Here is a 144,179-nt window from a genome sequence, read left to right as displayed (position 1 = left end):
ATAGGCAAGTTGATTGCATAGATTCTCCTGTCCAGCATGTGCAATTGGGTTAAGTATGGTGCATGTGTGCTTTAAGCAAGGATTCAAGAGCATGTGAGGTACCATTTTCTAACTGGTTATAGAAATATTGTCGTTTGTATATATACACGTAGGGTTTAGGGTTTCAAAGAACATCACTAAGTAATTCAGAGGCGGTTCCATGATTTTGCAAGAACGTGTGCAGATAACATTATTGGCCTAAATTGAAAGTCGATGGTTACCTCATGGTGGTGATCGGTGTACACACACACACACACACACACACACACATCCATTCTTCTGTAATAAGTTGGAGGTCACATGTATATTTTAATAAATGGGTCTTTTCAATAAAATAGTTTCGTCAATAGAGTACTCAATTCAGTCTTTCCTTCCTCAAATCATCTGCTGGTGTTTAAAACCCAAAACGTGGTGCTGATGCGTCAGTGCTTCCTTATTTACGACGTCACATTTCCTGCACTTTTCAACCTTAGGTTCTGCATTTTGGTTTCTCAATTTTTAAAAAGAATCAACTGCCAATAGAATTAGATTTCCCTGGAAAAACTGGAAATTGTTAGATCCGTGATTCTTTAAATAGGATGTTTCCCCAAGAACTACACGGAGGCTGTAACTTAACAATCAACAGGTGTTTACTGGAGTAGGGTAGTCTCAAGACTGGGGTACAGAGGCAGGCTCAAGGCTTATATACAGGTGTGGTCACTGCCGGTACTACAGTATACAGGAGCTGTAAAAGTAGTTCTCTCTTAAAGGTACATACACTACAATTCCTCCCCTTTTAGATTAACAGTACCCATAACATTCAAATAACAATTAACACTTTAACATGCACATTAAACAGAAATAGTCCATTTATAAATTCAGTCTTTGGGGCGGCTTCCTGATCCTTTCTGGATAGCGCCTTTCCTGAGGTTCCTGTTCTTGGTGCGGAGGCGATTCTGGCCCCTTTCCATCGGTTCCCACTGCTACTGTTTCTGAGGTAGATGCTGCCGGTATGTCAGGTTCATTCCCAGGTACGCGACTCGTTCCTGTGACGCTAAGATCTGGTCGACGTGGCGTCTCACAATGTTCTCCCCGACATCCACTGTGCACATTAATGGCCCCTGCCATGTGCATATCGTTCCGGGTTGCCATTTCTCTGTTCGGTAATCACGGGCCAAGACTGGTTGTCCTACATTGAAGCTCCTTGTCGGCTTCTCATTGATGTGCTGGAATTGTTTATCCTCGGCATTTCTTCGCACATTTGGGCTAAGCAAGTCCAGACGAGATCTCAACCTTCGGTTAAAGAACATCATGGCCGGGGTCTGGTTGGTGATTGTATGTGTCGCATTTCTGTAGGCTAACAAGAAATTGTCCACCTTATGCTGCAGTGGAATGTCGTCATCGCACATGGCCCTTACTGCTTTTTTAAAGGTTTGTACAAACCTCTCAGCCAATCCATTGGTGGCTGGATGATACGGAGTGGAGGTGTAATGCCTTACCACATTCCTTTTCATAAATCTTTGAAACTCTTCGGACACAAACTGTGGTCCGTTATCAGAGCAAATCTGCTCTGGCAAGCCGTTCCTGGCAAAGATGGTCCGTAGGACTGCAATAGTTTTCTCCGTGGTGGTGGAGGACATTTGGGTCACCTCAGGCCATTTCGAGTGCGCATCCACAGCTATTAAAAACATTGAGTCCATGAATGGACCAGCAAAATCAATATGCACCCGTTGCCATGGAGAGGAGGGCCACTCCCAAGGGTGTAGAGGGGGATGTGGTGGTGCATTTTGGACCTTCTGGCATCCTGAGCAGCTCTTAGTTAGGTCCTCGATTTGTTGATCAATCCCCGGCCACCACACATAAGCCCTAGCAAGGCTTTTAATTTTCACCCCTCCCAGATGACCTTCGTGAAGCTCATTTAGCACTCTCTCCCTTAACTTGGGTGGAATTACCACTCGGGATCCACACATCACTGTCCCCTGGCATACTGACAGCTGTTCTCTTCTGGGTGAGAACGCAGGCAACAGTGAGTCGCCATGTGTTGGCCATCCCCTCACCGTCAAATCATATACACGAGACAGTGTCGGATCATTGCGGGTCTCCTTCTCTATATCTGCGTTAGTTACTGGCAATCGTTCAATTATTGACGAATAAAATATCTCGATAGGGTCCACTGCTGGTGCTTCCTCCACAGTAGGCAGTGGCAAGCGTGATAGCCCATCAGCATTTCCGTGCTGTTTCGTGCCTTTATATTCTATTTCATATTGGTTCGCCCTTAGCAAAAGGGACCATCTTTGTAACCGTTGTGCAGTCATCACCGGAATGCCCTTCTTTGGATTAAAGATGGAGACAAGTGATTGGTGGTCAGTCAGCAAGGTGAACTTCTGTCCATGCAGATAGTGGTTGAATTTTTTTACTCCCCATACTAGGCTGAGGGCCTCCCTGTCGATCTGGGCGTAGTTGCGCTCGGCTGAGGTTAGTGACCGAGATGCAAAGGCTACTGGCCTCTCCAACCCGTCCGGGAATTTGTGCGACAACACTGCTCCAATACCATAGGGTGATGCATCACATGCCAACCGGATTGGTAGTGCTGGGTTGAAATGGGCCAACACCTCTTTTGATGTGATCAAATCTTTGCACTTCTGGAAAGCTCGTTTACATTCGTCATTCCACTTCCATAGTACCCCCGTTTGCAGTAGGGTATTCAGTGGGTGTACTACTGTAGACAAATTTGGTAAGAACTTATGGTAGTAGTTCACCAACCCGAGGAATGACCTCAGTTGTGACACATTTTCCGGTGCTGGAGCCTTGACTACTGCCTCAATCTTTTCAGGAGACTTATGTAACCCCTCTTCATCAATAATGTGGTCACAATACGAGATCTGCTTCTGGAAAAACTCGCACTTGTGGCAATTAGCTCGTAGCCCATATTCCTTTAATCTAGCGAGCACTTTCTCCAGGTTGGTGAGGTGCTCACTGTCATTTTCGCCCGTGACCAGGATGTCGTCCAAATAACACTGGGTCCCTGGAATTCCTTGCAGGACTTGATCCATTGCCCTTTGCCAAATAGCTGGAGCCGATGCTACCCCGAACACCAGTCGGTTGTATTGATAGAGACCTTTATGAGTGTTGATCGTGAGGTATTGTTTTGAGGCTTCTTCTACCTCCATTTGCAAATACGCCTGGGCCAGATCAATTTTGGTGAAGCGTTTACCCCCAGATAGCGAGGCGAAAATATCCTCAATCCGTGGAAGCGGATATTGTACCGTGTGAAGGACTGGGTTCACTGTCACCTTGAAATCCCCACAGATGCGGACCTTCTTTGGTTCCCCAGGCGTATTACTCAACGACCTCTTCATTACAGGGACGATGGGTGTAGCCCACTCGCTCCAGTCTACTTTGGACAGTACTCCTGAACGTTCCAGCCCTTCCAGCTCTGCTTCAACGGCTGGTCGGATCGCATAAGGCACCGGTCTGGCCTTAAAAAACTTTGGACTTGCATTTTCCTCTATTTTAATCGTTGCTGTTATGCCTTTTAGTGTTCCAAGTCCCTCCTGGAACACTTCTTGTGCATCAGTTAGCATTTTTGACAGTCGTCCAGGTGTGGCGTCGTCATCCTTTTTGGCCTCAACCTTCAGTGCCTGTATGGAATGCCAATCTAATTGTATCTTCCGGATCCATTCACGTCCTAGTAGTGGTGGTCCTCCATCTGGCAATACATATAGGTCCATTTTAGGTATTTCCTGGCCTTTGTATATCACTTTCACCCTTATTTTTCCTTTGGGGTAGACTTTTTGCCCCGTGTACGTCTTCAAGACAATCTCTGTAGCTTCCAAGGGTATATGTGGAAATAGCCGCTTGTAGTCCCTTTGGTTTATGACTGTTAGGGCTGATCCAATGTCCAATTCCATTTTCACTTGGACTCCGTCTATCTTGAGTGTGACCCAGATAGTCTGGTGATCCTCCATTTTGGTTACCTTATGTAGTTTCAGACAACCCAGCTCCTTGCTTCCGGAGTCTGTATCACTTCCCTGTTCGTCTGAACTACTGTCCATCACCTTATGTACCTTTTTGTACTTCTCCTGTGGAGATTTCCTGCTGTTGGTTTTCTTCCCTGACCTGCAGACTCTTGCTATGTGTCCTGTTTTTCCACACTGTCTGCACACTTGGTCCTTGAACCAACAATCCTTCTGATCGTGTGTTGTTCTGCCGCAGCGATAACACTTCCCTGCTCCATATGACATTTCATTGGTGTCGTATTCTTGCGGTCTCCGTTGTATCTCTGCAGCGCCCCGTGCGGCTGCTTTGTGTGATACTGCTATGCTGAAAGCCTTGTCCAGCGTAAGATCCTTTTCTGATAGAAGCCGTTTCTGGGTTCCTTCACTTTGAAGCCCACACACAAACTTGTCCCTTAACGTATCTGATAGTCCCGCTCCAAACTGGCAGTGTTTCGATAACTTGCGCAGTTCCGTTAAGTACTCAGCATTACTTTTGTCTTTATGCTGGTTCCTTTTGTGGAACTTAAATCTTTCTGCTATCAGCAGCGGTGTGGGGCTTAAGTGGTCCTGTAGGATTTCTACTATGCTTTCGAAATTCTTCTCCACAAGCTTCTCTGGGGTTATCAGGTTTCGCAGTAAGCCATAAGTTTTTGCACCCATGGAATTTAACAAAACCAGTGCTTTCCTAGCATCTGGCACTTCATTCACCCTGCAGTACACCTCAATGCGTTCCACATAGGTCGCCCAATCTTCGACTTCATTGTCGAACGCCGTGATACTGCCACTCTTCGCCATCCCTGGGTGTAATTTAACTGTCTAAATGGCGTCTCCCGCGCTCTCCCTTCTTCTTCGCTGGAACAAAATGGCGTCTCCCGCGCTTTCCTTCCTTCCCGCGCTCGCCCTTCTTCTCCGCTGCGGCTTCTAAAAATGGCATCTCCCGCGCTCTCCCTTCTTCTCCCCGCGGACGCGGTTGAGCCCTTGAGCCCTGGCTGTGCTCTGCGCGTTCTCCTGTGCGCCTTTCCCGTTGCTGTCGCTCGGTCCTGAACCCGGCTGCGGCTTTACCCTCTCTCTCTCTCCGCTTGTTTTTTTTTTTCTCGACGCCGCTCGGTTTTTTAACCCCCGGCCGCGCCCTGTGCGCTTCACCCTCTCTCTTACCCCGTCGACACTGCTCGGCTTTTCTACGCCGTCGGTCGGCTCCCGCCGCCGCTGTCCGGGAAGGGTGTGCGCTGCACCTGTTGCTGGGTCGTCGTGGCTGGGGAACCAAGCCCGGCTCTCAACAGCCACTCCTGCAATGTTTACTTGTTGCCGGATGACTGGGTGGTTGCTCGTGGTCGACGCCCGTGCTTCTGGCCTCGACTTTCTTCCACCGTCCTCCCGGAGCGACTCCTTGACGGGAAATGCAGAGTTGCAGGCAGATTCGAATCAACCTCGTCGCCACTATTAGATCCGTGATTCTTTAACTAGGATGTTTCCCCAAGAACTACACGGAGGCTGTAACTTAACAATCAACAGGTGTTTACTGGAGTAGGGTAGTCTCAAGACTGGGGTACAGAGGCATGCTCAAGGCTTATATACAGGTGTGGTCACTGCGGGTACTACAGTATACAGGAGCTATAAAAGTAGTTCTCTCTTAAAGGTACATACACTACAGAAATAACCAACGACAATTCTCCCTCAGCTGGTCATAACCTTGATATAATAGGAATGCAAATTGCCAATGGTGTATTGTTAATACAAGTTGTGTTGTGAATCGTACCGTGGCTGCAGTGTGTACCATCTACAAGATGCACTGCAGCAACTCGCCAAAGCTTCTTCGGCAGCACCTCCCAAACTCGCGACCTCTTCCACCTAGAACGACAAGGGCAGCAGGCACATGGGAACACCAACACTTCCAATTTCCCCTCCAAGTCACACACCATCCTGACTTAGAAGTATATCGCCGTTCCTTCATTGTCGCTGGGTCAAAATCCTGGAACTCCCTCCCTAACAGCACTGTGGGAGTACCTTCACCACATGGACTGCAGCAGTTCAAGAAGGTGGCTCACCACCACCTTCTCGAGGGCAATTAGTGATGGGCAATAAATGCTGGCCTTGCCAGCGACATCCACATCCCATAAGCGAATAAAAAAAACTACAAAGCAGCATACATGTCATTGGCTAATAACTCAGCTGTCATAGTGCGGTAAACTATAAATACCAATAAACCTATACTTTTGCTGAAACGCAGGACCTCTTCCACTCTGGCAACCCCTCGGGTAAACTCAATGGTACATTATACTGACACAGTGCAGGCTCCACATATTGCCAGGGCAAAGCCACTTAGTGACTTGTCAGATAAAAATAACCGCATGCTGTTTGACATCTAGAAAGCTCTCACAGGGAAGAATTTGTAAAGTGGTTACACAACAGAAGTATCCACGTTTGTTCCAACATCCAGCACAGAGCACATGCAGCTTGCTGATATTTATCCCAATGTCTTTTTAAATAGGAGCGAATGAACTTAAAATGTCAAGGTCACAGATAACTGTGCAATGCAGTCACGAGTGTAATGAGTGTGAGAGTATCTGCCAATTTGACTTATCTTTGTACTTTAGTGGGTACAATGACACAGTCTGTTAGTGTACCGGCACACTACGCCATAAATTGGAAGAATGCAGGTCCTATGCTTTCCCGACTGATGCTTCCGCTGTGGTTTTATACAGTGAAATTGCACCATCAATAATCGATTCTATTGTCAATGTAAAATCTGTTAATTACTATCTAATTTTGAAAAAGTGACCGATTAAAAAACTTTGGAATAAATATCCTGAAACAACAATTTCCTTTTGCTCTTGCTGTCATAGAACTAGAAGCAAGAATTGTAGGCCCCTTACCACTCCTGGCATTCAATCTAAGTCAAGGAGCACACAAAAAGCATGATCTCAGGAAAGTATTAATGAAATAAAACTGGATGCAATGTTCTGTGACTGCCCGCCATATCATTGTCAAGTATTGCCACAAGTGATTATGCAGGTGCAGCAGGCGGTTAAGAAGGCAAATGGTATGTTGGCCTTCATAGCAAGAGGATTCGAGTACAGGAGCAAGGATATCTTGCTGCAGTTGTACAGGGCCTTGGTGAGACCACACCTTGAGTATTGTGTGCAGTTTTGGTCGCCTTATCTGAGGAAGGATGTTCTTGCCATGAAGGGAGTGCAGCGAAGATTCACCAGACTGATACCTGGGATGGCAGGAATGACGTATGAGGAGAGATTGGGTCGATTAGGCTTATATTCGCTAGAGTTTAGAAGAATGAGAGGGGATCGCATTGAAACTTATAAAATTCTAACAGGACTAGACAGACTAGATGCAGGAAGGATGTTCCCGATGGCGGGGGAGTCCAGAACCAGGGGTCACAGTCTAAGGATAAGAGGTAAGCCATTTAAGACTGAGATGAGGAGGAATTTCTTCACCCAGAGAGTGGTGAACCTGTGGAATTCTCTACCACAGAAGGCAGTTGAGGCCAATTCATTAAATATATTCAAGAAGGAGTGGGATATATTTCTTAAGGCTAAAGGGATCAAGGGATATGGGGAGAAGGCAGGGACAGGGTACTGAATTTGGGTGATCAGCCATGATCTCATTAAATGGCGGAACAGGCTCGAGGGGCTGAATGGCCTACTCCTGTTCCTATCTTCTATGTATCAGGGATTTTGAAACAAAGGAGTTAACTGCATCACCGAATCGAATTCAGGTCCAACCGTTGCTACCTGCAACTACATGGCACATTCTTGGTACTGTACTTTCGTTGAATTTTAATAAAAGATGTTTGAGCTGATTTTCAGATTTACTGTTATTGTAAATCTCTAAATATTGTTCTACAACTGCAGATTTTACTAATCATGCAAGTGTTCACATTTCAAGGCTTCTAATGTATTTTCTAAAAAGGTGAAGCACGCTACAGTAAAAGCTCAAATATCCGCACTCTGGATTATGAGAATTTTAGTGGAAGGGATTCCGATTGGGAGACCAGTAAGATGGCTGGGAGAATTAATGTAAAAAAAAAACACTTTCCATTTGAAATAAAACAGAAGTTAATTTAAAACATCTCGAGAGAAGATTTGGGGAGTCTGATTCATCTACCAATTTTCATATCCACCTGGCGGTCTTCTCCATTATGATGGCTAATTGAGGTTCCACTCTATTGCAAACATAACTCTCCATGTATCAGAGAATCTAACATGTTACTCTTACATTTGCTTTGGACATATTGCCAAAATGTTATAATGGATTTCCATTTATGTAACACCCAATGATTTGAACAGCCTGGACTACATTTAACCTCAACACTCACTGCAAACCTCAGACATTTCTAATTTATATTAAGGAAACCAATTTGCCTGAAGGATTGCTTGCATAAACAGAAAATGTTCCCTGATTTGTACTAGTCTCGAAAAGGCTACGGGTAATTTCACATTATAACTATAGCACGGGGTACAGCAGTTTCACCGCACCAACACTGCTGTTACATTGGAAATGCAGCCATTTAGGTAGGGCACAATAGAAAAGAAAGCAAGGAGAAAGAACTTGCATTTATATAGCACCTTTCACGACCTTAGGACATCTCAAAGCGCCTTACAGCAATGAAGTACTTTTTTTTTTGAAGTGCAGTCACTGTTGCAATGTAGGAAGCACAACAGCCAATTTGATCAAAGCAAGATCTCACAAATCTGTTTTAGGTATTGGTTGAGTGATAAATGTTGGCCAGGATACTGGGAGGACTCCCCTGCACGTCTTCTAATGGTGACGTGGGATCTTTTACGTACAACTGAAGAGGGTAGACGGGGCCTTGATTTAACGTTTCACCAGAAAGACGGCACCTTCAATAGTGCAGCACTCCCTTAGTGCCAGCCTAGATTATGTGCTCAAGTATCTGAAGTGGGGCTTGAATTCACAACCTGACTCAGAGGCGAGAGTGCTACCACTGAGCAAAGGAGTGGCTGCCTGGAGGATAAGAACATAATAGGAGCAGGAGCAGGCCATTCGGCCCTTCGAGCCTGCTCCGCCATTCAATGAGATCATGGCTGATCTTCTGCCTCAACTCCATTCACCGGCCCTATCGCCATATCCCTTGATGCCCTTACTAGTCAGAAATCTATCGACTTCTGTTTTGAGTATACCCAATGACTGAGCCTCCACAACCCTCTGGGGTAGAGAATTCCAAAGATTCACCACCCTCTGTGTGAAGAAATGTCTTCTCATCTCAGTTCTGAATGGCCTACCCTTTATCCTGAGGCTGTGGCCCCTGGTTCTAGACTCCCCAGCTAAGGGAAACATTCTCCCAGCATCCACCCTATCAAGCCCTGTAATAATTTTGTATGCTTCAATGAGATCCCCGCTCATTCTTCTGAATTCAAGAGAATACAGGCCTAGTTTACTCAATCTCATCTCATACGACAGTCCCGCCATCCCAGGAACCAGTCTGGTGAACCTTCGTTGCACTCCCTCTATGGCAAGTATATCCTTCCTTAGGTAAGGAGACCAAAATTGTACACAGTACTCCAGGTGTGGTCTCACCAGGGCCCTATATAATTGGAGTAATACTTCTTTACTCCCATACTCAAATCCTCTTGTAATGAAGGCCAGCATACTATTTGCCTTCCTAATGGCTTGCTGCACCTGCACATTCACTTTCAGTAACTCATGTACAAGGACACCCAGGTCCCTTTGAGCATCTGCATTCCCCAATCTTTCACCATTTAGGAAATGCTCTGCCTTTGTTTTTTCTACCGAAGTGGATAACTTCACATTTATCCACATTATAATCCATCTGCCATGTTCTCACCCACTCACTGAACCTGTCGAGATCCCCTTGAAGCCTCTTCACATCCTCTTCGCAACTGACACTGCCACCTAGCTTTGCGTCATCAGCAAATTTGGAAATGTTACATTTAGTCCCCTCATCCAAATCATTGATATAGGTTGTGAATAGCTGGGGCCCAAGCACTGATCCTTGCAGTACCCCACTAGTCACAGCCTGCCATCCTGAAAAAGACCTGTTTATCCCTACTCTTTGTTTTCTGTCTGTTAACCGATCCTCAATCCATGCTAATATTTTACCCCCAATTCCATGTGCCCTAATTTTGTTCACCAACCTCTTGTGTGGGACCTTATCGAAGGCCTACTGAAAATCCAAATACACCACATCTACCGGTTCCCCTTTGTCTACTCCACTAGTTACATCCTCAAAGAACTCCAATAGGTTTGTCAAACAGGGTTTCCCTTTCATAAATCCATGTTGACTCTGCCCAATCTTACTATTAGTTTCTAAGTGCCCAGTTATTGCATCCTTTATAATAGATTCCAGCATCTTCCCAACTACTGATGTGAGGCTAACAGGTCTGTAGTTCCCCGTTTTCTCTCTCCCTCCTTTCTTAAATAACTGGGTTACATTTGCTATCCTCCAATCTGCAGGAACTGTTCCAGAATCTACAGAATTTTGGAAGATGACAACCAATGCGTCCACTATCCCAATGGCCACCTCTTTCAAAACCCTAGGATGTAGGTCATCCGGTCCTTGAGATTTATCGACTTTTAGTCCCATTAATTTTGCTAGTACTGTTTTTTTGCTAATAATAATTTCTTTAAGTTCCGCATTCTGGCCACATCCTTGGTTTTTTCGTATTTCTGGGAGGTTTTTTGTGTCTTCCTCCGTGAAGACAGAAACAAAGTATTTATTTAATTTTTCTGCCATTTCCTCATTCCCCATTATAAGTTCTCCCGTCTGTGATTGTAAAGGACCTACATTTACCTTCGCCAGTCTTTTCCTTTTCACATACCTATAGAAGCTTTTACAATGTTTTTATATTTTTCGCAAGTTTGTGCTCATATTCCATTTTCCCTTTCTTTATCAATTTCTTGGTCCCCCTTTGCTGATTTCTAAAAAGATCCCAATCCTCAGGCTGACCGCTTTTTCTGGCAAATTTATAAACTTCCTCCTTTGACTTAATACTAGCTTTAATTTCTTTTGTTAGCCATCAAGACTCATTGAAAGGGGTAGTCTCATTCTGCCTTGCTTCAGGATCAGTTCAGGTCTTGATAACCGATTCACGTCACACAAGCTTAGCGTGGTGGGAAGTAAAAACTGCTTCACACTGATGCTAAATTTGTAGCGTGATCGCAGTAGCAATTACCTGTCTATGAATTCCTTGACATAGGCTGTTAAGGTGCAGACCCCCAAGCACTGACTGCTCATTCACAAACTTCAGATTTGTTGGCCATCTTCCTTTTACCACCTGCAGTGAAGGAATGCTGAGTACAGACATCCTGGCTTCCCAACGGTAACTTTAAATAGCATATTAAGAAGTGCAAGCAGCTGCCCTTGACATCAAGGCAGTATTCGACTGGGTGTCGCACCAAGGATTCTTAGTAAAACTGAGTTCAATGGGGGGGGGGGGGGGCGACGGGGAGGGGTCCAAGGGGAAACCCCTGCAGTAACTGAAAACATAAAGCAAACGCACAAAGCATTCATGCGCATAATCTGAGTTTTATAAAAAGCTAACATACAAATTGAGTAAAAGAACAAGGATGAGGGGTATAAAGTGGGAGATTATATAGATCACAAAATAAATCTCAAGTAGGCCATTTGACCCATCTTACTTCTTCCATTTAGAAAAATGTACAATCCCGTCTCAGCATTCAACTGTCTCTTAAATCATTCCAAAGCTTCTGTCTCTACTGCCTTACCTGGAAATCTATTCCAAGTTGGTCACTCAGTGTGAAGAATAATTTCCTGACATTAGTCCTAAATTTGTCTTTCACCGTTTCAACCTGGATCCCTTGTCCTGCTGTCATGTTTAAACAAAGTAGTGCTCCGAATTTACTTTTTCTATACTCTTTACTACCTTATATACTAGTGAGGTCCTCATTCAGCTGCCTCCTTTCACAGCTGAAGAACACTCGTTTCTCCAGTACGATAGCAAAATACTGCAGATGCTGGAAATCCGAAATAACAACAGAAAATGCTGGAAAAACTCAGCAGGCCAGGCAACATCCGTGGAGAGAGAAATAGTCAACGTTTCAGGTCGAAGACCTTTGTCAAGACTGAAAAAGCTCAGGAAATGAAACAGATTAAAAGGCCAGTTTGGGGACTGGGAGAGAACAAAAGAGAAGTGAAGAGACATTAAGAGGTATTCAAAACCAGACGAGATGGTGAGAGGACTAGTGGAGACAAAAGACGGCTCTAGATTAGGTGTGAAATGCGCTGGCAGAATGGGAGACAGCTGCCATGTGGGAGAGAAAAAAAGGGGGGGAAAGGGCAAAACAAAGGTGTGGATAAAAAATATAAGTAAAAATGTAATAGGGGCCAAGGTTATGATCTGAAATTGTTGAACTCGATATTGAGTCCAGAAGGCTGTAAAGTGCCTAATCGGAAGATGAGGTGCTGTTCCTCGAGCTTACGCTGAGCTTCTGTGGAACAATGCAAGAGCCCAAGGACGGTGAGGTCCGAGTGGGAATGGGGCGGTGAATTAAAATGACAGGCGAACGGAAGCTTGGGGTCGCCCTTACGGACTGAACGGAGGTGTTCCGCAAAGCAGTCACCCAATCTGCGTTTGGTCTCCCCAATAGATTCTCCAGTCTTGAATGTCTCCTTTGTGTCTCAATGGCAAGAAATGAACACAGTACTCAAAGGTGCAATCTGGCCAGAGCACTGTATCATATTAGCACAACATATGTCAACTTGGATTCTATTTGCTGTGCTGATTGCTGCTCCAGTGACTGGACATGTTGTGTGCCAAATCTAACACCTCATAGTCTCTTTCAGCTTCATCCTTACCTATTTTGACACCTTTCATAGAGAATGAGTTTTTCTTCCAACGTGTACTACCGTACACTTACCTTTATTGAACTGAAGAGAGGGCAGGTGGAGAAACTTATATTAAAAAAGGGAGAAAAAGAAATCAGACAAGAGCAGGAAAAAGTGCAAAAGTCATACAAGGGAATGAAAGAAAGGAGATTGAGTGTAAGACAAGAAGAGAGCACGAATTGAGAGAAGCAGAGAACGTTATAGGAAAAGAGAAATCTTTTTCCTCAGCAATTTCACGGGAGATCAACTGGTAATTTGAAAACACGAAGAACTGCCCCACCAAATATATACGTATATACAGGAAACTCTCGTTTAAACGGCACCTAAATATCCAGAATTCTCTATTAACCGGCAAAATTCTCACTCCGAAAACAACACCTCAATAACCGGCCATGTTGCCGAGTCCGAGTCTCCCGCGGTGGCCGAGTTAGTCAGTGGAGGCAGTTCTCCAAATTGCCACTACTCGGCTTCTTGGCGATGTCGGAGTCGGAACACCTCAATACCCCTGTAACAGGAGTCTGACTCTCCCGCGCGCGCTGCCAGTAGTCTCTTCTGATCTGCCATTTTACAGGGGTAGTGTGTGTCTCCCTCGCTGCTGGTAGTCATTGCATTGCATTACCCTAAACTGGCAGTACTGTACTTAATCAAGCATCTTCCACCATCCATTTAACACAACATTCTGTAGGTGAGTACCCAATTACTGTATACAGCACATTTCTTGATTTTTTTATTTTTCTTTGTTAAAAATAGCCTCGGTAGATAACCCTCTCCGTCATCCGGAAATTTTGATCAACCGGCAACACGCCGGTCCCGGATACCAAAGAGTTTCCTTATAACAGTTTCAGAGAAACACACATTGTGCATATATGTGCTCCATTCTAGACTGTTATATACAAAATAATGGAAAACAAGGTTGATCCATTATTTGATTTGTTTCACATTGGCAGCCCCGAATTTTTAAAAAAAGTGTAATATGGTGTAATTTTCTTCAACAACTAAAAGACAAATCATTTAAAATTCACTTTTTTTTAAAAAAATTTAATTTTTGAATCTTGGTACATACATGAACCACCTAATTACAAATGATTACCAAAATTTTCCAAAAATCAGACAACATAGCTACTTACAAAATAACTGTACAATTTAATGTCTGATGACACCAGCCACCCGACCCACTTAGGAGACCTTACTCATCATCTTCCTCTTCATCACTAATCACATACTTCTTTGCCCTTTTGCTGGTACCTTTATCATCATTTTCCGCTTTTCTCTTTCCAGAATGTTCACCTTCCTAAATGGGATAAGGGGCGGAGGGGAAGTAGAGAGGATCAAGAAAATACAACAGTATAAGCATCCAGCAGTGTCATAAGTAGAGAACAGGTAACTTGATGCTGTAAAGTACTCTCTAAGACAACGATGAGAATCAGTCGAGTACCTCATCAAAAGAATTATCCAATAGATTATTTCAATAGCCAAATATTTTATAAAAAGAGTTTTGTATGTTGGGGGCAGAGGAAGCAAAGTCCTTACAATACAAAATATAGGCTAAAAAATCTTCTACCTGCTCATTTTCAGCCCGACAGAGACCTGCTGCTTCAGGTTTCCCCTTGCACTAAGTAGCCACTGCACTGACATTAATTACATGTGTTGGCCATTGGCACTGTAGGAAACGCCGGAGATAGGGATTGGTGAGAAACTCAGATGATACTCAGGAGGAACCGGCTCCGCTCAGATGCCTTCCAAAAGCGGCGACAATACAAATAAGGACACCTACCAGGTGGGAGAGTTTTGAATTTTCTTTAAATGATTAAATAAGTTTGGGGCCTATTTTATAAAAATATTTAACTGCTATTGAAATAATTAACTGTGTAATAGGATAAAAAGGTCTAACTTCCTGGATAAATGCCAAGTTCAGTGTTTCACATTATATGTTAAAGCAGTCATAACCCATAGATCCTTCTTTCAAGGTCAAAATTCAGAATGTTTATAAGTCATTACTTTACACAATTTACATCCATATTGTTCCAGTTTGCTGTCTTACCCCCCCATGCTTTCCTCCTATGGCTAGATGGGCAGGGCAGTGTGGGCCAAGCTCTCACCCAAAGCTAATTCTCATAGTCTGTTCAGGCAGGAAAACAGCTTCCCAGGGGAAAACAAAGCTCTGGAATAACTTCTTTCCCGCAAATCAAAATGGAATGGTCAGTACCACCATGTGGCTAAAAACGACCAGAACTCGCATAATGTAGCCAAGTGCAAAGGATGCTCAAAACCCAAATCCAGCTCATGTGAATGAATATACAGGTAGACTATCCTTTATCCGAAAACCTCGGGACCAGCCGTGTTTCGGTTTTCGGAAAATTTCGGATTTCGGAAGGTGGGTCGGCGGGGGTCCGCAGTCGTGGCTTGTCCGTCGCTGCTAGCCTGGAATGCAATGAAGTTCCGCATTTCCACCAACAGGTCGTCGTGCTCGGTCGGAACAGGGGCCGGCACCGCCGCGGGCTCAGAGCTCTCGTGGCTTTCGAGCCTTTGGAAGAGAGTCAGGTGGTTCCGCGGGGGGGGGGGGGGGGTCGGCGGGGGGGTCGTGCGCACGACTTACGCTGACCCTCTGCTCAGCGTAAGTCGGCGGGGGTCGGGGTCGGCGGGGGGGTCGGCAGGGGTCCGCGGGGGGTCGTGCGCACGACTTACGCTGACCCTCTGCTCAGCGTAAGTCGTGCGCCACTCTGGTCATGTCGTGCGCACGACTTACGCGGAATGAAAAAACCTTCGGTTTTTAGAGGGTTTCAGTTTTCGGAAGTTCGGATAAAAGGTAGTCTACCTGTAATAGCAAAATACTGCAGATGCTGGAATCTGAAACAACAGAAAATGCTGGAAATACTCAGCAGGCCAGGCAGCATCCGTGGAGAGAGAAACAGAGTTAACGTTTCAGGTCTGATGAAGGGTCCCAGACCTGAAATGTTAACTCTGTTTCTCTCTCCACGGATGCTGCCTGGCCTGCTGAGTATTTCCAGCATTTTCTGTTGTTATTTCATGTGAATGAATGTTGGATGGTCCGTCAATACAGCGAGTGGGCTCCCAATATATTATTTTAATTCAGTGTTTAATTTTTTCCGTGAGGGGTGAGGTTCTCCTACATATGTCTGTATTTCAAAAGTATGCTGACAACTTTCTTGCAAAATAGTTTCTGCTTTCCAATAAAGTACATTTTTTATTTGTGACATCTATGGTTGACATATATATTGATGTATATAATATATATAAATATCAACATTCATAAAATACTTGCTCGCAAATCTTCAACAAAATAAATGTTATACATCAAATTTAGAACTGGGTTTAGAAATTTTCATATAGTTTAACCATTTTGTCTTCATCTGCACATCATTCACAGAAATCTGAATAGCCTAAATGTGAAAACCCAATGATAGGTGGGTGTCAAGCTCTTGGTCAACATTTTAAAATTAAATCAGTCTGCAACAGAGGAGCATGGATAGCATTTGTCTCACATTACTAAAAGCTGCAGTAACTATTCCTATTTGTATTTAAAAATTAGATTTTTGCATGCAAGCTTTCTGTACAAACCTCATCACTGTCAAGCTTCTTGGCTTTTAGGAGCCTCTGTGCTTTGTCGTCATCAGACCCCTCATCACTATCAGAGGAATAAATCCGAGCACGTTCCTCTGAAACAGACATTAAACATATGCAAATTAAACCAGATGCTTATGACACCTAGCTTTGCTTTAAAATATGAACATTTTTAAAGTGATTTTGTAGCTTTCGATACTGAATATTCTAACTTAGCAGTATATTGGACTAAACCGAAACCCAGGACTATCTAGTACTTCCAATCATAAAAGAATAGGGACTTCTGAATGGACTCTTCTGCCACGAGGACACCGCTATTCACCTGGACCTCCTCTGCTGCGGAGTCCCTGCCTACCATTGAATGGTAACCCTTTTATCTGAAGTTACCGCCTGGATTCCTGGGCTGAGATCCACTGCCCTGCTCATCTTCTGGGATGTGCTTCACTCTTTTCCTATCTCCTGGGCTGGACCTGAAGTCTTGATTTCCCAGGCATCACTCTGCTTCTCCGCATTTTTCCTGGATCAAACTCCACTCCTCTGTTGGTCTCCTGAATCAAGCTCTGCTTCTCTGCTGGTTCCCTGAATGGAACTCCGCTGGCGTTCGGTTCATGCTCCACTCCTCCGACATCTGATTCAAACATTGCTCTTCCTCTGGCCCCTGAACTGGACTTTGCTCCTCCACTGGCTCCCAGATTGATCTTTGCTGTCGCTGGCATCAAACTGAACCTTCACTCCTCCACTGGTTTGCAAACCAGACCACCCCACTCTTGCCTACTACCTGAAAACTCCCCCTCCCCCAAAGTCTAGCCCCCAGATATTGGACCGGTTACTATTCTCGTATCAACTCCTACCCTAAATTCCTGCCATGCCATGCCTAGATCTCACCGCTGGTCCAATAATTGAATGTGTCCCCATGTCCATTTCCGTGCACATATTGGCTGCTTGGACCGGAGCTCCCCATTCCCACTTTTCCTTTTTGTCAATCTCTGGTACCGGCTCTGCCCTATTCATCTTATCCAGCCATGCTCCTCCAAGATCACTTCTAAACAACGTATTCCAGGAAACTAGCCACGACAGCTAGGTCAATGATGGCCTTACTTATACCATGCAAGTTTATAAAGATGGATATACAGGCATTCAGCTGCAGAGGAAAGTCTATCTTATAATTAACTAAATGTGTATATGTGAACTGAATCTAATGAATTTTAGTTAATATGCTACCGTTAATATCAATTATATTAACTGACATGGTAATATTGTGCTGTGGGATATTAGCAGACTATGGTTAAAATAACGGACAGAGAAATGCCATATTAAGTGTTTGCATGTTCATGTCATACAGCACAATTTCAGCCTACAAGTTTCTTAGAACATGTTTTATACTTTGCATTATTGATAAAAATGAGTAAGTTTATATTGTTCTTGCTGACATTAGTTCCCCTTTAATACTGCATGTGGTTACACAAGTATAAACAGAATTCTTTGGGGACGAGTGATTTTTTGATTAGAACGTAAAACCGGGCAGGCGGTGTGCGAGGTGACAGCTATGCCTGCCTGATGACGTCAGTGAGAGGCCAGAACTGTTTTCATGGTCACGCCTTATTACAATAATATGTGAGTCGCTAGTGTTGAAAGAGCGCTGACAGACAGTGCGAGAGGATTCGAGTGCGAGAGGATTCAAGTACAGGAACAAGGATGTCTTGCTGCAGTTATACAGGGCCTTGGTGAGACCACACCTCGAGTATTGTGTGCAGTTTTGGTCGCCTTATCTGAGGAAGGATGTTCTTGCCATGGAGGGAGTTCAGCCAGGCTGATACCTGGGATGGCAGGAATGACGTATGAGGAGAGATTGGGTCGATTGGGCTTATACTCGCTGGAGTTTAGAAGAATGAGAGGGGATCTCATTTGAAACTTATAAAATTCTGACAGGACTGGACAGACTAGATGCAGGAAGCATGTTCCCGATGGCCGGGGAGTCCAGAACCAGGGGTCACAATCTAAGGATAAGGGGTAAGCCATTTAGGACAGAAATGAGGAGGAATTTCTTCACCCAGAGAGTGGTGAACCTGTGGAATTCTCTATCACAGAGGGCGGTAGAGGCCAATTCATTAAATATATTCAAGAAGGAGTTGGATATATTTCTTAAGGCTAAAGGGATCAAGGGATATGGGGAGAAAGCAGGGACAGGGTACTGAATTTGGATGATCAGCCATGATCGCATTGAATGGCGGAGCAGGCTCGAAGGGCCGAATGGCCTACTCCTGCTCCTATCTTCTATGTTTCTATGTGCACTGATTTGGGGGTGGGGACAGGAAATCCAGTGGCTCCTCTGTCGAGTCGAGCTAGAAGTAGTGCATGGGGGGGGGCGAGCAGTAGGCAGGAAAATTTGTGGGGGGGGGGGGGCAAAGTGCACTCCACCTAGTAGAAAAAGAAAATTGCATCAGCATCCTAAATAGGGTGTGGGACCTCAATTTGCATATTTTAAGTAGGCTCCCACCTGTTTTGTGGCTTGTTCCTAAATCAAGGCGGGCGGGAACAAGGCGATAATTGCGGCATTGGGATTTTCAGTCTGCCACTGCCCCATTCCCATCTGAAAACTGGGATGAAAATCATTCCCTTGGTCGTTTTTCTCTAGTACTTGCTACCATTAGCCTCAATTGTTAAAAATCAGGATTGCTATATTCAGCAGCAACATGTCACTCGTCAACATCAAATCACTAAAAAGTTTTATTTTAGCAACTGTCCTGATCTGCTATTTTCATCAAAAACCTCTTAATATGACACCAAAAGCCTTAGTATGACATTAAGCTAATCTTGGAAACTAGGGGTAGAATTCCTCCTTTAACAAAAAATAGAATACTTCTTATCGCACAGCTGATGATCTGCTAATGAAATTGAATTCGCCACACAGGCCTGCAATTCATTTTGGCCGTTAATTTTGGAGGAAAAAATATTTTTAATTTGAGAGAAATTTTTATAACTTTACACCTGTTACTTGATTCTTTTAAAAAGGTGCAAGTGTTACTGATTTCTGTATTTAAAAATGATCTGCAGAAATTATGCATTTGTAATTGCAGAATCTAGACTCAGAAACTGAAATACGATTTGCATCATTCAGAATCCTACTTGCACACACTGAGGTACAGAGAGTGACTATTCATACAAACTGGCGTAGTACTTTATGAAAAGAATTAAAATATACAGGAAACTTTGGTTTATCCGGAGGTTAACTGTCAAATGCTCGAGCCACCGGCAAAAATCAGGAGCCGTTTCGTTAGGTTTTTTTCCTTTTCGTTGCTTTTTTTTCACCAGTCAGGCTCTGCAAGGTCTTGCTGAAGCTGTTGCTAAGCTACAGAGACACTTGCAAGGTACGGCCGACTGTTTAGAAGCTGTTGGGTTTGTTGCCAGATACGGAGCTCAAAATCTCCGTATGTTTCAACATTAGCGCTGGTTTGTCCGGCAGTTCTGATGGGACGGCAACAGCTCGGTCCCGTCGGTGCCGGATAGCACAAAGTTTCCTGTACTGTATTCACAGAGAGACTACTTTCCCCAGCAGAAAAGGAAACACACTGCTGGCATGGAAAGCTTTGTCATGACAGAACAGTGCCGTGCGTCCGTGAGAATGAATTGCTCGATACTCAAAGATCTAGGTCGGTCTCCATACCTCGAATTCCTCCCTTGTATTTGTTCTTGATGGCTGCAAGGCTGATGGTCTCATCACCTTCCTCTTCCTCATCGTACCGATCAGGCTCCAGATAGGAGGAGCTAAGGCCTCGTTGACTCTGCTTCTCTCGCATTCTGCGCTGCTGAGACTCTCTTCGAATAGACGCCCGAAGGCGCTCCTCCTCTTTCTGCCAAGATCAAAAGTTGCTTTTTACATTTTTTTTTTTGTCACTTCAAAGTGTAAGAAATAGCTGTTAGATTCAAAGATGGGTTTTAATTCTTAGAACAGAGATTGACAACCATGCAGCTGGGAACAGATAGCAGAAATGCCAGCAAGGTCGAATATCAAGCATCAAAAGACAAATAGAAGTGATAAGGGAATCGTAAAATGCAAAGAAACAGGGAGGATAGCACCTGCTAGATAATAAGGAGCCACAAAGCCATAAAATGTCCTTAAAGAAACATAAAACATTCCTCAGAAAGTTAAGAGGGAGGCCTTGTTAGTCATGCACAAAGGGACGGCGAGGAATGCCTTCCCGCTTCACAATTGGACAATAGGATGGGGGATCAAGTGATTGACACCAGGTGATTACCAGCCCACCGAAATAACTATAAATATAGGTGACCAAGAGGGAAAATCGGGCAGTCTGGGGCGAAGGCTTCCCCAAGGTGGCTATGGCCTAATACCTTGGTCAAGTTTAGCCTCTCCCACGGAAGTGACCACTGCAGCAGACTGCAGGAATCCACCCAATCCGAGACCACCGTACTGCCTCCCCGTCCGTCCGGTCGTGGCATTCCGATTCGGGGGTCGTAGATCGCTCTCTACTGTCACGGGTTGTATGTCTATTATACTCAGCTTAAACCGTATGTAATATCTGATTATGCTTTAAAGCTGTAGCTCTTTAATAAAAGCCTTACAACTTCTAAAGCCCTGTTGGGTAATCTGTGTGTGAGCCTGTGATCCTAATCTTACAAAAGTGATTGTGTAGTTGCAAATGCACTCCATTAATAACAGCACTATTTATCCCATAGATGCACATGCTTTAAGACAGAGCACCTCCATTTCAATAGTTTTCATTGCTGCTCAGTCAGGTTTGGTTACCTTTATCATTTCAGAACGCTGGGATTCAGGATCTCTGCCAGCCATAGGAAGGATTCGAATCTTTTGTGTTTTTGAACACCTATCTGCCAGAGATAGGGTCATCTTCCTGTGGGTAGCACTGTCTGTGGAGTGAGGCCTGTGGTACATTGGGATAGAGATGGTTTAGTCCTACTTTAAAAAAGATATATTTACCATAAAACTAGTACATTCACCAGATAGCCCAGAGGATAAATAGGTCATGCAATGAGATACTAACTCAGGGAGGTACTGATTTGAGATGAGACAGTCACAATTGGTTTCAGGGAGGGGAAAATAATCAACCAGGGCACTCACTCGCGATTATCATCCACTGACTATCAGCTGGAAACTGATGACATCAGATGAGGAAAGTATCAGGCTTGGCTCCGGTGGTCAGTCAAACAGCCTGCCAGTACTAGCTATCTAAGTTCATACACGAAGAGTGGGCACTTGGGCAAGTACTAGAGGGCTTCAGCAACTGTGGAGTCTTCCAAAGTGATGGATAGAAAATTGTGAAGGGGGGCGGGAATTGGCATGAAAGTTGCACTTTCAGAGACGATTTGAAAAACCTCTGAACTTGAAGTATGGCTTATGCACTCGTTGGGACGAGTGTAGCATTTTTATGATATTACAAAAAGAAACACAACTTTCCAATGGTGAGCATTATGAGAGCAATGGTGAGCAAAGATGCTGACTTAATTTTCTAAATGGCTTGATGTACGGGAACATTTGCTTGCTTTAATTTGCACAGTTTAACACAAAGGGCAACATTACCATTTAACCTGATTAGGTTACAAAACTAGAATTCAAACTCCCTTTTAAGGCCATTTTTAATAAAACAGTTTGCAGTGGAAGATCAGCTGTAGTTTTTTTTTTAAAGATAGGTTTATCCTCAACAAATATTTCCACTAAAGATAAACATTCTTTTGATAAATTCATGATATGTTATTCACACAATGTTTTTACTATAGTTTATTAGACACCAGATTAAGTTTTGTGTTTTTAATTCCTAAGGGTTCAACATACCTGAAGGTAAGCTTGGTTTTGAAGACAGCCTGACCTTGCAAACCAGTTCCCTGTCTAATAAACAGATGGTTATGGTCCCCTTGAAGTGGAGCCTTGTAGACATCAAAAACTTCATTTCCCAGATGTAAGGACATACTACAATAATAAAAAGATACCATTATTTGAATACTGTATGCACAGACTGTCTTACACACTGGAATTTGTGCCTTTAAATAACACATTAATTCACAGGTCATTGAACTTTATCATAAGAACAGTTATCATTCAATGGGGAGTCAATTATGCGTTCAATAAATTAATTTATGCAACATAGTAACAGCTTCAGGCAGAAGACCTTCGATCAATCTAGCCGACCTATCCACAGTATATCCTTGGTTCCTAATAACCTTGAATCCCATTTGTTGACAAGAACCTGTCTACTTCAGATACCTATCGAATTCAGATATCATTCATCAAAACAATAAAAGATCCTGCCAACATTTCAAAAATAATGTTGTTTCTCTGCGCCGCCACCCCCCCCCCACCTCAATTAGATTCCGTCAGACCACGCGCCATTACCTGGCCAAGATGATGAGCAGGTAGCCCGCTCAACACTAGGACGAAATGTGGCTGCATAGCGGAAAGAGCCGATCTCCACTTGGCACACCCGCCTGCCACCTCATCCAGGACCGTGTACTCACCAGATAGGGAACCATTAGTGGGAACTCCCCAGCTCCTCTTCCACCCCCCCACAAACCCCAATGTACAGTATATCATATTAGTGAACCAACCTGCGGAGTCACTAGGTCACCCTTAATGGTAACATTTTAGAATTGCCTTCCCTCATGTAACTCAAAGGACAGTAGAAGCGTGGAACTCCCTCCCACAAAAAGCAGTAGCTGGTGGCTCAATTAATCATTTCAAATCCGAGAGCGATAGATTTTTGCTAGACAAGGGTATAAAAGGATATGGAGCCAAGGCGGGCGGATGGAGTTAAGATACAGATCAGCCAGGATCTCAGTGAATGGTGGAACAGGCTCGAGGGGCTGAATGGCCTACTCCTGTTCCTATGTTCTTAACTGAATTTATAATTCTTATGTTCAGACAACAATGTTGCTGAGTGTACTGTGCATCCACCAACACAGGATAGAAGTTTTACAACACCCATTCTCATTACAGAGGAATACACTCACACAGCAGTTCTGTCAAGACCCGAAAATAGTTTCATAGTGGCTGGAAAGTAACTCAACTCTCCGTGGTCATATTGCGCTAAAAGGTAACATTAAACAATTTTTTTGTACTGTGTCAAATTCAGAAAGGGATTTGTACTTAATAGTGCAGTTATGTGAGGCACTTTCAGTATCAGCAACACACAAGGTAGAATATCTACAGCCAAGCAAAGATAACTCTTTAAATGTAAAAGTCTAAAAAGAGCCCAGGTGATCACCTAGACCACGTTTCAGTTTGTATTGTACATTGTAATGTTTGTACATTTTTTCCACTGTCTGTTTCTTAACGTTAAAACTTTCACTAGCTGGTGAGCAGAGTCCCGCACAGGCTTTTAAGTACTTAAGTTCAGAGCTTTGCTCTGTCCCCATCTGATTTCAGAGGAGTGAAAGTTGGCAGCATAAATTGGGGCTCTCAAAATAAAGCCCAGTGTAAAACTGGTAGGTGCCATATACCTGCACCAGATTCATGCATTTCCATAAATTCATCACTTTTTAAAGAGGCAGCATTCCTTAATTGTTAATACTGAAAGTAGACTCAATACCAACAGTCTACCAATCAAAACATATATTTCTCTCTTTCTGTCTCCCACTCTCTCATATACACACACACACACTTACATGCATGCACATACGCATTTATTTTTACTTTCAGGCAAAACAGCATTCCTTCTACATTGCTAGGGTCGCAACTGTCAGTGCAGGTGGAACGAGCAGACTGCATGCTCAGCATTTTCTCAAACAGTGCATGGAATTACGACAAATAATAAGCAAATTTAAAATCAAGATCCTCATAAGAAATCAGAATACATTAAAGTTACTTTACAAAATACTAAGTTTTGCAGCTCCTGTAACCCTGGTCAGACTCACTTTAGTCTGTATTTATAAATATTACCAACCTTCCGTCTGACCATTTGACTATTCGAGCATTACTTTCGCGAGCGTCATTTCCTTCTTCATCTTTACGCATTCGCCAGCGAATTGTGTTTTCAACCTATGACCAGAAAACAAAAATTCAATTTTAAGAGGTCAACATCTCAGGTACTACCTTGTTGAGAAAATATAATCCCCACCTCCTCCTTCCAAAAATACATGCAGCAAAATCTTAGCAATCAGATGGGTTTACTGCTTATCCTATAGAGTAGGCATTACCTTTAGTTTAAGTCTTGTTCTACCTTCTTCATCCAACATTTCCTCATCTTCAAATTCATCTTCATAGTACTGGGAATCGAAGGGTCTGAAACAGAAACCCACACAGAAAGAATGGACCTACCGTAGCTTATAATTTAAAAAAATGACTACAAACTACCATGGATATTATAGTAGGTCCTCAAACAAGATGGCTATGAAATATGTGCAATAATCTTGATGTATCCCATGCAAATTGATAGGGGAAATTAATCTAATTCACAAAACCACCAAGTTACAGTAGTTAGTCTGTCCCAGTTAATGATTCAGATTTGAATTGGTTTTAGAGAGCATAGTAAAGTATAAATATTTTTATTATAGAAAGTCAACACAACCAGAACTAAGTTTTAACATTTATCACACTGCTTTGTGTTATATATAGTGAAAAGTACAAAAGAACATCTGATGCGAACTAATGTCATTTAATAACGGAAATATTTTCTTTATCTCACAATTTACGTTTGTCGGTAAATATACTTGTATCATGATGCAAGTGAAGTTGGTATCAAATTCATGTTTTAAAAATATTGCAAGGAAGAGATACTGAAATGTTTACATTTTTGAATAGTGTTTAAATAGCTGAAGATGGAGGTGTAATGGACTTCAAGGTTTTAATAGATTCTATATTCAACATGTTCAATCAGCGTGGAGCAGCAATCAACAAAGTAAGTGAAATGCTGAACTATATAGCATTTACACAGTGGCTTTCATGACTTCAGGACATCCCATGCTCGACAGCCAACTGAGCACTTTTTGAAGTGTAGTCACGATTGTAACGTAGGGAAATGCAGCAGCCAATTTGTACGCAGCAAGGTCCCACAAACAGCAATGATGTACATGACCAGATAATCGGTTTTTGTTTAGTGACGTTGGTTGAGAGATAAAGATTGGCCAGGACACTGGGAGAACTCCCCTGCTCTTCTTTGATCAGTGCAATGGGATCTTTTACATCCACCTGAGGGGGCAGACGGGGCCTCAGTTTAACGTCTCATATGAAAGATGGCGTCTCCTACAATGCAGCACTCTCAGTAGTCCACTGAAGTGTCATAAGAACATAGGAGCAGGAGTAGGCCATTCAGCCCTTTGAGCCTGCTCCGCCATTCAATAAGATCATGGTTGATCTTCGCCCTCAACTCCACTTTCCTGCACTATCCCCATATCCTTTGATTCCCTTACTCTCCAAAAATCTATCAATCTCTGCCTTGAATATACTCAACGACTGAGCCTCCACAGCCCTGTGGGGTAGAGAATTCCAGAGATTCACCACCCTCCTGTCAGTCAGGATTATGCGCTCACGTCTCTGGAGTGAAACTTTAACCCACGACCTCCTAGCTCAAAGACCAAAACAGCAGAGTGCAAATCAAAGGAAGTCAGGTTGACACTACACTGCTCTGGTTCGAGCACACCTTGAGTACTGTGGCCAGTTCTGGCCACTAAAACATAAGTGAGACACTCGAGCCCTGGAGGCAATCCAGAGAAGAGCCAGAAGACTGATCCCCAACATCAGAGGACTGAGTTAAGAAGTAGAGACACTTGGGCTTTTGGCCTTAAAAGGAGGTAACTGAGAGGTGACCTTATGTCAGCAAGTTCTTCTTTACTCAACATATTGATCGAATTTCTGGGTAGAGTAGTGGAGGCAAAAACCCTGAAATTATTCAAGAAGCAATTGGATGCCGGCTTGGAGGAAAGAACTGTAAAATATTTCTGGATGAACAAACTTGGGCCAAATAGCCTTTTGCATCTACGTTGTGATCTAAGCTGGGTGAGGTATCTGGCCTGTACGATCATAATATTTGAGAAGATGTCAATGTACAAGTCTGAAGTACCTGGGCTCCACACTGAGAAAGTTAGGCAGTTTAACAAAGTATAGGTCATTTCCTAAATCGGTGTTCACTTTAGGAATCTCTACTTCTATCCGTGTTTCTGGGATCAGTTCTTCTTCTGGACGGTCCCGATCCATGCCGTACTCATCCTAAAGCAAAAAGGAAATCATTAAGGGAGGGGGGTGGTAAAAGTATATCCATACAGAATGACGAGCGAGCCTTTGGCTTAGTGGTAGCCATGCCGCCTCCGAGTCAGATGGATGCAAGGTTTAAACCCCACTCCATACAGTCAGGACGAGAGGAGACTGGCGCTCCAGCTCTAAGTTCTGGGTTGGCATCCAGCCGGATACAGGAAACTTTCGATTTACCGACACCTAAATAACCGGAAATCTCGGTTAACCGGCAAAATTCAGGAGTAGGTTCAGGTAACTTTTATTACTTGCCTTCCTCCATGTGTTGCTGTGCAAGGGTGTGGCTGCAGCTGTTGCTAAGCTACAGAGACGCTTGCAACTTGTGGCCATTGTTCTGAACCCACAGGGTTTGTTGCTTTATACGGAGCTCTCAGCTCTGTATCTTTTACTATAGCGCTCGGTGATCCGGAATTTTTGATGAACCGGCACCACGTCAGTCCCGTCCGTGCCGGATAAAAAAAAGTTTCCTGTACTCGCATCCGTTGGGTGTGGGTGGCCCACCCCTTTATCATATGGGTTGTGGAAGCCCATAAAAGCCTCCCACTGTATAGGAAGAACCACCCTATCGGCTGGTACATAGGTGGTTATGGCCATGGAAGGAGCGTTCATGTCACCGTCTGTCAGACTGTTAATCAGCCTGTGAATCCTTCTGGTACTTCCCACTATTCTCTCAGGGAAGAGTGGAAAGATTCAAATAACAAACACCGAATAGTCTTGACGATGCAGGCCATTAGAACAACTTTCTACTGGCATAATTTTAAGACACATTCATTGTGCTTGTATATTATGTGACCGAAACAGTAGGTCTCATTTTTAAATTCATATTCTCCTAGTATGTAAACAACTAAAAGGACTGGCTCCGGTAATCAGTTAGGATACTCTCCTTTCATCTGTAGAAATTGGATTCCAACCCAGTCCAGACTTATGGGATGAGGTCTCTCTCTCTGTCTGTCAGCACCCAGTTCCTGGTGGACACGAGCACACTTTATAAAACTGCACGGATTTAGCAATTAACCAGAAAAATGAATCATTCACACTTGTGCATTAGGAGGTACTTCTCTAAGGTTGTGGGTTGAAATATGTTGCTCGGGTACGATGGAATGAACTTTGCTCCTCAGCTGGTCGTTCCATACCCAAACTGCAAGTACTTGATGCCGAGACCGAGTGCCCAAACATGAAGAGTGTTCCATTTCCCAGCACTGACATCCCTCACTTTCAATGAATACAAAGTCAGCAAGAATGATAAAACAATTAAAATGTCACTCCCAAACTTTCAATTCAAACTAGCTAAAAGTTTTAAAAAAGTGTAGCAATTATTCAAAAAATTGTAGTCACTTTATGCAATGCCAATCTGACAGCTCTCTTTGGTTTTCTACTGGTAATCCTGATTCCAAGCCCCACAAATTAACTATTTATCAACCAGTGAAAACAATTAACTTTCTCTAAACCTTTCATAATCTTGAAAACCTCTGGTCGACCAGCAATAAACTCCACAATTGTTTTTAACCCTTTCTTCATAACTATAAGCTCTCCGCCCTGGTATAATTTTAGAGAATCTTTCCTGTACATTTTCCACAGCTCTCCCATCCTTCCTATAACGGGGTGCTCAGAACTGCCTGCAAGAATCTGACTGTGGCCTAACCAATGCCTTGTACAAATTCAACATCACTTCTTTTTCTTATTTATTCAATTCCCCTACCAGTGCTCCATCTATGGAGTTATCCTTCTCATTTTAAAGTTATGAAAGGTTTTGACAGAGTAGACACAGAGAGAACGTTCCACTTGTGGGGAAGAGCAAAACTAGAGGCCATCAATATAAGATAGTCAGCAAGAAATCCAATAGGGAATTCAGAAGAAACTTCTTTACCTAGAGTGGTGAGAATGTGGAACTTGCTACCACAGGGAGTGGTTGAGGTGAATAGTATAGATGCATTTAAGTGGAAGCTAGATAAGCATCTGAGAGAGAAGGGAATAGAGGGTTATGCTGATAGATTTAGATGAGGAAAGACGAGAGGAGGCTCGAGTGGAGCATAAATGCCGGCATGGACTGGTTGGGCCGAATGGTCTGTTTCTGTGCCGAATATCCTAAGTAATTCTACTGTATATGTAATTTTGGCACTGCTTAGCACAACTTTAAAATGAGACGTCCAGGATAAATATTCAAATTAAATTTGAGGAAATTCAACTAAAGGTTTCCTATTTTCTGTATTTGTAGCATTCTGGAAAATGGAAAAATAAAAATATATTTTCTGGAAATGTTTAAAGAATACTTACTGCAGGTTGGCCTGGAGTGGGAGGCTTCTCACCTTCGCTGTCGGATGAAATATCATCTGCACCCCCAAAAAGATCATCTCCTTCTATTTTATCTGCAGCACAGACACACCAATATATTTAGGGGAAGACTGCACAATGGTGTATAGCTAGTAACGCCAACACACTGGCATCATTTTTTTTTTAAATAGATTGTTTATGGACAAAATCCAACAGAAGGGTAAAACATCTATAAGAGAGTTACCTTTATCTTTTACATCGCTGTCAGAGTCCGAATCTGAAGCAATTATTTTCTTTGACTTGTGTCGAACTATTTCTTCTTCACTGTCACTGCCTCTTGCAGAAACTGAAATGGAGAACAGTTTAAAAGACAAGCATTTGACTTGCTTAGAAACTTATTGCTATCGATGCTCATCTTCCTCACACAGTAATGGTAATGGGGAGTTCAACTGCAGAAGTGATAACAAGAGCAGGATTGCTCACAATTGAATTCCGAAAGCAATCCTCCCAATATGCCCGACTGTAAATACTAAAGCTATGAACTTTTTATTTTAAAAAAGTCTTATTTCACCCACTTGAAATACTGAAAACTGATTAAAGCAACTCGTGATATTCCATTTGGAAAGTGAAAGATAGTGAATTCTGCCATTAGACAGACTCTAAATAAATTGGGAATTAAATTGGAATGATCTCAGACAATGAAAATATAAATACTAGCTCACAGAACTCCACACATGGGTTACCTGTTTCATTTATCAAGTACTGATGAATCTTTGGTGAGTTTGTTTAGACTGGCAAGCCTAATGATCCTGTCGCTGTATTATTATGATGACATCTTAAAAAGGTAGAAACAAAATTTCAACTCCTCATTTCTGGGACCACACAAGTACTGTAAAGGGGAATAATGAAGCAATATTCTCAGTTTTGGTCAAAGCCTAGCAAGATTCAAAGCTCTGTATTCACTAGAGTTTAGAAGAATGAGAGGGGGTCTCATTGAAACGTATAAAATTCTGACAGGACTTGACAGACTAGACTGGATGCAGGGAGGATGTTTCCCCTGGCTGGGGGGGGTCTAAAACGAGGGGTCACAGTCTCAGGATACGGGGTAGGACATTTAGGACTGAGATGAGGAGAAATTTCTTCACTCAGAGGGTGGTGAACCTGTGGAATTCTCTACCACAGAAGGCTGTGGAGGCCAAGTCACTGAATATATTTAAGAAGGAGATAGATAGATTTCTAGACGCAAAAGGCGTCAAGGGGTATGGGGGAGAGTGGGAATATGGTATTGAGATAGAGGATCAGCCATGATCATATTGAATGGCGGAGCAGGCTCGAAGGGCCGAATGGCCGACTCCTGCTCCTATTGTTCTATGTTTCCTCTTGCAAAGACAGCTGGTGATGTAAAGAGGATCATCACTTGGAAGAACTTGAACCCACAACTGGTGAACCGGAAAGCAACATACAAACAAAATTGCTGCTTCTTCTAGGGACTACAACATGTTTGAACCAACACGACTCAGAGGGTTACCCTGACATGATATTTCACGCAAGTCATGTTAGACTGGGCTTCACCAATGGCTCAACAAACTTGCCTAATGAATACCTGAGCCATACAAAGCAGTAAGGCCCCCCAAGTTCAACCGTGGTTAATGCTAAATAATTTACCTGATTTATGTTCTTGCTCATCATCTGAAAGATGCTGTTCCTTTTCTGAATGACGCGGTTTTTCCTCTTCATCTGATTGGTCACTTCTGGACTCTCTCTCCCATTTCTCGTTCGGAGAATGCACCTCCTTTCCAGAACCCTCGGCATCCGATTGGTTGCTGGCAGCATCAGAATGGGAACGGTTACTGACAACATCGGATCGGGAATGGACGCTGCCAGCATCAGAATGGACGTTGCCAGCTTCGGAGTGGGATCGGACGCTGCCCGCATCCGAACGCGGACTGCCAGCATCTGAACGTGGACTGCCAGCATCCGAACGGGCACTGCCAGCATTCGAACGGGCACTGCCCGCATCTGAACGGGCACTTCCCGCATCTGAACGTGCACTTCCTGCATCTGAACGGGCACTTCCTGCATCTGAACGCGCACTTCCCGCATCTGAATGCGCACTGCCGGCATCAGATCGTACACTTCCTGCATCTGAACGCGCACTGCCGGCATCAGAACGTACACTACCAGCATCAGAACGCGCACTACCAGCATCAGAACGTACACTTCCTGCATCTGAACGCGCACTTCCCGCATCAGAACGCACACTGCCGGCATCAGAACGTACACTTCCTGCATCTGAACGCGCACTACCAGCATCAGAACGCACACTGCCAGCATCAGAACGCACGCTGCCCGCATCAGAACGCACGCTGCCCGCATCAGAACGATTGTCGTCATCTTCATTATCAAACTGCTGCTCTTCAGAGCCACTGTGCTGCTCTGTCTCCGAATGTTGAATGTCGTCTTGATCAGAGCGCGCTGAAACTATGGACTGGTTATCAGACCTGTCATCACTTCCACTGTGTCTTGAGCCTACTTCATCCTCACTGTCCTCTCCAAATAACTCTTTATTGCTCGGCTTTGCAGCCTCTCTCTCTTCTTCATCCTCATTCCCATCTTCCCGCTCACTTTCACTGCCGGAAGGGTTGCTTTCTGATGCTGCGTGTTCCTGCTCCGAGTCAGAGCCTGATCCAGATCCAGAGTCAAAATCTGTGGAGCAAAAACATCAAGCAGATGAATCTGGTTCAGTTTCCATCCCTGTACTCGGATTAAAAGACATATTGGCCTTTTGTGTAGTTTTATTCTAATACAGTACAATGAAGTCGCAGAACAAAGGGACAGGCTGGATGGACCAGCTGGTCTTTTCCTGTCCGCCGTTTTCATATAGTCGTAAAGCCTGGAAACCTAAATTACAAACAATCCAGCCTCCATACCTATGGAGAACCACAGCTCATTGGCTTTAGAGAAATGGCACAATTTGTATTGGCAAATATGCCACCATTTGACCTAAAAAAAAAATCATCACTCAAAATACCATTTGAGATATTGTAAGTACATCCTTTTAAACAGGTATAATATTTTACAGTTTTTTCCATTCCTGATTTGGTAAAATTAACATTGCTATCCAAGCTATGCATAAATGGGTTCAAGACTCCATGGCATGCCTTTATAAAGTATTCTTGCAATATACTCTCTAATCTTTTCATTGAGTACATTGCAAACTACAGGAAACTTTCGTTTAACCGGAGGTTAAAAGTCCGGAAAGCTCTATGTACCGGCAAAATTCAGGAGCCGTTTTCTATAAGTTCTTTTTACTTCTCGTTGCTTTTTTTTCCCCCAGTCAGGCTCTGCAAGGTCTGTAGCTAAGCAACAGCTTCAGCTAGAGACGCTTGCAGCTGCAGCCGACTGTTTTGAAGCTGTTGCTAAGCAACAGGGTTTGTTGATTCACACGGAGCTGAAAAGCTCTATGTTTCAACATTAGGGCTGGATTATACGGCAGTTTTGATCTAACGGCACCAGCTCGGTCCCGTCAGTACTGGATACCAGAAAGTTTCCTGTACATCATTAGCTTAATGCACATATGCTGCAATTTAAAAGTAGAGGAATCAATAGCATAAGGCATGTGCCTATGGGAACAGGAGCAGTTACGTAACCAAGGATCATGATTTATATATATATTTTTTAAAGGTAGATGTTCTCTGCTATAGAAGCTTCCCACTGTGTGTTCAGTATTACTCGGGTGTTTAAAGGCTATTTGGTGATAGGAAATCAGTTAATTCAATTGACAAAATTATTTTAATTTGTCCCATTTAACTTGTCTACTAATGGTCATCAATTGCACCTCCTTGCAACAAGTCCAAAAGAACAGGTTTAATCACACGTTATTCAAGAATTTTGACACTGATCCACATTCCTCTTTGTGATGCAAAGCCAAATAATGATTATTGTAAAGCTGCATTCTAGGGTATAGCAGAATTACTATTCTGGGGATTGAGAAATAAACATATAAATAAATATACTTTTCAAACAAATTCAGCCATTCCAAATTTTGATCAGGTTTTTGATGAGAGACTGAAGTGAACCTGATGCTCCGGTGAGGCATTCTGCATCCAAACCAAAGGATTGAGAAATAATGCAAGTGGCAGAAATGGATTCTAACAAGGTTTCTGCAATTTAAATCGCTGTCAAGGCCAAACAGAAATTGCATTAACACATGCCTTCCATTTAACTGAAGGAGAAGCTCGTGTTGGAATGAGTCAATCACTTTGAGGCCCAGAGGGATCTGCGACATGCTTCCATCCAATAATGAACACGTTGAACCCCTTCTCCACCTTCCTTACAAAAAATAGAATTTTGTGAACTAAATCATCAGCTGAGCTGCCATTTCTGGAGCTGGGATGCTCAGGCATGTCATTTTAGCACCGAGCCTCAAGCCCCATCCCCAACTACTGTGCGCTGTGATTAACGGGAGAATACCGTAACCATTTTGAGATGATGAGCAACACCTTTAATTTTAAACATTTCAAACTACAGGAAACTTTTTTTTTAATCCGGCACGGACGGGACCGACGTGGTGCCGGTTCATCAAAAATTCCGGATAACCGAACGCTATAGTAAAAGATACGGAGCTAAGAGCTCCGTATAAAGCAACAAACCCCAGCTTCAGAACAATGGGCACAAGTTGCAAGCGTCTCTGTAGCTTAGCAACAGCTGCAGCCACACCCTTGCACAGCAACAAATGGAGGAAGGCAAGTAATAAAAGTTACTTGAACCTACTCCTGAATTTTGCCGGTTAACCGAGATTTCCAGTTATTTAGGTGCCGGTAAATCGAAAGTTTCCTGCAGTCTACTGTTTCAAAACATACAAGGACAAATGGTCTGATTTTGGATTCAGTTGGACTAAGTTATATGGTTTAGTGTCAATCCTCTAGAATTGGAGGATTTAAATCACTAGTTTAAAAAGATAATTTTGCTTTGAGTTATCAAACAGCGCAACATACTAACCAGAGACTTGGATGACTACCTCATAATAGTTTCCTTTAAAAAAAAATTATGACCAGTCTTTCAATCTGATTGGACAGTAGATTCCTTTTTCTTTCAAACAGAATTGTGAAACATGTTCAAAATAAACATCATGAATTAGGATACGTGAATTACTTTAGTAGCAAACTTTATAGTCGAATCTGTCTACCCAATAAACAAGTTACCTTTCAAATTTTGGACTACTACAACAATTTGCATTTATATAGCGAAATGTCCCAAGGTGCTTCACAGGAGCATTGTCAAAACAAAATTTGACACCGAGCCACATAAGATGATTTTAGGGCAGGTGACCAAAATGCTTGGTCAAAGAGGTAGATTTTAAGGAGGATAGAGATTTATTGCTCATTTGTTTTTGCTTCTTTGCTACTTCTCACTTGCACGACGGGGCAATCAGCCTCCATGCCAAACATCACTGTATTGGAGCAGTAGACGACACAGGTGAAGTGGGAAAGCTGGAACAGCCGGCAGCTCTTCTGCAGCTGAATTCATTACATCTAGCATCAGAGAGCTGGGATGTCTTTCCTGCTCATATGCAAGAGGAGGGAGGTTCAACAACTTTCCTCTACGTCAGATCAAAGGGTTTTTAGATAGGCAATCCCAAAACAGTGTGATGGGATCTGGATCAGAGTATTGCTTGAAACTTTCGAGATTTTCACACTCTCAAGCAATCCCAACCATTGCGCAAGTCCAAAAATCTGTAGCATACTTAACTCCTTCTACATCTTCAATAGAAAGAAATCATGTTCCAGCCATGTAAGTACAACTAGGGTCGAATGGATTTTCTAAATTATTTTCAACGGCCTGTTCCCCACAGGTCTCTTACTAGTAGGCACCGAATAAACAGCATCCCATATATCCTTTTATTCATCCTCAACCAGGGCTTGTGTAATGCTCACTTCCCAACTCAGCAGAGATGGACCGCTCTACATTAATAGAAAAAGACATGGATAAAATTGGGAGACCAACTCATGAGAAAAGTCAAGAAACCTTCTCTAAAGAGGCTATCTGGACAAAACTGCTGTGTCCGTGTACTCCCAAGAAAATCACCCCTTCAAGGTGGAACATTTGCTGCAATGATTGAGAGGATTGAACAGTGTGCCACATAAACAACTGGCAGAAATAATTCAGATCTTTATCCTACCAACCGTTGAATTCCCCTCCCACAACCAGGCCTCGATCTCACAGACGAGATGCTCTAAGACAGGTGGAAGACATCCTTTTTTTCTTTTTAAACTGTTCTTGGATCGCATGTGGCACCTTAATATTTATTGCCAATCTCTCACTGTCCTACTACAGGAAACTCTTTTTTATCCGGCACCGACGGGACCGGCGTGGTGCTGGTTTATCAAAAAGTCCGGATTACAGAGAGGTATAGTAAAAGGTACGAGAGCCCCGTACACAGCAACAAATCCAGGCTTCCCTGTTGCTTAGCAACAGGTGCAGGAACCCCGGCCACAAGATCCAGGCATCCCTGTTGCTTAGCAACAGGTGCAGGAACCCCAGTTACATGGCCACAGATCCAGGAACGGCCACTAATATGGGTAAAACTTACCTGAACCTACTCCTGAATTTTGCCGGTTAACAGAGATTTCCGGTTATTTAGGTGCCGGCAAATCGAGAGTTTCCTGTAGTATTAAGCATGTAAGCCAGAGTAGCTGGGCAACATGTTCCCTTCCCTGGAGGATATGACTGAACCAGCTGGGTTCTTCCAAAACAGCAGCATTATTGGCAATTTTTCCTGGTTATGGCTCACAACTTACCAAATTTGTTGAATTCAATTTCACAATTTACCATGGTGATATTTGAATTGATGACCTCTGTGTTGCTAGTCGAGTACCATAACCAGTGGGCTACCATTACCGTACCCTGTAATCTTTGAATTCCCTCCATACATGCATTGCACAGTTCTTTTGCACTCAGAGTTTAATAAGAAAATTGGATCTGTTAGGAGGGCCATTAACATTTTTTTTTACAGAAGTAATATTGCTGCACAAATATCAGGAATGAGGCGCAGTCCAAAATTGAATGATATCCCAATTTAATTTGCAGAGTTAGAATCATAGAATGGTTCCAGCACGGAAGGCAGACATTCGGCCCGTCGATCCCATGCCGGCTCTCTGCAAGAGCACCTCAGCTAGTCCCACTCCCCCGCCCTTTCCCTGTAGCCCTGCAAATGTTTTTCCTTCAGATACTTATCCAACTCCCTTTTGAAAGCCGTGATTGAGTCTGCCTCCACCACCCTTTCAGGCAGTGCATTCCAGATCCTAACCACTCGCTGAGTAAAAAAGTTTTTCCTCATGTCGCCATTGGTTCTTTTGCCAATCACCTTAAATCTGTGTCCTCTAGTTCTCGACCCTTCTGCAAATGGGAAGTTTCTCTCTAGCTACACTGTCCAGACCCCTTATGATTTTGAACACCTCTATCAAATCTCCTCTCAACCTTCTCTGTTCTAAGGAGAACAACCCCAACTTCTCCAATCTCTCCACTTAACTGAAGTCCCTCATCTGTGGAATCATTCTCGTAAAAATTTACTGCACCCTCTCCAAGACCTTCACATCCTTTCTAAAGTGTGGAGCCCAGAATTGGACACAATACTTCAGTTGTGGCCGAACCAGTGTTTTTTATACAGGTTCATCATAATTTCCACGCTTTTGTACTCTATGCCTCTATTTTTGAAGCACAGGATCCCGTAAGCTTTTTTAACCGCTTTCTCAACCTGCCCTGCCACCTTCAATGATTTGTGCACATATACCACCACCCCCCCCGCCCGCCCCCGGTCTCTCTGTTCATGCACCCCCTTTAGGACTGTACCCTTTAGTTTATATTGCCTCTCCTCATTCTTTCTACCAAAATGTATCACTTTGCACTTTTCTGCGTTAAATTTCATCTGCCACGTATCCGCCCATTCCACCAGCCTGTCTCTGTCTCCTTGAAGTCTATCACTAGCCTCCTCGCTGTTCACTATATTCCAAGTTTTGTGTCATCTGCAAATTTTGAAATTGTGCCCTACACACCCAAGTCCAAGTCATTAATATACATCAAGAAAAGCAGTGGTCCTAGAACCGACCCCTGGGGAACACCACTGTACACCTTCCTCCAGTTGTTAAACTTTTTAAAATTTGGCTGTCAAACACAAGGCCACACTTATTACTAATTTCTCACTGCCTTTACAAGGTGGTGGGCCTCCTTCATGCGAAGTGATTGTTTTAAACAGTTGAGTGGCTTGCTCTGCCCCTTCAGAGGGTGTGAGGCGGCAATCACCGTGTGAGACTGGAGTCCTGTGTGGAAGGGCAGCAGGGGGTGAAACAGTTGGGTTTTTATTGACAAAACGCCAGCTTTCAGGCTCATTTTTTTTCCTGTTGCTAGCTCAGATCTTGACAGATCTAATGAATTCAAATAGTAAACAGGAGGGAACACTCTCCTGGCCGGGACCGTGAAGGTTACAGGCCCCCGCCCCCCGCAGCTTCAGGTTAACGAGGCCCTGCGCAGTATTCAAAAACCCGGGACTAACGTTACCTTTCTGATCGGCTTCGCTGTCCGCATCGCTGCCGAATAGATCCGCCATGTCCGCCATCTTGTCAGGTCGCAAAGACAAACGCCGACGCGCACTACGGCAGCTCTTACGCGACTGGTCGCGGGGCAACCGCGAATACGGCAATATGCGCCCAGTATTGTCGCCCCGCGAAATACTCCGAGACACAGGGGGCGCTACAGGCAGTTCATTACCCAGACACAGGGGGCGCTGCAGGCAGTTCATTACCCAGACACAGGGGGCGCTGCAGGCAGTTCCTTACCCAGACACAGGGGGCGCTACAGGCAGTTCCTTACCCAGACACAGGGGGCGCTACAGGCAGTTCCCGAACCAGACACAGGGGGCGCTACAGGCAGCTCCTTAACCATCGACACGGGGAGACTACAAGCAGCACCCTAACCATGGACACAAGGGATGCTACCAGACACGGGGTTGTTGCAGGTAAAGTCAAAACCCGTGTTTGGGTTCGGTGCCAGCACTCTTGTCTTTGAATCAGCAGGTAGAGGGTTTAAGTTCTACTCTCGAGACTTGAGCTCATAATCTGTGTGCAGTATTGAGGGAATGCTGCACTGTTGGATATCCTATTTTTCAGGTGAGATGTTAAACTGAGGGTTAAAGGCACTGTACAAATGCAAATTGTTGTTGTCCTATCTGCTTTCTCAGTGGATGTAAAATATCCCATGGCACTAGTCAAAGAAGAGCAGCTTGCTGTATGCAAAATGACTGCTGCGTTTCCTTACATAACAACAGTGACTACTCTGCAAAAGTATGTTAATTAGCTTTGAAATGCTTTGGAACAGAATTGAAGTTGTGAAAAGTGCTATATAAATGCAAGTTCATTCTTTTAGACACAGGGAATGGTACGGGCAGAACCAAACACAGTGGCACTCCAGATTCAAACCTAGAAACATGGCCACTATAGGTGAATACAAACCCAGAGATAGGACCACAAGAGAAAGGCCCAAACCTACAGCCAGGATGCAATACGCAGACTCAAACCCAGACACGGGTGCAAATGTCAGAACAGAACCCAGAGCCAGGGCCCATAATAGGCAGCCCCAAACTGAGAGACTGGGGGGGGGGGGGGTGCAATAGTTATACTTAAAGCCAGAGGCAAAGGTGCTAGAGGGCCCAAATCTAGGGAAAGTGGGACACAATGGCCCAGTAATTCCGGGCCCAACGCGTGAGTAAGGACGGGGTGCTCACGCGTGTGCCCGGAGGAATTGCCGGTTTTCAGCATGCACAGCGCATGCGCTGAAAACCGGCATTTCCTGTCCTCTGACCCAAGGGGTTAAGAGGCTGAACGCGTGCGCGGTATCGGGCAGCGCGTGCGACTTGGATTTCCTCTTTTTAGAGAGTTGCGCATGTGTAAAGGTCTCTGGTATTTACGCATTGAAAAACCACACGTAAGTACTTAGTTTTTCAGGTAAGTGGTCTATTAATGCAATTGAGAAAATTTTTTTCCACAGGTTTGTTATTTTTAAAGAATTTACAGTAAGGTAAGTTTAGTTTTAGCCCTGATTTTTTATATAATTTTTTTTTTCAAATTTTAAAATTATTGTTTAAAATAGTTTTTCAGAGTTCTTTATGGTTCATTTAAGTAGTGCAATGTTTTTTTAAATTTTCTTTCAGGTTTAAGTAGTGTTTTGGGGCCAGGAGTTTTCATGAGTTTGACAGTTCTTACTGTCAAACTCATGAATGAACTTTTGCAACCTCCCATTGGTTGCCCTGTGCTCACGTGATCCCAGCCGGCTCATCGCACTAAGTACGCCGCTGGGTCACGCACGCACAGCGTGGCAGGACCTCAAGCGGTCCACTGAGAGGAAATGCAATGCGGGCCAGAATTAAAATGTCAGCGCGCCGGGTAAGTGAACATCGGGGGCTTGCACGCGCGGCAAGCTCCCGATCCTAATTTCAGGGCCAATAAGTAAAGTGAAGCCCAGAGACAAGTGCGTAATAGGTTGAGCCAAACACAGAAAGGAGTCAGCAAGAGACTGAAGCCCAGAGACAGAGGGTGCAATGGGCAGGAGCATGCTCTAAACCCAGGGGGTGCATTAGACAGACTGGGGGATACAATAAGCAAACCAAACCCTCAGTGACAGGTGCATAATAGCGAAAGAGGGTGCTATAGGCAGCCCAATCCTAGAGACAGGGAAAGACTTAAATTCAATAGGCAAACTCAAACCCAAACAGAGGGGTTTCAATAAGCAGATCCAGACTGAAAGAAACACTTGCATTTATATAGTGTCTTTTATGACCTCAGCACATCACAAAGCACTTTACACCCAATTGAGTACCTTTGAAATGTAGTCACTGTTGTAATCCAGGAAATGCGGCAGCTAACTGCGCACGGCAAGGCAAATAGGCAAATCCAGAGACTGGAGCACTGTATTCAAACTAAGAGATAGGTGGTGTAATAGGCAGCATTAACCCAGAGATAAGGCACATTAGCTAGATTTAAACCAGAGCCAGAGGTCGCTGAAGGGCCTAATCACAGATACAGGGAGACATAATAAGTGGAGTGAAATCCAGTGACAGGTGCATAATAGGTAGACTCAAATACAGATGCAGGGGTACAGTAGGCAGACTGAACCCCAGAGATGGAGGACAGAATGGGCAGAGCCAAACCCAGAAATAGGGCTGTAATAAAAAGACCCAAACCCGAAGGCAGAGGATACAATCGACAGAACTATACCCAGGGATTGAGGGTGCAGTGGCCAGACCCAGAGACAGGGGACACAGAACTTGGGACTGGGAGTGCAATAAGCAGACTTGAACCCAGAGACAGAGGGTGCTTATAGACAAACTCGGGGACAGAGGCGTCGTAGGCAGGCGTAAACCCAGAGCGAGGAGCACGATAGGCAGATCTGGAATCAAGAGGCAGACCTTCTAACTCATTCTGGCTATTGAACAAGCACCTGCATTTCTTATATACAGATGCATATCTCAATTACTTTTCTGGTATAAATTGCATCAAACAAATAATTGAAGGAATAAAAGCAGGAAATGCTACAATTACACAAGAGCTAAGTCAGCATCTGAAAATAGAAAAGTTAATATTTTGGGCCGGGATCCTTTATCAGACTCATTTTTCACAAGATCTGCACTCAAAATGCCAATTCACCTATTTGCTTTACAGATGCTGGCGCCTGGCGGAGCAACATTTTCTCTTTTTATTTCAGAGTCATAGCATTTACATTTTAATATTTTAATCTGAGAATAAATGAAGTCATTACATTTCAGAGCAGCTGGCATTTCGAAGTTGCAGATTATCAGATTGTATAAGGAATACTTCAATATTTATAGTTTTACTTAAGTATTTGGATCATCAGCATCTTGCTGTGTGTTTTTTTTGGCTTTTGTGTAATTGTTTTACACATTGTATAATCTCGGGGAGATATGCTGCGTTCCCGCCAGCAGCCCTCAGATAGGCCCTGGGAGAGGGGGTGGGGGAGTATGAAAAGGCACTACTGACTATTTGCATGGTTTCATAGCCATTATCATTATACCATACAGTCAGATCTTTGCCACTCGTATAGCATCCAAAGCATCGTCAGAACAGATATTGCCCCAATTGGATTAACCCTTTATTAATTGTTCACTGTTCCACTGTAATAACCAATTTGTGCTTCCGTATTGATTTCTCCTTATTGCACTGCCACCTGGTGATGCTTAATTGCATGTTACACCAGAGCAATAGAAGATGTTGGGGAAGAAAGCATCGGAGGAGCAGTCAAAATGGTGCTATAGTTCTGGCGAGAGCAGGAACATACTTTTCCGCTACCCTCATTACTGCTGTCAAACAAGGGTTGTCCAGGTCCACATAACAAGGTATGATTGTTATAAATCTCATCATCATGAAGAAACGACTCATGAAATAACACTGGACGGCCAGCTGGTGGCGCCGTCCAAGGAGTATAAATACTCGGGCGTGGGCCCAGCTTGCCCAGGAACATTTTGTAAGACAGGAACTAGTGAAGGACAACTAGACCTCCATGTTTTGAAACAAGTTGATTAAAGCCTTGCTTTATACTCGAACCAAGTGCGTAGTGAGTCTTATTAGGCCAATGGTTATATAAACATAATTGGGATCAAGATTCTTAGAATTGTGCTGAAGGACCATTCTAGCTGTTTCTTGCTGGTGTGTACTAAACAATACAGTACACACCAGCAAGAAACATCTTATTAGGGACATCAGTGAGCTTAAATGAATCGAGAGGATTCAAATTCAGCATCTTGGATTCAAACATTAGTTTTTATCTCCAAATCCAAAGTATAGGTAAGAGGTCCTTAAAGTTATAATCAGTCTCCTCGGCAGTTTCATGCCCTGTCTGTGTTACTGCCGGTCATGACTGAAAGCTGAACGGGCAGAGATGGCACCTGATGCTTCAACTGATGTAAACAGCATTAAGAAAGAGGATAATATATGTGGGTAGAACAAATGAAGGACAGAGACACGATGAGTTGCTAGCCCATGTGCTTGTTTATTAGGCCAGAGCGAACTGAGCATGCTCATACCAAATCGTGTGACAAACCATGTGATAATACATTACACTGTTTTCCCCTTAAAAAAAAATGTTTTCCCCTTAAAAAAAATGTATGTAATTCCCTCTCCAATACAACAAAACTATGGTCCCACACTCGTTTTGTTTGAAACAGCATTACATGCACCACATAACAAAAACTCCTGGCTATTTTCCTTTTAAATGATCTACAAATCCAGTTTAATAACAGGTTTGCGGAGCCTTCCTGATCTCCGTACAGAAGGTTTTGGTGTTGAACCAATTTTCGGGCTGCTTTATTTTGGTTCCGAACTCAAAGATGATCCTGTTTCTATCTCAGACTTGTTTGAACCTGGTACTTCAGTTACTGAAGTCTGAACTGAGTCAAGCTCATGTATGAGCTCATGATCAAATGCTTCACGATCACGTCTTGGTTCATCTCTAGCGGAGATCATTTGATCTACATGAACACTTCGGATTTTGTCACCAATTTCAACCAAATATCTCTTGGTGCCACCAACCTCTACTATGGTTCCTACATCCCACTTGTGTGAACTTGACTTTCCAGGGGGACTGAGAACACAAACACACTCGTTTTGTTTGAAACTGCGTTCATTCTGATTACTGTCATAATAATGTTTCTGACTCCGTAATGTTTCTGTTCAACTTTCGAGGCCAAATTTGGTTGAACAAGACTCAATCGTGTTCTCAATCTCCTCTTCATCAAGAGTTCTGCTGGGGTATATCCTGTTGTGTGTGGAGTAGTTCTGTACTTCAGTAAGAAATTTGCCAAACGTTGCTTCATGCTGAGTCCCAAACAACCTGGCAACACTTGCTTTTTGAGAGCTTCTTTCACCATTCTGACTGATTTTTTTGGCTGCTCCATTTGAAGCTAGATGATATAGTGGAATAAGAGTGTGTTTGATACCGTTCCAGTTCATGAATTCTTGGAATAGAACAGAACGGAACTGAGGGCCATTGTCAGAAACAAGCTCTTCAGGTAAGCCATGACATGCAAAGATAGACCTCAGCTCATCTATGGTACGTTCAGTTGTGGTATTTGAACCCATGTATTTCACTTCAATCCACTTTGAGTGACTATCTACAAGTACCAGGAAATAATCATTTGCTTCCTCACAGAAGTCTACATGTACTCTCTGAAAAGGTCTACTTGGCCATGACCAGGGTTGTAGTGGAGGTTTGGGTGGTTTGTTTCTGCAATTTTGGCAAACGCTGCATTTGCTGACAAGTGATTCAAGATCACTGTCCAATCCAGGCCAGTAAACAAAACTTCTTGCAATTGATTTCATACTGACAATCCCTGGATATTCAGTATGAAGTTCGGCCAGAATTCTATCTCAAAGAAGTAGGTACCACCACTCTGTTTCCCCACTTGATACAACCTTGCTCACAAGACAATTCAGTACAACGGTTATGGAATGGTTTCAACTCTGTGTCCAGACACTGATCAGTCCATCCATTCAAGGTGTTTTCATGCACTCTTTTCAGTACTGAGTCCTTTTGAGTCTCATCTGCAATCTCAGTTGCATTCACGGGAAAGTCTTTGTTAACTGCACCTAGCGTAAAAATAGCACCTTCACCCCCAACACATGAGTCTTCATGTGGCAATCTGGACAAGGCATCTGTGATTGCGTTTTGCTTTGAAGTGCGATATTCAATCGTGTAGTCATATTGTGACAACACTGCCCAACGTTGCATTCTTGATGCGGCCATTGCAAGAATGGCAGATTTGGGCCCCAACATTGCTAGGAGTGGTTTGTGATCGGTTATCAGGGTAAACTTTCTGCTGATCAGGAACTGTTGAAATATCTTGATTCCAAATACTATGGCGAGTGCTTCCTTTTCAATTTGCGTGTAGTTTCCTTTGCTCTTTGTGATGGTTCGCGATGCAAACACGATTGGTTTCTCTTGGCCGTCATCCATTCTGTGGCTTATGACAGCTCCCATACTGTAACTAGAAGCATCGCACGCTAACTTAAGCTCACGCTCTGTGTCGTAGTGCACAAGTAGAGCATTGCTAGAGAGACTTCTCTTACAAGCATCGTAAGCTTCCTGTTGTGCTTTTGTCCACTTCCACTGGACATCCTTCTTGAGGAGCTCGTGCAATGGAGCTAACATGGTCGCTAACTCAGGTAAGAACCGTGCGTAGTACTGGACTATTCCAAGGAAAGATCTTAACTCAGACACAACCTTATCCTTCACTGGTTGCAAGTCATTTGCATCAATTTTCAGACCAAGGTACAGAACCTCGGACTGCACAAAAGCACATTTGCTCCTTTTCAATTTGACATTGTGGGAAGTCAACCTTTGAAACACTTCTAGATTTTCTTCCTCGCTGCTTGTTACGATCAGCACATCATCTTGATTGCATAAGCAATTTGGAACTGCTTGCAAAATCTTATCCATTGTAGCCTGGAAGATTTTGGGGGAGGACTTTACACCATACGGCAGCTTGGTGTACGAGTACAGTCCTTTGTGTGTGTTGATGGTGAGATACTGTTGACTCTCTTTGTCAACATTCAGCTGAGTGTAAGCGTACGACAGGTCAAGCTTGGAGAAAACCTTTGACCCAGAGCGTGCTGCACACAAATCTTACGATGTAGGTAACAGGTACTGCTCATTGTCAACTGCTTGGTTGATAGTAACTTTGTAGTCACCGCATAAGTGTACAGTTTTGTCTGCTTTGGGCACTACCACAATCGGGGTAGCCCATTCACTTTTGTCAGTTTTTACTAGCACTCCGTTCTCTCTGAGTTTTGATAGCTCTTCCTCCACCTGACTTTTCAATGCATAGGGGACCGGCCTTGCCTTACAATAGACAGGCTTCGCGTTGGACTTGATGCGGATATACGCATCATACCCAGGGATGCCCTCATAACTGTCTGTGAACATGCTCTCGTACTTGTTCAGCATTGTATCAAGTCGCTTCTTTGAAGCATCTACACTGAAGATGTTTTTCCAGTCTAGTTTTAACTTTCTCAGCCAGTCTTTACCCATGAATGTTGGCCTGTTGCTGTAGCTCACTACAATAACAGGCAGCTTTACTGACTGGCCATTGTGTTGAATTGTACATTCCATTTGTCCACATGTCTCTAGGATTTCTCCGGAGTAGGTTTTTAACTCTACAGTACTCTTTTTGTAAGTGGTATTTGATTAAACTTTCTCTCATATGTGTCCTTATACTTGTGATAGAGCAGTCCGCCGCTGTGTCGATATACATATCAGTATATTGCTCGTTGATCAAAAGTTTTGTATGGGAGTCTTTCTCATGACTGCTAGCATTGCCGCTAGTGGCATAGCTACTGTAGATGCCTAGTTCTTCAACATCAGGTCTGTTCTTTTTAATATTGTGAATTCCTTCCTTTTGTTGCTGCCGCTTTGCATTGCCACTAGAATGGTTCTTACTTCCTGCTTTCGATCTCGCTCTGCAAGCTGTTGAAATATGGCCTTGCTTCTGGCAGTGAAAACACTTCACATTTCTGAATTGGCAGGACTGTGGTGAGTGATTTCCATTGCAGCGATAACAATTCACTGAACTGCTCTCACCGACATGCATCTGACTTGGTCTCACAACTGTAGACCTCAGCTGCACTAGTCCCTTGAGTTGGACGGAGCTCCCTAGCATTCTTAGACACCATATCCATAGATAGGGCAATTTTGCATGCTGTGTGAAACGTTAGGTTCGGAGTGTTCAGTAACTTGGACTGTGTGCGCTCATCCACCAGTCCACACACAAACTTATCTCGCAACGCATGATCCAAAAATGTGTCGAAGTTACAATGCAAAGACAGGTTCTTAAGAGCTACAATGTCCTCACTGATGGTTTCATTTTGTTTTTGGTTTCTGGTACCAAGCTTAGAGCTCTCTGCTATTTCTAGAGGCTTTGGGTCAAAATGGTCCTCAAGTTTCTCGACAATGTCTTCAAACGGCGCATCCTTCGCTTTCCCTGGCGCGAGTAGGTTTGTCAACGTTCCGTAGACATCTGGCCCGATCTGTTAGAAAAATGTATTTCCATTCACAAATTACTTTATTTTGAGCTTGAACATTCTCATCTGCACCTTCGGTCTCAATAATGTTATTGGCCTTAAAAAAAACATCGCCATCCACTCAGTGTAAGAACTGAATGGTTTGCGAGCTCGGTCATACATGCCGAGGCTTCCGATTAATCTTATAGGCACGGCCATGATTGTCCCGATCCCATTGAACAGTGACTCAGCATGCTACTTGTGTACCTTAAACTTTTCCACTCGAAGGTTGAACACTGTGTCCTTCCATGATTCCTAAAAATGGCTTTGGGATCCTATTCTCGTTGCCAAAAATGTAATATATGTGGGTGGAACAAATGAAGGATAGAGATAGATGAGTTGCTAGTCCATGTGCTTGTTTATTAGGCCAGAACGAACTGAGCATGCTCATACCAAACCATGTGATAAACCATGTGACAATACATTACAGGTTTGACGCCCCTCCCTACTCTCAGATTATGTTGCTGGAACTTTAAATGTTTTTCCCTTACTTTAAACCAAATCGGTTCCATTAACTGTTCTGCCTTATAATTGCAGGAGTTTGTTTTGTTGCCGCCAGTAGGTGGCAGTAAATGGAAATGGCCAGTAGGGTCACTCAACAGGAAGTAGTATAGTGATAGCAAACAAAGAGGTCACATCAGCATGGAGCGTGCTGCAAGTTAATCCGCTGTAATCTTACATTGTTACGCCTTCGAAAGCATTGCCTGTGAGTTGAATGGTTTCATTACATATTCATGTTTAGATGTTAGTTATATCTCATGTATGTAACAAGGTGCATTTCTTTTTTCTTTCTCCGTTTTATTCCAACCCAATGCAACTGATTTGTATTGTTTCATTGACCTCATGCAAGTGTGGCATTATTAAACACCGGAGCTTGGACGCTACATCCTGACTCCCATGTCGTTATTGAAAGGAGTTTGGCTGGCTGTCTAACTGCGTACAGACACATACACGTAGGGAAGACAGTACAGTAACGTTCAGCTCTATATGCTGGCATTCTCACTAAAGAGGCTTTGCTGTCAAACGTTATGCAGCGATGGGAGAATAAAGGGCCTGTATCTTCTGTAAAGTTTTTTTTTCTATATTAATATGGAGAACAACATATAACATGGCTGTTTATTTTCCGAAAAAAGCATTGTAATCTCTAAGATCAGACACTGCCCATTGGTTTAGGAAACAAGATAAGTTTTAAAGAAATGTTTTAAAAGTCTGTTTAGTTTTTATATACATAATAAAAGAAAAAACTGATGAACATGGTGAGAACAGACTAGTAACTGAAGTAATTTAACATTTAAACACGTGGGGGGGGGAATTTGGTTGCTTTGTGCCTCCTGTTAGCGCCCCATATTAACACAGTGGCTACAAGAGCAGAACAGAGGTTAGGGTACTCTGCGATGAGTGGATCACCTCCTGACTTCTTAAAGCCTCCCCATTATCTACAAGTCTCAAGTTCAAAGTGTGATGAAATATTTACCACTTGTCTGCTGCAGTTGCAACAACACTCAAGAAGCTCAATATCACTCAGGACCGAGTAGTTTGCTTGATTGGTGTCCCTACCACTGGATTCAATATCCACCCCTCCACCACCGTTGTATGTATGATCTGCACACGCACTGCAGCAACTCACCAAGATTACTTCAACAGCATCTCCTGCTCCTGTGACCTCTACCACCAAGAACAAGAGCAGCATTGTTGAAGGAACAACCATCACCTTCAAGTCAGATAACATCCTGACTTGGACATATACCAGCATTCCTTCAACGTCGCTGGGTAAGAATCCTAGAATTCCCTACCTAATGCCGTTGTGGGAGCACCATCACCACATGGGAATGCAGTGGTTCAAGGAGAAGGTCTAGCACCACCTTCACAGGGCAACTAAGGATGGGCCACAAAGTGTAACTTTAAAAAGAATTGCACAGAGACACCAGCTACAGGGGGAAAAATTCAGTTGCTTGCGCCGCCCATTAGCGCCTCAAGAGGGCGCCAATTGGGGCGCAAAGCAACTAGAGGCCGGGCGCGGCGATGTTTGCGCCGCTCGCGAAATTAACTAGACATTTTGCGGCAGCGCTAAACACTTCCACCACAATCTCCTGCACCGGCAAATCGTGACGTCATTCGAGTGCGCAACGCCCCGTTAGTGCCCCAGACCAGATATTGAGTGGCGCCCCCTGCCTTACCGCCTGCCGTTAGCAGCGACAGGTTGAGGGGAGCGTTTTGCTGTCAGAAAGGGACTGGGGGAGCGCTATTTAAAGGTGACCGCTTCCTGCCTTTTTTTGTCTGTGATATTTTTGCACCACGCAGTCAGAGAGAGAGAGAGAGACTTCTGGAGCGATTCAACGCTGTGTGAAGGAGTTTTGAGTACTGAGCAGCACTTTGCAGGTTTATTTTGATTTGCCGTTCCTTGCTTCGCCAGCACTCTGAGGTAGCGCCTCACTCCTCCGGTGTTTGCGCCTTAAGACAGGTGTGAAGTGCCTGATTTAGCGCTCTAATCACCTCCTGGGGCGATAAAAGCCAAGTTTGCTGTCGGAGGCGATAATTAGCGCCAGGCGCTAAACTTTGCGCACGGCCGAGAACGGCGCCCCAAATGGGGCGATACCGAATTTTTCCCCCACAGTGTCTATATGGAGGAAGGTGGCTATTTATTCAAGCATGAGTGCTGACAGTTTAGACTAGACGCCCATCTTTTTGCCTGTCAACATCTCTCTTTCTATTATGTAGGAGGCTAATATACATTTAAAATTGGATCGAGGCAGCTCTTACCTGTATACATTTAGCACATACCTACCAGAAAAAAAATTGTAATGTGATCAATCCAACCACATGATTTGATGTGCAATTATTTCCAAAAGAGTATGTATTGTAAAGTTTTTTGCATATAGACACTATCAGAATACGTAAATAGTGTACAGCCTATGGCTTTCCTTTTGCATTGTGTGCACATACATAATAGGAAAAGAGCTAGACACTGGGCCATTGGAATGCTGCCACTCCGCCATTAATGTGTTCCAGGGCTTTACCCCAGGTAAACAGATTTAACAACATGCTAGTTATGCAGCACCAAAGGGTGTTCATGTTTCCGTTGTCAGAATACATAATGCAGTGTTGTCAAGGTATCTCCTACAACCAACAATATATATTTTTTAAATCTTGGGTAGGGAATGGAGAATATCTCACCAATGGCAGTTGTATTTACATGATGTCAATGTACCTAAGCTCAGTTTGACTAGTAAGTATCAAAAGATTCTTTGAACAATACATTGCTGAGTAACTGCAATGATCAAATAAAGGCAGTGTAAACATTCTTGGTCAAAAACATGCTGAACATCAGTGTACAATGAATGGAATTGAATTAGTATAGACTTCGAAAGGAACCTGGTAGCAATAGTGGACATGTTGCTTTCAACTGTCCAAATAATGTGGCAAAGCCATTAAAAAGCTAATCGAATGCTGGGGTATAGAGCCGGAACAATACAAACCAATAGAAGTTATTGTTGAGACGTTACAAATCAATCAATCAAATCAAATCAAATCAACTTTTATTGTCATTGTTAGTGCACAAGTGCAGTACAACGAAATGTAGGCTTGCGGCTCCCGAGAGTGTACAATTTGGATTAGGACACTTAAACATTCAACATACATTTATACATTTGGCTTGCAGTATATTAGCATAAATATGACCATAATAAAGTGCATTGGCAGATGTGCAGGCTTTAGTGTTTATTTGTGGAGTTCAGTAGGATGACAGCCCTGGGAAAGAAGCTGTTCCTAAATCTGGTCGTACGGGTGCAAATGCATCTGTAGCGTCTTCCAGATGGTAGGAGCGCGAACAGACTGTGGCTGGGGTGGGTAGGGTCTTTGATGATGGACCGTGCCCTCCGTAGGCAGCGTTTCTGATATATATGCTCTATGGTCGGTAGCCGGGTGCCGGTAATGCGTTGGGCAGTTTTGACTACCCGCTGCAGGGCTTTCCGGTCATGGGAGCTACAGCTGCCATACCATACCGTGATACAGTTTGTCAGGATGCTCTCTATAGTGCAGCGGTAGAAGTTAGAGAGGATCAGGGGTGACAGATTACATCCCTTCAGCCTCCTCAAGAAATATAGGCGCTGCTGGGCCTTCTTCATCAGAGAGGAGGTGTTGAGGGACCAGGAGAGGTCTTCCGTGATGTGGACTCCGAGGAACTTAAAGCTGGCCACCCTTTCCACCTCCGCCCCATTGATGTACAATGCACTGGTATGGTCTAACTGAGTTCAAAAAGATGTGTACACATTAGGGTACAAAAAAGAGCAACAGGACTGATCTCAAATATAGAGGAGAAGGTAAATTTCTGAAGAATCCACTACCCGTGAGCAATGTTCCCTGTTATTTTTTGGGGGGGCTGTGCGGCCCTTTCAAAATACCGCGCATGCCGGTTGCACGGGACCTCTCGAGCGCTGCGTGGCCGCACAACTTAAAGGGAACATTGTCCGTGAGGAGTCATATTTAACAGGAACACAGATGGGAGAATCCGGTGGGGAGTCAGCATACCCACCCCAGTGTGCTCCTGATTTTCCAGCCATTAAGTTTTGATAATTGGAAAATTGACAGTGCTGTGAGTTGTCCGCACTGAGTTCACAACAGTTCTTCGATTCCCCACTCCCGTCGAGTGAGAATCTGTGCCAAAAATGCAACCCCCATGAACTGTGAGGAAAAATGAAAGAATCTGGAGTTGAGGGCTGTCCTTGAAATTTATAAGATATTAAATGATAAAGATAAGGTAAATCTAGATTACTACTTCAAAGGATTCCAAGAAAGTTGGACTAGAGGTCATAAATGGAAATGAGTGAAAAGTAAATTTAGAACAGGTATCGGGAATAAAGTGATAAACATTTAAAATAAACACCCTCTCACCATCTACCCTGCCAAGCCCTCTAAGAATATTAGACGTTTCAATGAGATCACCTCTCATTCTTCTAAACTCCAGAGAATATAGGCCCATTCTACTCAATCTCTCCTCACATGACAACCCTCTCATCCCAGGAATCAACTTAGTGAACCTTTGTTGCACTCCCACTAAGGCAAGTATATCCTTTCCTTAGGTAAGGAGATCAAAACTGTGCACAGTTTCTTGAGTGAATTCTCCTTTGCGCTTCTGTGTTAGCAGGTTACACTCCACAATGAGCTCCTTTCAAGTTCTGGAGTGCACGGAATAGTGGTAACCTTTTGAAAACGCTGAATTACCAGTGTTTAACTTGCTGTAATCCTGGGGATATTTACTGAGGTGGTCTGTTGCAGGACGTAATCTTTAGCTTTTAGATAAGGGACAAGTGATCTCAAATGAAAATGGGATCCTTTTGAAATAATGCAACACACTAGACCCAGAACTCTGGATACAGACCTGGAACATAGACAGATGTATCAGGGCTAAACATAGATGTGCGTCAAGCCGGCCTAATTGGATTTATTTAATTTTTGTTAGCACCCAGCCAAGCAACCAAATGACCCGGTCAGAGCCACTAAGAAGGTAGAAATAAACAGGTTTGCTGTTATCACAAAGGACTACAGGGATGCCACCAGTTTCCAATCATTTTAGTAGCTTCACTCATTCAAAGGCAAAAAAGACTTAGCCATGATTATTAGTATTATGTTGATATTGTTCTGCTAATTTCAGAGCTCAATGATTGATATGAAAGAAACAAATGTCCTCACTTACAGTTTGCAATTTCGCAATACTGGTGTCGCAACACTTTATTGATAAAAGAAAGACTTGCATATATATATAGCGCCTTTCACAACCGCAGGTTGTCCCAAAGCACTTTATAGCCAATGAAGTGTATTTGAAGTGTAGTCACTGTTGTAATGTAGGTTGAACAGATGAACAGCACGTGGTAATGTTTCCTGCCAGCTGCATTATTTATCTTAGGTTATCTGTTTGGATCACTAGAAATCCACTTCATCACTAGGTTTACTGCATGTAGTCAATGCGCATGCATCAATATATTGGAAATTGCATTTGATGTTTAATTTCCTTTTTTGTGATATATCAAAGGACTCATAGCTAAACTGTCTTTGTCAGTGTCTTGCTATATCTGCGATAACATTCAATTATTTTTGGTCAGTCAGGCAGGTGACATGCATGCAAACCCACCACAATGTTTAAGAATCTTCCAAACTAAACTACTAAGAAATCCTTAAAAGTAGTGTTTCTGTTTGCCTTTACAAGAATGTGCACACCTTCCCCTTAGGGACACAATCATTTACCCTGGGAATTCCGGTGCGTGTTGGGAATAGGCAAAGCTGAGAGACCCCTGAGTGTATGCAAGGGTTTTGCTGGACTTTAACCAGCTAAAACTGTGCAGATTACCAGCACAGAGCTCTGGTAAGTTTCTGGCTGCGTGTGCAGCTACGATCAACTTATTCATTAGGGCATTGCCTTGCAATAAATGGGAACTTAAAGGGAAAAATTTCAACCCCCCCCCAGTGCCACATCTACTTGTGCAAGTCCTGTCAGTAAGTCTGGCTTGCTGGTCAATCATCAATCACGCCTGTTTGTACTACAGAATTATCTGGCTTAGATATTGATAAAACCATGTCTGCTACAGAAGATTGAGTCAGTGCAAATCTCCTGTTATCTTGGAGCCAACATGACCCCAAATATCCACTGCTTACTGAAAAGATTTATTACACCAGCCAGTGACAATTAAGATTGGTTCAAAACTTAGCTTTGAGGCAAAATAATGTCGAGTACTTATTTTGGTCATTTTCAGTTATTTCTAAAATAAAGATATTTAGAATAATACCACTTGTGGAGTGTCATATTGGTGTAGTGTGCTGCACTGTCGGAGGTGCCGTCTTTCGGATGAGACGTTAAACCGAGGCCCCGTCTGCTCTCTCAGGTGGACGGAAAAGATCCCACGGCACTACTTTGGAGAAGAGCAGGGGAGTTGTCCCCGGTGTCCTGGTCAATATTTATCCCTCAATCAACATCACTAAAACAGATTATCTGGTCATTATCACATTGCTGTTTGTGGGAGCTTGCTGAGTGCAAATTGGCTGCCGCGTTTCCTACATTACAACAGTGACTACACTTCAAAATTACTTCATTGGCTATAAATTGCTTTCGGACGTCCAGTAGTCGCAAAAGGCGTTATATAAATGTAAGTCTTTCTTTCTGGTGACTTTTTTATTCACTTATGGGATCTGGGTGTCGATGGCAAGGCCGGCATTTATTGCCCATCCCTAGTTGCGCTTGAGAAGGTGGTGGTGAGCCGCCGCCTTGAACCGCTGCAGTCCGTGTGGTGAAGATACTCCCACAGTGCTGTTAGGGAGGGAGTTCCAGGATTTTGACCCAGTGACGATGAAGGATCGGCGATATACTTCTAAGTCAGGATAGTGTGTGTGACCTGGAGGGGAACTTGGAGCTGATGGTGTTCCCATGCACCTGCTGCCCTTGTCCTTCTAGGTGGAAGAGGTCGCGGGTTTGGGAGGTGCTGCCGAAGAAGCCTTGGCGAGTTGCTGCAGTGCATCTTGTTAATGGTACACACTGCAGCCACGGTGCGCCGGTGGTGAAGGGAGTGAATGTTTAAGGTGGTGGATGGGCTGCTTTGTCCTGGATGGTGTCGAGCTTCTTGAGTGTTGTTGCAGCTGCACCCATCCAGGCAAGTGGAGAGCATTCCATCACACTCCTTACTTGTGCCTTGTAGATGGTGGAAAGGCTTTGGGGAGTCAGGAGATGAGACACTCACCACAGAATACCCAGCCTCTGACCTGCTCTTGTTGCCACAGTATTTATGTGGCTGGTCCAGTTAAGTTTCTGATCAATGGTGACCCCCAGGATGATGGTGGGGGATTCGGTGATGGTAATGCCATTGAATGTCAAGGGGAGGTGGTTAGATTCTCGCTTGTTGGAGATAGTCATTACCTGGCACTTCTGTGGTGCGAATGTTACCTGCCACTTATCAGCCCAAGCCTAAACATCGTCCAGGTGTTGTTGCATGCGGGCAGGGACTACTTCATTATCTGAGGAGTTGTGAATGGCACTGAACACTGTGCAGTCATCCCCATTTCTGATCTTATGTTGGAGGGAAGGTCATTGATGAAGCAGCTGAAGATGGTTGGGCCTAGGACACTGCCCTGAGGAACTCCTGCAGTGATGTCCTGGGGCTGTGATGATTGACCTTCAACCACCACAACCATCTTCCTTTGTGCTAGATATGACTCCAGCCAGTGGAGCGTTTTTCCCCTGATTCCCATTGACTTCAGTTTTACTAGGGCTCCTTGATGCCACACTCGTTCAAATGCTGCATTGATGTCAAGGGCAGTCACTCTCACCTCACCTCTGGAATTCAGCTCCTTTGTCCATGTTTGGACCAAGGCTGTAATGAGGTCGGGAGCCGAGTGGTCTTGGCAGAACCCAAACTAGGCATCAGTGAGCAGGTTATTGGTGAGTAAGTGCCGCTTGATAGCACTGTCGATGACACCTTCCATCACTTTGCTGATGATTGAGAGTAGACTGATGGGGCGGTAATTGGCCGGGTTGGATTTGTCATGCTTTTTGTGGACAGGACATACCTGGGCAATTTTCCACATTGTCGGATAGATGCCAGTGTTGTAGCTGCACTGGAACAGCTTGGCAGAAGGCGCGGCTAGATCTGGAGCACAAGTCTTCAGCACGACAGCCAGGATGTTGTCGGGGCCCATAGCCTTTGCTGTATCCAGTGCGCTCAGCCGTTTCTTGATATCACGTGGAGTGAATCGAATTGACTGAAGACTGGCTCCTGTGATGGTGGGGATCTCGGGAGTAGGCCAATGCTGCATGCTGTGCTACACGAGTAGCAGATTCCAGCTTCACCATTTGGCCTAAAAATTGAATGGCGCCCGAATTGGCTTATTACTGGCGAGCTGCGGGAGCCAATCGCAGCCCCAGAGGCAGCTCACCAGTCCCATGGTAGCAAGATCGGCTGGCTTGGACACCGGCTATTACGAGCGTCTGGGGAGCTGCAACCCTGCTCCTCCCAGCTCCACTATAAGGTAAGTAAAACTTGGCTTTAAGGACCGCTGGTTTGGCTGCCATGTGCCTGAAGACACTGACGGCAGCAGGCACGGCACATACTGCGGTCATGCATAATTGAATTTTGCAACGGGGGCCTCAAACAGGCGTTAGGCCCTTTGCGTATGCAAGTAGGGCACCTAACGCTTACTTCAGGTGCGCGCCCTGGACGCATATGGAGGAGCCTTCACCCATTTAGCGGGCAGCGCATTTCTGGCATGGAATGAGCACCCGCAAGCCGCCTGCCATATTGGACCCTTAGGTGCTCATTTTACACCCGTAAAACAGGCATAAGCACAATCCAGTTTCTAGGCCAGTGAATTCTCTGAGTCGATTGGTCTCCTTTGAGGAGGCACAAAGTGAAGGTGAGATGTTTCCTCTCGGGAAGGGATGGGAAAATTAGAAAGGAAAGCCAGCTTGTTTTGGCCGCAAGCACCCTCCTCTGCATCGACTGGTTCATAGTGTGGCGTGAGGGGTGGGGAACACTGGGTATGGCACTGCCCACACAGCAGCTTTAACAACTGTGCCCAGGGTCATCCACCAGTTTTCTGGCACCGTCAAAGGACTGGCATTGCTTCTATTGTTCATTTTTGACCATACCCACGATGGTTGCCAGGCAACTACTTTCTAAAGCTGTTGACAAGTTACACTTGAAGTTCAAGATCCTGAAAGCAGGAGTGCCAGTTACAGCATGAGCTCATGACGTGAAGTGCTGCCAAGTTTAGGATTTTGAAACAAACAAATAAAAGTGACTTTCAAGAAACGAAATGTGAGCCAACACACCACAAGGTTTTCCATTAAAGTTTTAAAAATGTAGTCCAAATTTAACAGCAACTATAAAAAGTGCACCCACCAGGGGGTGATGAGGGAAGACACTGCGGGGACACAAACCTCAAATTGTTAGAAAAAGTACAAATGTAAAAAAAAAAAATCTGTTCCCCAAGGGATGGAGCCTGCTGGTTTCATGGGAACCCTTTCTCAAATTTGATAAAGTATACAGTGGACGGGGTGAGGGGGAGGAGGAATGAACTGTTTCTCAATGAAACAGGAAACACAATAAGACTAAAGAGAGTCCTGCACAAAAAGCGAATGACCGAAGCTGACTGGTAGACATATGTACACACAGAGGTAGAGAGACACAAGAAGAGTAGAAAACAGAGGTACGCAGTCACGTACAGCCAGATAACATATATGTGTAGATACATATATAAGTAGAGACAGATGTAATATGAAACCACACAAGCACACACATACATAGGGAGATACAGAGAAGCTTAGAGAATGAAAGGTAGAGAGAATCAGAGTATGAGAGATGTTCCCATTCTACAGGACTTCCTTTATTTAACAAGAAAACTATGTGCGAATTTGCTGAAATAACGGTCACTGCACTCCAAAAGTAGTTCATTGTGTGAAGTCTTTGAGATGTAACATAAATTCAAGATTTAGAGTTGGACACTGGAAGGAAAACAGTAAAACCATCAAATCAACTGGGCTTTGGGTTCCTCTTTTGTTCACTGTTCCAAAATGACTGACTTATACTTTCAGAACCTAACCTGGAGTTGAATTGAGTAGTCCAATCAAGAGGCTTTTTGAGTTTATCAAAGCTTTGAGATACACTTGTGGCAGAGCCACTGAATGACTCTGGGCAAATGTACATAATCCCCTTTAACGATGTTCTAACACCAGCCTAAGCCTGTACCATTGTGTTAGACATGACTTTGTTTTGTATATAGTGTTTGTATGCACGGGGCGTGGCCCCTTTTAAGAACACGGGAAAACGTGGGCAAACGCGATGACGTCACGTCGCAAACCACGTGACTGCCCAGGCAGTCCTCGTGGAATCTCCATCTTGTTAAGACCTGTTTTCGTGGCTCTCCTGTATCGATCTCATCAAATTGTTTGAACTCGTTTAGTCTTACATTAAAGACCTGTTTGATTGATCTCCTGAGTCGACCTCAGTTATTAGTTAGGAATTCGTCAATTCCTACACACTCAATATATTTGTCTTTATCATTTAGCAAAATATCAGAGAAAATGTTCCTGTCTTATACATAACGGTAAATGCTCCTGTTGTCACGGCTTTTAGTGTTGGAGTGAAACAGAAGATCAGGGTCTTGGGAATTGGATGGATATTGCATTCACACAGCTCTCCACTCTTTGTGACCTTTGTGGGATCCTCCAACCAGTTTTTTAGCTGAGAGATTCATTCTGCTATTGTAGTGCAAGGTAAGATGTAATCAACACAGGTGTGATTACCTAGTTTTCGTTCAAGGAATGTGCTCACATTGTCCAAATAAAAGGGGCAATCAGGGTCAGCCACATTCTCAGCTGACAGGAAGACAGTGTTTAAAGGGAGCTCTATTTTTATTTGAATGTTTGTGGGAACTGATGGTTTTTTCGAGTTTTTTTTGGCAGTTTGTTTACTTCTGAAAGCTCTTGTTCCAGGTTTTTGGTAGCACAATTTTTCATTGCTACAATCAAAAACCTGCATATGGGAATACTAATGGATGTACCACATTTCTTGTGTTATTTGGAGAATGAAGAAGTGGATAAAAGGAAGGATGCTGCACATTCAAGGGCACCACTAGCGGTCTGCCCTTACCTACCAGGCCACATGTAGGGTTATTGAAGTATGGAACTTTTTGCCACGGAGAGTGATTGAGGCAGAGACCATTGTATCTTTTAAAGGAAATGTGGATAAATGTTTGAAGCAGAGGATGATACCGGCCTATTGAGAGAGAGAGAGCAGTACGGAGGAATTAATTTTGGATTACTTTCGCAAAGAGCAGACACAGACATGATGACCTCGTTCTACGGTCCAACAGACCCAGGCACACCTACCTGGGAATGCCCATTAAAAACTTTGCAGTTTATGCTTTACCAGGTAGACAGTGACAGGGTTGTGCTGTCTGTTGGAAACTGACCTGCAGACACGTTCCATCACATGGACAGCGCTGCCATCGATAATCAAGGTCACCACGGCCCTGAATTTTTATGCCTCTGGCTCTTTCCAAGCTATCACAGGGGACATCAGCTTAATCAGTCAAGCTGTAGTACACAGACGCATAATTTGCCTGCTGGAAACCTGGCAGCAGAGTGAGAGGGCTCTGGAATTTTTTCACACAGCGGGATTCCCCAACGTGCAGGCCCGATTAATGGCATCCATGTGGCCGTCCAGGCCTCTCGACAATCCCATGGCTCTCATGAACCCCAAGGGTTCCGGTCGCTCATACAGTATGCAGCCAACAACACAGGACCATGATGATGACTGCCCAGGCAGCAGTCATGATTCCTTCATTTTTTTAAAATCCTCTGTGCCAAGGCTATTTGAAGCAGACGGCAAACAGCAAGAATGGTTTCAAGCAGGCTAAGACTACCTTCTTCAGCTTTGGCTCATGACACCATTGAGACAGTCATGAAAAGCAGCTAAGTGAAGATACAAATGGGTTAATGATTCCACGAATATAGCAGGCAGAGAATGCATTAAATATTCAATTGCTGATAGATGGTAGTTTCTCGGCTAAAGAATATGCACTTACCCAAAGCCATCAAAGGTGACTATAGGGGCACTCTAGAAATGTTATATTATTGAGAAGGTAAAACAATACAGAATAAAGGCATTCTGGCAACAAAAGGAATAAGGTGACAAACACAGCCTGATGATTTTTCAGATTTTTTATTGTTTGTCCTTTTTTCACCAACATGCTCTTGAGTACAGCAAAGTAATGCAAATACTAAAACAAACACCTAGCCCTCAAAATAGGCCCAAGATTTACTGTTAGACTTTTCTAACCATAACCCTAACCTTAACATACAGCTGCAATAATCATGAATCACTCTCCCATGAAAACAAAGGAAGCTTATCCTCTATGGAGCCCATCTCTGAAATCAAGAGGTGACCGCTGAAGTAATTTGTCAATTAATTTGGTTGAAATTCAAAATGGATATGGCTAGAACAATTTTAACAGTAAATCTTAGGCCTTTCAAGTGAAGACATTCCATTATATTTATGCCCCTTTTTCTCTCTTGGTTCCTCTTGGGCCCTTCTCTCCTACCCTTCCTGCTGTCCAGTCATGTCACCTGTCTTTTCTCCCCTCAGTACTTTTCCTCCCCCAATCCCTACCCAAATCCATCACTACTTCTCTGGCTCCCTACTCTGCTGCCACTGTTCCCGGCTTCATTCCTGCTTGGATAAGCCCACCAATACTCTCTGTGCTTCTCTTGGCATTCTTCAAAGGCCTCAACGAGGCACCTGTCAATCCCAACAGCCTCATCCTCCTTTCTCGCTGACCTTCCCGTTTCGTGCGCCTGCTGGGGGGCTAACCTTGCCAACCTCTTTCTTGTCTCACTACCCCCAACTACCTCTGCCCCTCGGACTATGCCAGTGGATTAATCACTGTCCCTCTCCATATTTCTCTCCAGAATGTCCGTTCACTTGTGAACAAGGCCCATGCCATCCATGCACTTATAGAGGATTTTTGCATTGACAGCATGGCTTTGATGGAAATCCGGCTCATGGGTGTTGACACCGTTCCTCTATTGAAGCCTCCCCACCTGGTAATACTTTCTACCACCGGCTCTGACGAAACAATGGCAGTGTGGTCCTTATCACCAAGTATCACATTGGTGTTTCCCTCTACTCCTCTGGCACCTTCAAGCACCTCGCTTTATTTAACCTCTGTCGCCTTTCCCTTAAAATCATCATTCACTACCCCTACCCCAAGCACCACCCAGAGTTTCTCACTGAGTTATCGTCCCTCCTGTCCTCCCTCAGCTTCTCTACTGAGTGACTCAAACATACGAACAATGACAGACAGGTAAAGACCCTCTGGCCCATCCAGCCTGCCCATGCAATTGTGACACCATGCCCTACCCTAAACCGTGTGATCTCCTGGGAGAGACAAAAAAAGGATAAAAATCCAGGCCAATTTGGAGGGGGGGGATGTGGGGAATCTGGGAAATTCCTCTCCGACCCATCTCGGCGATCGAAGATAGTCCAGATCATCACTCTGGTACTGCAGGGAATTCAGGGGCCAATCATTTGCAAGAGGAGATGTCCACCCCAACCAGGAACAAGTCCAGCCTTCGCTTGAAGGAATTCAGCGAATCGGCATCCACCACACGAGACGGCAGCCTGTTCCAGAGGTCCGCGATCCTCATACAAAAGCAAAATACTGCAGATGCTAGAAATCTGAAATGAAAACAAAAAATGCCGGAAATACTCAGCAGGTCAGGCAGCATCTGTGGCGAGAGAAACAGAGTTAACGTTTCAGGTCGATGACCTTTCGTCAGAACTGGAAAAGGTTCGAGATGTAACAGGTTTTAAGCAAGTACAGAGGCAGGAAAAGGGGGGGAGTGGAGGAAAGAACAAAAGGCAAGGTCTGTGAGAGAGTGAAAGGCAGGAGAGATTAAATGACAAAAGGAGAAAGAAGCTGGTAATGGGACAAGTAAAGAAACAAAAGATGGGTCTAAAGGAGGTGTAAATGGCAACAGCAGAATCATTAGCAATAGCTGCTGTCTGGAAAAAATGGAGGCAATGTTATGGTCTGAAATTATTGAACTCAGTGTTGAGTCCGGAAGGCTGTAAAGTGCCTAATCGAAAGATAAGATGCTGTTCCTCACGCTTACATTGAGCTTCATTTGAACATTATAGGAGGTCGAGGCCAGAGTGGAACTGGTCCAGTGAATTAAAATGACAGGCGACCGGAAGCTCGGGGTCAGGCTTGCGGACTTAATGGAGGTGTTTTGCAAAGCAGTTACCCAATCTGCATTTGGTCTCTTTAACGTAGAGGAGACTGCATTGTGAGCAGCGAATACAGTATACTAAATTGAAAGAAGTACAAGTAAATCACTGTTTCAGCTTGAAGTATTGTTTGGGGCCCTCGATGGTGGGAAGGGACGAGGGAAAAGGGCCTTTCCCTGCCTCAGTATTTGCTTAAAACATCTTTCCCAGCTCTGACGAAAGGTCATCGGTCTAAAATGTTAACTCTGTTTCTCTCTCCACAGATTCTGCCTGACCTGCTGAGTATTTCCGGCTTTTTCTGTTTTTACTCCACTATCCACATCTTTGGTTATTTCAATCGCTATCTCAATTCCCCTTTCCTTTTCTCCCCTGAATTCACAGTTCTCTCTCCAAATAAACTCTCCTACCCATGTTCCCCATCAACCCCTCGGCCTTGCCCTTTCATGTGGCCTCTCTATTCCCATTATTTCGATCACTGACATGGTCATCTCCGACCACTTCCTTGTATCCTTTACCACCCCCATCCCCTTCCAGCCCCACTTTGTTTTGTGTTCGCAAAACTCTTTCGCAAACCACTTACAAACTCCCAAATCTGTAGCCTTTGGCCCTCCATTCGCCACAATACTTCTGCAGCAGTTGATCAGCTCAACCACTCTGTCACCTTTGATGCCCTTGTCTCAAGTCTAACCCTGTCGCCTCTGGTATGGCCCCCATCTTCACTCCCTCAAGTCCAAGGGGTGCAGACTTGAGCATATTTGGCGCACAACTAGTTTAACCATCCATCGCCGATCTGGCTGGAGTACATCAAGCCATATCGAGCCTTGCTCTCCTCTGTCAAAACCGCTTATTATTCCAGGATCATCTTGCTAAGCATAGATAATCCTTGGCTCCTTTTCTCCACTACCATCTCCTTAAACTGCCTCCTCTACCCTCACCTCCAACAACATTTATCACAACGATTGAGACCATCCGTTCAGCATCCTCTGCCCTATCCGCTCTTTCCCCTTACACACCAAACTGAACCTCCCCCAAGCTTACCTCCTGCCCTAGCCCTGAACCTGCATTATCATCTATCTACCCTCATGCCCTCCCAGAGTTCACCTTGTCCATGGCACTCACCTCCTGCTCTCTCGACCCCATTCCCACTAAACTGCTAACCACCCACTTCTCTTCCTGGCCCCCATGCTAGCTGACATTGTAAATGGTTCCCTCTCCTCAAGTATGACTCTCTCTCCCTTTCAAAATTGCCATCATCACCCATGCTCAAAAGACCCACCCTCTGTCCTTGCAAAATACTACACCATTTCCAACCTCTCTTTTCTCTCCAAAATCCTTGAATGTGTTATTGCTTCTCAAATCTGTGCCCATCCTTTCTGGAATTCCATGTTGGAAGCTCTCCAATTAGACGTTCACCCCTGCCACAACACTGAAACAGGCTTGATCAAAGCCACAAATGACATCCTCTGTAACTGTGATCATGGTGCACTATCATTCTTCATCCTTCTCAACCTCTCTGCAGCCTTTGACACGGTCAAGCACACTATCCTCCTCTAACACCTCTCCTCCATTGTCCAGCTCTTACCTATTCAACTGTAGTCAGAGGATCTCTAGAAATGGCATCTCTTCCTGCCCCTGCACTATTACCTCTGGAGTCCCCCAAGGATCTATCCATGGCCCCCTTCCTCATTAACATCCAGTCCCTTCATGACATCATCTAAAGACAAGGCGTCAAGTTCAACAAGTATGTGAATGACAGCTCTAACTCTCCACCGCCTCTCTCGACCCCTCCATTGCTTCCGTGTTGTCAGGTTGCTTATCACTCTGCTGGAGGCAATCAAATCTCTTGAGTGTATTGGTTAATGCTTTCTTTATGTATCATTTTAAATAAAGACGTTAACAAGTGCACTAAGATAGTGCAGGAAGGAGTTTTATTTTGCTTGTCAAAAGGTGCAATACCAGTGAAAATTAAACCCCCGGCTGAAAATTAACCATGCCGTCCAATCAAACATTAAACGTAATCATACAGATGGATCTGTTTAACCCCAGAAAAGGAACCGCTTGGCCTTTGTTAATGACTCAGACTTTTTGGTACTAGTAGTTAACAGGGGGGGAAAGTATGAAACAAAACACAACTGTTGTTATTTAGGGGTTGTTGACTTACTAAAATTCAGATTAGTAACAGAGGAAATTATGCAATACAAAAGATCAGCTTCACTGTGTAGCAAGATGACTAAGCAAAAGAAATTTGACACAGTAAGAGGGAAACGAGAGAGATTTTGGCTCAGTTGGTAGCGCGCTGGGCTCTGATTCCAAAAGTTTTGCAATTCAAGCCTCACTCCAGAGTTGAGCACATAATCCAGGCCGATACTTCAGTGTGGTGCTGAAAGAGACGGTGTCAACAAAAACAGCTTGCCTTAATATAGCGCCTTTAACATACAGGAAACTCTCGTTTAAACGGCACCTAAATATCCGGAATTCTCTATTAACCGGCAAAATTCTTGCTCCGAAAATACCTCAATAACCGGCAATGTGGCCGAGTCCGAGTCTCCCGCGGTGGCCGAGTTAGTCAGTGGGGGTAGTTCTCCAAACTGCCACTACTCGGCTTCTTGGCGCTGTCGGAAGTCCGAGCACCTCAATAACAGGAGTCTGACTCTTTGTTAAAAATAGCCTCGGTAGATAACCCTCTCCGTCATCCGGAATTTTTAATCAACCGGCACCATCCCGGTCCCGTCAGTGCCGGATACCATAGAGTTTCCTGTAGTAAAACATTCCGATGCGACATTAAATTGAGGTCCCATCTGCCGGATCAGGTGAGCATTAAAGATCGCACAGCAGTCTTCAGAGAAGAACAGAGAATTTCCCCATGCCATGGCCAACATCCTTCTCTCAACCAACACCCTGAAAAACAGATGAACTGGTTATTCATTTCACTGTTGTGCATAAAAATGCTGACATTATTTGCCTACATAACAATAGTGACTGCTCTTCAAAAGAAAGTAATTTCTTGTACGTGAGGCTCTTTGGAATGTTTGTGAGAGATGTGATCAAGTACTATGTAAATATAAGTTCTTTTTTTAGAGGATGATAGAATGACTCATCCTAATGACTCAAAATGGAGAAGGAAACTACCAATAAAGACACACTAAGTAAGAACAAAAGGGAAGCTGAGCCATTCAAAAATAATTTTTTCCTCCAGAAAGTGGCCATACTGTCCAGGAAAGATAACACAGCCAACCCTTCCTCCAAATCTATTAAGTTTTTTCTTCATGTTACATGTTACCATGGCATTCACTGTTTTAAAATACTGAAAAGCAAACTGTTGAAGTAATTTGGCAGAATGCCTCATCGTCAGAATATTCAAACAAGCACCAAGACGTAGCTTGGCTGGTGGTGAGAAGGGCCCTCCCCATCAGATCCTCCATGCACACCCGGTGTCTCAGCGCCACCGCATGCTGTCCTCGAGACCGTCGTCCATCTCCTTCTGGAGTGTGCCTTTGCAAAGTTGGTCTGGAAAGAGATGCAGTGGTTTTTGTCGAGGATTATCCTGAGCAGCTCCGTAACACAGGACTCTGTGCTCTACGGCCTGTTCCCGGGGCCGCACACCAAGACAAACATCAACTGCTGCTGGAGGACCATCAACTCGGTGAAAGATGCCCTTTGGTCTGCCTGAAACTTGCTGGTCTTCCAGAGTAAGGAGTTGTCCACGACCGAGTGTTGCAGACTGGCACACTCTAAGGTCCAGGACTACGTGCTGAGGGACGCACTGAAGCTTGGTGTAGCCGCAAAGGCTCAATGGGGAAGAGCCATGGTTTAAGGCCCTCCCGCCATTGTACACCGAGGGGCTGGAACCAGTATAAAACCCCCCTCGGGCTGTATATATCAGAAATTGTTTGAATGTACATGTACATAACATTTGAAATGTAACTGGAATGCAGCGCACTAGAGTGCCATGTAATAGAAGATAGGAGCAGGAGTAGGCCATTCGGCCCCTCGAGCCTGTTCCACCATTTAATGAGATCATGGCTGATCATCCAAATTCAGTACCTGTCCCTGCTTTCTCCCCATATCCCTTGATCCCTTTAGCCTCAAGAAATATATCTAACTCCTTCTTGAATATATTTAATAAGTTGGCCTCAACTGCCTTCTGTGGTAGAGAATTCCACAGGTTCACCACTCTCTGGGTGAAGAAATTCCTCCTCATCTCAGTCCTAAATGGCTTACCCCTTATCTTTAGACTGTGACCCCTGGTTCTGGACTCCCCCGCCATCGGGAACATCCTTCCTGCATCTAGTCTGTCTAGTCCTGTTAGAATTTTATAAGTTTCAATGAGATCCCCTCTCATTCTTCTAAACTCTAGCGAATATAAGCCTAATCGACCCAATCTCTCCTCATACATCATTCCTGCCATCCCAGGTATCAATGTGGTGAATCTTCGCTGCACTCCCTCCATGGCAAGAACATCCTTCCTCAGATAAGGTGACCAAAACTGCACACAATACTCAAGGTGTGGTCTCACCAAGGCCCTGTACAACTGCAGCAAGACATCCTTGCTCCTGTACTCGAATCCTCTCGCTATGAAGGCCAACATACCATTTGCCTTCTCAACCGCCCGCTGCACCTGCATGCTTACCTTCAGCGACTGGTGCTCAAGGACACCCAGGTCCCGTTGCACTTTACCTTTTCCCAATCTATTGCTGTTCAGATAATAATCTGTCTTTCTGTTTTTGCCACCAAAGTGGATAACCTTGCATTTATCCACATTATACTGCATCTGCCATGCATCTGCCCAATCACCCAACCTGTCCAAATCATACTGGAATTTCTCTGCATCCTCCTCACAGCACACATGCCCTCCCAGCTTTCATCTGCAAACTTGGAAATATTACATCTAGTTCCCTCATCTAGATCATTAATATATATTGTGAATAGCTGGGGTCCTAGCACCGATCCCTGCGGTACCCCACTAGTCACTGCCTGCCACTCGGAAAAAGACCCGTTTATTCCAACTCTTTGCTTCCTGTCTGCCAACCAGTTCTGTATCCAAGTCAGTACCTTACCCCCAATCCCATGTGCTTTAACTTTGCACGCCAATCTCTTATGCGGGACCTTATCGAAAGCCTTCTGAAAGTCCAAATACACCACATCCACTGGTTCTCCCTTATCTATTCTACCAGTTACATCCTCAAAAAATTCCAGTAGATTAGTCAAGCATGTATTCAACCTAGACTGTACGATGTAACATATGATCAGTGCATTGTACTGTAATGTATTTGGACAATTTTTTAGGAATAAAGTATATTTTTGAAATTTAAAAAATTGAATAGACAACTGATGGCAAGATATGAATGCAAAAACACAGAGCTACGAAACACATATCTAAAGTTTATTGAATATTTTTATCTGCATTCCACAATGTTTTCAGGGTAAACACAGAGTTGATGACTTAATGTTATAATCTTAAAATTCTTAGCTGAAACCCGATTTAAAGTCATATGTTCACAGGTCAAAGTTTCATATGTATAAAGTTGGTTCAACCAGTTTCAAAACCACGTCTGAAACCACCACCTGAGGAGGCTGGTTGAGGCTGAGGAGAATGACAAGCAGGAAGAGGATGGGGCAAGAACTACTGGCACTGTGAAATGGCACCCACCATCTAAGAAGCATAACACAGCTGACATCTGAAGGATGACATGGCTTCTCCATAGGACCTTTCAAAAGGAAAAGATCATATTTGCTTTTACTTAAAAGTACCGGAATCCACGCAACCCAAACCTTGAGGGAGTAGGAGGATGGAGTGCTTTGAGGGCCTGGAATGAAGACGACTTAATTGTTGTTCTGCAGACTATATTCCAACAGTTACATGGGGACATTACTTATTTGTCTCGTATTACTTAATTCAGACAGTTTATTGTAATTTGCTTTAAATCATAGGTTTTTAAACTAGGGTCCCTGGAATCTAGCGCACCCCAAAGTCATCAGAATCTGAATGTTTCAGTACAGTATTTATTGATTTACTCGGACATTATTACTGTTGCTGTATATGCATACACATAAAGAAGTTGTCTCCAATGATAGCTAGTGTTTTCTTTTCTGAAGCTGACAGTGTGGGGTTGAATTTCCACAGGGATTCTCCAGATTGTCCGCCGTTGCATTGACAGAAGTACTGCGGAATCCCTGGAGAAACTGCCGAGTGACAGTGAGTCTCCTGCAATATTTTAATATTTCCAGCAGTCCACCACCCAGAAAAGTTTCAAAACCACTTATTTAAAATAAAAACAGAAAATGCTGGAAATACTCAGCAGGTCTGTTGGTATCTATGAGGAGCCTTCATCAGTTTGCAGCGTTTTTTTTGTTACTTTTTATTAGCATCGTTAAAAAGTTGTCCTTAATCCTACCCTCTGTCTGTGGGTAGCACTCTTGCCTCTGAGTCAGTGGGTTGTGGGTTCAAGTCCCACTCCAGTGATTTGAGCACAAAATCTAGCCTAACACTCCAGTGCAGTACTGAGGGAGTGCTATGTTGTCGGAGGTGCCATCTTTCAGGTGAGGCGTTAAACCGAGGCCCGGTCAGCGCTCTCAGGTGGATGTGAAAGATCCCATAGCACTACTTTGAAGAAGAGCAGGGTAGTTCTCCGTGTCCTGGCCAACATTTACCCCCAACCAACATCACTAAAAAAAAATGATCTGGTCATTATCAGATTGCTGTTTGTGGGAGCTTGCTGTGCACAAATTAGCTGCCGCGTATCCTACATTACAACAGTGACAACACTTCAAAAGTACTTTATTGGCTGTAAAGCACTTTGGGACGTCCTGAGGTCGTGAAAGGTGCTATATGTGATATATAATGAGCTGGACTTGGGTATACAAGGCACAATTTCAAAGTTTGCAGATTACACAAAACTCAGAAATGTAGTAAGAAATGAGAAACAGTAACAGACTTCAGGAGGACATAGTTAGACTGATAAATTGGGCAGACACATGGCAGATGAAATTTAATGCAGAGGAGTATGAAGTGATACATTTTGGTAGGAAGAATGAGGAGAGGCAATATAAACTAAATGATACAATTTTAAAGGGGGCACAGGAACAGAGAGTCCTGGGGGTGTATTTACACAAATCTTTGAACGTGATAGGACAAGTTGAGAAGACTGTTAAAGCCAAGGATTCTGTATACTTTTTTTTAATTAATAGAGGCATAAAGTACAAAAGCAAGGAAGTTATACTAAACCTTGATAAAACACTGGTAAGGCCTCAGCTGGAATACTGTATTCAATTCCGGGTACCACAATTTAGGAAGGATGTCAAAGTCTTCGAGAGGATGCAGAAGAGATTTACTAGAATGGTACCAGGGATTAGGGTCTTCAGTAATGTGGAGAGACTGGAGTTAGAAAGAAAGAAAGTTATGATCTGGAATGCACTGTCTGAAAGGGTGGTGGAAGCAGATTCCATAATAAGTTTCAAAAGGGAGTTGGTTAAATACTTGAAGGGAAAACATTTGCAGGGCTATGGGGAAAGAGAGCGGGAGTGGGACTAGTTGGATAACTATACCAAAGAACCGGCACAGGCACGATGGGCGGAATGGCCTCAACATCACTAAAAACAGATTATCTGGTCATTATTGGCTGTAAGGCGCTTTGTGACGTCCGCTATATAAATGCAAGTATTTCTTTTATTATCACGTTGCAGTTTGTGGGAGCTTGCTGTGCGCAAATTGGCTGCCACGTTTCCTACATTACAACAGTGACTACACTTCAAAAAGTACTTCATTGGCTGTAAAGTTCTTTGGGAGGTCGTGAAAGGTGCTATAGAAATGCAAGTCTTTATTTTTGGACTCAAGTACTTCTTTTCCCCTTTTGGGTTGTATCATTTTATGATTCTCTGAAGTCTTTCTTCCAGGCGGCCTACAGAGGGCGCGCCTGAGGCCCGGGCCCCGCCCTCCTCTCTCCGCAGGAAAACGCTTGCGCAACACCAGCCGCAGTGCGACTGCGCACTCCGCACCTCCCGCGCTGGCCCCGCCTCTCCGTCTAAAGCTGCGCCGATTGGTTTTCCTGGGGTGGGCGGGACTGTGGGTTGGAAGGGGGGGGAGCACTTGCGCGATTGGCGAAGGCGGATGCCAATCGGATGACGCGGCCGGCCTTGCGTCACCGCCTGGCGTGGCGGTTGGTGCTCCCGGAGCTGGTGGCGCGGCCCCGCCCCCTTTTGGTCAAAGTGGGGAGGGGCCAGAGTGCGGCTGCGCGGTGGGGGTGGGGCCGGGTCGGCAGAGCGAGAGAGACACAGAGAGTGAGCGGCGGGGAGGACACACGGAGCTCAGCCGTGCCGGTAAGTGACGCCGGCCGCCTCTTCCAGGGAGCGGCTGTCGCCCGCAAATGTCTCTCGAGGAGCGGCTCCATTCGAGGAAGTGTTTCCCCCTCCCTTCTCCTCCCAGCCTTTCCTTCCCTTCCTCCGGATATGGTGATGTGCCGCCGCTTGTTCCCCTCAGGCCGGCTGTCAGGGCGCGGTGTGTTGAGGTGAGGTGAGGTGTTGGGGGGGGTGGGTGGGGGAGAGACAGCCCCGCTTAGGCCCCACGCCCGCTGGGCTGCCTCTTCCAGCCCCGCTGTTCCTCCTGCAAGCTCATCGCTGAGGCTCGCTGCTGCAGGAAGGGCCACCGGCGTGGGCTGACAACACCCTCATAAATATGAATTGTTGGGTGCCCTTGATTCCCTTCAATAAAACCTTTTCTTATCACCAACCTCCGCTTAATTGTACAATGCAGGATAGGGGCGTGAATTAAATGCCATTTAAACAGTCAGTGTTGACCTTTTGTTATAATGATTCCGTGTTTCAGCATTCAACAGAATTAATAAAAACAAAATACTGTTGATACTGGAACGGACCTGAATTGAGCTGGAATTGTGATTAAACACAGCAAATGCGGAAAGCACAGCTTTTACTATCCTCCATCTGTGGAGTAAATGTGCATGTTGACAGGGTGAGGAAAAACCTCTTGAAGCGCAGACTGTTTTCTCCACAGATGCTAGTCGACCAGTTTTTTCAGAATTAAAAATCAATTGGTTAATGCTCGGGCATTAATACTGAGGAAGGTCATAAGCTTCAAGGCTACAATTTGTACGGTTGGATGTCACTTGGAATTTAAAAGTAATAAATGAGATTTAAGATGGTGTTCTTTCAAAGTTATAATTCTTTGATTCATATTTTTTGAAAGTCCAGGTGCACAGTGTTTAATTTTTCAGACTTGCCTTTTAACTCCCTAGGTAATTTTTGCTGTACCTTGTATATGCTGCACAGGGAACTGTCTGGTAATCAGTTACTAAAGAATGAAGGGTGTAAACAACAATTTATATTGCTGTACAAAAAAGGTGCTTTACAGCATTTTACAAAGCAGAGGAAAACTGAGAAATTTAAAGTTGGGATGCTGAAAGCATAGTTGATGAGAAGTTTTCTAAAGTCTCAAAATCCAAGGTATTTAATGAGAGCATCCTGGTGGATAGGCTGAATGAGCAACTGCTGCAAGAGTAAGGAACAAGGAGTAAACTGGTGTTGGAGGGAGTGTACTAGAGGAACAAAGGCTGCATGTGAGGATGTACTGGAGGAGATTGCTAATCAGATGGGGCATGGCATGGAGGGAATTAAAAGCAAGGAATAAGGATCTTGAGGCCAATCACTAGGACATGGCGCTTTGCACGCTCTGGATTTCGCCTCAATCTTTTCTGTCTTGCTGCACTTCTGTCTCCAGAAGCTTTCCCTTGAGTCACTGACCTGACTCTTCCTAACTCCTCCTCTGATCATTTCCATCCCTCCACTCTAATGTGCCTTGTGAAAGGTCTGTATATGTTATAGGTGCTACGTAAGTCAAATTATTGGCATGTATTGGGTGATGGTTGTGTGGGACTTTGCGTGGGCGAGGACATGGCTCCAACTTTCTGAATGAGCTGTAATTTGTAGAGGTTGGCTAGGAGAGGTTTGGTGATGTTGAGCCTTGAGCTGAGAAAGCTGTGCATTAGGGAAAGATAGGGGAGGAGGCTGCTTCTGGTAATAGATTGGGTGTGGTGCAGGAAGTCTGTTTCTGTGCCTACAGACTTGGCCTGAAATGGCAGCTGTGGAGATGGATGGATCAAAGGCCTGAGGTGCATGGGCAAGAGTTGAATAGTGTGGCATTGGTTTTGCCAATATTAAGCGTGATGAAATCTAGGCTTGTTTGGAACTTGTAGGTAGGCAGCTGGAAAGTGCAGCAGCCTTGGGATGAGTGGAGTTGGAGAGGCTGTTGGCCTTTGCGTGGAAGCTGACTCTGCTTTTAAATACTATTGGTGACGGTTTACTTAGAATATTGAGGAAGGGACTGAGCATGGAGCTTGGGGATGCACTGGAGGTGACAGTGTAGATGCATAAGGATGAACAATTGGAAATGTAATATCTTTGTTGCAACATGTGAGTTGAACCATGATGTCAGTGCCATGGAAATCACTGATGGTTGCCCCCTTTACTAACAGTTGCAAATTAAAAAAAAAAATAAAAAAAAATGCTTATTTAAAGTAATTCCTCTACCGGTCAAATCTTGCCAGCATTTTTGTTCAAATTTTGTATGGTTTGACAATGATTTCACAATCACAGAAACCCCACAGTGCAGATAGAGGCCATTTCGGCCCATCGAGCCTGCACCGACACATATCCCACACGATCCCTGTAACTCCTAAACCAACACATATCCCACCCTATCCCCGTAACCCCACGTATTTAATCCCCCTAACACTAAGGGTCAATTTATCATAGCCAATCAACCTAACTCGCACATCTTTGGACTGTGGGAGGAAACCGGAGCACCCGGAGGAAACCCACGCAAACACGGGGAGAATGTGCAAACTCCACACACAGTCGCCCGAGGCCGGATTCGAACCCGGGTCCCTGGCGCTGTGAGGCAACAGTGCTAACCACTATGCCACCATGCGGTTTTCTGTCTTGCTGTTAACATGATGCCTGTAGTTAGCAAAAATGCCCCTATAATGACAACCAGAATAGAAGCTTTAGTGTGTTTCAAGGATATGGTGCATCTCTAGGCCTGTGAAAGTTTGACATTGTGGTTTATAATGTCAACACATTTCTAGGCTCAGGTGAGGTTTGCTGGTGTGGTTTATAGTGTCATTAGTTCTTTGTGTTCAATATTTTAAATACTTTGTGATTGCTGAATATGTCATTAACCCATGCCAGAGTGACGCAAAAGCTGTAATATTGGAGATCACGTGTTTGATGCATGAGCTGATGTTGGATTTCCTCGAATTAGATTAAACCCTTTGGTCACTTGGATATGCAAATAACTGAAAGTAGCATCCCTAAATAACTTTAATTAGAACAGTGAGACTGCTTCTACTGTTTCTATTGCTCAGAGTTCAGCTGTACATTACATTGGACCATTTTGTATTCCAAAGGATGTTGGATTCAGCAAATTACCATCCAATTTTTTTTCTACTCTGGCCCAACAATGTGCATGAACCCTGCCCCCCCCCCCCCCCCCCCCCCCCCACCAACTGCATCATTGTGAATTCTTTTAATTTCCTCCTGACTGTTGTACAGTGAGAGCTTGCAACCAGCAGGGGAAAAAAAACACATTTCCTCGAGACAGTCTGGCTAGACTTGAATTTAGAGGTGAAAGGACAGTATAGGAATTCAGGCCCACGTATTTTTATATATTTGTTTCTTTCCACTGGTTCAGTTGCAAAAATGTAACGAGCAGTTTAGTAGTGACAGGAAGGAAGTGCCTGAGTGTCAATCACCAGTTGATGGTGTTTTCGAGGCTATTGAATAGACTTGCTGCATGGTAATCTTGTTGCTGCAATGTCATCCCAGTGCATCCACCTCATGATGGATGGATTCAGTGTTTCTCTGTGGATGTCTGATGTATAAACCCACACCATTTAATCGGCTTGTCTCTACATTAAAATTGCTCTTAAATGTTGTATTCTGTATATTGTGGAATATTGAAAATATTATAAAAGATGAAACTTGGTGCTGGCTGTCCATAATTACCTTTGCAAGAGTTTTTTTGCGGCGGGTATGCTCCGTGTACTACACATTTTAAATATTGCCTGTATGCATTTGGGAGGGAGTATTTTAACCAAAACAAGCATGGAAAAATGCATTTTAAGGATAGTCCCGGTCTCCCAGTTTTGACTTTTATTTGACGAGGGTAGGTAGGTTTGAGTTTTCACTGGAAAGAACTGCTTATTTTCTCAAGTATTTGTCTCAACAACAACAGCAACTTGTATTTATATAGCGCCTTTAACATCATAAAACATCCCAAGGGGCTTCACAGGAGCATTCTAAAACAAAATTTGACATAAGGAGCAATCAGGGCAGATGACCAAAAGCTTGGTCAGAGGTAGGGTTTAAGGAGCGTCTTAAAGGAGGAAAGAGGTAGCTTTAGCTCCAGGAACAAGTAACCAGGTGGAGAAATGGGAGCTGCTTTATTCACAAAGTCTACTAATTATTGAATCTGGCTGCATACTCATGAATGTAATAGGAATGAACACGTACAACTGTAGACTCTTGAGAATATGCATTACTCATTTTATCCTTTATTGGCCTCTTATCACGTGTCGATCTAGTTTATATGTGCATACAGTATTGCTGATAAATTGTGAATATACAGCCTTTAATTAACCTGAGTGGCATTTTTTCCCCCCTCTGGTATGTTTACTAAATCCTGGTTTCTGAGGGTGCATTTGTACTTCACAAAGTGAACCGAGAGTAAATTGCTCCCAAACTCAAAATACTTACTTTTTATAACTGCTCTTCCAAACCCGATTTAACTTAATTGGCTTTATATTGGTAGGAAGCTGTGTCCTGACGTCCTAGGAATCGACCCCTACGACTGTGCACTTTTGAACCCAAATTATGGTCTGGGATCTGGAGTTCAGGTGTAAAAACCCTCAGTTGCTCTAATGTGTTCTTTGTGAAATTGCTTCGGTGGATGTGAGAATTGCTTTGCTGATACTAAGTGATATTGTGAGGGTTCTTAAATTGGTGGCGCATGTTTAAAAATTCCCTTGCAATTAAATAAATGTTCCAATGCAGTGTTCGTTCAAATTGTCTGCCCTTGTCCTCTCTTTCTGTCACTGGATGGAAATTAACCGCTGTCCACTTTCGAAGCAGGCAGCACTCTGGCCTCTGAGCCAGAAGGTTGTGGGTGCAAGTCCCACTCCAGAGACTTGAGCACAAAAACCTAGGCTGATACTCCACCGGCGTGCTGCACTGTCTGAGGTGCCATCTTTTGCATGAGGCGTTAAACCAAGCCCTCGCCTGTCCTCTCGGGTGGATATAAAAGATCCCATGGCACTATTTTGAAGAGCAAGAGAGTTATCCTGGCCAATATTTAGTCCTCAATCAACATCACTTTTTTATTTAAAAAAAAAAATATATATATATATAATTATCTGGTCATTATCACATTGCTGTTTGTGGGAGCTTGCTGTGCACAATTGGCTGCCACGTTTCCTACATTACAACAGTGATTGCACTTCAAAAGTAAATTGGCTGTAAAGCACTTTGGGACATCCTGAGGTTGTGAAAGACGTTATATAAATGCAAGACTTTTTTTTACTGCGATTTTGGAGCTGATAGTCCTGCATCCCCTTTCCTAATAATGTATCCAATCCTTTTTTAAAAACTGCCATGATTACCCCCATCGCCACTATTTCAATTTCAATTGTCACATAACCAAATACAACAAGTGAAATCCAGTCAGTGAAATGCTTTTTTCTTAACGAGCCGAGTGCATCAAGCAGCAAAGGACACTTAGCTGCCTGGTACGCACGGAGCCCACAAGGACGGCAGCCATCTTCATCGGCGCCATCACAATAGGGTCCGCTCTCTCCTCGCTCTGCCTTTCCCGCACTCCTGCCTGACAATCTTCAGCCGCCTAGTAATCTGCTCCACAGTTCTATCACCACCTCACTTTAAAAAAAAGTGTTGCCTATTTCCATTGACACCCTTAACTTGAAATTTTGACCCATAGCCCTCGAATCCTGTGTTTTGACAAGAACTTTTCCTGCATCCAAATTTTGTATACTGTGACAATGTTAAAGATAACCTCCTTGGTGGTTTAAAAAAAGCAGCTGTTTGTTTGCAGCTTAAGTTAGTGTAATAATGCTTTCTAACTAATGCTTTTATTTGAATGCTCTCTGGCTGGCCTCCCAGCTTGCACCCTGCATAAACTTGAGATCATCCAAAACTCTCTTGCCTATGTCCTAACTCTCTCGCCAAGTCCTGTGTTCTCTCACCACCCCCCCCCCCCCCCCCCAAAATCATCCCTGTACTCGCTGACTTACATTGGCTCCCGGTCCTCGAGTTTATTTTTTTCCCCTCCATGGCCTCGCCTCTCCCATCTCTAACTTCCTCCAGCCCTACTAACCTCAGAGATCTCTTGTCTTCTTCCAATCGTGACCTCTTGTGGATCCCCAATTTTCATTGCACCACAATTGGCAGCTGTGCTTTCAGCTGCCTTGCCCCTGAGCTCCGGAATTCCCTCCCTAAACCTCTCCGCCTCTGTACACCTCCCTCCTCCTTTTAAGACTTTCATTAAAACCTACCTCTTTGACCAAGCTTTAGGTCACCTGTTCCAATATCACCTTATGTGGCTCGGTGTCAAATTTTGTTTTAGACTACTCCTGTGAAGCGCCGTGGGACGTTTTGCTACGTTAAAGGCGCTATATAAATGCAAGTTGTTTTAAGGATCATCTGATTGCGATACAGTGCAGTATGTCTTAATCTAAATGTACACTCTCGGGAGCCGCAAGCTTACATTTCGTTGTACTGCACTTGTGCACTAACAATGACAATAAAGTTGATTACTAACTGAATCTTGGTGTTTAGGAGCTGAGAAATATCATATTTCAGTGCTCAGCCTCTCAACCACAGCAAGACTGAAGTTTGTTTTAGAAACTTGAGGATATGGGTGTTGTGGGCCATTATCCCGGAATAGTTTAAATATGCATTCAGCATTTTACTTAGTTTTGATATGTTGAATTAGGCCACTTTTTCTATTTAATTTTACCACTGATCTGCAGTGAATTGAAACAATTTTTTTTAATGGCTGGTGTTTCAACAAATCAATTCTGTGTATCACATCTGTACTGTGGTTGTCTTTCTTGCACTCGGTTGCTTTTGTTCTCTGTTTTAAGTGTCTGTTCTGGATTTGTTGGGCACACGTCAACTTTTGATCTAAAGTCCATAAGCCTACATCAAACAATCGCACAGTTTTGCCAGGAAAAGAGTGCTAAACTACAGCAAGAGCTATAAAGAGGCTTGCTTACAGCCAAGACCAAGAGGCATTGCTTTTTTTCATTGCCACATCTACCAGGCAGCGATTTGTGGCTAAAATAACTACCCATGCAGTACCTGTCCCAGACAGGCATACAGCAAGTGTTTAATTATTATTCCAGTTAAAATTTCATTGATAAAGGTTGTAGCATAGCCGTAGCAATAGTGAATGGCCGAATTATGTAGAGTTAGTGATAACTGGCCATGAGCTTGGCTTGTTTATTCCTCGTCCTCAAACTTGACTGATGTATATTTAAATGAAGCAGAATTTACCTACCCTAGTGTGGTTTGAAATTGTTCTATTTCTGTCGGTGGAAACTTGATCATTCTTTACAATAAGGTATCTTATCCTACGCCATACATAAACTTGATTAGGCTTGCAGCAGTTAAGCTACCCAATTACGTACAAAGTAACTGTTTATTCATGAAGTACTCGGCAATTTTTGTAGACGTGATAAGATGGCATATGCATCTGAGTCTTTTCTTTCACAGGGAAGACTAGGTTGAAGTGTAGTCTGAAATTCATCTTTTAATTAGCTGCTGACGATTGCAGATGAACTATCTTTACATCAATGGCATGTAATTATATGGCGCCTTCAACATAAAGTCCCAAGGCACTTCAGTGGCATAATCCTACGAAAATGGATGCTGAATCAAAGGAGATATTTCTTGCAGGGCTTGTCTGGGTAGATGCTGGGAGGCTGTTTTCCCCTGGCTAGGGAGTCTAGAACTAGGGGTCACAGCCTCAGAATAAGGGGTTGACCATTTAGGATTACGATGGGAAATTTCTTCACTCGGGGTGGTGAATCTTTGGAATTCTCTACTCCAGAGGACTGTGGAGGCTCAGTCGTTAATTATATTCAAGACAGAGATCGATAGATTTTTGAATATTAAGGGATATGGGGATAGTGCGGGAAGGTGGAGTTGAGGTAGAAGATCAGTCATGATCTTATTGAATGGCGGAGCAGGCTCGAAGGACTGAATGGCCTATTCCTCCTACTTATGTTATTAGTCAGGGTGACCAAAAGCTTGGCCAAAGATGTGGGCTTTAAGTAGGGTCTTAAAGGTGAGGATGGTGGAGGGGTTTAGGGAGGTAATTCCAGAATGTGGGGCGTAGATGGCTGAAGGCAAGGCTGCCAATATTCGGTCAAAGGAAGTGGGGGGGTGCACAAGAGTCAGAGGAATGGAGAATTCTGGCAGGGGTGTAGGGCTGGAGGAGGTAAGAGAGATAGGGAGAGGTGAAGCCTTGAAGGGATGTAAACACGAGAATGAGCAGTTTTAATTTCAGGCGTTTGGGAACTGGGAGCCAATGTAGATTAGCAAGGATAGGAGTGAGAGTTGGTGTGGGATAGGATAGAGGCAGCAGAGTTTTGGATGAACTGCAGTTTAGAGTGTGGCGGATGGAAGGGCAGCCAAGAGAGCATTGGAGTCGAGACTGGAGGTGACGGACACAGATGGTTTTTAGCCGCTGAGTGAGGTGGAGGCGGGCAATGTTGCGGAAGTGGAATTAGGCGGTCTTTGTGGTCGAGAGGATATGTAGCTAAGCTCAGGGTCGAGTAGGGCATCATGGTTGTGAGCAGTCTAGGTGAACCCGAGACAGTGGCCGGGGAGGTGGTGTAGGCGTACAGAGCTTGTGGTGGAGTCCGAATGTAATGGCTTCGGGCTTCCCAGTGTTTAACTGGAGGAAACTGCAGTTCATCCAAGACTGGATACCAAACAAGCCATCTAAGAGCACGGAAGTAATGGAGGGATTAAGAATGCGTGTCTTTGGATGATTTTGCAGAAGTTGTTTATAGCCATGCTGCCCAATACAACTTTTTGGTTGAACCAGCCAAGAGTTTTGGATTTGTCTAATACAGGGTATGGTAGTGGGTATGTTACTGGACTAGTAATCCATAGAGTGCGAGTTCAAATCCCACCAAGGCAGTTTGAGAATTTGAATAGTTTAAAACGCATCTAGAAATAAAAAGTGGACATAATGCTGTCGAACATAAGAAATAGGAGCAGGAGCAGTCCATTCGGCCCCTCGAGCCTGCTCTGTCATTTAATGCGATCTCAGCTGATCTGATTTTGGCCTCGACTCCACTTACCTGCCCACTCCCCATAACCCTTGCTCAAAAATCTGTATCTCAGCCTTGAATATATTCGCCCCATATCGTTGGTCCACCAAGGCCTTGAGGAAGAAAACCTGCCACTTTTACCCAGTTTGACCTGTGTGTGACTCCAGTCCCAGACCAAACTTGGTTGACTCTTAACTGCCCTCTAACAAGCCACTAAGTTGTATCAAACAGCAGGCCCAGCGGTAGCTAGGAAAATAGCGCAGTTGATGGCAGGAGCACTTCCTTATACCTACTGTCGCTGGCACTCTGATCAATAATGTAAAATTGACCTAATCTAAGCAAATTCTGTGCCACAGACACCGGTGGCCTGTGAGTGGGTGGCAGATATGTGGAGAACGATCACTGGTTTCTGGCGCATTGGTGGCAATTCTGTTGAGTACTAAATTCTCATATTGCAGAATCGACCCTGTTTACAGCCTTTTCTTGATAATTTGAAGTCATTTGTTTGCACAAAAATGTAATTATCCAATAATTTGAATTAGTTAACTTCTTTCCCAGGGCTGTCATCCTACTGAACTCCACAAATAAACTCTCAAGCCTGCACATCTACCAATGCACTTTATTATGGTTATGTTTATGTTAATATACTACAAGCCAAATGTATGTTTTAATCTAAATGTACACTCTCGGGAGCCGCAAGCCTACATTTCATTGTACTGCACTTGTGCACTAACAATGACAAAAGTTGATTTGATTTGATTTGAAATTGAGTCAGCTCTACACTGGCCAGATTTAGCATCAGTGACTAACTGTGTATTCGGTTGCCCTGAAGTTGCAAACTTGACTTTTGACAGAATTATATATGTGCAATTAGTGCATGTAATGCTGGCTGACTTTTGAGGGTGTCTTGGGCTAAAACCTAAGATGGTGGACTTGATTTTAGTGCGACTGTTGTATTTGAAAGTGGCACGTGATAATTGAAGACACCAGGAAAAATCCCATTTCAAGAGAAGTCTTGGTGAGGTGACATACGGCAGCATCGTTGTTTTACAGAGTTCTGTAATGTAAAAGGAAGGCATGAGCATAATGGATGCCCATCTCGTGGTGCTTGGCTTTAGCATCAGCTGTTTAGAACCTGTATGCCATAAGATTTCTCAGGCATGTTTGATATTAACTGGTGGTGTCGGCAGTGCTGCTTAGTCAGTGCGACAAATAGGGAGTTTCCTCACGATTTGAATCAAAGTCTATAAACCGGCTAGTCACTAAATTTCTTTCTGCAATTGCTAGTCTAGCTGAATATACAAAACCACCAGACAATTAAGGAACCAGCTCCGATGAGATAGAATGCTTCATGTGTTTCATGCGCTACTTGCAACCTCGTTTCTTGGTTTGTTCTGTGAATGATGAACTGCGTTTAGGAGAAGTCTAGATTGCCATCGTTCTTCAGTTTCCTGATGCTCTGTTTAGCGCTCAGTTTATCGATAGGTACTGTAGAAAATGTTTCCTTCTAGATAGCATGTGTATGACCGTTCTGTCAATTACACTCCGCTCTCCTGAAATCGAAGGGGACAAGCAGGATTGTAATCCTAAAGGGAATCCCTGTTGACCAGTTCTTGAATTGCTGTACTGTGGTTCACGGGGAGGTGGTCTCCTAAAGTTCCATGGGCCATTACAATTTCTAGTGTATGCGTTACAGTATAGACACATCAAGGTTTAGTATTATTGGTGGGGTGAGAAAAGGGTATTGTCTTGTTATTTTTGCACCCAAGAAGGGAGCACGAATTAAAAGTTCTGTAAAATAGTGCAAGCTGCTCTGTTGTCTCTAGCTATCGCTTGTTTACTTTTAATAAACTTGTTCTGTAGTTTGTAGCTTAAACCACTTGCTGTAAGTGTTTATTCTTCCGCTATCTCTGTTATCTGAAGTCCAGGAGGACACGAGAGTGCTTTCTGTTTTTGTTGCAGTAGCAAGAATTTCTGTTGGATAATGCTGTAAGACCAGATATTGGGCGTATTATGTTGCACTCCTTTTATAGTTAGCGTCCCAAGGGCTTAATTACGAGACTGGGCTTTGGGGCTGAGCGCAAGAGAAATATCTCTGTAAAGCCTAAATGTAATTGTTTAAACTCTCTGTCTGTAAAATGGACTGGAGAGTGTGTAAACATGCAACATTTCAGTCACTTGGGCACATCTTGTGAATAATGAGGATCTCAGGAGGAGACATTCTAGCTGTTCCTGGATTCCTGTTTTTTCCATTTCTTAAGATTACAGTAATTCCAGATCATCTAACAGTTGGGAAGAATTTCCTTTTCAACATTGAGTGGCTACAAGTTATTGAAACGTTATTTAGTGTTTATCTCATATCATTGTAACCTTTTTAAAAATCCCTTTAATGGTGCCGCCTTTCCCTGCATTATTCTTAACCAGTGAGCAAATTATCTTCATATAGGCTTGGTTTCAGAGGACAGTGGTTAACTGGCATGGACTTCAATCGACTGATAGATGGTGAACAGTCCATCTTGAGGACCTTGCAGATATATCTGTGCAACAACCTGCTTGAATCCTGTTGTCTTGCAGTGGAATTGAGGATGTTCTTTATTGCTGCAAGACAATCCCATGGCATAATGCAACTGTGTGAAGCATTGCTGAATTGCATGTTGCCCTTTATCTGTTTACTTTAGCAAACATTTAATTAAAACAAATAGCTATTTGACTGATGTGTTGGAATATTGACTAGCAGTGCAAAGAGTTAGGGAATTTCTAAAGGGACTGTTAAATATTTGTAGGAGAGGGAAGTTGCAGTAACTTGAGCCCTGATCTGGGAATGGTTTAGGCATATTCTGAATGTTGTCAAGCAATTGGAATAGCTTTAGTTGTGTACGAAGCAGTGATTGATGGCCGAATTCATTTGATTCTTGCTGGTGTGCACCAGTGTTTTAAATATTGTAAACTTAAAGGATGGTGGCGCCATCTTCCCAAAAATAACTTTTTTGATAATTTATCATCTTTGCAGATCAGATTATTTTGGCAGTTTCCTAATATAACAAATAGAAGTGAATTATAAATTCAAACTTTTCATTTGATATCATTGCAGCGTTGGCAAGTTGTGTTCAATGTGTGTTGTCCTGAGAATAACATTTCCAGGTGTGAGAATTATTTCAGTCTGGTTCCTAGTAATGTATCGTATTAAAACAACTGATAAATTTCAGCCGTACGTGCAAAGGCAAAATGTGTTTAACAAATGTAATTTTCTTGTCATTCAGGAATGTAGAGTATCTTCGGAACATAGGAACAGGAGTAGGCCATTTAGCCCCTCGAGCCATTCAACGAGATCTGCGACCTAACTCCATATACCTGCCTTTGGCCCATATCCCTTCATACCTTTGGGTTACAAAAACCTATCAATCTCCGATTTAAAATTAACTCTTGATCTAGCATCAGTTGCCATTTGTGGAAGTGTTTCAAATTTCTACCACCCTTTGTGTAGAAGTGTTTCCTAATTTCACTCCTGGACGGTCTGGCTCTAATTTTTAGACTATGCCCCCGAGTCCTAGACTCCCCAACCAGCAGGATTCGTTTCTCTCTATCTACCCATCTTATCCTTTTCAATATAAATGTTTTGAGCTAGTAACAGTGCAAATTGAATGCCCTGGATAAATCAGTTGAATGAAACTTTGTTTTGTTAAGGCAGCTAGATTTTGACACCGCTTGCACTGCATCCATTTTAAAAATGGCAGTCTCCTGCTTTAACATTGCTGGCCAGTTTCACCAGCATGTTTCTCATGCTAGCTAGATTCACTGCCCATATACAACATCATGGTCATGAACTAGAGGTGTGCATTAGCACTCTATATTGTAGTCAAAATATTCACTGCAGGTTCGTGTTTGCAATAATTCCATTTCGGAATACCGCTGTAAGGCTAATGGATTTCTAGAACAATTCATCAGTTACTTGTCTGTCTGGTATCTAACTGTACAAATACTGAAATCACTCTTATCTTGCTAAATACAGACCAAGAAGGTCAAACATTTGATCTCCAGTCTGTGCTGAGATTGTTGATCTTGACTGATGGCAGGGAAATCAGTCTGGGTTCCCGTTTCTGACTGCTGCGCATCGATTCCGTACGGGAAGTGCAGATTTGGGCTTGGGGTCCTCTGAGGAAAAATTGGTAAGGGGTAAGGAAGTTGGGGCTCATGTTACTCTTATGTTGGGAAACCATTCACCCATTTATATGGGCTGCATTACCTCATTTGCCTTTGTCCAGAGTTGGTTGAATTAGTTGTTGGCAATATAAAGGAATCCAGAAATGACCTTAATAAATTGATGCTTCCCTTTCCTGATGCTCTGGCCTATCGGTTACATTATCGACTCGAGATAAATCCATTATTTTTCTTGTTCTGTCAAAAGATCACAGTAATTCAAGATTTTCTTGGGTCCTCCTAACAAACCCATACAGGTTAGTGGACTAGATAGGAATGGTTTACTTTACCAGTAACATTCTTCGCAAACCTTTTAAGATGGGTGGCTCAGCCATTTAACCATGCTTGAGATCATGAACAAAATAGCAGCACAGGAACATTGATGCCAGGAATGCAAGCATTGCTACAGCGGGACATTATTCTGTATTTATTCATAAAAAATCAGTTCGGGTGTGTCGTACTGTTGCCTGGACATGTGTTTTGGGTGCAGAAGTTCAGTTACTGAATCTGGTTGTTTAAACATCCATTAGGCTAGAGTGAGTTTTTGTATCTCGTAGCTGGTATATTTTGTCACTAACAAGCCACTGCAACGTTAGTTTCCTGCAGGGAAGTTTTTAAAGTGAATCCTGATCCAATTGTCATGTACCAAGAGGATTTTTGTTCTAACTGTTCCAAGATTGTTTTGCTTTTATTTGGCATCTGACCGTGTGTAGTAATCAGCTGAGGGAGTGGCTGCAGCTGTGTGCACTGAACCCAAGAAAGGGCAAACTTCTCATGAAATAAGTCGTCAAGCCAAACTTATCAATTTTAAATAATGGCTGTTTTTGGAAATGTTTGAAATCTGTTGTTTTTGTTGACTATATTCAGCAACATGTAAACCTTTACTTGCAATGTGACTCATTTCAGGTGGAAGTACAGATACATGCACCGAGGCTAGTGAGGTCCAGAGGACTATTATCAGTTTGCCATCTGGCAAAGTCTTGGGGCCGACAGCCTGCTAAATAGTATTTTAGCTTTAAGCTTGTAGCAAGTTCCCTCGAGCACAGTGAAATCATAAGATTCATGTAAATCTAAGAAAGCACGAAGCCAGAACATAGTTTGGGTTAATGTTGATAAACTGAAGCAGCAGTATCGTTTGAAGAATTTGACAGACTGAAAAATATTGGGCCGGATTTTCCAATCGGAGGCTTCCTGTGTGCGGATGCCTCCGATCGGGAAAAATCTACGCACTTACCTGCTGGCTCCGTAGTCCCGAGACTTCCGATCCTGGGCCTCTCCTGGTCCGCGCAGGCAGAGTCCCAGGTATCCCAGGGGTGCAGGCGGTTCGCAAGTGTCCCTGGGATCACGTGGGCCGGCCCCACCAATAAAAGAAGGGAATCTCCCTTCACACTTTTGACAGGTCTCTACGCATAGATCTGTCAAAAGTATGAATGGGGATCACATTTAAAAACAGTTAAACATTAAATAATTTTTTAAAAATCACTTATTTAAAATGACATTAAATATTTTAAACAAATTAAATTTTGAGATTAGTTTTTTTTAAAGTATTTTTTAAATTTATAAATGAGTGGGGAAAAATGTATTCATTTTTTTAAAACTCTCTTCTGCTGGTAAAAGCAGGCCTTGCGCTTTTACCAAGCGTAAGATTTTTAAAGGTTTTCAGCGGGTGGAGGTTGTGCAGAAAGCGGAACTCTCTGCCCGCGGAGGTCCTTCTCCCGGGCAGGCGGATGATCTGTCAAGAGGATTCTTGACCAATCGGAAGTGCCGGGTTTTAGCGCATGCACTTCGCATACCTGAAACTGGCACTTGCGAGGTCCCTACGGGTGTGTACACACCTGTGGGGGTCGGAATATCTGACCCATTAGTTTCTTCTACAATATCAGGTGCAGGATTCTTGATGCATTTTACATTAAATAGTTACCAACAGTCCCTGGTATGAATCAAAAAGGCCAGTTATACTAACGAGAGTTTGTTAATGGTAACTGGTTGCAGCTTTGCATTGATGCAACCTATGCAGTGTAATTTGGGTATGTATTCTAATTGCAGAAGGTGTGAAGTGAAATTTTAAGCACCCAGGCAACCCAATGGATTCTGGGAACTTTGTTTTTAATGTTGGAGCTGATGGGATAGTCGGTGCTTTAATGTTCAAATGTATCGAGCATTCAAGCGCCAGTGTGGACCTCCACTCCCCTGCTCTGTAAGCAGAGCTCCATATGATCAGCGACCAGTGGCAATAGTATACTTCACAGTTGTACTTAACAGTTGATGCTTTCAAAAGGAGATGGATCTTTCGTGCCAAAAGCATTTTGAGCGTTAGTGTAAATGTTTGGAAGGATTACCCTTTAATGCTCTAACACACGTTTAGTCATTTAATTAACATTCATTAAGAGGTCAAAAAACTTTCTACAGTAGCCAATTCTGAAGTGAGATGATTTAAAAATTGGAGCTGCAGATTATACCTAGAATCAATTTGTAGAGGCATCAGAACATTTCCGCCAACTACAAACTCCAGCAAGGTTTATCCACTTTCCTTTCAAATGGAGTTTTGAGTTTCAGATATAAGTGAGCAAATTTGCTACAGTTTCTTTTAATGAAAGACTGAAGTTTGTTCAGCATCGTCCCTTACTTTAACTTTGCCCAGTAAATGTACTGTTAAACGATTTGGAAGGTACTGTGTAATTTGCATTTTTTTCAGGTTACCCTGCCCTTTTAAATTACTGAGCTAAAAGCTGTGTGGCCTGATCTGTGTACATGTAATGCATACTTTACAGACTGGTGTAATATGTGCAAAGGTATTTGCATTAAGATGGGCCACTGAGTGAGTCATCTCTGGAGTAGTGAGCCATCTAACTGAATACCACTTTATCTTATCTAAGGTAGGCTTATAATTCTACAGTAGAAATTATGGCAAATATTCAGCATCAAACTAGTTTCTTCAGTTTAGTCAATGAAAGGTTAAATCATGAATTGAAAGACTATAATGGACAATAAGAGCTTAATATTTATAATGAATCAACGTAGACTACAAAGCTAGGAACAAAACTGGCTTCGATAATAACACGAGGGGGCAAACTTGCACACTAAAATGTATACATTTAAAGTGACCTATCTGCTTATCTATGCTTGTGCTGCTCATAAGGCACTTGAGTTATTTAGCCCTGCAGGATTCAGATGTTTAATTTCTGTAAATGATCACTTCCCACATATGGACGTCTTAATGGACTGAATTGCATTGTTGAGTTAAATGTTAAAATAACATGGAATACTCGGTATATAATTGTGTAGAATACAGAAATATTGCTACTTGCCAGTAAAATAAATACCGTCATTGATAATTGAGTTTTTACATCAGGAGTTTAACAATTTTAAAACTTTTTTTCTTAAAAGGGAATTTAGTCATACAGGCTGGTGTAATTGCCCCACCCCCTCCAAATTGTCTTGTAGGACAACTTTTGTCTTCAGCGATATATTGACATCTAAAAATAATTTCTTAAATACGAGTGTTTGAGACAAAGACCCAAAACCTTTTGAATCTGGTCTCTGCTCTATTGAGAACTCTGGTTCACGATTGAATAGTTGCTGAAATTTTATTTAGTTATTCACCAGTGCTTTAATTAATTATCCAAAACACACCTCTGTTCATACTTTTGTCTGTAGTCGATATCTCAATTAAAACTAGAGTGCACTGTGGGAAAAGTTTATTAAACCGCTCCAATGTGTGGTCATTATAGTTGTGTAACATTTTTATGTTGAACTTGAATGCTTATAAGTGAAGAACACTATGAACTGTGTAAATTGTGTCTCATGGCTCAGTTTGCATCATTACCTTTTTTTGTTGTCTAGTTATGACTGAAGCTGTTAGTTCAAACCTCTGATAACTGCAAAAGCAATGATTTTGTGCCAACATAGAGTTAAACCCTGTTGCAAACATGTCGAGTCTGGCTCTTCCAGCATTTGTTGTACATTCCCTCTTCAGAGATTTCCTTAATCTGATATGAAGACTGTAACATCAGAAAATTGTTAGTCACTGAAAGCAAACTTTTGGGAAGGGCAGTGATTTAATCAGTTGATTTATATTCTATATATAAGCAAACAAAGTTGCTTTGGAAATTATACTTTTGATAAAGTGGAAGACCACTGTTTAACTTCAGGCCAACAAATTCTTCTCTGTAAACAAAAATGTTGGGTGGGATTGTTAGATAATGTTTCTGGCAGGGAACAAACTCCCATTTGGAACCTGATTCATGCAATTCCCACTTGTTTCATTGCTTTTGTTTCTACCCTTTAGCCATAACATCTGTTCAACTGAATATTCCCAGAACTGAAATCTGAACTTTCTGCTATCCAACTGCTTTGAGTCACTGAATATAAAAAGTTCCAAACGATCCCTAGCACCACTGTCCATTTTGTGATCCTTAAGTTTTTTTTTTAAATGTGAAAGCTAGTACAGGAAACTCTCGCTTTACTGGCACCTAAATAACCGGAAATCTCAGTTAACCGGCAAAATTCAGGAGTAGGTTCAGGTAAGTTTTATTACTTACCTTCCTCGATCTGTTGCTGTGCAAGGGTGTGGCTGCAGCTGTTGCTAAGCTACAGAGACGCTTGGAACTTGTGGCCATTGTCCTGCACCTGTTGCTAAGCAACAGGGTTTGTTGCTTTATACGGAGCTCTCCGCTCTCCATATCTTTTACTATAGCTCTCGGTTATCCGGAATTTTTGATGAACCGGTCCCGTCGGTGCCGGATAAAAAAAGTTTCCTGTAGTTTTTAGTTTTAATAATTCACTCTAATGTGTTATTGAGTTTCATTATTCTTCACAACATCCGCTTCATTGCTTGTTATGTGGTCATTTAGGTTTATTTCTGGTTATTGACATCAAGTCAAACTGCAAAGAGGAAGCTAATTTGCAGTCTCATATTAGCAACCTGACACATTTATGCTTTAAGTACTAAATGGATGCATACTTCAAATCGGGGAAGTCTAACACTTTGGAGCCTGGTGCCAGATAGTTATGACATCAGAATGGGCTGTGTGATTATCCAGAAATGTAAGCCCTGTTATAAAAGTTCAAACCTTCATGTACAGAAATTGAGACGACCCCCACAGACATTTTTATAAAACACTCCCATACACACACACACAAAGTAACCCCAGTGCACAATGCGAGATTGCCCATGCACAAAACCACCCTCATACACAAACCCATGGCCCCCACCCCTTCCTCCAAACCATGGAAATTTGAAGGACTGCAGCTGATATGTATTTGAAAGGGCTTTGCATGCTTAAGGTGAAGTGGGGGCAAGATGAACAGAGCATTTCAGCTAGATTTGACCAGAGGGCCATGTGTTGGATACCTCTAGCATTAAATAATACAATGTGGACTGTGCTTACCATTAAACATTTTTGTCTGTACCTGTGATATGTAGCCATTTAAGTGCAATCAAATCAATCTGTCACAAGTTCAAACTTTTTTCCCCCCTTGTCTTTTCTGAAAATATTTTACCAGTCACTACTTTTGGGGAATGTTGGCATTTTAATTGTGCCTGTTACTGCACTTGTCACTTATTGCTCAACCGTCCATTCTTCATATTTTAGGTCTTGGTTACCTTGCTTTATACATTTATCCCTGCTGTCATATTTGACCCTGAAATGAGCTTCCGACCACGTATCTGCAGCATATAAGACTGCCTATTTCCACCTCCATAACATCACCCGACTCCGCCCTTGCCTCAGCTCATCCGCTGCTGAAACCCTCACCCATGCCTTTGTTACTTCTAGACTTGACTATTCCCACGCACTCCTGGCTGGCCTCCCACGTTCTACCCTCTAAACTTGAGGTGATCCAAAACTCGGCTGCCCGTGTCCTAACTCACACCAAGTCTCGTTCGCCCATCACCCCTGTGCTCGCTGACCTACGTTGGCTCCCAGTTAAGCAACACCTCAATTTCAAATTCTCATCCTTGTTTTCAAATCCCTTCATGGCCTCGCCCCTCCCTTTCTCTGTAATCTCCTTCACCCCCACAATCCCCCAAGATATCTGCGCTCCTCTAATTCTGGCCTCTTGAGCATCCCTGATTTATAATCGCTCCACCATTGGTGGCCGTGCCTTCTGTTGCTGAGGCCCTAAGCCCTGGAATTCCCTGCCTAAACCTCTCTGCCTCGCTACCCCTCTACCCCTCTTTCCTCCTTTAAGACGCTCCTTAAAACCTACCTCTGACCAAGTTTTTGGTCACCTGCCCTAATTTCTCCTTATGTGGCTTGGTGTCAAATTTTTTCTTGTAATATTCCTGTGCAGCGCCTTGGGACGTTTTACTATGTTAAAGGCGCTATATAAATACATGTTCTTCATCAAGTTTACGTGGGGCTCTACAGGTGTGGTAAACCTGCTGTACTGTAATCTTGTACAGTTTAATATTTAACTTGATCTTGTAACCTTTCAAAACTAAATTCTGCCATGTGCTGCTGGTTGGTAATGGGAAATAATGCACACAAAGTAAGGATAAGTCATTTGCAACTGATTAGCCTCCAGTATACCTGGTTTTCAAATAGTTTAAACCTTCGATGTGCTGGAACTTCGGCAATAACTGTTGGGCAGAAATGTAAATCTGAGCATGTTGATGAATAGTTCTACTATTTGAAGTATAATTAGAATAATGACTCAATTTGGTTATCAAATACAATATTAGAATGACCATTGAGTAGCTCTGTTCAAGAAGTCTACATAATTTACACGATCTGCTGAATTAACGCCTGACTGTGGATTGATTATATATGCTTTTTAGGAATTGTAGTCAGTTCCCTCTTGCGTGGACCCTTCCAGCAGCAGCAGCTGGTGAGCGGCCTGCGCGGGACGTCGTGATTGATGCATGGCCGTGCACCTTGGGAGGGCGGGGGAACATTTGTGCTGGAATGTGGAAATTAGTTTCAAATCCACCAAACCCCATCTTTTGATCTTTTGCCAGAAGAGGTCTGACTTTTCAATGGCTGTGTTTTTTCAAACTGGGAAGTGTGATTTTTGAACTGGGAAATGATCAAAGCCGCACAAAAATGAGCTAGTAACAAAGTGTCAAACCTGATGTGAACACCAAAACCTCGTTAAATGAACTAACTTACAATCTTTGGTCATGTGAGTTGGCGGAAAGTCTTGTGGTTGTAAGACTAATGCATTGTAAAGGCTTTGCAGTAAGTCTGATCAAGGCTTGAGGAAAATACTTGAGGCTCCCTCTAAACCTTTTGATAAATGAAATTGCCCGGAAGGATCATTTAATATAGTGTACATCTTTGTATGAAAATGACATCCCTATGTAAAAATAGTAACTTTTTATACCAGTATATAATTATGTAAAAATTGAAGTGTTGTAAAACTGACATTGGCATTTTACGCTGTCATGTGAAACTGTTCCCTTGATCTATATGTTGATCCTGACTGGGTTGGATAGGAATGCTTCACTATAACATCGCATTGCATTTGTTTTCCTATTGTAGTCACAGCAGAAATTGTACATTAGACCCACAGGCTGTCCTATGCTGGGCTCTTTCAGGGCTGATGCTGCTTTGCTTGGTGCTTCTGATGAGCCTGTAAACTGTACAGAAACTTTGAGACAGGAATTTAGCCTTATTGTCGGAAGTTTCATGTCCGTTTCCTACAGAGTACTACAGCAATCTTGTAGCTGCCATTTCAGTCAGTATGAGCCAGAGTGACATCCTTGTACAGTAGATTGTTCTGATAGTGAATGGTGTTTAGTGCCTTGAGGGCTTTGTGAATCTAGTTTTGATTTTGTAACTTGAGCGGATCCAAGAGCATAAGCGATGTACTGAAGCTCTTCATAGACTGTCCATGCAATCACTTTGGAGACTGTTCTACTTGCTAAATAAAAAGAACAGGAATTGTTTTGCGTCTGAGATAAATGTTGAAAAGCATTTACTGAAACAATGCTTAAAGTTTTGTTCCAATTATGGTAAACCAATATGAGCATGCTGCTGGTGGACCTATGTTAGCTGGCTACTGAACAAAGTCCCTTTTCTTGCTTGGCTCGTTATCCAAATAGTTGTTTAATCCAGTTGTAGTCTATCTCTCGTCAGAGCAATACCACGATATCCACTACATTCCCAGGCGTTCTTGCTGTTTTTCAATGTGGACTAATCAGTCCGTTTCTTTCGTGTAACTTCATATAACGTACTGTTAATGAAGGTCTGGCATGGATGAGCAATGTAATGTATCAGAAATTAATTTTAATCACTTTCATTTATTAAAGCATGAGTATCTTTGCCTGCTTATGGCTGAACATGCAATGTTTGTGTATACAGGTAGACTATCCTTTATCCGAAAACCTTGGGACCAGCTGTGTTTCGGTTTTCGGAATTTTTCGGATTTCAGAAGGTTTTCTGACAACAAACACTACAGCTTGTAAACACTCGGGCCCTGCCTTGGAAGCGTCTCTGAAGCTGTTGCTAAGCTACAGAGACTCTCTCCACAGCCTGACTGTTTATTTAAAAAAAAATGCTAGGGGAAGAAAAAAACTGAACAAAACGGCTGCTGATTTCTGCCGTTAGATCGAGGTTTCCGGCTCCCCCTGCTCCGTATCTGAATTCCTTGACTTAGCGGGGGTCTGGGGCTCGACTGCCGCCACCAGTTGTGGGAAAGCCGGATATCGGCTGACTCCTACACTAAGCTGGCCCGCAAATCAGGTCGGGGGGGGGGAAGAAAAGACTATCGGACGGGCCGCTGTATTGTTGGGTTCACTCTCTCCCGGTACCTCCTTCACACTGCCCGGCTCGGCCTGCAATCTCCTACCCAGGAGGGAACTCTGTGACCCTCTGCCCTGCTCACAGGGAAAGGCAGAGCTCCCGGACCACTCCTGTCATGTTTGGTGCCACTCGGGGCATGTCGTGCGCACGACTTACGCTCCACGAAAAAACTTTCGGTTTTTAGAGGTTTTCGGTTTTCGGAAGTACGGGTAAAGGATAGTCTACCTGTATTTGAATTATTTGTATATCTAAATGTAAATTAGGACTGAAGTGTGCAGCAAAGAGCACCAACAGAAAGTAGATGTAGGAGGAAAACTGTTAATTAATTTTTGTACAGTTGACAGAGAGAGATGGTAGTAAGGTATTCAATGTCCACCCTCTCCTTCCACCCCCCTCCCCCCCCAAAATAAAGTTCATCTAAAAGCAGAATGTACTTCATTTCAGTGCATTCCCCAATTTCCAAAGTGTGCTGCGGGCAGATAAGATTCCCAACAACACAAACTCGTAAAATATCTCTGCAGTATCTGAAGGGGAAAAAACTGACTTGATGCACACCCAAAGTGAAATAATTTCCCCCCTCTCCTCCACTTAAAAAAACAAACTTTGAAGCAGCGCTATAGAATCATAAAATGATACTGCACAGAAGGAGACAATCGAACCTGTTCCGGCTCTTTGAAAGCACTCTCCAATCAGTCCCACTCTCCCAGCCTTTTCCCAATAACCCTGCAAATTTTCCCCATTTCCTGTATTTATCCAATTCTCTTTTGAAAGTAGTTATTGAATCTGCTTCCACTACCTTTTCAGGCAGTGCATTCCAGATCATGACCACTCACTGCATAAAAATTCTCCATCTTGGCTCTGGTTCTTTTACCAATTACCTTCAATCTGTGTCCTCTGGTTACTGACCCTCCTGCCACTGGAAACCAGTTTCTCATTTACTCTCTCAAAATCACAAAGGGTTTTGAACACCTCTATTAAATCACCCCTCCCCAGCATCTCTAGTCTCTCCACGTAACTGAAGTCCTGAATCCCTGGTAGCATTCTAGTAAATCTCTGCACTCTCCACAGCCTTGACATTCTTCCGAAAGTGCGGTGCCCAGAATTTGACAATACTCCAGCTGGGGCCTAACCAGTGGTTTATAAAGGTTTCGCATAACTTCCTTACTTTTGCACTCTATGCTTCTGTTTATAAAGCAAAGGATCCCGTATGCTTTTTTTAACAGTCTTCTCAACTTGTCTGATCACATTCAAAGGTTTGTGTGCGTGCAGCCCCGGGTCTCTGTTCCTGCGCCCCCTTTAAAATTGTACCATTTTGTTTATATTGCCTCTCCTCATTCTACCTACCAAAATCTATCACTTCGCACTTCTCTGTGTTAAATTGCAACTGCCATGTGTCTGCTCATTTCACCAGTCTGCCTATGTCCTCCTGAAGTCTGTTACTATCCTCCATGAGTTTTGTGTCATCGGCAAACTTTGAAATTATGCCTTGTATACCCAGGTCATTAATATATATCAAAAAGAGCAGTGATCCGAATACTGACCCCAGGGGACACCACTGTATACTTCAAGTAATACCGAAACTTGTACAGCAAACTTTTTTTTAAATCCAGCACTAACGGGACCGGCGTGGTGCCGGTTTATCAAAAAGTCCGGATTACAGAGGGGTATAGTTATTAAAACATACGAGAGCTCCGTACACAGCAACAAATCCAGGCTTCCCTGTTGCTTAGCAACAAGTGCAGGAACCCTGGCCACAGACCAAGCGGCCCTGTTGCTTAGCAACAAGTGCAGGAACCCCGATTACACGGCTACAGATCCAGGAACTGCCACTAATGAAGTAAAACTTACCTGAACCTACTCTTGAATTTTGCCGGTTAACAGAAATTTCTGGTTATTTAGGTGCCGGTAAATCGAGAGTTTCCTGTATTCACTTGTAACTTGTTGCATGGCCTTTTGTTTGGTGGTGAAAGCGAGGAGGTGAAGAGAGTTGGCTATGGTGTGTAATATGTAATGCCAGATGCTGGGGTTGCATAGTGCAAAGATTTAATTATTTGCAGGCTATGCCCTGTTCAGTGTTGCAATATTAAGGTACTGGCAGTTCTTCAATTTCTAACTAATGGTGTGAGATTAAATTGGCAGTCTATGCAAACCTTTAAAGGGGCTCTTTTTTGGAGCCAGAATGTTAATTTGATTTTCCTGTTTGACAGCCATGATGTAGTACATGAAGTTTCCTATTTTGGATGGGAAAGTGAGTTTACCACCCTATTCTGACATCATCATAAATTGACAGCAACTGTTATCATTCCACAATCATTAGACTTTTCAATAAAACCAAAGCATTAGAAAGTTAACTTGAATGGAACTTTATAGTTCACACTTGCTTTTAAAAATCCCACTTATTGAAGTCTTTAGTTGCTTAAGGAAGAACTTGCATTTATATGATGCCTTTCACAACCTAAGGATGTTCTAAAATGCTTCACAGCCAATTAATAGTTTTTCAAGTGTAGTTACTGTAATGTAGGGAAATTCGGCAACCAAATTGCATATAGCAAGGTTCCATGAACAGCAGTGAGAGAAACGACGAGATAACCTGACTTGTTGATGTTAATTGAGGGATAAATGGTGGTCAAGCCACCAAAAGAATTCCCCTGCCTCTTTGAAGAGTGCCATGGGATCTTTTACATCTACCTGAGCGGGCAGACGGGGGCCTCAGTTTAATGGCCCAGAAATTCGGGTCGGGGGCTTCCTGCGGGTGCAAGCCCCCGACCTGCACTTACCTTGCGTGCCGGCAGTTGAGCTCTAGGGCCCCGTGGAATTCCGCTCCGGGGCCTGCTCCAACTCCCGGCGCGCTGTGCTTGCGTGTCCCAGGGGCGTAGTTAGTGCGATGCGTTCCCTGGGATCACGTGAGCCATGGGCAGCCAATCGGAGGAGGGAAAAGCCCATTCATAAGATTGACAGGAAGACCTGTGAAAACTTATGAATACTACGGGCCCCAAAATAGCAGTAAACCTTCAAATAATTTTTTTTTTAAATCACACTTTTTAAATAAACTATAAATTACATTAAATAACTATTTTAAACAATTTAAATTTTTGAAAAAAATAATTTTATAAAAAAAGGGGCTAAAAATAAACTTACCTTGCTTTAAAGTATTTAAAAATAATAAACCTGTGGAAAAAAATGTTTTAATATTAATTGACCACTTACCTTGTAAAAAGCAGGCCTTATGCCTGCTTTTTAAATGCGTAAATCCTGCAGGCTTAACCTTGTGTGGAAAACCTGCAAAAAAAAACTAAGTTCAAAGCGCACGCGCAGCCTCCCCTGCGCGCGCGTTCGACCTCTGAACCTCTTCGTTCAGAGGATCGGAAGTGCCGGTTTCCCGCGCATGCGCAGTGCATGCAGGAAACCGGCATTTCTATTCAGCCTACGGGTGAGTACCCCGTGCGTACTCACCCATGGAGAGCTGAATTTCTGGGCCATTGCCTCATTTGAAAGGCGACAACTCTGATGGTGCAGCACTCCCTTAGTACCTAGTGGCCTAGATTATATATTCAATCTCTGGAGTAGGGCTTGAACCTGCGGCCTTCTGGCTGAGCGTCTAGGCTGATTCCTGAGGCTTCATGTAGCTAACTGCTGAATCGTTTGGGTTGTGTAACTGTTAGTTATCTGCAAAGTAGGTACAATACTGCCTCCTTGTTCAGGGGAATTTTCTTTAATTTATCATATGTTTGGAAAAATGTTGAGATTTCTTTAGCCTTGCTACAGATTTATATTGCATAAACTTAATCTCCTTTTTTCCAGCATCAACATGTGTTCTGGGGAAGCTTTGCACTGGTTTTAAATATTTCTTTGCACTTTTCTTTGGCAGAAAGCTACACGTCTGGTTAAGGATTGAATTGTTAGATTGCCACAGAATAAAGTGACAAGTTACTGTAGCTGAAGAGATGGCGCTGCCATTCAAAAAGGACCTGGAGAAGTACAAGGATATTGATGAGGATGAGCTTCTTGACAAACTGAGCGAGGCAGAATTGAAACAGCTGGAAACTGCCCTTGAGGAGCTGGATCCTGAGGTGGGGATTGAAATTTTGGATGACTTTTTCCAGAGATAATGTAGTGTGTGTTTGGAATTGGTATCTCTTCAAAAATAATTATAGCTATTTAACATCTGTTTTTGGAAATGTTAATGAAACAGGTGGTTGTCATCTGAGGTTGGTTAATAGAAATATTTTTTAAAAACTTAGAAAAAGAATGATGAACTAAGATACATGTTAAACCATGGGATGAAGCTCTAAGCAACCTTAAACTCAATACTGGAAGCACATTACCACCTATACGTTATGCTGTTAGTAAAATGAACTTGAATTATTACGTGGGAACGCTATATAAATGTTCCTAACACTCCCTTTGCCATTATCCTACCCTCCAACTGCCACGTGGTAACTCCGCCCCATGATCTTTGATTTTTGGCATTTTCCCACCGCAGCATAACTGATCAACAATTCAGTTGCATGGAAGATTGAACTAGTGTTCCTCCCTTCACCACCCACCAGTTACCATGATTGTGCTGCTAGAAATGAAATTACAGGAAACTTTTTTTTTATCCGGGACCGGCGTGGTGCCGGTTTATCAAAAAGTCCGGATTACCGAGAGTTATAGTTAAAAGGTACGAGCGCTCCGTACACAGCCACAAATCCAGGCTTCCCTGTTGCTTAGCAACAGGTGCAAGAAGCCTGGCCACAGACCAAGCGTCCCTGTTGCTTAGCAACAAGTGCAGAAACCCCCGATTACACAGCCAAGAATCAAGAAGCTGCCACTAATATGAAGAAATACTTACCTGAACCTACTCCTGAATTTTGCCGGTTAACCGAGATTTCCGGTTGTTTGGGTGCCGGTAAATCGAGAGTTTCCTGTATATCATTTTCTGTTGCAGCTGCCATCTTGCGTTGGTTGGCTCTGATTTTACAGTGATGTGTAGAAAAGTCTTGCCCCATGCATCTGCCAGTGTATCTGAGGGTTGGTGCAAGTTAATGCCCAGACTTTCAAAACTGGTCTCCGCACGTTAATTAAATCTTGTAGCTTGTGGATGCGATCCAATTTATTTTGGGGTTTTTTTTTGTTTAAGGTGTGTATATTTAAATTTGGCCATTTTCCCAAAATCTGCTCTAATCACTCTCTTCCTGCGAATGTTCAATATTAGAAAAATGCTCGTACCTCTGCTCTAGTCCATTCCACCAACATTGAGGAGCTTGGAGGGGTGGGGCTGGGGGATGATGGAGTTGGAGGAACAGGGAGGGGAGCAAAAGTCTAATATAACACAGACCCTGAAGCTTTTGGGCACCCAAGTTAATATGAGGGTTGCTGGAGTGATGGGGAATCGTGAGGTACACTGCATATTGTATAAGGTGCCAGGAAAAAGTAGTGTTTTTTTTTTAAAAAGAAAAACTATTTCCTTTGTTCATGAGGGAAAATATAATTAGCAATTTCATGTATTCTATATATAGTGCTTGGGGATGGTGTTGCCGATAACTAATGTTATGGGGAGATGAGGAAAAATGGAAGAAGGTACATGTGCATTTTAACTTCCAAAAACAATTTGCTTTTATATAGCACCTTTTTTAATGTAGAGAAATGCCCTGATGTATGAGGAAAATGGACATGAGATGGCATCCTCATTGGTCCACTAAAGCATGGTTCCTTTCTCCGTATAATAGTGATGCGCTATTAGGCAAACAGTGGATAACTTCAATAATTGATACTGAGCTTAATTGGGAGCGGTACAAATATAGAAATGGGTCTGGTTCTAATTTTCAGCCTTCCTCTTTCTCTTCTTTCCCCCCCCCCCGGCCTCTGCAGTCAATTTCAAACTCTGCGTGTCTTGTGTATATGTGTATGCATGCATGCATATATATGTGTATATTTATATTACAGTAAACATTCTGAATACTCTTAGAATTCTAGCTCTTTTTCCAAGTCTCTGATTTCCAGAGACTGATGTAATGCAAATAGCCATTTCTCCTTTTCCTCTTTCTCCACCCCCCCACCTCCCCTGCCATATACCCAATTCAGTGGTATCCTCATCAGTTCATCTACGCTAACACTGAAACACGCACACTCTACAATAAGTTTAATATGCTAATCATTGCGGGTGGAGGGGCGAGGAACAAAAAGGACAGGCAGAACCAGGTTCATTTCTATATTTGTACCATTTGCATCTTATGTCGTTGTTCTGATCTCCAGGTGTTCAATGGAAGCCACATGCTTAACATTCTGAATCTAAGATATTTTCCTATTCTGTCATTATTTCTATAAGTTGAGGTATATTTAGAAAGATGGCGAGCATTACTTATGCTATTTCTAAAGCTTGAGGCTATTTTTATTTGAAAAGAGTAACTGCTTTTTTTGTGTGTATCTACATGTTAAAATGGTGTTTGATACCGTGTTCTGTTCAGTCTTCTAAAATAGTGTTTTCTCCGCTGTTCTAGCATGCACTCCTGCCAGCAGGTTTTCGTCAGAAGGACCAGACTGTCAAAACCCCAACAGGCCCCTTTGATAGAGATCAGCTTCTAACATTCTTAGAGAAGGAGGCCTTGGAGTATAAGGACAGGGAGGATTTTGTGCCTTTCACAGGGGAGAAAAAAGGTACTGTACTAGCCTGCCTTGGCTCTGCAGGCTCATTATTCTCTAGCATATTTCTGTCTTTGGGGAGGGAATTGATGAATGATTTTACTAAAAACAGATCAGAAATCTATCTCAGTTTTCTGTCTTCGACTTGTAAATTAAGCAGAAGCAGAGAGATGAAACCACATGCAAATACATAGCAGTTTGATTTAATCATTTCATCTGACTCAACAATGTACCTTAATCATGACATTGTTATGCACTTCATTAAAAAAAATATTAAATATCATTGGGCTCTTAATGTTAAAGTTCAGCATATTTTGTAACCAAAAATTCTTCAATGACATTTGTCTTTTTATATGAACATTAATTTGTGTATAATTTAAATGTTAAAATATCTTGACAATATTAAAATAATCTTCCACGGTTCAATACTTCCAATGGTATGCAATTTATTATGAATACAAAAGGTTGCCCATTTTAGATTAGATTTTCTATGTTAATGCAGTCTAAACATGGTTTTCAGATAGTGAAATGGCAAACATTTGGTTTTTATTAAGGCACTTAGTAGTCAAAGAAATCCCCTAAAGTAGGAGCAATCTGAAGTTTGATTACAGGAAGGGTAAAATCATCTTGAAATATTTTGCGTTAATGGGAATTGTGTAGTCCCTGCTGCTAATCATCAAACATATTTTAAAAAGGCAAAGATTCAGTTACATTGTAATAAAATCCATACGAGAGGGTTTGAAACATTTCTGCCATGCATCAGAAATGCTAATTACAGTATTTAAATGTGTTGCAACTGAGAAGAAACAGATTCTTTTAATAGCATAATGGGATTTAGGGTAGTTAGCATTTATTATGGGGTTTTTTCTGTTGACAAGAAGTGTTGGTACTAGTTGGAGGCATGTATTTAGCTCTTAAGATGAGTTTGCGCACAAGTAACTTTAACCCCATTAGGAGTGTGTTCGAAATGGGAAATGCCAAAACACAGCTGTATTAAATGCACACTTAATGCACTAATGCAGCTCTTATTCCAAGTAATTCTTCTTGACTGTTTCATAGCACTGGCATTTCCAACCAGTAATGGTGCCAAATTGTAAGTATTTCCTCAGTTTTGAGCATTGTTGAAAGTAAGCTTCCAATGACAATAGCCAGTTCGTTTTTGCGAGTTTGTAAATAAGTACCCAGTGTAACTTTTAAAGGCAGAGTCAAGATCCCAAAATGGCAAGTAAAATTCCCCAAACACTTCAAAATTCTAAATCTTCCTCATTACAAAGCTGCTAGGATGATTGGATCCAGGCTGCTGTCTTTGTTTTTTGTGTGCTTTCTTTTAAGAACATAACTAATATCATTGGACTAGAATGGGGAATCTCCAAACTTGAGACTGAAGGCATGTTTTTACTAAGCAACAATTTATCAAAAATGTATATTTGCATAATGTTAAATTCCTGAGATGAGAAGTATGTGTATCTATACGCTGTCTTGATCTGTAGGTGCATGGTTTTACAAACATTTCGGCTTTTTCTGCTGATACTTTTTATTATTAACCTGTATCTAAACATAGTCTCAAGGCCGCTTAGATCCTTTATTACTTTCAGCACATCTTGTCCAATTGCAGAATATAAATAACCTCTTTTACAAATACTTTGCTGGACATCAGCATACAAGGATGCTACAATTCTGTAATTGTGTAAAATATTATTTAAACACATGGTTTTTGGGGGGGGGGGGGGATAAAGTATAACCAAGTTCCAGTAATCATCATAATGGGCATATAAAGAGCTTTTTACTTGGATGGTATTCTTGTAAGTTTTTGTGGCCAGCAGATTAGCACCATTTATTTATTGCGACGACTGTTCTTGAGCTTTCTTAGCCTTCTCTGACGTTTTACTGCTGAAATAAACCCTTTCTGGTCTGAAGATGGCGATAGAATGAAATTCAAACAGCTTAGTAGTTTTTTTCTCTCCCAAAACATGGTACAGGAAATTTTGTGCTATCCGGAAGTTGAATGTCTGGCAACTTTGGTCTAACGGCAGAAATCAGCAGCCGTTTTGGTTAGGTGTTTTTTTTTCTCCTAGCATTCTTTTCACAGGCAGGCTCTGGAAAGCATCTTTGTTGCTTAGCAATAGCTTCAGAGACGCTTCCAAGCTACTGGGCCGAGTGTTTACAAGCTGTTGCTGAGCAACAGTGTTTGTGGTCCGACACGGCAGGCTCTAGAAAGCGTCTCTGTATCTTAGCAACAGCTTCAGAGACGCTTCCAAGCCACGGGCCGAGTGTTTACAAGCTGTTGCTGAGCAACAGTGTTTGTGGTCAGATACTGCGATGAAAAGCTCCTATCGGATAACATTGACGCTGGTCTATCCGGAGCTTTTAAAAAAACGGCAGTAGCTCGGTCCCATGGGTGCCGGATAGCACAAAGTTTCCTGTACTTGACTGAGTAGGTGTCAATTTCCATGGATGCCTTGACCTCCACTTGGGTAGATCTGCTGGAACAATATCCTGCACCAGACAAAAGCAACCCTTAGTTCTGTTCCTTCCTTCTGTTTTTATTGGTCTGATTGCATCTGTCATAAGCACTACCTAAAATCCAAGGGTGTTTCCTTCACAGCTCTGCATCAAATCAAAATGCTTCTGTTTCAAACAACCAAGCTTTTGATCCCTTCTCTTGACTATTACACCTTGTGCAAGGCTTACTCAACTTTCTAGAATCTGAAGGGGTTGGAACAGAACTTGTGTAATAAAATTAAAATGTTGACGCATGAAATTAATTGTGATTATTGTGCACCTGATGTCTGAGATAGGCTTGCATACTAGTATACGCAACCTGATAAACGTTCTTCCGTAAAGTGCACACACCACACAAGGCTGATGCATGGTTCAGCTGTAATTAGCTAAGCTGCAGCTTATCAGTCGTTATCAGTGCCAGTTAAATCCCATGTTTGGGAAAGATAATTGCTAAAATAACAAGAGTAGAGAAAATAGAAGACTTGATTCCTAGCTGCACAAATGGGGCCCTTGTGACTAACATGGTGAGGCTTCAAAATTCTTCAGCTTACAGCCTCCCAGGCCAAAGATTCCCAAGCTCAAACATTGAGCAAAGTTGGTACTGTCAGAAAAATTGTGTTGATGACTTCACTTCCTATGTAGGAGAGACTCCTCACTGATTGATAGATATGTCAGGAATTTACATCTTAACAAATTTGCCTATACTGTAGGTTACTTGTGCATTATAGAGTTAGGTGTTGAATACAGCAGTCCAGATGTAAACCTTGCCTTTTGGGATTGCAACTAGCAAGTGGTTTTAACCATCGAGTCCCACAAATGATAAAATAAATATTAAGCTTATGAGGTTGTCCATCCTGATCTCCCCTCAGTACTTGAGCTGAAGCTATTTTTCTCTCCTGAAGTCAAAATGGCACTATATAAGTTTTCCATAAGTTATCTAACACCAGTGTAATTCAGCACTGAAAAGTGCTTCAGCTGGGTTTGCAAACAACTAAACTCTGAATGGGGTGTGATATTTACCAATTTGCATTGCAGGTTTCCAGATGTGCTGGGGCAACTGCATCATTAAATAGCAGTCAGAATGGCTTGGAATGCTGTTGTAACTTCTGTGACAATACTTCACAAAAATCGTGTCTCCTATAGCCAAACATTGCTGGGCAGCTGATGTTGGCAACACAGTCCAGGTTGCCATTTGCAGTATCCAAGCAGTCATGGCTAACCGCATGTCCTGAACTGCTGGTTATTCTGAACACCAATAACTTGCTGTAGAATAGATGTCTAGTAATTCCACGTGTGGAATTTATTTCCCATTATCTATACTGCTTTTCAGTTGGCTATGTAACCGATTCCTCCTCCTGTAGTATTAGATGTGAAATGTAACGGCGAGGAGCTGCCCATTATGTAATTTCCATTAGGGTTAATTAGAATGATGCCTTTTTAGAAAGCAATTGGAATCTGCAGAATAGAAATAAAATTATATTTAAATTTTTGGATCTCCTTGCGGGGGGGGGGGAACCTGAACTATGGTCTGTTGCGTAGAGAAAGCAAGAATGCAAAGGAATATATTTATTTAAGGAAAAATTTAATTTATATTCAAGTTAATATCCGTGGTGTTAAGCCACATTAGATATGTCACAAGGACCATTCCAGAATCATTGTAGCTGGCAATGCAGCGTATTAGTGAACATATGTTAATATAGTACACTATATAATGCACCTGTTTTTATAATCCTTCAGTAACTGAATGTTGCCACCTTTAAATGGTCAATTTTGTGTTGTACCTTAGTGTGCTTTTCATGTTGATGTACTGCTTCATTCAATTTTGTTCCAAGAAAGCACTTTTTTTTGAGCAGCCATCATTCCATACTAAGCTTTTTCCCCATTCACATTTTGCTGCATACTTGCATTCAGCACTTAGTGCAATTTACCAAGATACAAATCGTTGGATTCAATGTATTTAAATCGGGTGCGGTAGCGTAGTGATTGTTACTGGACTAGTAATCCAGAGGCCTAGACTGGCGATCTGGAGACATGAGTTCAAATCCCGCTGCGGCAAATGGAGAATTTAAATTCAATTAAATAATCTGGAATAAAAAGCTAGTATCAGTAATGGTGACCATGAAACTACTGGATTGTCTTAACCCATCACAGCGCCAGGGACCCGTGTTCAAATCCGGCCTCGGGCGACTGTCTGTGTGGAGTTTGCACATTCTCCCCGTGTTTGCGTGGGTTTCCTCCGGGTGCTCCGGTTTCCTCCCACAGTCCAAAGATGTGCGGGTTAGGTTGATTGGCTATGATAAATTGACCCTTAGTGTTAGGGGGATTAAATACGTGGGGATAGGGTGGGATATGTGTTGGTGTAGGGGTTATGGGGATCGGGTGGGATATGTGTTGGTGTAGGGGTTATGGGGATCGGGTGGGATATGTGTCGGTGCAGGCTCGATGGGCCGAAATGGCCTCTATCTGCACTGTGGGGTTTCTGTGATTCTGTGATCTGGTTCACTAATGTCCTTTAGGGATGGAAATCTGCCACCCTTACCTGGTCTGGCCTATGTGACTCCAGGCACACAACATTGTGGTTGACTCTCAACTGTCCTCTGAAATGGCCTAGCAAGCCACTCCGTTGTATTCAAGAAGGTGGCTCACCACCACCTTCTCGAGGGCAATTAGGGATGGGCAATAAATGCTAGCCTTGCCAGTGATGTGCACATCCTGTGAATGAATTTAAAAAAAAAAAAAAAAAAAAAAAAAAAAAAAATTGATACGAAGGTTAAATTTTCAGAGTATTAACTCAAACTTCCAAAGGGAATGGTGCTGGCACCTATCATTTTTCTATTTGGTTCTTGCAGAATATTTCTGCACACTGATGTATTTTTTCTTTGTTTCCTGCTTTCTACTAACTCCATTTCTGAATGTCCCTGTCTTACTCAGCCAAACAACATGTCATTGCTTCAGTTGAGTTTCAGGTTTGTGACAGATTCACTCCACATGGCTTAGTCCCTAATCTTCTCCATGCTATTATGGAGAGGCAATCGGTGAAGACCAATTCCTTCCCAATAGGGAAGTAAACTTGGGCTACATTCATTCTTCTTTGTAGCCAGTGGAGTCATTAGTAGAAGTCGAATCTACTTACTTGCCAGTAGTTTTGGGTACACTTGGTAAATACCTTTTTTTTGGCAGTCCAGGAGGGAAGAGGGACTGACAACCTGAAGACATGGTGTTGAGGGATGGAAAGTGTGCAGAACCAGGCAAATGATCTGAAAGGAAATTTGAGATGAAAAGTGAAATAAAGAGGCTAGATTGTGAATGTTATCTGGTATGGAAGTATTGCAACTAAGTCCAATACTACCCCAAAAGATATATATGAATTCATTTTCCATTAGGGTTATAGGAACAGGAGTAGGCCATTTATCCCCTCGAACCTGTTCCGCCATTCAATTAGATCATGGCTGATCTGTCCCTCCACTCCATTACCAGTCTTTGTTCCATATCACTTGATACCCTTTACCTAACAAAAAGCTATCAATTTCAGTCCACAGCCTTGTTGGGGAGTGAGTTAGGTTTCCACTCTCTTTTGTGTGACCAAGAGCTTGCTGATTTCACTCCTAAATAGCCTAGCTCTAGTTTTATGATTATGCACCCTTGTCTTGGATTCCCCCACCAGAGGAAACAGTTTCTCCTGTATCTACCCTATTTAATCCCTTAATTAGAGAGTGCCCCCTCAACCTTCTAAACTCACAGAAACAAGACCGTTTCGCCATCCTTACAACCACAAAATCCGGGCCATTGAGAACGCGTGGTTTCTGATGTCCGCACATGCGCAGTTAAACGCGGAAATCCAGAAGTTGCTGTCAGTGCCTCCCTGCTGCTCCACAGAGTGAGCTGTTGAAGTCTGCGCGCACAAATCTTAAATCACTTGATTTGACACAAACTTCCAATTTTTATGCTCTAATCTCGATGTAAATCCCTCCTGAAAAAGTTAAGCCTTTTGAATGAGGTGTAACTGAGTTTTTAACGGTGTAATAGTAGTCATAACTACTGTTGAACAACCTCTCTGGCCCTGAAAAACTAATTTTATATTTGTGGAATGTCAAATTTCTCCAGTATGATAAATAAAAAATTCCATAGGTTTTTAATTTTTTTGAAAGTTTTTTCAGTTTCTGCTTGATCCCATACATTTTAGTTCTTGGTTTGCTGTCTGAGAATTCTTCAGTGTGATTTGGCTGCTTAACTTGTTTGATGACATCCCTGTTGCTGGACGCTGGAGATCCCCTATAGATGATGCCAGAATGAAATTAAAGTCAGGAAAGGTGAAATCCACGCCACAGAGATCGCTAGATCTTTGTTGTCAGTTTTCTTCAAGGTCAGCGGTGAGCGCCATCACCTCGCTGCAAAATCTGGGCCAATATATTTATAAACTTTTGCTGTTAGCTTTAGTAGACAGTGGTCAAGTGCAGGAGTCTTTGCCCTTTACCTCTCCTCTTCTTCCTCCCTAGCTTCCTAGCCCAGGCCATCTTAGCACAGATAAACATAGAACAGAACAGAGATTGAACCTGGATCACCTTAATCTACATTCAGTACCGCTCTCCACTAAAGTAATGAGGAAACTCCTGAAATATAAGTATAATTTCAACTTGCCTTGCTTATGATTTAATAAGCTAATAGACATCTTGCTAATTGGGATGGATGCAGCTATTAACTGGTTCACACACTAATTGCTTTTTTATTTTGGCAAGTGTTGTGTCTGCTAGATAAGCTGGCACTTCCTTACTGGGTTCAGCACTAAGATGTAGTAAAACTTTATTTGGCATATACCTCCTGCTCGAAAGTGTTTTTGCTGAAATTCCTGACTGCAAGAATGGTGAACGATGAATTAAATATAAATTAAAAATTGTAAGATGCAATGTTTTCCCCCCTCTTATTGCAAGTTATGTAGAAATGGGTGGTTACATGGTTCATCCTTTTTAAAGGGTAGATAATGACTAACTTTAGTCATTATCAGACATTTTATTTTTCCCTTCTGTTGTCAGCTTGGCTGAGTCGTAGCACACATGAGTCAAAAGGTTCGGGGTTCAAGCCCTAATTCAGGGACTTGAGCATGTAATTTAAGCAGGCACGTTAGTGCAGTACTGAGAGAATGCTGCATTGTTGGAGGTACTCTCTTGGAGGAGATGTTAAACTAAGTAGTTAAATCCACCTGATCAAATGAAGGTAAAAGATTCCATGGCACTATTCAAAGAGGAGCAAGGGGGGTTCTCCTAGTGTCCCGGCCAACATTTTATATTTCGACCAACACCACCATTCATCTCTCTGCTGTTTGTGGGACACAATGCATATTAGTTGTAGCATTTACCTATGTAACAGTGACTACACTTCAACATTATTCATTGACTGTGAAGTACCTTGGGATATCCTGAAGACCTGATCTTTCTTTCTAATTATGGGTCTGACACTTGCTCGTGGACGATTCCTGGACACCACAACATTCTGGTCAGTACTATTGCACTAGATGGTGCCTTGACCTACTAAACCTTTGGGGGAGCTAGATAAAACCTAGTTCATAAGATAAATACGGATTAGAAGCTCCATCCATCCAGAAGGGGGAAAAAAAACTAGTGTCTCTCCATTACAGCATCCAACTTTGTTTTTACCTGGACTGCCGTACGCAGTCTGTCCCAAGTATTGATTACTCGTGGATATTTTTTCCTGACATTCCTAATTTGCTTTTTACAAGTTTTGAGTCCATGCCTTCCTGCTATAGCTTATCTTGCTGTGTTCTGGGTGTAGCTTTTCTATTTTCATTTAATAGTTTATATACCTATTATAAGAGGCCCTCTGTTGCTGTTTCTCATGGTTAAAAATCTCCAGTTTTCCCAGTATTCCTTCGTATCTCTTTAAAACAAAAATTGTATGGAATAATTCTTTTAACGCATTAATTTTGTAGGGCCGTTGAGCATCTAATTAGCAAATCTAATTTTTGAATTAAGTAATGACCATAAACCTGGATGGTTTATTTGTGCTGTTTTGAAAACTGGCTTTAAATGGTGCACATGACTCTTTCCTACTAATTCATTTAATTGTTTAGGAACAGGAGTAGGCCATTCTGCCATTCAATTAGATCATGGCTGATCTCTATTTTCCATCTACCTGCTGGAATGTAAGCTGGAATATCTAGCAATCTGTTTGTTCTCTGTTCTTCCTGACCTATAATAATTAATTGCAAAAGGCATGTTTTTTTCTTCCAGTATCAGTACTGCATCTGTTGTACATCTATTTTCTGTGTGTGGAAGAAGGGTAACTGGAATGCACAAATAGATTTGACTAGAGTTTGTATTATGTGGGAAACATCATCTAATAGACCCTCCCCAAATTACAGAAATTGCATTGCATGTACTAAATAAAGGAACATGTCATGCATGGAGTACCTATTTAGAATGATGCTGTTTGCCTTATATTTGATTTATATTCTAGTGCTTTTTCTTTTGCACGGATTATGGTGATGTTGCATGTACTGTTAAATGTCATCCTTGTGTTGCATTTAAATTTACTGTTTCTGATTAAAAGTAGCCTTTGTTTTGGAAACCTTGCATGTCTCGGCTGTTTCTCGACATGCGGTCTGTTCTTTTTTTGGCTGGGTTTCTGTATTTTGCTAACCAGTGCTCTCTGCTGCTCGTCCTAATGCCAACCACAGGAGCAGCAGCTGCCGCTGCCTCAGGTGAGACTTCCCTCAGTTGAAAGATTTTGTTTCTGATTACAGGAAACTTTCTGGTATCCGGCACGGACGGGACCGACGTGTTGCCGGTTCATCATCAATTCCGGATAACCGAACGCTATAGTAAAAGATACGGAGCTCAGAGCTCCGTATAAAGCAACAAACCCTAACAGCTTCAAAACAATCGGCACAAGTTGCAAGCGTCTCTGTAGCTTAACAACAGCTTCAGCTACACCCTTGCACAGCAACAATGGAGTAAAAAAAGTAACAGTAAAAAAAAGTTACCTGAACCGACTCCTGAATTTTGCCGGTGGATAGAGCGTTCTGGTTATTTAGGGGCCGGTTAATCGAAAGTTTCCTGTATTTATTTCTCCACTCATTTTCCCCACCCCACTCATTACCATCCTTTTCTTTTTCTTGATAGTTGGTACTGGGATCACATTCTAATTGCATTTAACTGTCCATTTTTAATGTCGAAGAACTGAACAGTGGTTATTGGTAATGTGGTTGGGCTTTAAACAGAAAACCCTTGCATCGTTAACTTTTTTTTTTCTGATCACATCATTAAAAATATTTAACTTTTTAATGAAGCAAGTAGTTTGGAGGAGTTAATGAGTCTAACATTGCAATTGAGCTGAATTGGCATGTACAGTTGGTTGCTAAATTGCTGCCTATTCAGTTAATGAATAGTATCTCTGTTCTCATGCTGCTGGATTTGCTCAGTGTCGTCAACTCCTGTTCCCCTGATGCCGCAAGAACTGTTTAAAGTACTGGTCAAAAGTACTGGTCATTGTATAGGAGAGTTCCCTGAGTGGTTTCATTTGTTTTTATTTTGCTATCTCGCCCCCTCCCCTACCATCTTTTTCACCATTTTTGTGTGGGTTGTTCAGTGTTGTACTTTATCTGATGAATTGTTAGCATTATCAGTAGTCTGGATCTAATTTTACTGCCTCATTCACTCTTGAAATACTCTGATATAAACCAAACTAGAACGGGAAAATTATTCAACAGTCCCATATGTTTGTAGTTAGAATGCTGATGGGATTTGGCATGAAATTTGTCTTGTCATCATACAGTAATATGCTAGTGATTTGAAACCACTCTTAAATTTCAAGCTGCAAATACATTGATATTGGGATATAGTGCCAATGCTTTCAGCACGATTTTTGTATCTTAATGTAATGTAGCCTAATATGATTGGAAAAGAATGTTAAGTTGGCTGTTTGCAATAGTTATTCTGCAGTGCTGGCAAAAAGCAGTATTTTCAGCATGGTCTTTGAGTACTTGCCTCTCTGGTATTGGTAATATTCGAACTTTGACGAGGAAACCGGAGTTTAAATCCTGATCTCAGCTGATGGCTACGCTTGCAATTCTTGAGGGCAAATTCCACTGGTTTGACTAAGTTGCCTGTTGGAATGAGGGTGTAGGGAAAGACAGAAGAGAGCATTCCTTTCACTACACACCCTATATGCCTATTCGTCTATAGCTTGCTATTAAATTGATGGTGTGACCAGTTCTTGCCAAATGCTGGAGGGAAAATGGAGGTACAGTATTGTGCTAACGGCCCTTGTCCACGTTTTATAACTTTCAAATATTTTAAAGAGTTTAGGACCATTACATTACAAAGACTTCAGACTAATTGGTCTGTAATGCAGTTTTTAGAAGTTGAATGAATTCTTCAAAATGGTTTTAAAATCTAGATATTTGATTAAGCTTTAAGACTAGTTAGATTCTGAAAGTGGGAAATCAAATAAGTTAAAATGTTTGAGTTTAGCCAAGGATTTATAAATTATAAATAAGGATTTAGTGTCTTTATAATAAAGCTCAATCTAAAACTTAATAACATATCTAAGCAAGTACCTACTTAACTAACAAATTCCAGGTCTGGGTTATGTTACTAATGACCACTGATGCGAGCGCTTGTTTTCAATGCATCTCACTTGTGCCTCCTACCTCCGTATAGCTGTGCGTGAACTATTTTGCTTACCCTTTCTGTAACATAAATGTCACTGAAGACTTTCAGCTGTTCATCAAATATCCTCCAGGAATATTAGCAAAGCGAGTAATATTCTGCTAAATTAGTTTAGCAATACACCTTTTTGGGTATGTGATGCACAGTATTTGGCTAATACCTACAGATCTTTAAAATGTGCAACAATTGAGGTGTTTTTAAACAAAGTAGCTCAAACTAGATTTGAACCCGACTAGTAAACCGAGTGCAAAAGGTTGAACTCTCCAGTTGAGAGAACCAGTTTCAATCGGAGCTAAAACGGACAATTTTATTTGTGGGTGGGATGGGGAAAGGAGATTAAAATATAGTTAGTTTCACCCTGGTCAGCTATGGGTGAGGGAAAAGATGATCCTTTGGAGTAGTGTTCAAATATTTGAGCTGATTGGAGTTGCAGCATTGATGTCTGGATTATGTCTATAGATTGACCTTTATGTTGCCGTGTATGTGAAAGGTTTGCATTCCACAGAATGTGGCCTGCATTTTTTTTCCTTCTACAAATGTGATCACATTTGACCAGGTACAGGTTGACTATCCCTTATCTGAAAACCTTGGGACCAGCTGTGTTTCGGTTTTTGGAAATTTTCGGATTTCAGAAGGTATTATTTCAGACTGGGAAACTCTGAACATTAAATTAATTTGGTAATTAGCATTTGTATTTAATATAAATTTTAAAAGTTCAGGCTACTTCTTGCGACTGTTCCGTGTCTCATTCCCCTTCCTGCTTCTCTGTGCTGCTGTTTACAGCTCCCCCTGCTCCGTGTCTCATTCCCCTTCCTGCTTCTCTGAATTCCTTGACTTAGCGGGGATCTGGGGCTCGACTGCCGCCGCCATTTGTGGGAAAGCCGGATATCGGCTGACTCCTACGCTAAGCTGGCCCGCAAATCAGGTCCGGGGGGGTGGGAAAGAATATCGGGCGGGCCGCTGTATTGTTGGGTTCACTCTCCCAGTACCTCCTTCACACAGCCTGAATCGGCCTGCAATCTCCTACCCAGGAGGGAACTCTGTGACCCTCTGCCCTGTTCACAGGGAAAGGCAAAGCTCCCTCAGTCATACTTAACATCGAGAGCGAAGGCCGGCGTGTCGACAATCTGCAGGAATTCTTGTTCTGGGCCCCGGAGGACCACTCCTGTCATGTTTTGCGCCACTCGGGTCATGTCGTGCGCACGACTTACGCTGAACGAAAAAACTTTCAGTTTTCAGAGGTTTTCGGTTTTCGGAAGTTCAGATAAAGGATAGTCTACCTGTAATATTTAATGTGTATTTGTTGAAACCGTGCAATCTTGCAGAAGTAAAAATAGATTTAGCTCAAGGTTGCTAATACCATATCTATGCCTCAGAGGGAGGGCAAAGTTTTTGAGAAACCATTTCAGAAAAGTGTCTTAAAACTACAAGTTAATTATTGGAACAACAATAGAAAATAATAATTCTAAAGTAATGAGATGCTTTTGAACTCTTGATGTGGACTCTTAACAGGTAATTGTAGGGAGAAACCAATCCAGCTGTATACAAATACAGGTACATTTTATTACTGTGATATTGAAATTCGAGTTATTTACAGAATGTTAACTGTAAACAATTTTGAAGGGCCTTCAGCATGGGATAGGGATTTAACTTGAGAGGATTTGAGCAGTGTACTCTATCCAATCCTCCTGGATCATGTGTGAAGTGCTGCCGGGTCTCTGCAATGCTCTGTCAGTTGCTAGGCATACTACAGTCAAGTTTAAACACTTGTTTCGCCTTGCCTCCAAAGCACTGTCTGAAATCAGCAAATCATCAATGCAGGGTTGAACCTGCATTTCACACTCTTCTAATTAGTTTGAAAATCTCTAGTATGCTCAAGCATATAAAGTATATATTTTCTCAAGCCGTTCTTAAATATTCAAACAATATTGTGGGGAGTTTGAACTCCTACACAAGGATGTATGACAAGTTGATTAGCAATTTGTGGTATTTAAACTGTTCAGTGAAATGCTTTGGCACACCCAAGAGAAATGTACACCCAGTAGTAATAGTAGAATGATGAGAGCGATTTTGAAGAGACTTTTGAGGAGATGGATGGGGGAGGGAACAGCTAGAGTGTGGGTCATCGAATGTTGAAAGCACTGCCTTTCATGGTTGGGGAGTATTTGGGGCTGCACAGGAGGCCAGAATAGGAAGTGTGGCGAGCATGAACTTGACATGGAGCTAAATGCTGTTGTAGAGATAGGGTGAGCCCTCACACCACTGAATCCCAACTGCTTGTCCTCATTTACAAATCCCAGTGTTTTTGGCTAAAATGTGACTGGAAACCATAAAGGCTGAGGTTTCATTAGTCTTTCAACTGATTATATATAATCAAAATCATATATGTAAGAGTTCCTGTGTTCCTGTGTATCTGGACTTTGTTGGTGGGAGCCTGCAGGGCTGGTTCTCAGATTGCCATTATCCAGCAGAAAATGTTGAGGTTAGAAAATATACAATGGGCCAATGTTTTAAAATCCTTTGAGCAGAATCGGTTGGATAACCATATATGTACGCTTAAGGTTTATATTTTGAGAAAGGAATCACTCCCGATTTAGTCCATCAGGTCAGTTTGAGTAGCGCGCTTCCAAATTTAGACTCTTAAACTGCAGTCATTTATGACTATAAAACCTAAATGGTGATCTAAGAGCTGTGCATTTGTGGGGCTGAACGACAGATGTAGTGTTGTGGACGTAAACATTCATGAGAAACACAACCAGTTCTGGTGGATGTGCAACCTATCTTTCCATGTTCAGGAGCTCATTGACCTGCTGTACTATTCTGGCATTTTGTTTCCACTACTGTTTACTGCTGCATAGCATTTTTAATAACTTAACTTTCAAAATCTCCAGTTGTTGAGTATGTTTAAGACAGAGATCGATAGATTTTTAGATGTTAAGGGAATCAAGGGATATGGGGATAGTGCAGGAAAGTGGAGATGAGGTAGAGGATCAGCCATGATCTTATTGCATGGCGGAGCAGGCTCGAGGGGCCGAATGGCCTACTTCTCCTATTTCTCATGTCCTAACATTTGGTCTGTGCTCCATTTTTCATTCTTTTTAATTGATTCATTGGCACAAAATGTCATAACTCATCTATCAAGTACTTCAGTTTTAGGATATAATTCTGGATTTTCATAATTGTAGCATTGAACTGTTAAGTTGCTATAGATTGTGCTATTAGTACTTTGAAAATTGTTTACCAACTTTATATATTTAACTGTCATTTTGGAATTATGGCATGCCATGGCAAATTATTCCGAACTTCTATCATATCACATCTCGAGACATTGCTAGTTGGGATAGATGCTGTAAAATGTAACTGAAGATTGCGTGTGCATGGTTCAATGAACAGTCAGACCTGGTTTATCCAAAACTCATTACCCCAAATGTCTGGGGATCTGAACAAGTTTCTGATTACCAGTCATTTTCCCTTATAATTACACTTGCACCTACAAATCCCTGTTGCTCTGAATCCAAATGGTATAAAATGTGTAGCAGTAATCAAACGCCATTGTCTTTGCTTAAGCTGTACCCTTGTCGGGTACCGCGATGTCTCTTTTAATTATAAAATCTCCAGAAGTAAATTTTGTTGTTTTAAGTTTGTCATTGTCTAGTGGTCCTGCAGTTACTGAATAGACAATAACTGTATTTACACTGATTCTCCTAGTGCATGTTGTTGCTGGCAACCAACTGGCAATGCATTTAACTGTGCATTCCATTCTTGCACTTTTAGCCTTTAAGGGACGTGGAAGTGTAGAGAGAGAGAGGAAAATGACCGTGAATACTGTTTTTTTTGTTACAAAAGCACAACTAGTTCACTGATGTCCTTTAGGGTGAGAAGCTGCCACACCCACCTGGTCTGGCCTACATTTGACTTTGACTCTAGTCCCACACTACAGTTGGTGCTCACGCCCTCTTTATGGTCTAGCAAGCCATTTGGTTGAGGGAACAATCGCTCGAGGAAGGCCAGCCACCTTCTCAGGATCTTGTGATGCGCAATAAATGTGACCATGCCAATGCCACCCATATTTCAAGAAGAAAAAAACATTTAGAACTGTTGCTTCCTCCTCACTCAGTAATAAAAGTGTGGTTTAAAATGGCAGTTCCTGTTTTAAAATTCAAGTTTTAAATATTTGAAGTGGTGATGAGAAGATTGCACGTTGTTGAATGTTGTCCCAGCTGTTTATTATATCTGTCCATATGTGATCTGCTCTTTGATATTTTATACAAATTAGGAGGGATATTATGCTTGATGCCAGTTCTATTTCAGTTGTGTTCAGTAACTGCAGGACTACGAGACAATTGACAAATGGACACCGTATATAATTGGTTGAACTGGGTGTGGAATTCGTTGAACTTGGTGTGGAATTGGTGACTTAATTTGCCATTTGCTCTCTTCTGGCACTTTGTTTTTATTAATCTGACGGTGACTTTCAATTCATAACAAAAGTGGCTTTCCCAATTTATTTGGATAAAACCCGGTCTGACTGTATTCTGGAAGCTGTTGCATATTTTGATCCATTCTTGAGTAATTTGTGCATCTGGGGACAGCTCCAAGTAAGACTGATCTACAGAAAGCAGTAATGCAGCCCACTTATTGTCATTTAAAGAACTGATTCTTCCTACATCTAAATGCTAATAGCAACCTGTTGCAGAAATTGCTCAAGCAAGGAAGGCCAAGATTATTAAAATTGGGGGTTAAAAAGATTCTATTTAAAGTTGAGTGTTTATGCAGCTGGCTGTGTAGATATAATCTGCACAATGCTTATTAAGGACTTGTCCAGAGTTATACAAATCTATCAAGAATAAAAGCAAGTGCAGATCTTGGAATAAACTCTTAGTAGCTGACGGTGTATTCATGATTTCTTTTGTTTTAAAAAAAAACCCCACCCCTGGTGCAAGGGTCAAGGATGTCTCGGCGCGGGTGCAGAACATTCTGGAGGGGGAGGGGGAACAGCCAGTTGTCGTGATACATGTTGGTACCAACGACGTAGCTAAAAAAAGGGAAGAGGTCCTACAAGTAGAATTTCGGGAGTTAGGAGCCAAGCTAAAAAGTAGGACCTCGAAGGTAGTAATCTCTGGATTACTACCAGTGCCACGTGCTAGTAAGAGTACAGAGAACAGGATAGTTAGGCTAAATACGTGGCTTGAGCAGTGGTGTAAGAGGGAGGGTTTTAAATTTTTGAGGCATTGGAACCAGTTTTGTGGTAGGTGTGACCTATACAAAAGGGACGGTCTACACCTGTGCAGAGATGGAACTGATGTTCTCGGGGTAATTTTTGATAAAGCAGTTCGGGAGCATTTAAACTAGTATGGCAGGGGGCTAGAAACCTATGTAGTGAAATAGAGGAAAGTGAAAGGCAGACAGAAATAAATGATAAAAGGGTGAGGAACAAAAAACAAAGGGCCAAACTAATTCATAAAAAATGTGAGCATAAAAAAAGCCTGAGGGTTTTATACCTTAATGCGAGAAGCATCAGGAACAAGGTAGATGAATTAGCTGTGGAAATAGAGGTTAATAATTATGACCTAATTGGGATTACGGAAACATGGTTGCAGGGTGAGCAGGGCTGGGAGCTTAACATACAGGGGTATTCAGTATTTAGGAAGGATCGACAAAAAAGAAAGGGAGGAGGGGTAGCATTGCTAGTAAAAGAGGGGATAAATGCAATTGAAAGGAAGGATATTAACTCAGTTAATACAGAATCTATATGGGTGGAGCTAAGAAATAGCGAGGGGCGAAAAACATTAATAGGAGTGGTATATAGGCCTCCAAATAGTAAAATAGAGGTTAGGGAGGGCATCACGAGGGAAATTAGAGAAGCGTGCAATAAGAGCACAGCTGTCATCATAGGTGACTTTAACTTACATATAGATTGGACTAGCCTAATCAGTAAAAATAATGAGGAGGAGGAATTCCTTGAGTGTTTGAGGGATGGTTATCTGGATCAATATGTCGAGGAACCAACTCGGGAACAGGCTATATTGGACTGGGTACTGTGCAATGAGAAGGGACTAATCAGTAATCTTGTTGTACGGGGACCCTTGGGTCAGAGCGATCATAACATGATCGATTTCTCACTCGAAATGGAGAGCGAAGAAATTGACTCAGAGACTAAGGTCCTGAATTTAAACAAGGGGAATTATGATGCCATGAGACGGGAACTGAGTAGGTCTGATTGGACAACGTTCCTGGGAGGACTGGAGGTAGATAAACAATGGCAAACATTTAAAGATAGAATGACAAAATTGCAAAAATTGTTTATACCAATCTGGCATAAAAGGAAATCTAAAAAGGTGACTCAACCGTGGATAACAGGGGAAATTAGAGACAGCATAAAATCCAAAGATAGGGCGTATAAAATAGCCAAAAAAAGCGCCAGAGCGGAAGATTGGGAACAGTTTAAGATAGAGCAAAGGAGGGCAAAGGGCATAATCAAGAGGGGCAAAATAGCTTACGAAAACAAGCTGGCGGAAAATATAAAAACTAACTCCAAAAGCTTTTATAAGTATATCAAAAGGAAAAGACTGGTGAAAACCAAAGTTGGTCCATTGCAGTCAGATACGGGGGAATATATAATGGGAAATAAGGAAATGGCAGATCAACTAAATGCATACTTTGGGTCAGTCTTTACGAAGGAAGACACAAAAAACCTCCCTGGGATATCGGGAAAAATAGGGACATTGGCAAAGGAGGAACTGACGCAAATCAATATCTCTAAGGATATGGTGTTAAGGAAGCTAAAGGGATTGAAGGTGGACAAATCCCCAGGGCCTGATAACATGCATCCTAGGGTACTGAAGGAGGTGGCCCTAGAGATAGCGGATGCACTAAGGATGATTTTTCAGAATTCATTAGACTCGGGAACAGTGCCGATGGATTGGAGGGTAGCTAACGTTACCCCACTATTCAAAAAGGGGGGTAGGGAAAAAGCAGGTAATTACAGACCTGTAAGCCTTACATCAGTTGTGGGCAAAATGCTGGAGTCCATCATTAAGGATGAAATAGCGGAGCACTTAGCAAATGGGGACAGGATAGGACAGAGTCAACATGGATTTACAAAGGGTAAATCGTGCTTGACTAATCTATTGGAATTTTTTGAGGGAGTAACTGGTAGAATAGATGGGGGAGAGCCAGTAGATGTGGTGTACCTGGACTTCCAAAAGGCCTTCGATAAGGTCCCACATAAAAGATTAGCATGGAAAATTGAGGCTCATGGGATAAAGGGGAAAGTTTTGGCGTGGATAGGGAACTGGCTGTCAGATAGAAAACAGAGAGTTGGAATAAACGGCTCATTTTCTGAATGGCAGGCAGTAACAAGTGGGGTACCACAGGGATCTGTCCTGGGCCCCCAGCTGTTCACAATTTACATTAATGACCTGGATCAGGGAGTCGGATGCAGCATTTCCAAATTTGCAGACGACACTAAACTAGGAGGGGGGGTGGGCTCAGAGGAAGAGACCAGGAAGCTCCAGAGCGATTTGGACAGACTGGGCGATTGGGCGGATAAATGGCAGATGCACTATAATGTGGACAAGTGCGAAGTTATCCACCTTTGGTGCAGGAACGGGAGGGCAAATTATTATTTAAATGGCAATAGATTGGGAGAGGGGGAAGTACAGAGAGACCTGGGTGTTCTTGTACACCAGTCACTGAAGGCGAGCATGCAGGTGCAACAGGCGGTCAAGAAGGCAAACGGTATGCTGGCCTTCATAGCAAAAGGGTTAGAATACAGGAACAGGGATACCTTGCTGCAGCTGTACAGGGCACTGGTGAGACCACACCTCGAGTACTGTGTACAGTTTTGGTCGCCTCATCTGAGGAAGGATGTTCTTGCCATGGAGGGGGTGCAGCGGCGATTCACCAGGCTGATACCAGGAATGGCGGGAATGACCTATGAGGAGAGACTATGTAGTTTAGGGATGTACACACTGGAGTTTAGAAGATTGAGAGGGGACCTCATAGAAGTGTATAAAATTCTGACAGGTCTAGACAGACTGGATGCAGAAGGAATGTTTCCCTTGGCGGGTGAGAACAGAACTAGAGGACATAATTTAAGGATAAGGGCTAAACCATTTAGGACAGAGATGAGGGGGAATTTCTTCACTCAGAGAGTGGTGAACCTGTGGAACTCATTGCCACAGAGGGCAGTGTACGCCAGCTCATTAAATATATTTAAGAGGGAATTAGATATATTTCTACGGGCAAAAGGGGTTAAGGGTTACGGAGAGAAGGCGGGGACGGGATACTGAATTAAAGGATCAGCCATGATCTCATCGAATGGCGGAGCAGGCACGAAGGGCCGAATGGCCTACTCCTGCTCCTATCTTCTATGTATCTATGTATCTATGTATTATAATTTACTTCAATCGTTTTGAATTTGGTGCACATGCAAGCACATTTAAAAGCAAAATATTCAAGTGACTTTTCTCCATAATATCATCCACCCAGCTGTACAGCATGTTCTCTGTTCAATGAAAGGAGTTTGTTAATCCCAAATTGGGATGGGAGTGTTGATTGGCTTGTTGGTTAACCTCATACCTTCACTAACCTGGTGATTATGCGGAACATAGGAATAGGGTTGTAGTGTTTTCCCACTGCATGTTCTTAATCCCTTCCTTGAATATTCTGGGCCACTTAGTTTGAAAACAACCAAATTTGATGTGTAGACGCTACCTTAAGCTCAAAGAATGAGGTGTATGTATAACTGAAGATAAGTATTGTTTGTATTAAGTTATGTTGCATCAGTGGCAGGTTTCTCCTCTTTTCGTGTCTCGCCTACATTTTTTACTGCCCAAACTGCTTTAGTTTTCCTGGAGCTGTAGGCAACTTTCAACGTTTAACCTTTTGTACTCATTCAATTCATGTGATGTGCTTTTTAATTACATCATACGCTTTGTGTTCACGGCCACCTGTGAATTTGCTTATTTATTTTGCACTTGATTAGAAAGAGACTTGCATTTATATAGCGCCTTTCATGACCACCGGACGTCTCAAAGCGCTTTACATCCAATGAAGTATTTTTGAAGTGTAATCACTGTTGTAATGTGGGAAATGTGGCAGCCAATTTGCGCACAGCAAGCTCCCACAAACAGCAACGTGATAAAGACCAGATAATCTGTTTTTTGTTATGGATTGAGGGATAAATATTGGCCAGGACACGGGGGATAACTTCCCTGCTCCTCGTTGAAATAGTGCCATGGGATCTTTTACGTCCACCTGAGGGCAGACGGGGCCTCGGTTTAACGTCTCATCCGAAAGACGGCACTTCCGACAGTGCAGCACTCTCTCAGCACTGCACTGGAGTGTCAAATCTAGATTGTGCTGAAGTCCCTGGAGTGGGACTTGAACCCCACAACCTTCTGACTCCGGTGAGTGTGCTACCCACTGAGCCACAGCTAACACTGCTGATTAGTGATCAGTTCCATAATAGGCGCTATATAAATGCAAGTTCACATTGTGCAGCTGAATCCAAGTCAATGTAAATTAGGCCTCCTGACCTAAGAAAATTGAGACTTTTTTTTCAAACTTGCTGTCATCTTGTAGGGCAGTCGAAATGCTGGCCGTGTGCAGTGAAGTCTCTAAATCTTTCTGAATAATTGGGTCTTGTCGGTTTTGAAGCTCTATCTAGTGGTAAATGTGTTGTTGCAGAAGTGACTAAAGCGCTAGTCGCTGCTCATTGAATAATGAGAGATGCTTTTGATATTCCACCCAGAAGCATGACAAATGCTAGCACCCAAATAAGGAGTTGCAGTCCATATACTAAATTTAACATATAAATGGACCAAACTCTCATTCTGAATTGGTGCTGTATGGCATACGCCTAATGTTATCTTTACCCTTTTCAAGCAGAGTAACTTTCTACCTCCAATGGGATCAACTTTCACCTTCTGGGTCCAACTCTGGTCTCTCATCCTCCCCGCTTCCTTTGGCGGCTGTACCTTCAGTCTTGGCCCAATGTTCTGGAATTCCCTCCCCAAACACCCCTGCCTCAACATTTCTCCCTCAAGAGGCTGCTAAACCTACCTCTCTGACCAAGCTTTTGGTCACCTGTCCTAATGTCCTCTTTGGCTTGGTGTCAATCTTTGTCTGATTATGCTCCTGTGAAGTGCTTTGGGGCATTTTATTATATAAAGGCGCTATATAAATACAAGTTGCCCTTGATATGACAGAAAGGGCTGAACCATTATCTTTCTTGTCTATGCTTTCCTGGATATACTAACTAGGATCTCTGGGTCCCCTTGCCTCAGGGAGATATCTGTACACTGGCTGGTGTCCCTCTCCATCATGGATATCTGTGCTTTCTTGGCTGGATACACGACATATCAATTCTATTCATTACCATTCTCTGGTGGCATTCTGATCTTCCTACTACCTCAGTTTCCTACCACCATAATAGTTTCCACATCAGCCATCTTCTTTCCAGAGGTCATGGGCCGGATTTTCCAAACCTCACTGGTGCGTACGAGCCCGTAAGGGACGCGCAGGGGCCGGTTTCAGGCATGCGAAGCGCATGCGCTGAAACTCAGCACTTGCGATCTGTCAGGAATTCTCTTGACGGATCATCCGCATGCCCGGGAAAAGTGCCTCTGCGGGTGGAGAGTTCTGCTTTTTGCACCACTTCCACCCACTGACTGACTGTCAAATGGCGTACGGTCTGCTTTTACCAGCTTTAGAGTTTTCAAAAATAGGAAAATGAAATTTGATAACTCATTTTATAAATTAAAAAATACTCTTCAAAAAGGTAAGTTTATTTTTAGCCCTGTAAAAACAGTCCATTTTTTCTTCAAAAAATTAAATTTGTTTAAAATATTTAAGTGGCATTTTAATTAATTTTAAATATGTAATGTACTAAACAGGAATTGGACTACAGAACATAGGACATTGCTATGTATCTGTCTGAAATTGAGGTAATCCTTTCACAAGTGTTAAGGCCATTGGATGATTTCCCTTTGATTTCCTATGTCATCTATCCCTGAGCACGCTACCATCACTGAATCCCTTTGTTTTCCCTTCAATAGCCCTTGTAACCTTTCCTCGTGTGAACTTGAGTAAACAACTTGCCATCATACGGGTATAGCCCTTGCATTGTACGCTGCATGCCATCTTCCTGAATGAGTGCCCAACAGCTACAGTTTCCTAGCGCCATTTAGTCCAGCATCTACAGTATTTTGCTTTTGTCATTTTAGTCTGTCTTTGTCCCAGCTGTCTGTCTTTTTTTTAACTACCTCTACCACTTAGTTGGGTTTCTTCTGTATTGTGGGATCGGTGTGGTATCTTTATATGATAATTACCTGTGGAGTTTCATGGGCTTTCTTGCCTTTCCGATCACTCTTCCTCCTTTAGTCCAGCTAAGATCTATATTGTCGGGTCGTCCCAAAGGGCTTTACAGCCAATGACGTACTTTTGAAGTGTAGTTCCGACACTTATGTCAGAAAGGTTGTATTTTAGCTTTTGTGCTAAGTTTACTGTTTGCCCAGTTTCTAGTCTACAAATGCATTTTATTTGATTTTCCTGATCTACAAGTTTATAATCTAAAATGAAGGCATACAATACTATGTAATACTTCCCTCTGCAGTAGCATAGGCAGTTTAAGTTTAACATCTAAATATGTTGAATTAAGTTTTGCTAATTTTACTAGGCTTCAGTATAGATAGCTTTGCATCACATTACTTTTGTAAATGCCCAGCAGCAGTTTAAAAGACCATTTCATGGAGTATTTTCTTCAATAAAAGAATGTCTTGTTCTAATGTACATTTTTTTATAGCTTTTTAGGATGGAAAATGAGCAGCTAAAGAACTTCTGGTCAGCAAAACATGAATGTGTTATAATTCATTAAAATCAAAATGAAGGAGCTGGATTGCAGTGAGAATTTGCAAGATTTTCAGAAGAAACAAACTTGTCAGCAAACCTCACAGTCCTGTTTGCCCATCGCCCCTGTGCTCGCTGACCTACATTGGCTCCCAGTCCGGCAATGCTTTGGTTTTCAAATTCTCATCCTTGTTTTCAAATCCCTCCTTCTCCAGCTTTATAACCCTCTGAGATCGCTGCGTTCCTCCAATTCTGGCCTCTTGTACACCTCCATTCCACCATTGGTGACCATACATTCAGCTGCCTGGTCCCTAAGCTCTGGAATTCCCTCCCTAAACCTCCACTTCTCAAACTCCGGTTTTAAGAAGCTTCTTAAAACCCATCTCCTTGACCAAGCTTTTGCTCTTCTTTCCTAATAGCTCCTTATGTGACTTGGTGTCAAATGTTGTTAATGCTCCTGGGAAGTGCCTTGGAACGTTTTACTATATTAAGGGTGCTATATAAATGCAAGTTGTTGGTCTTATTACTAATTTCCCAGCACTCTGCTGCATATCATCTTTGCTAATTCCTTTTAATGGCTACTACTGAACAGGCAGTAATCTGAACTGCAAAATGCCTCCATCTAACAACCTAGCTCTGAGCTAGTAAACTAGCTGAAACAGCAGGCATATTGAGTCACAAGCTGTGCTGTGACCCAAACCTGCAACTTTCTGTTTGGGAAGCAAGTGGTGCTGCATTGCTGGCTCACTCCCAGCTCTTTGTAACAAAATGTAATAGTATAATGTAAACATGATTAATCTCTACTCATTTTTGCTTATATGAAAACAGCTCCACCGTTGCCTTTTTCTAGGATATATTTAGGGACTAAGTGTAGAATTTCTGACTGATTTTATGAGAATTCTTTCAGTTGTAGCCTAGATTAGTTTTGTTGATTTTTAAGCCCCTGTTACAAATGTCAACTAGTAATTGGTATGAGAAAATAGATTGGAAAGTCTTGGAACATAATTTAAAAATGATTTGTTACAGGAAAGTTATGGACACCCAAGCAGAAACCTGTGGCAGTGTGTGTGGAAGAGAAAGTCACCCTGGATCCAGAACTGGAAGAAGCTTTGACCAGTGCGACAGATACAGAACTCTGTGACCTTGCCGGTAAATCATCTTGAACGCAGCATGTCCATGATGTGTCTGCTTTGGTGCACTTCTAATTCATTTGTTTTTGTCTTGGGACAGTAGAGAGATGAAGGGAGCATGGTGCAAAACTTTTAAAGTAGGAAGATTCTATTTACTCTTCACAATTACAAGTTTAGCTTTAATTGGAGAACAATAACTGAAAAGACCGCAAGGGGTCTACTACATAGTGTGAGCAAAATTCAGAGGCGATCGTATAATCTTAGAGGGGGCAGATGCTCCACTAATTACACCTGTGGAATTTCATGGCCAGGAACTTTATCCACAGTTTATGGATTGATAAGAACTTCTGTCAGTGTTATAACACTCCCATTTGGATACGTTTTATAATTTGCATCATGTCCATCTTGTACTGTATTTGCATGGAATCATTAATTCACTGCTTCCACACAATTGTTCTTGGATGTCTACAGTGCTACCTACTGAGCAGCATTGAGCGTGCTATTCACTGGAAGCACCAACTAGCTTTGTATTGCACATCAATCTTCTTGTAGTCTTAGATCTCCATCATAGAAGAAATGCATAACAAAGGTTAGGACACCAACAACCAGTGTAATAGAATGTAGCTTTGATCCCATAAATTCTACTTCCTCCTCTTGGCCATTCTACTGCTGATGGATGTCTCCAGTGGGACAGGGTTGGGGAGAAAGAAGAGAACAGAGAAATACACTAGGCGGTCTCCATCTGGCTACCTATCTAAACAAGTACCATTGGTAGTGGCCTGGGAGCAGTGTGCCTGCCTTCCCTTTGAAATGAGTGTTGCATTGTTCAAGTGGAAACCAGCAAACAGAATAAATCATGGAACTAGGCTAATATGCCCTCAACCAAAAACTAAAACTATGCCATAATTGTAGCTAACTGTCTTTTTTCAGGGTTGGGATGTCAGTGTATATACTTAAAGTAATTTGCTTAAAATATTCATCTGACTTCCCCCAACACACCCGATTTTAAATTTTGATTCCAAAACTACACTCTTGGTAATACTTCCATTGTGTTTGTTGATAGCACTGCAAGGACTTGGTGTTGGTAACAAGTTGTTTGCAAATACTAAATTCCAGCAATTTCTCATCTTAAAAAATCTCTTGCTGCTAATTTCAGTTGCCTGTGCTTGTTTGGTGGTGATACTTTTCTAGAACAATCCATGTTTGGTACACCACAGGAAATACTTAACATTTGTGTTTATCTAATCTCCTTAATTAAGGCGGACTATCTGTTCTATCCTTTAACCTTGATCGTCCCCCTCAGTGTGCTACAAGGGCTTCATTTTAAGGGGAAATCGTTGGCAGTAACTGAATTAAATAATCTGGTTTCAACATGCCTCTTTCATCCATGTATTTATTTTGCAGCTCGGATAAGAACTAACTCAATTCAGGCAGATATATCTGGCTTGTCTGTTAAGATTTTATTGATAATTTACTGCTTGCTAATTTCAGCCATTCTAGGAATGCACACTTTGGTGAGCAACACTCATTACTTCGATTCTATTGGAGGTGGAAACAAAAGCTTGAACAGTAAGTTGGAGAAATTCAGATACTAAATGTCAGCAATTGCACTTCACTTGATTGTTTTGCTGCTGTCTTCGTTAGATATATGACCGAGATCCTTTCATGAAAATAATTAAAGTTCTTTACATTCAAATTATCTATTCTCTTTATTTCTGGAATGGTGGAATTCTGAGGTTAATGAGTGCTCACTTTGCTGCTGGTAACATTGACATTGTAAAATGGTTGGGAGTGGAGTGAATGAAGATTTTGATTTGCCTGGGTAGAGGATCAGTAGTTTAAACATAGACTTGAGTGAAGGAGACAAATATAGGTCCAAAGAATTTATTTAGTCAGTGGGTGATTAATATGTTCAGTTAAGTAAATTTAAGTTAAAATCTCTCGTACTATTTCAGAGATGCATGCAACCAGCAGTAGTAAATAAAGGTCATGTTGGCTGATACCAGTTTAAAATGGGTTCTTATTGATGGGATTTTCTTGAAATCTAAAATTAGCGAGTGCATTACGATCATAAGACTAATATTTCATGTAACAAGTTAACACCATGTTATCAAACATGTTAATTACTTGGGTTATTTAGTGTTGGTACTAGTGCACTGTAGAGAAAAGAGAGTTTGTATCAAGCCAATGTATTTTTTGTATGGCATACTTAATTCACAGCAAATTTTTCCATCACTAGTGACAGACCTGTAACTGCCAATTCTTCATCCTAGTGCTGTACACCTCAAAATGCTCTCCAGACACAACCTGTGTTTGAAGGACATAATCTGTACTAAGTACTTTGGACATGGTACTGAAAATTTAATTGGTTCATCATTTAAGTTTTACTGAAATCCTGGTAACAGTGCCGTGTTGTCTTTTTCCATCCTCTTCCCCTTCCCTCATCCCCTTTTAGATAATGACAAGTTGAACTAAGATAGTACTGTTTTAGCAGTGCGCTTGTACAGGAAACTTTGATATCCGGCACCGAGCTGTTGCCGATCTATTAAAACTGCCAGACATACAAAGTTAATGTTGAAGCATACGGAGGTTTTCATCTCCGTATCTGACAACAAACATTGTTGCTTAGCAACAGCTTCTAAAGAGTCGGCTGCAGCTGCAAGCATCACTAGCTGAAGCTGTTGCTATAGCTACAGACCTTGCAGTGCCTGACTGGGGGGGAAAAAAAAGAACGAGAACTAAAAAAACTTATAGAAAACGGCTCCTGATTTTTGCCGTTAGATCGAGTATTCCGGACATACAACCTCCGGATAAACCAAAGTTTCCTGTATATTGCACTTAAAATGATAATTGACCAGCCTTTACTAGTACATATAGATTTGTTTACTAGGACAGTCTGGGTTAATGGGGTAAAACTTCACTTAAAATATGTTCATTTTCAAGCTACGTTTCTTGATGTTGACTTAGTGTTGAACATTCATATTGGCTTCTTCAGTGAAACAAGACTTAAGCCAATACAAACTTATATAAGAATCATGTCAATTGTGCTAATGATATCTGAAAGCAGAACACTAATTCAGCACAAGGATTGTTCTATCAACTAGTTGCGGTAAAGCTGAGTGCTAATACATTAAATATTGCTGCTGGAAAAGGGTAGTTGCCACGTACATGTAGGTTTAAGCCCCTTGAGAAATGCCTTTTAGTATTTCTGAAGATTCAGGAAACTTTCTGATATCCGGCACTGACGGGACCGAGCCGGTGCCGTACCATCAAAACTGCCGTAGAAACCAGCGCTAATGTTAAAACATACGGAGCTTTTCAGCTCCGTGTGAATCAGCAAACCCTGTTGCTTAGCAACAGCTTCAAAACAGTCCGCGCAGCTTGAAAGTGTCTCTGTAGCTAAGCAACAGCTTCAGCCAGACGCTTGCAGAGCCAGACTGGAAATAAAAAGCAACGAGAAGTAAAAAAAACTTATAGGAAACGGCTCCTGAATTTTGCTGGTAGATAGAGCTTTCCGGACATTTTAACCTCCGGTTAAACAAAAGTTTCCTGTAATTTGTTAGTGAAAGGTGTTGCTAACTGCTGTAACTGGTGACTTCCAGATGTCGTCAAAGGTGAGAAGGTCAAACCAGTTTTCGATGAACCTCCCAACCCAACAAATGTAGAAGAAAGTTTACAGCGAATAAAAGCCAATGATCCTGGGCTTGTGGAGGTCAATCTTAATAACATAAAGGTAGGAGACCTGTAGTTGAATACTGGTGTCTTAATTAAATGCTGCTTTATTGCACCTTGAAGCAACTAAGTGGCTTCTGTAACCAACCATTCGAATAGCACGGGGGTACTTTCCATTTGTGTGATTGATTAACTTTCATAACCTTGCTATATTTGCACCCTTTTAAAAGAATCGAAGTGCTTAGTGTAACAAAATACTTGGCACCAACAGCGCCATGAAACACTGCCACTTCTGCACGACCAGTGTAAGATTCAGCTCATGATCTGTGATGCTAAAAATCCCTCATTACTGCAATGATACTACACAGATGCTGAAAGCTTTATGAACTGATAATCTGATGATCAGTAATGAATTGATACTAAAATTAATACTTAAAATGCTTTTAAAATCATCTTTGCCTCTTTATTCCTAATTCCTCTGTTACCTTCTCTTTGGGTTCACTGTTTTAATTTATAATTTCTAAAACTTTACCTCTTAGTATTTTGTCCTGTGTCACCATTGGACTTGACTCCATTATAGAGATGCCTATGCCTTCAGCTGCTTAAGCTCTGGAAATCCCTCCCTAAATCTCTCTGCCTCTCTTTCCTCCTTTTTAAGACGCTCCGCTTTGACCAAGTTTTGGTCATCTGCCCTAACTTCTCCGTGTGTGGCTCGGTATCAAATTTTGTTTTATAACGCTCATGTGAAATGCCTTGGGACGTTTTACTACATTAAAGGCGCTATATAAATACAAGGTATGTGCGAGGGAAAACTGGCTTCAAGGGCCAGTTTTTCAGCAATTGAATCTCTGCATAAAAAAGATTGGACCAGGTCAGTTATTTAACCATTGCCCATGAAGGTACCTTACTGGTAATGCAAAATAGAGCCAATTGAGGCATTTGGATTGGCACTATTTTTGCTTTCCACAAGGAAGGAAAATTGGATTGATTGTCTTCTCTCTTGCACCTCCTAGTGGTTGATGTGCTATATTACAGAACCTTGTAAAAGGGGAGAGGGGAAAAGACAGAATAAGTGGTCAAAAAATGGGGAAAATTGGTTGAGGATCTGATTACCACCCTGTGATGCAGTACGTTGGTAGAACATGCTCTTTCTGCAGTTTCTTGTGTAGGAAGCTCTAACCTCAGTTAAGCTGTTTGAAGAAAGGTGAGTCAGCCAACGGTGCGCATGGGTAACTGCTTTGGAGTTAACAAACGTGTGAGGAAGGGGTAAGCTGGGGTTCCAATTACACTCTTCAATTACTATCTTCAATTTGTCCTCAGAATATTCCAATTCCAACGTTAAAAGACTTTGCAGAAGCCTTGAAAAAAAATAGTCACCTGAAGAAGTTTAGTTTGGCAGCATCTCGGAGCAATGACCCTGTCGCTCTTGTAAGTTTCATTTTGCTCTGATTCTGTGTTTACGAAGTGTTCTTTATTGTTTCCCAGTGATTTAACTTGGAGTTATGGTGTAGAGCAGGAATATCAAAAATATCGACAGTGAGCCATGCACAACCCCCCCCCCCCCCCCACCCAAAACACTGGCAATAAGACATCAAAACCCAGGCAGCTCTGTCCAACTTGTGCTCCTGTTTTCTACATTTGTGGGCCTGAACATTTGGACGATATTTGACACTGTGGTGTCAGCAGTTTGGGGGGTGGATTTTTAACAACTTTTGTTAGTGACTTTCCCTCCTGAGATGGTGGGTTCCTTTGGAAATCTGCACACTGGTTTAATGCAGTATCCATCTTCCTTCAGTCCATGAAGTGTTAATTGAGATTAGATGAGAGTTAAACCCAAACTTAGTCACAGTTTGGGTCATACTGTCATTTGATCATGGGTGGGTACATGAAAGTTGTTGCTTTCACATTATTAAGTTGTCAGCAAAGCTTAAATATATTTTAATCAGATTCTGGGAGACTGGCACCTGTTAGGCAGCACACGGTGTTTGTTAAATGCACTTTTTGTAGCCTGGCAGTTTTATCTGGGACTACAAATCTGCAGCTAGACTTGAGAGTGGATTTAACAGGGAATTGAATTGTTCATTGATGCCAAGCTCCTAGAATTTGAATTATTAAAGGAATATAAAAGCACCAATGTCTTTTTTGACTGAGCTGAGTTTCCAACCTGATATTCTCTCTCAAAGTCTTTGTACTTCCACCAGGCAGGTAGTGCAGGGGTCCCCTGTGGCCATCCCCCTCTCAAACAGATTGGATACTGATGGGGGGTGGGGATGGCTTACCAGGGGAAGGTAGCAGCAGCCAACTTCCTGGCACCAGGGGTGGTTCTGCTGCACAGGACGGGAGGAAAAAGACTGGGAGAGCTATAGTGATAGGGGATTCTATTGTAAGGGGAATAGATAGGCGTTTCTGCGGCTGCAAACAAGACTCCAGGATGGTGTGTTGCCTCCCTGGTGCAAGGGTCAAGGATGTCTCTGAGCGGCTGCAGAACATTTTGGAAGGGGAGGGTGAACAGCCAGTTGTCGTGGTGCATATAGGTACATAGATACATAGAAGGCAGGAGTAGGCCATTTGGCCCTTCGAGCCTGCTCTGCCATTCAATGAGATCATGGCTGATCATCCAAATTCAGTACCCGGTCCCTGCCTTCTCCCCATATCCCTTGATCCCTTTAGCCTTAAGAAATACATCCAACTCTTTCTTGAATATACTTAATGAACTGGCCTCCACCGCCCTCTGTGGCAGAGAATTCCACAGGTTCACCACTCTGGGTGAAGAAATTCCTCCTCATTTCAGTCCTAAATGGCTTACCCCTTATCCTTAGACTATGACCCCTGGTTCTGGACTCCCCGGCCATCAGAAACATCCTTCCTGTATCTAGTCTGTCCAGGCCTGACAGAATTTTATAGGTTTCGATGAGATCCCCTCTCAATCTTCTAAACTTCAGTGAGTATAAGCCCAATCGACACAATCTCTCCTCATACGTCATTCTTGCCATCCCAGGTATCAGCCTGGTGAATCTTCGCTGCACTCCTTCCATGGCAAGAACGTCCTTCCTCAGGTAAGGCGACCAAAACTGCACACAATACTCAAGGTGTGGTCTCACCAAGGCCCTGTACAACTGCAGCAAGACATCCTTGTTCTTGTACTTGAACCCTCTTGCTACGAAGGCCAACATACCATTTGCCTTCTTAACCGCCTACTGCACCTGCATGCTTACCTTCAGTGACTGGTGTACAAGAACACCCAGGTCTCTTTGCACTTCCCCTTCTCCCAATCTATTGCCATTCAAATAATAGTCTGCCTTCCTGTTTTTGCCACCAAAGTGGATAACCTCACATTTATCCACATTATGGTGCATTTGCCATGTTTCTGCCCAATCACCCAACCTGTCCAAATTGTGCTGCAGTTTCACGACATCCTCCTCACAGCATACCCTCCCCCCCAGCTTTGTGTCGTCTGCAAATTTGGAGATATTACATCCAATTCCCTCGTCCAGATCATTAATATATATTGTGAACAGCTGGGGTCCTAGGACCGATCCTTGTGGTACCCCACAAGTCACTGCCTGCCACTCGGAAAACGACCCGTTTATTCCAACTCTTTGCTTTCTGTCCGCCAACGATATAGGTAAAAACCGGGATGAGGTCCTAAAAGCTGAATATAGGGAGTTAGGAGGTAAATTTAAAAAAATAGGACCTCAAAGGTAGTAATCTCAGGATTGCTACCAGTACCACGTGCTAGTCAGTAGAAATAGAAGGATACTTCAGATGAATACGTGGCTAGAGGAATGGTGCAAGGGGGAGGGATTCAAATTTCTGGGACGTTGGAACTGGTTCTGGGGGAGGTGGGACCAGTACAAAACTGACGGTTTGCACCTGGGCAGGGCCGGGACCGATGTCCTAGGGGGAGTGTTTGCTAATGCTCTGGAGGAGTGTTTAAACTAAAATGGCAGGGGATTGGGAACCTGAGCAGAGAGACAGAGGAAAGGGAAACGAGGATAAAAGCAAAAGACAGGAAGGAGAATAAGTGACAGGCAGAGAAATCAAGGGTTTAAATCAAACATGGCCATAGTAAATAATAATTCTAAGAGCGTTAAATAAACAAGCCTGTAGGCTTTGTGTCTTAATGCAAGGAGCATTCGTAATAAGGTGGATGAATTAGCTGCGCAAATAGAGGTAAGCGAATATGATATGATTGGGATTACGGAAACATGGCTCCAGGGTGGCCAAGGCTGGGAACTCAATATCCTGGGGTATTCAATATTCAGGAAAGATAGGCGAAAAGGAGGTGGGGTAGCATTGCTTGTTAAAGAGGGGATTAACACAATTGAAAGGAAGGATATTGGCTCTGATGTGGAATCTGTATGGGTAGAACTGAAAAATACCAAGGGGCAGAAAACGTTAGTGGGAGTGGTATATAGACCTCCAAACAGTAATGTGGAGGTCGGGGATGGCATTAAACGGGAAATTAGAGAAGCGTGCAATAAGGGCACAGCAGTTATCATGGGTGACTTTAATCTACATATAGATTGGGCTAACCAAATTAGTAACAATACTGTGGAGGAGGAATTCCTGGAGTGTATACGGGATGGTTTCCTGGACCAATATGTCGAGGAACCAACTAGAGATCAGGCCATCTTAGACTGGGTATTATGTAATGAGAAAGGATTAATTAGCAATCTTGTGCAAGGCCCCTTGGGTCAGAGCGATCATAATATGATAGAATTCTTCATTAAGATGGAGAGTGAAATAGTTGACTCGGAGACTAGGGTCCTGAATTTAAATAAAGGAGACTACGATGGTATGAGGTGCGAGTTGGGTAGGATTGATTGGGGAATGTCACTCAAAGGGTTGACGGTGGATGGGCAATGGCAAACATTCAAAGATCACATGGATGAACTACAGAATTTGTTCATCCCAATTTGGCATAAAAATAAAACAAAAAAGGTGACTCAACCGTGGCTAACAAGGGAAATTAGGGATAGCATAAGATCCAAGGAGAGGACATATAAATTGGCCAGAAAAAGCAGTAAACCTGAGGATTGGGAGCAGTTTAGGATTCAACAAAGGAGGATAAAGGGATTATTTAAGAGGGGGAAAATAGAGTACGAGAGTAAGCTTTCAGGGAACATAAAACCTGACTGTAAAAGCTTTTATAGATATGTGAAGAGAAAAAGATTGGTGAAGTCAAGCGTAGGTCCCTTGCAGTCAGAATCAGGGGAATTTATAATGGGGAACAAAGAAATGGCAGACCAATTAAATTCATATTTTGGTTCTGTCTTCACAAAGGAGGACACAAATAACCTCCCAAAGATGTCTGGGAACATAGGGTCTAATGACAGGGAGGAACTGATAGAAATCAGTATTTGTAGGGAAATGGTGTTAGGGAAATTGATGGGATTGAGGGCTGAGAAATCCCATGGGCCTGATAATCTACATCCTAGGGTACTTAAGGAAGTGGCCCTAGAAATAGTAGATGCATTGCGGGTCATCTTCCAAAATTCTATAGACTCTGGAACAGTACCCATGGATTGGCAGGTAGCTAATGTTACCCCACTATTCAAAAAGGGTGGTAAAGAGAAAACGGGGAATTACATCGAAGCCTGACATCGATAGTGGGGAAAATGCTAGAGTCCATTATAAAGGATGTAATAGCAGAGCACTTGGAAAACAGTGACTGGATCGGACAAAGTCAACATGGCTTTACAAAAGGTAAATCGTGCTTGACTAATCTACTGGAATTTTTTGAGGATGTAACTGGTAAAATAGATAAGGGAGAACCAGTGGATGTGGTGTATTTGGACTTTCAGAAGGGTTTCGATAAGGTCCCGCATAAGAGATTAGTGTGTAAAGTTAAGGCACATGGGATTGGGGGCAAGGTATTGACTTGGATAGAGAACTGGTTGGCAGACAGAAAGCAGAGTTGGAATAAACTGCTCTTTTTCCGAGTGGCAGGCAGTGACTAGTGGGGCACCGCAGGGATCGGTCCTTGGACCCCAGCTATTCACAATACAGGTAGACTATCCTTTATCCGAAAACCTCGGGACTAGCCGTGTTTCGGTTTTCGGAAAATTTCGGAAGGTATTTTATAAGACTGGGAAATTTGTCGGGCGGGGGTCGGCGGGGGGGGTCGGGGTCGGCGGGGGTCCGCGGGGGGGTCAGCAGGAGTCGGGGTCGGCGGGAGTCGGGGTCCGCGGGGGGGGGGGGGGGTCGGGGTCGTGCGCCACTCTGGTCATGTCGTGCGCACGACTTACGCTGAACGAAAAAACCTTCGGTTTTTAGAGGGTTGCGGTTTTCGGAAGTTCGGATAAAAGGCAGTCTACCTGTGTGTGTGTGTATATATATATATATATATATATATATATTAATGATCTGGATGAGGGAACTAGATGTAATATCTCCAAGTTTGCAGACTACACAAAGCTGGGTGGCCGTGTGTGCTGTGAGGAGGATACCGAGAAACTCCAGTATGATTTGGACAGGTTGGGTGATTGGGCAGAAACATGGCAGATGCAATATAACGTGGATAAATGTGAGGTTATCCACTTTGGTGTCAAAAACTGGAAGGCAGGTTATTATCTGAATGGCAATAGATTGGGAGAAGGGGAAGTGCAACGAGACCTGGGCGTCCTTGTGCACCAGTCTCTGAAAGTAAGCATGCAGGTGCAGCAGGCGGTTAAGAAGGCAAATGGTATGTTGGCCTTTGTAGCGAGAGGGTTTGAGTACAGGAACAAGGATGTCTTGCTGCAGTTGTACAGGGCCTTGGTGAGACCACATCTGGAGTATTGTGTGTAGTTTTGGTCGCCTTACCTGAGGAAGGATGTTCTTGCCATGGAAGGAGTGCAGCGAAGATTCACCAGGCTGATACCTGGGATGGCAGGAATGACATATGAAAAGAGATTGGGTCGATTGGGCTTGCACTCGCTGGAGTTTAGAAGAATGAGAGGGATCTCATCGAAACTTATAAAATTCTAACTGGACTAGACAGACTAGATGCTGGAAGGATGTTCCCGATGGTTCTGGACTCCCCGACCAGAGGTCACGGTCTAAGGATAAGGGGTAAGCCATTTAGGGCAGAGATGAGGAGGAATTTCTTCACCCAGAGAGTGGTGAACCTGTGGAATTCTCTACCAAAGAAGGCAGTAGAGGCCAATTCATTAAATATATTGAAGAAGGAGTTGGATATATTTCTTACGGCTAGGGGGATCAAGGGATATGGAGAAGGCAGGAACAGGGTACTGAATTTGGACGATCAGCCATGATCTCATTGAATGGCGGAGCAGGCTTGAGGGGCCGAATGGCCTACTCCTGCTCCTATCTTCTATGTTTCACCTCTAACATCACCTATCTCAGTCTGTGCCTCAGCCCATCTGATGCCAAAACCCCCAGCCATGCCACTGTCTGCTCCAGACTTGACTATTCCAATGCTCTCCTGGCCAGCCTCTCATCCTCCACCTCCATAAACCTCAACCCATCCAGCACTTTCTGTTTCCCGTGTCCGTATCCTCCCACTCGCCCATCACCCCTGTGCTCGCTGACCTACATTGGCTCTGATCCCCAAAGCCTCAAATTTAAATTTCTGATTCTCGTGTTCATGGCTTCACCTCTCCCAATCTCTAATCATCTTCGGTGATACAACCCTCAAAGAACTGTCCCTCCAACTTATGGCCTCCTGTACATCCAAAAATACCCTTCACCCCACCATTGGCAGCTGTGCATTCAGCCATCTAGGCCCCAAGCTCTGAAATTCCTTACCTACACCTCTCTGCCTCCCTCCACGTTAAGACCCTTTTCAAAACCCACCTCTGATAGAACAGAAGTGTTTCAGCCATTAGGCTTATGAGAATATCAAAATGGTCCCCTATTTAAAATAATGCTGCTTGTGTTTCAGTGTTGCATCATAATATTAGTGGGTTTTTAAATGTTTGATTTTGGAGGCATTACCTGTTGGCATTTAAACTAAATTTTTTATTTTAAAGGCTTTTGCAGATATGCTACAAGTAAATACGACACTTAGAAGTCTAAATATTGAGTCGAACTTCATCACTGGTGTCGGTATACAGGCAATCATAGATGCACTGAAAGAGAATGAAACCTTAATGGAGATCAAGATTGATAATCAGGTAAGTTGTTTTGCACCTGAAATGATCTGATAAATCTCTACTGGTCTAACTTTGGCACACGGATACTAGGACAGTTTCTTTTTCTAGATATTCTATAACAGCCTTCAGGCCTAGACACTGAAATGTCATCTGATCCCTCTTGCATCTTAATTGAATTAGCCTGAAATGTGTCTGCACCTAGCCTGAGCACACTAACTTTGCTGCTCAGTTTAATTTGTGACACTTCTCTTCTTAGGCAGTCCCTCGGAACCAAGGATGACTTGCTTCCACATTAAAAATGAGTTTGCAGGTGACTGATTAGTCCAATGCGGGACCTACAGTCTCTGCCGCAGGTGGGGCAGACAGTGGTTGAAGGGACAGGTAGGTGGGGTGCGTGGGTTGACATGCGCTGCCTGCGCTTGGCTTCCGCTTGCTCCCGGCCAAGAGACTGAGTTTGGCGCCTTCCCGCATGCTTCTCCTCTTTGTGCGGCCTTGGGCCAGGGATTCCCAGGTGTCAATGGGGATGTTACACTTTTTCAAGGAGGCTTGGAGGGTGTCCTTGAAGCCTTTCCTCTGCCCACCTGGGGTGACACACCTCTGCTGTGTAACCTTTTTTTTACATCTTTTAACTATTCAAACTTATTGTCAAAAAGCCCCCAAGATACCCTGTTCTGGATTCAGCCAATTTAAAGTTAGGAAAATATGGAGGGATGCATATTGTCATATCTTTGCATAGATTTTAAAAGAAAATGTGTAATTTGAATGGTTGCAGATAAGGCCTTACTCCGGAATGCTGCTTTATATAATGTATGAAAGAACAAAATGTGCAATATCTACACATTGTATGTAGTGTTCAGAAAAATAACTGCTAATCTGTTGTAAAGTTGAAAAGCATTAATAATTATATGCAGTTATTACACTTGAAGTGCTTTATAAATGTTTATCCCCAAACCACTTTCAGTACCCCATCCCCTAAAAGATGTCCAGTCAAACTACTTGAATCTGTCAAATTGACAATTTAAGGCAAAATGGAAGCTGCAATATAAACTCCTCACACTAGATTGGATACACTGTTTCTGCTCACAGCGCCAACAGTTAGGTGCCACAGTCGAAATGGAAATAGCGCAAATGTTGGAGACAAACCCCTCAGTCTTGAAATTTGGATATCAGTTCACGCAACAAGGACCACGAACAAGGGCAGCTGCAGCCATAACCAAGAACAACGATTTAGGTAAGATCTACAATTCCTTTCGGTCTTATCCCAGTAATCCAATTTCCAAGGGGAATTTTGTATTCCCCGCCGCCCCCACCAATTTTTATCCTCTCCCTGACAGTGCTGACTTGTTGGAAAATAATTCCAAGCTCCTGTCACCCTCCAGTGTCTCGCCTAAGTGATCATTGTTCACGTGTGACAAAAACAAAATATCGCAGATGCTGGAAATTTGAAATAAAAAAAACAAAATGCTGGAAACACTCAGCAGGTCAGGCAACATCTGTGGAGAGAGAAACGGAGTTGACTTTTTAGCTCGATGACCTTTCATCAACCTGAAACGTTAACTCTGTCTCTCTCTCCACAGATGCTGCCTGACCTGCTAAGTGTTTCTATAATTTTCTGTTATTCATGTGCAAGCCTTGCTGGTGAATGTTAGGCCTTTGCACCGGGGGTGGGGGTTGGGGTGGGGTGGTGCATCCACAGTAGCCGTAGCATCAGGACATATGTAATGGCATCACAGCCAAGTCAATCTTGTCTTCATCCTATGTGCACAAACACAGGGGTCACTGACAATTTGGAGTGGGAGTCTTGGCCAATTTGATTCTAATTTTGAATCAAGTATCCCAAGTTTTAGCTGAGCCTTTAGAATTTTGATGTGAAATAAAATTCCAATATTTTCATAAGACAACAAACTTAGTCACGTGTAGGTATTCTGTTTCAGTAGAAGCTCAGGCTATTGCAGGAGAATTAAATTCAGAATGGAAATGACAGACCAGGCTCTCTCCCTTTCCCTCCCACTCCCCAATATCTTGGGTAAATGTATCATGTGGTGTAGCACTGAGCTATATACATCAGAACATTCAAGGTTTGAGCCCTGATCTATATGTTAAGTTAGCTGATCTCTTCTAGAACAGCAGCTGGGGTGCCCGTGGGTGAGGAGGGGGAAAAATCAGTCGAGTTCTTGCTCCTAATTTCTATTCAGCAACCCTTGCTGAAAAGTGGATGTGTAATGATGTCCACTGAACAGGATCAGGCTTTGCACGCGTGCCTTCTCTGAATAGGCTGCTGATGCTTGCTTTCGTGGGCGAAGTTTCAGAGGGCTGTCAGCACCTGTGGAACCCTAACCCAGTGCAAGTCAGCAGCTTCAGGAGAGGAGGGGAAGAAACAGGCGAACAAGGTATTTCTTGCTCCCTCCACACAGTCATAACCGGCACCCTGGCAAAAGTCTAATGTGTTATTTTACTATGTTATTTTGACTAGATAAGAGTGTTATTCCTGCTTTTTATTGCAGGTAATGAATGCACGTCCTTTCAAGAATACAGAGTATCTGATTATCGCATCTTCTAGTTTGACTTTGGTTTGACCTGCCCACTTCCAACGGTTCATCTTTTTTATTTTTGAATTTCGAGTAGAACAAAACATCCCCGCATACTTGTTTGCACTATTTTTTGCATTTCTGTCATGTTCTCTGCCACCAGATCAGGCCTGTGGCATTGACTGACTGAAATATAAATTGTCCAACCACTGTAATAAACATTAACGAGGTGTTGGCAAACATTGACACCAATTAATGCAGCAGAACTCCTTGATATTTCCATGTATGAGCTAAAACGGGTCCCTTGTGAAGAAGAAAATTCACCTTAGGTTGATGTCCCAATCGTGACGGTGATGGTTTTATGTAATCGCCGCTGACCCAGTTATCACTGAGCTAAAATAGCAGAATAGATGGCATTGCTTTAATACAAATGCTTCCTGAAGTGACAGTAAACCTCTTGCACGGTTCAAAATATGGAAGCTTTCTTGACATACCTATAATAGAAAAAAAAGTACTGTTGCTTTAAATCATTTTTAACTTTTTTTGGTTAAAATTTGGAGCTCCTTTTATAGTAGTATTCTGATTCCTTTAGTGGGAAGTCTCCTTTGATGTGAAGATTCTTTGCTATTATGTGTTATATCTGCTCTAGCTATTATCTTCCTTGCAGATATTTGGCTCCATTAAGTTGTAGATTTTTCTTGTACTATATATTTTTCCTGCAAGCTTTTCATAACAACCAAAGATATCAAAAATGATGCCTCTGACCTTGAAACCAAACTTCGAACCACTGACATGCCAGAGGGCAACAGTTTGAGAGCATTAACTGCTGTAATTTCAGTCTCAATATTACCTGCTAAATTGTTTTTTATTCCTGCTAATTGCTGTCATCTTGCTTCTTCAGTCTGGAATATGAGTAAATTCTTCATGCACCTTGCCAGCTGTCCGGCCCTGAAGTTTCGAACGGTATTAAGTGTGATGAGCATGGAGAACTGGAATTGCTGAACTAATTATTGCCAGTTTTCTGCATTGCACTAACTGCTGTTTTCAGAGTTTTGCCTTTATCTTATTTACTTCACTGCTTTTCTTCTCATTTCTGGCCTGTTAGAAATTCCAAGACTGAGTGCTGTTTGAATGCATGCTCCAAAATTTATAATTGAAAAGTTCTGGATTTCCAAAAGAGGGTGCTGTGTGTGTGTGTGTGTGACATGTATTCTAAACTACTTGTTGACCATGCCATTTTAAGCCTATTCAGTTACTGTTTTTCTTCCTGTTATTTTAATACAGTTCGCAAAAAGCGAGTCGAAAAAGACGCATATTAACGGTAATCTGGAGCCTGTGCCTGCCTGGTGCTGTATTTCATCCTATGGAAGATCCACTACAATGCATTGGGCACGTTGCCAAGCCTAGGTCAAGGCATTCTCACATATTTGCTGTCTGGGTAGAAGGGAAAAGACTGGAATTTAACCCCTCCACTGTTCTAGCAGTAATTGTAGTTTAGTAATAACTTTTGCCCACAAACATCACATTTTTCTCTTTAATTTTTCAGGGGACCTCACGAGTAGCACCAAACTATGTTGTGATTTGAACATATGTTAGATATTAAGATATCCAGGACAGGAAAAATGTTTGACTTGATATTTGCACTGTGCCCAACGTCAAGTATTTTTTAACCTTTTATAAACTGTAATGAAAATCGTGCTAAATTGTAGTGTGTTGTGCAGTTAAGTGTCATTTTTGTACTGCACTTAATGTTCCAGTGTATCTGGACTAAGACAAAAACCTTACAACCTTTTTTTTTTTTAAAAACATTTTGTATTAACTAAAAACTACTATGAAGTTTGTCTTGGGACTTAGATTTATTTTGCCGATTTGGCCATGCTATGCAGCACTGAACCATGGCCGTAGCTGTTACTCTTCCACATGCATACAGTGTGGTGATAACAGTTCAAATCGAGGCTTAACACAGGGATATTTCTTCAGACTTTCTGCCAAAAAAAAAACTTGCAATTCTTAAATTCATCTGTACTCCTTTTGCTGCAAACTGCATTTTAGTACCAAAATGATTTGTATCAATGGAAACTCTTAGAACAAAGTAATAAAACACTTGCAGATTATGTTCTGAAAGGAATATGCTAGTTGGCAATAGTCATAACTGTTTAACCAAAGAGCTGTAAATCTGGATTCTTTGCAGTTTTGTTCTCCTAATGTATTAAGTAGCGAAGCCTGCAGATATTTCCAGTAAAGCAAGTTGGATTCTATGGAGTTCTAAGTATTGGGGAAACAAATTTGAACCATTGCTTACACCAAGTGTTAATGGTTTGAGAAATCTATACCAACCCGCACTGATGAAGCTGCGTGCAGTAATTAAAAATATTTAAATTTTTTATGACCCCCCCCCCCCCCCCTTAATGAAGTTTTTATTTGCTGATTATTTTAGGAGTTTGTCTAACTTCACTTATATAGAAAATTATGTGGCAGCATGACTAATATTACAGGAAATATTCTGGATGCTAAAATCCATGCGCATGCCAGCGTCTTGTGTAGTACGCTTAAAGGACCAAGCTGTTGTGAATGCTGTCTGATAAAGTCCTAGGCTTAAGTGTTTGTGTGGTTAAGCTATATTATGATAACATGATGAATAGCTGTCAGTGTTCGTAGGCCCACGTATAATATCTGCCCCGTCAACTAATACATTGCATTGACTTATTGGTTCTTACAAGCATACAATTAACATGGAATTATGTAAAGAAAATTGTTATAAATGCTCAACTGTTAACATTTAAGCTTCCCCGTCATACAAAAGGTTTGTAATTATAAACGGAAATCAGATTTGTGGTAGTAAATGCTCACAAATAAAAATTGGATGTTGAAAGTATGTGTATAGCCAACCCTTATAATTGAACTGGCAAAGCACTCATCCTTACAAAAGGTGTTTGGGTTGTTTTGTGTAGTATTAAATGATTGGTTACAACCTATTAAGTAAAGTGCATACAAGAATTAATCTGTTAAATGAGAAGTTTATGTAAAAAGTGCTGTGTATATTTAAAATGTACAGCATTCTACAATGGAACCTGTGGGATAATAAAGTTTTTAATACTTAAAAGTTCTCATCTTGTTTGCTTCTCATTTAGTTAATTGTTTAAACTGGTAATTTCATGGGAAATATGAATACACAAAGCAAATGTAGTTAATGCTAATATAGTATTGCGCAAATGTCAGCCCTTATTGATGTAAGAATTTATCCGATAGATCTTTAGTGACAGTATAACTGCAGCTGGTATGAAACTTGCATTTTTATTGTACAAAGCCGAGAGGCCTGCTGTACTGTCATTCTGCTTTTTATGATTGTATAGAGCCTGTTAAACAACAGTAAGCTGCATTTAATGCATGCGTTTGTGGAGTCCTGTCTCTATCACTCCATGGTACTGTGAGGTGGCCAATGTGACTGAATGCTCCTGCTGCACTGTGTAATTCTGTTCGAGCTGCACTGCTAAAAGTACAAGTGCAGGTTGTGGTTACCTCATGGTGTAACAGAGGGTGGTAAAGCTTTATCCTGGGCAAATTCTCTCTTGCTTTTACGTTCCCTTGCATTCCTAAACAGACTCCCTTAATAGATGGAGCCGAAGACAAATCCTGTGACACGGTGGTTCACATTTTGAGAGGAAGCAAGTGCTGTTCCCATGAGCTTTTCTGCTTCACAATAAATTGGGCACTGTTGAGATCCAAGATTAATGCAGGAACATCCTTGGAGTAAGAAGGTTCACCATGCAGCTAAGTCCCAGTGTTCTATGCTGCAGTTGATTTGCTTATAAGTAAGTAAAGTCTTACCCCTCGAGTACAGATTTGATTTTGTTCCATCGTTCACTGTTTTACCTTGTAAGCGGCCTGCTGCAAGTGAGGCAATGAGCACTGAGCCCCTGCAAGACAGGCTGAGAAATTCTGATTTTAAGGGTCCTACTGCTTGCTGTCATGTAAATCTAAGCCTTCATGGTTAGCAACAATTAATGCATTTCTCTGGCTTTTTTTTAGCTGACAAATCTTAAATCCACCCTTTTTGCTATGGCAGATTATATTTCACATTGACTGACTGCCGCCCCCCCCCCCCCCCCCAAAAGAAAAGGCTAGTTAAGATTTAAGCTGCTAGAAGTCGTCCTTCCTTACTGAACTGTAACTAAACGAGAAGCTGAGCAATTTACATTGGTTGCTAAAATCTTTATAGATTTGCCTCTTAGAGCCGTACATTTTTTTTAAAAACTGATTCATTAACACATTTCCGTTGTACCTCGATGGAGGAGTCTCCTTTTAAAGGGGAATTGCTTTTAAGAGTAGTGACAAACGCATAAAATCTCGGTCTATGTAAAGAAATGCAAACTAGCAGCCTGCTAGGCAAACCGAGAATTTTTCTTTGAACTGTTTAAATCGGGTCTTTTGCATTTGAAATGCAAATTTATGCAAAATGCCAAAGCTTTGGTTCTTGCTGTTCAGAACCAGTAAAATCCCAGACTTGACTATAATTACGTATTTCAATATTATGTGGGTTGTTTTGTTCAAATTTCACGACTTTAAATTCTTTCAAATGTAATATAGTTGAGTATTGATTCTACTTCAGGATTTGATCTCCTCCCACTGTTTACCCAATGTAGTTTTTGAATGATTTTGTCCTGCCTTATTTGATCAGTCAGTTTCAGTGGATGAGGACAAGATTTGGCTGGAGGTATGACTTAGACTTGTGTCAATCTCAAAGATATCTCTGCTCCTGCAAGATGGCTACTTGGAACAATTCTTTCACCAGTCATTATTCTAGGCTTATTTAGCACTGTAGCCAAATAGGATTTGCATTTTGGCAGTTTAAATTTTGATGTAAAAATTTTGTTCATTGTTTTCCAATCCCTCCATGGCCTTGCCCCTCCCCGTAACCTCCAGCCCTACAACCCTTTGAGATCTCTGCGCTCCTCCAATTCTGGCCTCTTGCGTGTCCACAGTTTTCATCGCTCCGCCTGTGCCTTCAGCTGCTTCGGCCCTAAGCTCTGGAATTCCCCCTCTGCCTCTGTACCTTTTCTCTCCCCTATGACGCTTCTTAAAACCTACCTCTTTGACCAAGCTTTTGGTCACCTGTCCTAATATCACCATATTTGGCTTGGTGTTAAATTTTGTTTGGTAAAGCTCCTGTGACGTTTTATTGCTTTCAAGGCACTACATAAATGCAAGTTGTTGTATGTATGCCTAATGTCTAAATGGAAGAATTGAACCACTACTTGCAAATTGAATTAAATTCCAATGAAAACTTGGCTGATTTGAGAGACAACCCTGTCAGATTGAACACATCACTGTATATAAAAATATTTGAGATGACTTTACATGGTACAAGTGAAAGTTTTGAACAGTCTTAATACTGTTTGAGCCTAGTTGTGTTACAATGACATTTCTTTACTTTTTGTTCAATAAAGAACATTAAAATTGCAAGTTAAAAATGAAGTAATTGATCCCTTTCATACCTTCCTATTCAAAATTACAAGTATAAACAAAATTAATTTTACTCTGGAAAGCTCATCTATCATGAGGCTTTCATTTTTTAAATTCCATATTTTGTTTGTTTTGAGTCTCTGCCTGAATTTCCAAAGTCCTGAAGCTAGTTCTGCAATTTGGGATAGTAAATTGCACCAGTTTTCTAAAATCTTGTTTTGAGATTAAGCTGCTAATTAGTATTCATCTCGGTTAGATATTTAGCACCAATCGTCCAGTTATATTTTAAATTGAACATATGATGTCATCTGATAGTCAGACATCGAACGCTTTACAAATATATTGCTCTTAATTGGTTGAGTGGGTAAATACAATACATCATGTGACATTGAATAATACAGATGAGAAAATCCCTGGTTCCATCTTGTGTGCTGGGTTGGCCAGTCTAGGCCAGGATGACAATTGGGGCTCTACAGTTTATCTCTGTGGTAAGCTATTTTGGGAGGGGGGGGATGGAAAGAGAGAGAACACGTACGCACAGGATTAGACTTGGTGCAGGTAACCCCCATGGTTAAGGAGGCTGCTGGCAGTCACTGCCCAAATTCACGCACAAAGATTGGTCACTTGGATGAGGTACTGGTGAGCAGCTGTCACCTATAGAAACATAACCTGGCCTTCAGGAGAATGAGGCTGAGGGGAGGTAGGAAGACCTGAAAAGGTACATGCTCTGAAGCTGTTCCCTTCTCGTTACTGTTGCTTTAACTCAATGTCTTTGGATTACTTCTAAACCAGAAAGTGACCTTGTGTACGAACATGTGATCAGGTGTGTGTGTGCAAGTACTCTGCAATCTGAATAATTTAAGAATGGCTTAATGAACTCTGGACTGTCACGAGTCTGCATGTGCTCATGTGAATAATTTGAAGATGAAAAATTGGCCGCGGCATAAGTATGGGTGAAATCAATAATACAGATGGTTATCGGTAGATTCAACATAAATAATTGTGAACAAGGTAAAGAAATGGAATGGATGATTTTCTGAATTGTGGACATTAAAGATTCCTTACTGTTAGGCAAATGTATTTCCATACTGAAGTAAACTATGTGTATATTAGAAGTTGTAGGAATATAGCTGTATATTCTGAACACAAATCATTCAATATATGTTCAAAGTCTCCTAGAATAACTGTATTTGTAGTCCTCATGTGCTTGCAACAACAAGCTATTCCCATTCATCTTGTTGCAGTAGAGTGCCATCATGTCCCTCATTTCATGAGAGTTAGATTTTCTGCAGCTCAGCTGGAGCGACAGACTGAATGGGGCCAGGTACCTTCCCGAAGGAAAGGATGGAAACTAGGACTGTATGCACCAGACCGATCTCTAATGCTTCCTGGCAGCTGACTCGACGGCATAGCAGACATCTGGGAACAGTTTGCCCACCTGCTCCCTTGGCCACTGGAGGTGCATAGTCTGGCCGGGAGGAGGGGGGCGGGGGCAGAAAGGCGAGGGGAAAAATAGTCGGCCATCAAAAAAAAGCGCCTTTGCTGATATATTTGAAACAAATTTTCATGCGCTTTCTGTTAAAGATTGAGCAAATTCAAAACAGGTTAATCCATAAGTCTTTGGCCAGTTGCATTGCCCTTTGATGTCATCACAGTAGAGTGGCCACGACTTTGGTTAGCACTGTGCTTGCTGACCTATATTGGCTCACAGTCCAGCAGTGCCTCGATTTTTAAAAAATCCTTTTTTTTGAAATCCCACCATGGCCTCACCCCTCCCTATCTCTAACCTCCTCCAGCTTTACAACCCTCTGAGATCTCTGCGCTCTTCCAATTCTGACCTCATGCGCGTCCCCAATTTTAATCACTCCACCATTAACGGCCGTGCCTTCAGCTGCCAAGGCTCCTAAGCTCTGGAATTCCCTCCCTGAATCATCAAGGGGTATGGGGAGAGAACGGGAATATGGTATTGAGATAGAGGATCAGCCATGATCATATTGAATGGCGGAGCAGGCTCGAATGACCTACTCCTGCTCCTATTTTTCTATGTTTTTGTCTCTGCCTCGCTACCTCCTCCTCTTAAGACGCTCCTTAAAGCCTACCTCTTGGAGCAAGCTTTTGGTCACCTGTCCTAATATCTCCTTATGTGGCTCGGTGTCAAATTTTGTTTGATAACGCTCCTGTGAAGCACTTTGGGACGTTTTGCCATGTTAAAGGCAAGTTGTTATCTCACATGGGAGCTGCAAAACTGCAGGGCAATCATCACCTGTAACTTCCTGCATCTTTCTGTTTTTAAAAAAGAAAAATGTGGTGCTACTTAATTTTGCTTTAGGTTCAGGGATAACTGGATTTTCTTCTATATTTTTCTATGTTGTGTATCATGAATGTACAATACTCCACATACTGGTGTCATTGTTGTCAATCTTCAAATTAAGGTATATGAATAATAGATGATTTGTGACGAAGCCAATTAAATTTTGTCTCCACTTTAGTTTTCCA

General features: G+C 42.6%; 2 protein-coding genes across 2 annotated transcripts; one reads left to right on the top strand and one right to left on the bottom strand.

Moving 5' to 3' along the window:
- Positions 1-13,875: 13,875 nt before the first annotated feature.
- On the bottom strand, positions 13,876-37,625 carry leo1 (LEO1 homolog, Paf1/RNA polymerase II complex component). The gene is made up of 12 exons (XM_085968643.1): positions 37,484-37,625; positions 30,593-31,633; positions 29,172-29,273; positions 28,931-29,022; positions 26,469-26,614; positions 24,607-24,691; positions 24,354-24,448; positions 22,250-22,384; positions 21,206-21,341; positions 20,105-20,291; positions 16,438-16,535; positions 13,876-14,149 (listed from the first exon to the last, which is right to left on the bottom strand). The coding sequence occupies exons 1-12, from the start codon at positions 37,539-37,541 to the stop codon at positions 14,045-14,047; spliced, it is 2,280 nt and encodes a 759-aa protein (XP_085824769.1). The 5' UTR covers positions 37,542-37,625; the 3' UTR covers positions 13,876-14,044.
- Positions 37,626-69,045: 31,420 nt separating this feature from the next.
- On the top strand, positions 69,046-139,326 carry tmod2 (tropomodulin 2). The gene is given in 13 exon segments (XM_085968644.1): positions 69,046-69,134; positions 94,997-95,198; positions 97,611-97,767; positions 121,818-121,940; positions 123,413-123,490; positions 125,524-125,654; positions 126,914-127,021; positions 133,570-133,713; positions 134,779-134,923; positions 137,122-137,183; positions 137,505-137,552; positions 137,555-137,644; positions 137,647-139,326. Coding segments are annotated over 12 exon segments (1,284 nt in total). The 5' UTR covers positions 69,046-69,134; positions 94,997-95,072; the 3' UTR covers positions 137,719-139,326.
- The last annotated feature ends 4,853 nt before the right edge of the window (positions 139,327-144,179 follow it).

This window comes from Somniosus microcephalus, chromosome 27 (assembly GCF_052327205.1).
Source record: "Somniosus microcephalus isolate GS21.2 chromosome 27, FLI_Smic_1.0, whole genome shotgun sequence".
In the NCBI taxonomy this organism is placed as follows: Eukaryota; Metazoa; Chordata; class Chondrichthyes; order Squaliformes; family Somniosidae; genus Somniosus; species Somniosus microcephalus.
Note: the sequence above shows the minus strand (reverse complement) of the source record. Positions and strands in the feature narration are given on the sequence as shown.

What these genes read in the sequence shown, in the direction of transcription:
- leo1 (XM_085968643.1), bottom strand. Translation starts at nt 37,541, where the DNA reads ATGGCGGACATGGCGGATCTATTCGGCAGCGATGCGGACAGCGAAGCC. An exon ending in TTTCTCAGTGTGGAGCCCAG is followed by an intron (nt 24,692 to 26,468) that starts GTACTTCAGACT and finishes TTTCTGTTTCAG; the next exon opens with ACCCTTCGATTCCCAGTACT. An exon ending in AAAACCAAGCTTACCTTCAG is followed by an intron (nt 21,342 to 22,249) that starts GTATGTTGAACC and finishes AATGTACCACAG; the next exon opens with GCCTCACTCCACAGACAGTG.